General features: G+C 37.0%; 2 protein-coding genes across 9 annotated transcripts in view; both read right to left on the bottom strand.

Moving 5' to 3' along the window:
• Positions 1 to 39598: 39598 nt before the first annotated feature.
• Positions 39599 to 123244, bottom strand: LOC106084159 (rho GTPase-activating protein 100F). Of its 6 annotated transcripts, XM_013247665.2 has the most exons (14): positions 122584 to 123244; positions 121864 to 122100; positions 100494 to 101031; positions 58828 to 59124; positions 58640 to 58762; positions 58442 to 58579; positions 58103 to 58376; positions 57026 to 58032; positions 55828 to 56953; positions 55683 to 55762; positions 55264 to 55618; positions 54467 to 54720; positions 42648 to 42771; positions 39599 to 42563 (listed from the first exon to the last, which is right to left on the bottom strand). In XM_013247665.2, the coding sequence occupies exons 3-14, from the start codon at positions 100578 to 100580 to the stop codon at positions 40771 to 40773; spliced, it is 5658 nt and encodes a 1885-aa protein (XP_013103119.2). In that variant the 5' UTR covers positions 100581 to 101031; positions 121864 to 122100; positions 122584 to 123244; the 3' UTR covers positions 39599 to 40770. The 6 variants fall into 6 exon arrangements, with proteins under 6 accessions (XP_013103119.2, XP_013103118.2, XP_013103121.2 ...); XM_013247664.2 differs by having other exon boundaries at positions 121864 to 123244; XM_013247667.2 differs by having other exon boundaries at positions 54590 to 54720; positions 121864 to 123244.
• A 12549-nt stretch (positions 123245 to 135793) lies between these two features.
• The window catches only part of LOC106084158 (pleckstrin homology-like domain family B member 1), an 81464-nt gene continuing 73078 nt past the window's right edge, over positions 135794 to 144179 (bottom strand). For all 3 annotated transcript variants that reach the window (XM_013247660.2, XM_013247661.2, XM_013247662.2), the window contains 3 exons: positions 136273 to 136727; positions 136079 to 136211; positions 135794 to 136012 (listed from right to left, as the gene is read on the bottom strand). In XM_013247660.2, coding sequence (XP_013103114.2) covers positions 135836 to 136012; positions 136079 to 136211; positions 136273 to 136727 — 765 coding nt within the window. In that variant the 3' untranslated portion in view covers positions 135794 to 135835. The remainder of the gene's footprint in view (positions 136013 to 136078; positions 136212 to 136272; positions 136728 to 144179) is intronic.

Here is a 144179-nt window from a genome sequence, read left to right as displayed (position 1 = left end):
TTTTATTTGAGTCCCATATTGTCTTAATGGCTCAATTAACCTATTTGACGTATTTTGATGAGGAAAAGCGCCAACTTGACTTGAATGCAAATTTTAAAGTCATATCTACTCCAAAATACATTTCATTTGAGTCTCGTATAACCATGGTCGGCTTAAATGCCAATTTGGGGGTATCTGGAGTTGGGCCGACCGGCCATTTCTTGAACCTAATTTTGTATGCCATATTTGTAATCTACGGACTTTTAATTTTTTTAATTTAATTCAATTTTTAATAACATACTCGTAATCCACTCTACAATTACTTTTATTTGATACCCCTATTGTCCTAGTCGTTCTTTTCGGTCCTCTTTTGATTTTGGGCAGTGATTTTGGTGTAACGGGGGAGGGTCCGCCCCCTTCCGATATCAGCAAATTATCAAGCCTATTCTTTCTTCTTGACCATATTGTTAATCTACTCCAGAATGCCTTTCATTTGAGTCCCATTTTGTCATGATTGTTCAATAAACCAATTTTAGAGGGTTTTGGGGTTGGGGCGGGCGCCCCAGATACTTGGACCAAAATTTTAATATGAAATTTGTACTCTACTCCTGAATACCTTTCATTTGAATCCAATATTGTTCCGATCGGGCCACTTTAATTTTTGGGTAGTATTTTTGGGTAAGGCGGAGGGTCCTCCCCCTACCGATATCAAAAAATTATATAGCCTATATCTTCTTCTGGACCAATATACACAATCTGTGAACATTTCAAGGTAATCGGTTCACCAGTTTTTGAGTCTATACGGAACAAATCGACAAACAAACACACATTGATTTTTATATGTAAAAATCCCTAAAGGGGGAAAGTCGAACAGTAAAATATAATGCAAAAAATGACTCAACAAATTTTGCTGAAACTTTGCATTTTGCTTTCAGTTATAATTTATTTACTTAAAATATTTTTGTTTTTTTATTTTTTTTTATTAAATAGCGTCATTCTTTAGAACTGAATATCAAAATGGGAATCATATTTTGTAGATATATTTTTAATTTTTTTTTTCTTATCATGAATTGTAAATAACACACGATATATATCATATTATTTTTAATCCAAAAATCAAGCTCTATTCTCTTCTATGTCATAACTTTTCCCATCCAAAAGTGTTAATGATCGCTATTTCTTTCACTTTTTGTATGTTTAAGAAATCTTTGAAAATAAAAACGAACCGAAGACGACGGACACGGACTTGACCAAAACAAAGAAATGCGAACAATGCAAGTGATTAAAATTTAGAAAAAGTTTTTTTTTTTTTGTTGTATCAACAACAAATTGTAGAAGAAGCCTACAATACAAGGCTAATTACGTACTGCGCGTAGAAAATTAAAAAAAAAGAAACAAGTAAATAAAATGAATTATTGAAACTAAAAATAAAAAGAAATTATTTGTTTGTTATGTTATGTATTTAAGTGAAAAATCCAACTGAATCAATTGTGAAAGGCGAAAAAAGAAGAGCGAGTTACAATGAAACTCGAGCAAATTATGTATTTATAAAAAAATAGAAACAAAAAGAACATTTCAGCATGTTTGGAAATAAGCAAAGCCATTACAAGCATAGGCTTATTAGTATATTATATAGAAATTTTAAGTTTTTTTTTTTGTTTTTTCTTAAGCGTTTCTGTCCATTAAGCCGTTATTTGTTACATTAATTTTTAATAAGTAATATGAAATTTTGCGTATTACCATTTTCCCGCATATTTATCAAATTCTTCTTTTTATTAATGGAAAATTATTAAAGTAAACAAATTAAGCAGAAGATGTAAAGCAAAACCTATGTTATGTTGTTAAGTTTAAAAATGAATCGATATGCAGAAATACAATTAAAAATGTAAGAAAACTCTGTTTTTCATTGCCTTTTTTCTTTAACTTGCTACTAAAGTTAAGTTCTTTGATTTAAAATTGCAACTTACATCTAAACTTACTATGCAAATATTGATTCCTTAACCATTCTAGTTTATAGAAAAAGTCTTTGCTGTTTATTCCCCTTATCTATCAATAACAGCATTGCGGAACAAATAACCTAATTACAACAAACCATCATACATATACATACATACATACATAGAAACACCGCCCACATACAACACCTCCCACACACAATAGTATTCTACATATACATATGCCTAAATATATATATATGAATGAATACATATATACTATATATATATTTTTTATTTTAGATTTGTATTGTATCACACCGAATGAAGAATATTTCAACTTTCGTAATTTTTTAACTTAATATTCTGCGAAACTTGTATTTTTTAAATCTATTCTTAAAAATTAAAAATTAATTGTGTTAAAAAATATTAAAAATGTGTTTATGATTTTATTTATTATGAAAATTCAAATTTGGTAAGTAAAAAACTCATGGGAGAATAGTTTTGTGTCTATACAAAACTTGAAACCAATAAAAAATTCTTTAAGTCCGAGTCTTCAATTGGTACCACCATGGATTCTGTTAAAAATTACTACAAAATAACTCAAATTCCGTTAAAAGGGATGATGTAAACTCAGTCACTTTGGTGATGTGACAGAGGCTGATCGGAAAAGATTCGCCCAGTTGTCAAACTGTGCATTTTTTGAGTAACCTAGTTGCGTGAATGAGAGCCGTTACTCAAAAATTTACTGTAGATCAAAGTCAAGCGGAATGTGCGAACCGACACACTGATCCAATCCTTAGAACAGTACAGGATGGACCCGGTCCTTAGAGACTGGATAAACCATATGCTAAGGAACAGGTGAATAAATTGTGTGGCCAATGGCAAAAATATATAAATATTGGGTTGCCCAAAAAGTAATTGCGGATTTTTCATATAGTCGGCGTTGACAACGGCTTGTGACTCTGTAATTGCTTTCTTTCTTCTGTCAGTTATCAGCTGTTATTTTTATTTGATGTAAGTTCATTCTAAGTTTTATTAAAAATGCATTTACTTTCTTTTTAAAAATCCGCAATTACTTTTTGGGCAACCCAATATAAAGCATTTTATCGCCACTCCTATGTGTGACCACCATTAATGACCTATTACGGATGCTGAGTGGGGAGGGATTTGAACCCGTCTGCTACACAGACGATGTTGCAATACTTTTAAGGGGTAAGGATTCGAACGAGCTATGCAGAAGGGCCGAAAGGGTCTTGCATAAGGCATATGACTGGGCTAGACCCATAGGTCTCAATGTTAACCCAGAAAAGACTTAAATATGCATGTTCATGAGAAAGACGAAGGTGCGCCAATTTAACGCACCACATTTCCTCAATAAGACGATTTCGATATCTGACAAGGTCAAATACTTAGGTGTGATCTTGGACAGAAAACTGAATTGGAAGTGTCACATTCAGGAGTGTACTGAGAAGGCTCATAGATGTTGGGCCGTAGGCTCGAAATGGGGCCTGAAATCGAGGAAAGTTCACTAGCTCTACAGCAGCGTTATTAGACCTATACTTACTTGCACCTCAGTAGTTTGGTGGACTGCTATAGAGAAAAAGTGCAACATAAGAATCATACAACAGGTTCAGAGTACATGTTGTCTTGGCATAGGCGGAGCGATGAGGACCACTTCCACTAGGGCACTGGAGACTATTTTAGATATCCAACCCATTGACAAACAGATTAAGTGTAAGGCAGCCACTGCGACTATGAGACTTAAGGCGATGGGAGAATGGATTGAGAATGGGAGCAGCTCATACCATCGCGGTATAATCGAGGCGACGATAGGAAACCTGGAAGGAAGGAAAGAGGTTTCTGATCGGATACCTGAGATGGTAGTAAGAAAGAGGTCAGCATAGCTATTGGTATCATAATGAGGACTACGAGCTCACTTATGTAAAATCAGTGCGGCAAGTGATAGCATGTGTAGGGCATCCGGGGAAGATGATGCGACGTTGGAGCAAAGCCGGGCAAAGAAAATGCCCGGTTTTCGGGCAATGACTCCACTTAGGTGAAGATACAATACCAGACATGAACCAACTTAGGGGAGTGGTTTTGAAAACAATTAAGGATTTTGTAAGTAGCAAGGAATTCCTAACTTAAAATTTTCTTTTTAGAGGTTACTTTATAGTTTTTAGAGGGCACAACAAACCGATTACTGGCTTAGGTTTATGTCCATAGTGGCATGGAGCGGATTAATATCTGCACCCTCTTTTCAACCAGTATTGTTCACATTTTTAGTTTATGTCATACGAAATTAACTACAGGTGTGATGGCAAAAATGATGAATCGTATATAAATAGCCAATTTTGACAAATATTTAAAACTACATGTGAATACAAAAAGTGACATATCATAAGACAACTACATGCCGTGTAATGGGTGCTTTAGACCTCAATTAAAAACCTCACCACTATTATGGTTATTGAACTCTTTCACTGTGGTGGCCGTTGAATGAGCTAAGGTGTTATCGTGACCGCATACGAAGTAAGGCCCTCGGTAGTCCGGGAGCCTCTTGGCAGGGCCCCAAAGTTTATCATCTCTGCATTTCGAACAATTGTTCGGGCTGCCAAATCGTTATTTGTTGTCCTGTTTTTATATCCTACACCACTACTGTGGTACAGGGTATTATAACTTAGTGCATTTGTTTGTAACATCCAGAAGGAAGAGAGATAGATCCATTGATAGGCATACCGATCGACTCAGAATCACTTTCTGATTCGATTTAGCTATATCGGTCTGTCTGTATTTCTGTTCTAAGGTGTTATCGTGATCATGTACGAAGCAAAGCCCTCGGTACTCCGGGAGCCTCTTGGCACGGCCTCAAAGTTGATCACATCTACATTCGAAAAATTGTTCGGGCTGCCAAATCGTTATTTTGTATACACCACTACTGTGGTACACGGTATTATAACTTAGTGCATTTGATTGTAACACCCAGAAGGAAGGTAGATAGACCCATTGATAAGTATAGCGATAGACTCAGACTCACTTTCTGATTGGATTTATCTATATCCGTCTGTCTGTCCATGTTAATTTGTGTACAAAGTACAGGTCGCAGTTTTCATCCGATTGTCTTAAAATTTGGTACGGGTGTGCTTTTCGGCCTAGAGACGAAGTCTATTGAAATTGGAAAAAATCGGTTCAGATTTGGATATAGCTCCAATATATATGTTCGTCCGATTTGCAGTAATAGTGCAATAAAATGGTCATTTGTTAACCGATTCTCTCGAAATTTGGCAGGAAGGATTTTCTTATAACTCTCGATTTAGATTTAGCTTCAGATTTAGATAAAGTTCTAATATATATATATATCTCATGAGTTTCACCCCTAGAGCTATTACAAGCGCATTTATTGACCAATCTTCCCAAATCTTCGTACTACGTTTTCCTTGACGACTTCCATAATGCATATAAAGTTTGCTCGAAATCGGTTCAGATTTAGATATAGCTCCCATATATATGTTCGTCTGATTTGCAGTAAAAGGTCATTTGTTAATCGATTCTCTCGAAATTTGGCAGGAAGGGAAGGGCAGGAATTTTTCTTGACTCTTGACATTACTGAAGAATCTCATGGAAATCGGTTCAGATTTAGATATAGCTCTCATATGCATATATTGCCCGGTTTTAAATTCTAGAGTCACAGCAAGCGCATTTATTGAGTTACACCAGGCGCATTTATTGCTAAAATTTTGCAAAACGTTTTCCTCGACGACTGCCTCAGTATTTGAGAAGTTTGCTCAAAATCGGTTCAGATTTAGATATAGCTGCCATATATATGTTCGTCACATTTTGAGAAATATTGCAATAAAGTGCTCATTTTTTAACCGATTATCTCGGAAATCGGTACAGATTAAGATATAGCTGTCATATATAAATATATATCGTCCGATTTTCACTCCAAGAGCCACTGCACGCTCATTGTTTGACCAATATTGCCAAAATTTTGCACAACGCTTCCCTCGATGACTTTCACATTATCTGAAAAGTTAGCTTGAAATCGCTTCAGAATTAGATATAGCTCCCATATATACGTTCGTCAGATTATGGGTAATTTGCAATATTGTTGTCATTTGTCAAGCGTTGTGATTATAGTCTGAATATATTTGCTCGAAATTTGATACAGATTGTTTAATAACCCATCTGAAAACATCCGCCGATGTCCATCAAAATCGTTTTAGAATTGGATATATCTCCCACATTGTACTTATAAGGAAGGCGTAGGGTATTATACAGTCGGCACCAACCGACTTTTGCCCTTCCCTACTGGTTTTAAATTCTTCTTTTGCTGGGTAGTACTCAAAAATCTATACCAAAAAGGCCGCTTCAGATTTTGAATATCTCCAAGGCTTTCGGAGATATTAGACTCTTAAATTTGACGTTTTGAAATTTTGACCCAGATTGTCTTCGTATTTTACGAAGGCATTTGTGGATTGATTTCCATTTGATGCATGATTCGTATTGGTGACAAAATGTACAATGACTTTCCTGCAGTATGCTTTAAAAGTTATACAGTTTGAAAGTAAACAAGTAAAAAGGCATTAGATTCTGCCGGGCCGAACATTGGATACCCACCACCTCGGGTATATATGTAAACTCCCTTTCGTCATAATACGGTGAAAATTGGATAACTTGGGCACCCAAATTCGGCACGAACATTGTGTGGTCACTGTTCAATTTTGTGGAACAAAATATTGGTTTTTTGGCAGCTATATCCAAAGGATACGGATGTCGGAAAGCCTAATATAAGTCACTGCGTCAAATTTCAACGAAATCGGATAATAAATGCTCTTTTTATAGGCCATAGACTTTAAATTGGGAGATTGTTCTATATGGAATCTATAACCAAATCTGGACCGATATGGACTAAATTAAACAAGGATATAATAATCATCCATTTTATTAAAACTCCACTACTATATCCGTAGTTATATCTTAATAGGGGCTGGTCTCGATCATATTTTATTCAGGTCCCGACAACTCATATACAAGTAACATTTTCAGACAATAAATCGGATTTTTATGGGATTAAGACCCTAAATTGGAAGATCGATCTAAATGACACTATATCTATATAGTATGATCTGACTCATAATTGGGTCGGATGTCTTAAAACAACACAGTTTTTCAAACTTCTACGAAATCGGGTAATAAATAAAGCTTTTATGGACTTCAGACCCTTTATCGAGAGATCGGTCTATATGACAGCTATATCCAAATACAGTCAGATCTAAACCATATTTGGGTCAGATGGCGGGTGGTCAAAAACTACGAAATCGGATAAAAAATAAAGTTTTATGGGCATCATACTCTTTATCAGGAGATCGGTCCGTATGGCAGCTATATCTAAATATAGTCTGATCCGAACCATATTTGGGACGGATGTCGGGAGACCTAAAACTACCCATTGTTTAAAATTTCTGCAAAATTGGATAAAAAATAGAGCTTCTATGAGCTTCAGAATCTTAATCGGCAGATCGGTCTATAAGGCAGCTAAATCTAAATATAGTCCGACCTCAACCATATTAAGCTCGGATATTAAGAGGTTCAAAACAACTCACTGTTTCAAATGTCAGCGAAATCGGGTAATAGATAAAGTTTTTATGGGATTCAGACCCTTTATTTGGAGATCGGTCTACATGGCAACTAAATCTAAATATGATCCGATTTTATACATGATTAGGTCAGATGTCGGGAGGCCTAAAACTACTTACTGTTTCAAATTTCAGCGAAATCCGGTAATAAATAAAGTTTTTATGGGCTTCAGACCCTTTATCGTCAGATCTGTGCATATGGCAGCTATATATAAATATAGTCCGATCCGAACCATATTTAGGTCCTATGTTGGGAGACCTAAGGCTAATCACTGTTATAAATTAGAGCGAAATCGGTTGAAAAATAGAGCTTTTATGGGCTTCAAACCCTTTATCGGCAGATCGATCTATATGGCAGGTATATCTAAATATAGTCCGATCTAAATATAGTCCATATTTAGGTCAAATGTCGGGAGGCCTAAAACTACTTACTGTTTAAAATTTCAGCTAAATCTGGCTTCAGACCCTTTATCGTCAGATCGGTCTGTATAGCAGCTATATCCAAATAAGGTCCGATTTGGCCCGTTCAAGAATTTATCCAGCGTGCAAAAGACGTATCTGTGCGAAATTTCAGCTCAATATTTCAAATTTTGAAGGCTGTAAAGTGATTACAGCAGACGGACGGACAGACACACGGACATCTTTAAACCGTCTTAGAATTTTACGACATTCTGAAATATATATACTTTGTAGGGTCGGAAATTGATATTTCGGAGTGTTGCAAACAGAATGACTAAATGAATATCCTACGGTGGTATAAAAAAGGTAATCCCAGAATTTTACATCATACAATTATGTGTGTGGTGCACGAATAATAGAGGTAAGCAAGGTAAATAGAGGGAGCATAATTGACACACGGATAACAGAGGTAAAGCACGGTGAATAGAGTTCAAAATCAAAAGCACAGCATGCCGGATAACAGGGGTAACCAGATATAAGAGGCTCATTGAATTAGTCTGTCTATAACTCATTTCTTAGCATTGTAAGACTTTTTGAAGAGCTCTGCTTGGGTATTTCAGAACAAGATAAATTACAAGTTTGTGAAGTATATTTTTTATGAAATTTAGCAAAACACATCCTAGAATTTTATTTTTTTATTATTTTTATTTTTTTTTTAACTAAAGGGTGATTTTTTAGCTATTACCTTTTTGACAACACTGGTTTAAACATCTCACACACGTTTCGCGTTTTGTTTCACTGTCAAACATCTTCAGTTTGGTCTATAACTAATCATGAGTCGTCTTACACACAAACGTTTGCAAATTATAAAATTTTATTGTCAAAATAGTGCTCTGTTAAGAAATTTCATCTCGCGCTTCTTTCATTGAGCCACGCAGGTAATTTTTGGCTCAATGGGTACGTAAATAAACAGAATAGTCGATTTTGGAGTTAAGATCAGCCAGAAACATTTCACCAATGCATTCAGAAAAAGTCACAGCTTGGTGCGGTTTATGGGCTGGTGGCATCATTGGACCGTAACGTAACTGGGAATGGTGAGCTTGCATTACATGTGGTTTCAATAAGACGGTGCCACATGCCACATGAGAGGGGAGTTCGGAACATTTCATTTGACGTTCCGGACCGGTCAATAGGCCGCCTAGATTGTGCGATTTAACGCCTTTAGACTTTTTTGTGGGGCTATGTTAAATCGCATGTCTATACAGATAAGCTCGCTTCAATTGACGCATTGGAATACAACATTGAAGCATTTATTCGTAGATACCGGCCGAAAGTTTGGAAAGCGTATGCTAAAATTGGACTAAGCGGACGGACCAATTGAGGCGCAGCAACGGTCGACATTTACATGAAATAATCTTCAAAAATTAAATCATATGTACCGTACTATCGATTCTAATAAAAATTTCAAGCATTTTTTGAATTTTATGTGTTTTTAATTTGAAAAACACACAATAGCTCATAAAAAATCATCCTTTATAATGTTTATTAAAAAAACGCCAAAGCTCAATATTATGGCATATACGTATAAAAAAATATGTAAACATTGCAAAAAAAAGTTGTACTGCATTACCGAGAAAATCGATTATCCACAATACCTCCGGTCCGGCGCATTTCGCAAAATCAAGGTCCGACTCTAGATTAATTAGCCATTCTCATATCGTAGCTATAACCCTTCTGGATGGCAGAAATGAAGTAGAGCGATGAAAAAGATATTTTGCTTTCCTTGCCTTTTGAAACTTGCATCCTTTACGCATATTTTCTGATAATTAGCCATTTGATTGTCACTGTGGTTGGATGTGCGAATTGTTGAATTCGAGTCTTCACTCGTCAATCTATTTTATTGAGCTCGTCTAGAAAGAGAAACAATCGAAAATTGTAAAATTAAAATGATCTTCGCCCTAACAGGCAAAAAACTTGTCAATTTCATATGTTGTTGTAGTTTTTATACCTCCACCATAGGATGGGAGTATAGTACACTAATTTCATCATTCTTTTTGTAACACCTCGAAATATGCGTCTGAGACCCCATAAAATCCGATTTGACTGAAATTTTGCATGAGGTGTTTCGGTATCACTTCCAACAATTGTGCCAAGTATGGTTCAAATCGGTCCATGTTTTGATATAGCTACCATATAAACCTATCTGAGGTTTTGACTTCTTGAGCCCCCACAGGGCGCAATTCTCGTCCGATTTGACTGAAATTTTGCATGAGGTGTTTTGTAATGACTTCCAATAACTGTGCTATGTACGGCGCAAATCAGTACATAACCGGATATAGCTGCCATATAAACCGATCTGGGATGTTGACTTCTTTATCCTCTAGAGAGCGCAATTCTCATCCGATCAATATGCGTGTTCAATATGGTTTGAATCGATCAATAGCTTGATACAGCTCCCATATAAACCGATCTCCCGATTTTGCTTCTTAAGCCCCTACCAGGCGCAATTTTTATCCGAATGAACTGAAATATTACGCAATGACTTCTACAATGTTCAGCATTCATTTATGATCCGGATTGGACTGTAACTTGATATAGTTCAAATAGCATAACAGTTCTTATTCACTAGCACGTTCTTACTTGTTTTGGACTACCACCATAGCCTTTGGCAACGCTATCAGTATCATTTTTACGAATTATAGTGCGAACATAAACATTTTGTTAACCTTGAGGTGTTGAAATTCGCCAACAACAGTTCTTATTCACTATCACGTTCTTACTTGTTTTGGACTACCACCTTAGCCTTTGGCAACGCTATCAGTATCATTTTTACGAATTATAGTGCGAACATAAACATTTTGTTAACCTTGAGGTGTTGAAATTCGCCAACAATAGCCGGTAGTAATGTTTTATTACCTATTACCTTTAAATTATAAAACCAATAACTTTCGTTACAATAAACTGAAAAGTAATTGCTTTTTGTGGCTTTATATAGATGTTTTGAAATACTAATAAAATTTAGAAGCCCCTTTGGCTTAACTACAATAACACTTACCCAGGACCAATTGCATCGTCTTAATAAAACAATTATAACAACATTTGAATGATTTTCATTTTTTGTTATTTTTTCGTATATTTTCAGTAAATAATTTAACATTGTTTAATTCTCACGCAAAGAACTATTGGTTTTTTTCTTGTTGTTGTTGTTCTTGTTGTATGTATATGCTATAGTTGTAATATTCGTTAATATTTTTGGTTTTCTTAATCTTTTTAATTATTATTCATTAATGTTGAGTATTAATAAATAATAACTTTGAATCATCGTAGTATAATAGTAAATAAATGACTAACTGACTGACTGACTGAATGAGTGAATGAATGATTCGAATTAAATTGAATGATTGAAGGACTGAACTATTTGCGGATTTCTATACTTTTCACTTTCTTCATTTCATTCGGGATATTAACTATGCTTTCATGTTTTAATTCAATTGTTTTTTCCCATTTTTTTTTCAATTTCTTTCTTTTACTTTTATTGACATACAATAAACAAGTGTCGGTCTGTTTGTTTGCAAGTTTTGTAACGAAATTTTCGTAATTGTTTTATATTAATGTTAATGTTTTTGTTTCTTTTATTTGTTATATGCTAATATCTTATAGTTTAAACATCGGTTTTCTTTTTTTGTTTTTTTTTTGCTTGTTTTTGTTTTTTTTGGTTTTAATTAGTTATTTAATTAATTTATTTTTAATACTCGTATGTATATTTATATTTATATATATATATTCATATGTATATATTTCATGTTATTTCTCGGATTTTTTTTCTGTTTTTTTCTAATTCGATTTAATTTTAATATTTTCTTCGCTATTAGTCGTATCATTAGTTTAGTACTCGTTTTAATTTTTCTTTTTTTTTGTTTTGCTTTTTACTATAATATAGTTTTTGTGTTTTTTTTTCTTGTTTAAGTTTCATCCTCGGTATGTATAATAATTATAATAATAATAATAAAGTTAATAATGTTGATATCATAATTACTTCATTGAATAATTTTCTTCTTACTTCTGTGGCAGTGGTTACATAGAGAGAGATTTCGAGTATTTTTTTGCTTTTGTATATCCTTTCATAAATTTCACTGATTTGCTTGCGTTTATGAATTTATTTGGGCGGGAGGGGCTGTTGAGTTTGTTAAATTCAACGATTTGCTGCTGTCTGTGATGAAGTACATACGGTTTTTAACAAACTGGTGTGTGTATGTGTCTATATGTGTGAATTTTTTAATATTTAACCATAAAAATAATGTAGAAAAGAGCTAAACAATATTTGAAGAAGTTCCAAGAACAAAGTTTACGGCAAGAAGGTAGTTGCAAAAGTTAGGGATTAAAAGTTTAATTTTTGTGATGGATGTAAGCCTTTAAGGATATATCAGAATGATGCATTAAATTTTCGATTACAATTGCCTTTGTTTTAAATGGAATTCATTAAGTTTTGTAAATATTCACTAAGAAGAATGCAACACTTTAAGCGGTCAATACAACTACACCAGCTACAACTACTACACTGTGTATAAAATAGCCCGAATCTTAAGCAGATTAAGGTTCTTGAAATACAATTTTGTAATTATGACTGCGGAGTTTCCTCAGCATATTATCTGCTACTGAAACCACGGCTGGTATCTGCATCAATCTTTACTAGCCTATAAATGACTGGTCTACAGAGGAATATGACTTTAGGTTTGGATCTTAAGAACAAGATGGTCTCATTATCGAGCTTCGATATCTCGAAGAGGAGGTACATCAATAGTAGCTTTGCCCTCAATTTCAACGATAATCTTAGTGAGACTTAGTCCTTTCCTATAAGGATACAGACCACTCTAATTGGCCTTGACGTTGCTGGTTGCTAAAAAAGATGATATTTGATCAGCATTTCCATTAGATTTTGTAAGAAAGAAAAATATTCCTTCTCAACAACTGGCACATGCATGGATACAAAAAGACCCTTCGGATCTCGAATCTATACTTGGGAGGCTAAGGAACTGCAAAATTTCTAACACTGAATAGAAGGTTGGTAAATTTTGCTAATTCGTAATTGTACTAAATTCGGCCTGCCTCGAATACCTCAACAATTTTAGAGCAGTTCTATCCTACTGATTCAACAATGTAAGGCAAAAAATTTAGAGTGTCGGTGGGATGAGGGTCTTATTGGACCTTTCACCAGCCATTGGTGAGAATTGGTGCGAAGGTGCGCGCCAGCGGCAAACGAATTTCGATGTTTTATTCAGATACCTGCCATCACAGGCCAGCCAGCAAGACCCAAGGGTAAATACAATGCGTGTACCAAATCCCCCCCTATATAAGAGCTGGCAATATATTGATGGCACTATCGATATTTAATTTTTTGACTAAACATCGATTGATATTTGTCTGTGCATTGATATTGGTTATATATAAATCGATCTCTTGATTTTTAGTTCTCATTTTCGTTTGAAATATAGGACATGGGAAAATAACGACAGTATCGATACTATCCATATTTATTATTAAACTATCGAAAATATTGAATGTTGCGATTATCGATAGTTTGCCAGCTCTACCCCATATGCAGTAAGTAACATATGAATACCTATTCGATCCCACGTACTCGTATTTGTTCATGTTTACCTCCTAGGTTAGGAGCGGAGTATTATCTAAAGCTTCTGTCGAAGTTTTAGATTCTCACATTTCTCAACATTTGCAGGCTGTAACCAAAGTCCCAGGGCATCTGACACCCGTGTAACCAGATTAAAGTCTTCGGTGAGGCTTTGCATCCAACATACTTCTACCAGGTTGAACACAAATCGTCCGGACTTGTCATATAAGGAATTACCACATGTAAAGTATTTCCAAAAAGAAACAAACCCAAGGACGACATTCAAGAAACTAAATAGGACACCGTAAGTCTCACGTGCTACGCAAAACAAATCATTTCCAATAGGAACTCGACTATAAACACGCCCAACATCAAAGATCACCGACAATGCGCAATCGTCGAGTTGTCTATTACATTTCACCTTCAAACCTACTACAAATTCGTATTCAATTTGTTCGCTAATTAATTGATATCAATTGATTTTATAGAGGAAAAACACAGGTTGATTGCCCGATTACAGTGATAAATTGGAATCTGGAATCTGCAGGAATTATTGTAAATAGGCTCTGAATCAGATGTCACACTTGATTCAGAACCAAGATATGTTAGCCAACCGAAATTACCCGTAAAAAGTATTTTCTCGATTTTCTGCAAATAATGGTAATGTCAGTATGAAAATTCGCCTTTGAATATTCCATTAATAAAACAGAGAGGATACTGCTCTCATATCACGGCTTAGTAAGTCAAATACTTCACAAAAGTCGCCATTTTTTAATCTTCTTGCCGGGTTATGAACCCAAGCGTTCGGCGTCGAGGGCAGAGATGCTTACCTCTGAGCTACTGTGGCCCCAACTATATAATGGATGGGTCAAAAAAGATATTTATACCAAAAAAGGATTTGATCCTTTTTAAGACCCTTTTTTTTAATAACCTTTTTTTACCCTTTTCAAAAAATCTCAACGGTAACACTTTTCACAGCAATACCTTATCATAGATATCTGGCGTCTATTCCAGCCTCCATCAAGTCTTGTATTTCTCCTTTTTATGGGGGAAAGGTGGCCAACCTTGTAGCAGTCAAATTATCTTCAAGGGTCCTACGAAAACTCCACTCCCATAATAGAACAAACCAGTCGCGGACAGCCGCCTCTGATGCATAAGCCAAAGTCTGGGCAGTTCCGAAAAAACATTGTGTCATAAATAAAGTTATTCACTAGTACATAAAGCGAGGACTCTGAACTCCCAGTGTGATTCCGTAACCCGGGCAACACAATTGCTCCATTCTCGCACAACAACCAAAGCCTGCCTGGGATGTACCCTCGTTGAAACTCTTCCGAAATCTTGTAACCATTATCGCCTGCAGTACTTTTGCAATACTCAGGATAAAGAAATTTCAGAAGAAAGAACTTTGTCGTAATTACCATCTCCAGTAGTTTTACATAAACCGACAGGAGGCAAATATCCCGATACGATCTTGGATTGCTCTTTAATAGATCAGGCAATTTCAGAAGGATTACGACTCTAACACAATTTCATGTACTAGAGAAACTCAAAAGAGGCTTTGGTAGTAGCAGCTCGGGAAGCTTCTTAGCTGCTACTGATACTGTGTCATCCTTGAAACAATAGTCATTAAAAGGCAGTAAGGATTATACATTACTCGGACCGTTATTTGATAAACAATACCGTCGTCTTGCTATCTTGGTTTGCTAGAGATAAATGATATTCATGCAATCGGCCTGATTTGAATCATGCGCAGTGTTAACGTTTTTCTTCAATAGATCAGGCGGTTTCAGAAGTATTACGACTCTAACACAATTCCATGTACGAGAGAAACTCAAAAGATGCTTCGATAGTAGCAGCTCGGGAAGCTTCTTAGCTGCTACTGATACTGTGTCATCCTTGGAACAATAGCCATAAAAAGGGAGTAAGGATTATACATTACTCGGGCCGTTATTTGATAAACAATACTGTCGTCTTGCTATCTTGCTTTGCTAGAGATAAATGATCGTCATGCAATCAGCCTGATCTGAGTCATGCGCAATGTTAACGTTCTATCCGACTCCTTATAGTATATTACCTTCGTGCTTGTAGCAATTGCATTTGGTAAAATGTTGGTAGAAGACGGTGAAGTGTCTATTTTTCCCTTCGGCATTCTTGTAACCATTTCAAATTTTGAATGTTTTTTCCAATTTTTTATTGCTAACTTTTTCGCCACTATTAGACTATTGTGTTTAACAAACGACTAAGTTATGATCTAACCACGTTTGCTTGCGAGACACTAAGCTTTTTATTATTTATTTGCCTTCGGTATCTATCTATGTATGTATCTATCTGCAATATATCATAACCTAAGCTTGATTTAGCATTGATAATGTTGGTGTGGTGTACATAGTGACCGCTTATGTCACGTCTTTAGAAATATTTGGAATTGAAACGAACTGTTTTTGGTTTCCTATTAAGAAAAAACCAATGAGGATATAAATTATGATCTGATATAATGATTTCGATTTATATCGGTTTTAATATCGCTTCAGTCTCTTTGTTTTTTTATTTTCTTTGTTTGGTTGCTTGTTAATATTCTCGGGGGATTGTTACTATATAAGATCTCATTTTTGTGCTACCACATGTATACGCTAGATGGTATTGGCTTTTTATGATTGTTACAATGATCTTGTTCCATGTTAATGATATGGGAAATGGAGTATGCTCTAAAATGTTTACAAATTGTTTTTGATTGCAATAAATTGCAGCAATGTAAATTGTAAAGTTGTTCTAAGGCAAAATTAAAAATACATTCTTTGCAAAAAAAAAGCCAAAGGTTGACATCAAATGGCATCAGAGCACATCATCTACATGTTTAAAAATAAATAGCTGTTGTGTTTTCCATAAAAGCCCTGAGCATTTGGTCTCCAACAAGTAGTCATCGGTTGTGTATGGATATTGAGGAGCTATGATGGATGTTGACGATGATTGCAATTGATTCTTTATATTGTTTTTTTGCATTATATTGCAGATATATGTGAAATCCCCAATTTTGTTGTGTAATTAATTCTTTTTTCTGAAGGCGTAATAGAGTTTGAAGAAATAAAACTTCAATTCTTCATAAAAATAAATTCATTCATAAAAATATAGCAGCATAAGCATTTAGGGGTGATGAAAATAAATTAACTTAAACTGGTTATCAAGTTAGGCACACGTAAATATTTTTTTTTAATTCTTAAATTCAATATATTTATATACTCGTTTAGAAATATAAAACTACATACTAATGTGATTATAAGTACTTAACTATAAAACAAGGATCAGTTGTAAACTTTATATAACATTTTCATTTATTATGGAACACATTTAACTTAAAGCAATGTGAATATAGTATAGCTAACATTCATTCTGTTACACACTCAATAGAAAAAGTCCGAGTACATATAATATAAAGAAATTAGATATATAATGTTGAAGCTGAAAGTAAAATATTATCAAAATTGGCATTTTAAAACAATAAGAAGGCTTTGATCTTCAGATTATTTATTTTACTGCAATAATTACATAGAGCAGAAGGATAAGATTTTCGGTAATATAAGAAATCATGCATTCATAGTTTTTTTTTTATTTTGCCCAATCAATGCTCGGAGCAGACAGAAGGGAACGTGCGGTAACACATGTTGTAGTTGGTACAGCAAATAAAATTTTTCGGATGAGTGCAAAAATATTCGACTTTATAGCTATAATCGCCTTTAAATGCATCATGTAAGCTTAAGGAATACATTGATATATTATTTTCCATTTGCATGGTAAAAAGAAAGGTTATAACACGATCATAAGGACACGTTATAAAAGTTAAAAGAAAGAATGGCAAAGCTGCATGAACTATGATTCGAATAACCCTTAGCAGTGATTACTGACTACCAAAACCATACTTTAGCTTTTCTGCATGAACTACGATTCGAATATTTCTTAGCAGTGATTACTGACTACCATGTATATTTGATCAATATTATCTGTAATATGATCTTTAGGCAAATGTTTCAATAGTCCAAAAAGTAATGCCACTTCAGTAAAAACTAAAGAAAACTAGTTAAACAAACACGCATATTCTGCAAATTACTCCTGATCGAGATAATAGATTCATTGCAAATGCATTCACCTTATATAATAACAAAATGAATTGATGCATTATCCAATTTAATTTATACAGTACTATCCAACGTTAGCCACCATTTTTTCTCATCCTTCTGGTAGCATATGGATTCCGCGCCAAAGTAGCTGTTTCGACTTTGCGATAAAGAATGAATTAACCTCATTTCTGATACCCTATTTTGAAGTGAAGCACGTTCCACGGAATGACGTTCTGTATTGTTTGAAAGAAACGATGAATGGGGAATAGACTTGGCTATGAAGCAGGTGAGCTATAACTTTACACTAACTGTTTTCAAACTGTTTTTGGTCGTTCATGCCCCATGTGACCGAGTGTTATTTTGATAGAAGATTTTGCCTCGTGCCTGGTCGAATATGATGGCCGTTTTTCCTCGAGTTCTCTTTTTAAACGAATCTTTACTATGACTGCTATGCAGCTGTATTATTCAAATGGCTTAATGGACATTGTGCAATGTAGAGTGGCTTGGGGCGGATTAATATCTAAACGCTCTTTTCATCCTTGCCTAACCAATCAAATTAAAATACGTTATTCGAAATGAGTTTTGACTTTGGCGTATACCAAACACTGAACAAAAATGATCGATTTTTACCATCCAAATACTTTGACAAAATCGACATTATTTACTTAATAAAGGATAAATGATTTTTTAATATTATTGTGACTTAGAATTAAGTCATTAAGATTGAATAGTTGTCTTTGCGCATATTAAAAGAAGGAAGACTATGTGACTTCGGAAACAGATGTAATACTAAATGGCTGCGTTATTTCGATTCAATATTCTAATTTTTGGTATCAGAGAATAATCATACACATTTTTTGTACAGGCTTCAGTGACGAAACCACCCTGCCAACATGTTAAAAAAAAATCTTAGACACGCGCTATAAAATACAAAGCCAAATAAATTTGGGATTAAATAAGTGATACGACTATTGCCAAATGTGAAACTCAAACAAAAACCTACACGGATTAAACAGCTTTTTGCTGCGATCATTCCACTAACAAATAAAGTGGAGACTTCTCTCATATCAATAAGTGCGCCTAGTAAGGATAGCACGTGTGTAGATTTTTCGGCATTTTGCCGATTTTTAGCTTCAACAAAAGCAATATGTGAAAAATGGATTTTTCCCTTTTTTAACTATAGCCGAACCATGGAGGTATTTTTGTGTTGTTATTCCGCTTTCAATTCATGGAGACCTCTTCTTAATAGCAGTAAAATTTTAAGACAACCTAACCATGTCTGTCCCTGTTCTAAACAGGTTCATTGGTTCATATAAGCTGTTATATGGGCCGATATACAGATAGAAATTCTTTATACAGAAAGATGACATGTTTCATACAAGATGCAAGATATATCTGTAATATACACCGATCTGCCCTATGAACTTTTCGAGATATTAAATGGCATATGAGTTATGCGATTAATCTGAAATCTGTAACTTTAATTAAGAAATCTTAGTACTTGAGTTATATACGGTTCAAGTATGATCGTAGTTAGATTTTGTTACTAAAAGCTAAAAAATGGAACTCTTGGAATATCTTTGCAACAGGCAAATTTGTTTTATTGGGTAAGTACTAAGTTTATTATAACTTGTGTAACATTTCCCACCACTGCACTATAGGCCCTATTACCAGGTTCAGTGGCAAAAGTCCATTATTGAACTAAATAATCTTTTTGTTATTATGACTTTTGCAAGCTCAAAAAATAAAATATTTGACCTAGGTGGTAACCGGTAGAAATCATCTCTTTACCAGATATCGTAATTTTGTAAGCTTTAACTATTATCTGGTTTTAACTGCAGCAATTTGCAGTAAATAGGAAAATTCGGTAACTATTTAAATGCAGCTCTCATATAAACCGATCTTCTCGTTGATTTCTTGACTCCTACAGGGCGCAACCATATTGGCTAAAATTACATTTTTTGTCACTGACTTCTCCTATGACTGCCAATATTCACGTCAAGTACGGTTTGGTTTATAATATTAGTATTATATATCTTAGCGATTCTCATCCGACTTGGCTGACATTTTGCTCAATGATTTCTGTGTATACCTCCAATATCCAATCCAAGTAAGGTCTGAATCGTTTAATAGCCTGATGTAGCTCCCAAATAAATCGATCCCAGATTTTATAGCAATAAGTCAAATCGAGATATAAGCTAATACGGAAGCTATATCATATTATAAACCGATTTGGTACATGACGCGATTGTTGGAAGTCATAACAGGACACTGCGTTCAAAATTTTTGCAAAAGTATTGCTCAAAAAATCATACCAGGAGATCGGTTTATATGGGACCTATATCAGGCTGTGGACCAATTTAAATTTTATTTGGAATAGATGTTGGCAGGCATAGTAGTATGCAAAATTTTAGTCAAATCGGATAATAATTGATCCCTGTAGGGGGCGTTAATTAAACGCCCACAGTTAAAAAGGCATAAACCATATAGACTCCAAATTTTGTAAGCGCCGTTTTGATGCCCACACAATCGCAGGTGCAAAATCTTAGAGTTTAGGATTTGTTGCCTCTAAAATCGGTCCTTGGTCCCATAGTGCACAGTTGAACGACAATTGTGAATTTACCATTTTTCGATGTAAAAGTTACTTCGTGTATGGTTAAACCCTTAAGAACTTCGTCTGTGGTAAAGGATGGTTCTTCTACACGAAAATTCAAAAACCTTTTTTAGCCAAAAATGTTTTGTGATTCTTGGAGTATCGTTGACCTTATTCTATTTATTTGGCTTACAGCCCAAGATGCTGTGTCACACTAAAATGGAATCATCTTTACTCCGTTTATTTCTTGTATCTCTTCTATTTGACAGAGAGAGTGAGCGCTCAAAAGACTAATGTTTCTTCATTGAGTCAGAAAGCAGTCGGTTTTGGTAGGAAAACAGAGGTGTACATTGTTTGATAAGCATACACATTAATCGCGATCCTTATTCTTTTGAATAGCTACAACAAATTTGAAAATTAAAAAAATATATAAATATAAGAATGTCGTTTATACTAAACCAAAGCCTAATCATATGTTTTATTTTTCAGGAATAAATGGTATTATTTAGACTAGCTTTGTATACGTCTCAATTTTTGGCATGAATTTATCATAAAAGAATATGCAAAATTTCGTTTATGGTTAATAAGCTATTTGGGTGTTCAAACTCCGGTCTTGCGATCATGTTCTCTTGTACACAAAACATCAATGTTGTATATACAACATCACTTGAGAAACAGGATATCTTAGTTTGCGTACTGCATTTTCAAAGTACAACTTAATAATAACCTTAGGACCAGATTCATAATATAAATATTTACATAATATAATGCATGCATTTAAAAATATTTTACCCTGATTAAAAAAGTCTCTTCCATATGGCAAATCTTTATCAACATATAAAATTTTTGGAATTTGATTCTAATTTATTTGCTTCACTTCACTAATTATATGCTTCACTTACTAAATTACTATTTTTATTCATTTATACAAAAGTCTTGCAATTACTTATACTTTGTATACTGTTCCTAAGAATGGCGTGCCGCTAAGCGAAATCACTTAGTAAAGAAGTTTTAACATTGTTGGATACCACATGCATTAGTCAAGGTATAACCACCGATGAAAAATTTTTATGCTCACTTGGAGAATTCGGGAATCTTATGCGGATATTTTAACCTGTCAATTATAATATGACATGACATAAAAACTTTCAAATGAATACAATTTAAAAATTTGTAACTATTTGTTTCAGACTTTACTATGCGTTTATTAAGAGATGTATATCTTTGGATGGTCACACTTATATCTGAAACATACACCTTGGCAATTAACGGCTTGTTTTACATCACGTTGTTTTAAAACGTTTTCAATATAATTTTTAAGGAATAAAATAATGAATGATGAAGAAATTCATCTCAAAAGTAAGTAACATTTCACATATTCCGCATTTTAAATTGCACACTCCCTGACGAAAATTCGATTAGAGAATAGCGAGAACATTTCTCTCTTATTAATTCCATTTGAAATTTTAGCTTAGAACCTTCTATTTATAGTCTATACGGCGAAAAATACAACTAACATAAGTAGAGAAATACTAAACGAATGAAATAAAAGTACATCTTACCAGTATTTAGGTTATGACCAATGCTGCACAATATTAAAGTTCTCGCTAGGATTCGAACCAAGGTCATCAATGTCATATATATACATGCTAACCTTGATAACATAATATTTATTCAATAACATAACATTAACTATAAAATCATTAAATGAATAAGCAAAAATAGATATTGGACTTACTTTGGGGGAATTTCTTCTCCTACTTGAGTGTTGGTGTTGGAAATGCTTTAAAAATGTCGTTTGTTTTCGATTTGTTTGTTTTCACTTTATTTTATTCGATATATTGAAATTTTGAACAGGTATGTATATGGAGGGAAACAAAAAACATAATAGAAATAATAACATTATATTTTCAATGTATTCAGACTTTTGCTATGTAGTGTACAGTACAATAGTAGTAAATACATAATAATAGTAATAATATGCGTTATGGGGAGTGGAGACAATCTAAATCAAAATCGTTTTAAACAATCGTTTAGTCGGTTAACATTTAAATAGAAAATATTAAAACGAGTATTGTTTGTGGTATGTTTTTTGTTGGTTTGTTTTTGTTTCATATTAAACGATATAACTTAATTAGGTTTTTGTAATTAATTATATGTACTTCTTAGATTTAGTTTAGTTTAAGGTTGTTTATATTTTTTTTCGTTTTGGTATATTTTTTTCCTTCGGTTTGTTCAACTATTGTAAAAATTAAATAACAATTAACTTTCGGATAACTGGATGCATAAACGAATGTTCTAACGAACTAGCGTTTCGTATGGAATGGTAGTGCAAATGGAAAGAGACCGACAGGACCCTCCATATATATCCACTCTTCATGGAATTTGGCACAGTGTACGATGGATTTGCCATCCAAACCTTACACTGTGCCACAACACTTTGTGTTTCTATCATTTTCTCTCATTTTTTTATACTTTCCTTTTAGTTGCTGTGAATCCTCTCCATCATTCTTAATAAAGGATACTTTTCTATTTGTCCTTTCTTTCTCTTTGTTGATAGTTTTGTTGATGTGTGTTTTGCTTAAAAATTGTCTACAGTTTAATCCTTTGCTTTGTTTGCTTTAGCATAATTTGCTCTATTTGTGTTTTGGTGTTTGTGTGTATATGTTGTCTTGCTGTTATATTTCCTTTTATTTTAAAGTAGTGTAAATGTTAATTATAATTTTTTTTGTTCGTTTGCTTTCTTTTGTTGATCGAGAAATTTATCTGATTCTTTGTTTGTGATTATGCCGCATTTTAATTTCTCAGTTTTTTTTTATTGAATTTTTATGCTTTGCTCATTTCAATTCTTTTACTTTTTCTTTCTACTTTCAATAATTTCTACTGTCGTTTAGATTTATTTGTTTGTTTCGATTATAATTGCATTACGATATGACACAATGATATTATTATGTTTATGTTAATTAATAATGTTAGGTTACGTTAGTTTATCTTCTGTTTTTTCTTCAAATTTGTTTTTCCTTTTGATAATTTTCATTATAACTAAAGCAAGCTCAGAACATTTAATTGTAGCATTCGAATGGTTAGCCAGTTGTGTGTTTTCCATTGTTTGTGTGTAAAAAATTTAGATATTTCCTTGAAGAGATACACATTTCTCCTCTCTCTATCTGTTGTATCCCTTTCGACAGTATCAATGTTAAATATGTACAGAGAAAATCTGAATTGATGGATCAAAATCCGAAGAGATTAGTTGAATGAAGTTGGTATTTTTTTCCAATTTAAATATTTAAAATTTTTTTGGATAAGTGCTTTTTCAACAGCTGCAAGAAATCTTCAATGTTTGAAAGGCCCATTCTTACTTAAGCTATTGTTAATCACCCAGTTAAATCCCAAAAAGAAAAAAAAATCGGGTAGATAAGTTATCCAACATGTAAAGACGCCGTTGACATGTATAAATTCAGTAATGCTTAATCTGTTAATACTAAAGATGTAAAGTAATCTTCGTAACAAGTGAATAAAGCCGGAAGACTACTTTATCTTTTATACCCTTTACACTAACACCACATAGCTTAATAAGCAGATATCCTTAACTTAATTTATTGATTTCTAAGTTAAGAAATTGAGAAAAAGGTTATCTGCAAATTACTCTACTAATGACTATACATCTGCTCTATATAGACCAACACAAAACGAATTGTCAAGAATAACTGACAGAAGAACTGAAAATATGGAACCAATAGTTTCTATTATCATAAAGTCAAGTAGTTTTGTCTTGAAGATTATTATAGGAAAAACCAAAGCACTGCGTGCAACGTTGCCATAGATATATTCTATGGTGTTCTATATAGTTTCAAGGAGCTGGAATTTGTCCATATAGTGTATGTGAATTATATGTAGTATTAACTGAAGCCATTTTGGCAAATAATTAGCGGCGTCTAGTGCTCTGGTCGTTATTATTATCCTTGACTACATTGTTCAACAGATTTTTCCACAGCAAATGTCTACTATTCACCTGTCTCTGAAGTATCATTACATAAGAAGGTGAAGTAGCAATATACTAAGTACTACAACTATGACCTAAAGAGGAACTAGAATCAGGGGTATATCACTAAAGAAAATCAAGTTTGTAACCAAAGATGGAGGAAGTGACTTTTATTCATCATGCCCATCTTTAAATGTTAATGACAAAACTTTGTATCTGGGTACTATATTGGCGTAGAAAGGATTTTTTTTAAATGCTAAGTTCTGGCATACTGTGTAAATGCTATGTACAGACAAAGAAGGAGTTCCACCTTCAAGTGAATTATATGAAAAAGTAACTGTAATAATTTTTGCATGTAATTGGTGGCGTCTAGTTATCTGGTCGATAATATCATAAAAAAATGGAATTCAGTTTCTTTTACTTTCCCTGACCACATTGTTCAAGTGATATTTCTACAGCAAATATCTATTATGCACCTATCCCTGGAGAACAATTACATCAGATTTCGCCAAGATATTTTAAGTCAGATGTCTCCTTTATCATGTCCATAGAACAAAAGTTTTGATTAATATAAAAGTTTTAAGTTTATTGTCTGTAAGGAAATTTAGTACTTTCCACAGACTTAAATAAATAAACAGTAGATGTAAACATTCGTAAGTTATTAGGAGTTTTAAGTGATCAGATCGCTTAAATCATTCTTTACAATCAAACGATTCTTCTACAGCTAATGTATACTTTTTCACCTGTCTTTGGCGTAGCAATAAACTAAGTGTAATGATAATAATCTAAAAATAAACTAGAGTTTGGGGTATACCACCACAGAAATTTAAGTTTATGTAAAGTAAATAAGTCTTACTCATCATGCCCATTTAGAAAGCACTGACAATTGTTGTATTCTGGATATTGAAAAAGAAAGGAATTGTTTTTGAATTTTATGAAGCAGTAGAATTGAATATTAAGAAATTATTGGAGTTTTAAAACAATCTGGGACGCAATTATCTTTCTATGAAAACATGAAATGAAAAAAAAAATATTTTAATTTTTGTTTTCAACCCTATTTCTCCAATAAGTTGGATATTTGATCTTCTTGATGTAGGTAGAATGAGGGACTTCCCGTAGTTTGTTTTCTTCTGCAGATCAGGCTGAACTTTTGTTCGTCTATATATCCCACTTGCTTTCTCTCACGAATAATTTCGTTAAGTTTTTGCACATATTCAGATCTTTTTTGTCTTTTTTTATCAGGGAACTTATAGATTCTGGTTGGTTTGGCTGAACACTTTTCATTGGTTAGTAAGTACATTAACTCTCAAGTGGTTGCTCTGGTATTTGCTTAATACATAGTCGGAAGTCCAATTAAATTCAGAATTTCAATTGCCATATTCTGAATTTCAAATGGAGTATTCTGCAATTGAACTGTTATATTCTGAATTTCAATTGGAAAATCTAAATATAAAATGGAATTTTTGATTTTCAAATAAAATATTTGAATTTCTAATAAAATTTCTGAACTACAAATGGAATTTCTGAATTTCAATGGTTATTTTCCGAATTATACTTGAAAATGATGAAGATTATCAAGCTAGATAAAAACACTATAAGGCTTTTCAAAAAGTGTTATACATCTTATGATCGTATTGAAGGGAAATACGAGGAGAATAAACAGAGAAAACAGAAATTAAAAAATAAAGTTCCAATTGCTTCAACCTATTATATTATGATGTTGTGGATTTGTTTTGTCTCCAAACTGGAAAACAAAGAAACAATCCACCAGCAAAATATTGAATGTATTGTGCAGATTCTATCGGTGTGAATTTGATCATTTTAGCTTTAGGCCACCATCCCGACTAGATATTTACACTATGCCAGATGCTGGAAAAGCCAGAAAGAAACAGATGAGCACCTTCCATCAAGTCCATATGGAACAACCTCTTCGAAAAATGCAGTATCAAACCATGTTCACATTCTTTCATATGGCATTTATAAATGCTCCCAGAGAAGTTTTGTCGACAATATAAAATAAATTTTATTATAATAATAAATATAAATTATATAGCGATCAAAGCACGCAGTAATTGCAGCCTTAGACTAATTGGAAAACAATTTGGAAAAATGCTATCCGGAGCAAATATAAAGCGGGCACTTGCGTAAGTAGATTAGTCAGGGCTTAGGGTATTAAAGAATCCTCCGGATAATGTGGTGACCAGTCTTCCTCTAAGAAGAATATCGGTGTCTTATGAAGCATAAGCTGTGTTTGCTAAACGCCAATACTGGGTTGTTGTATGACTAGGTCCCTTAAAAAGAGAAGAAACTCAAGCAAGAAAGTCCTTAGTATTCCTTTGATAGTATACGTAATTATAAATAATTGAAATTTTTCTCAATAAAACCCCTAGGATAGACAAAGACAATGGTTATCAAGAAGGAATTAATGAAAATTATTACACAATCTTATTTATCAATTATTCAATAATCAATATTGAACTGTATTTAAAATTCAAGCTCGAATGGAGAAAATTTTGCCTAATACAAACATACATAATGTAGCAGATTAATAAAATAATGTTGCTGAAACAAAATGAAAGTAAACTTATTCTTTTTGGAAATCTGTTAGAAAATGAACACTTTATATTTTTGTTTTAATTTTTTTTTTTTTTCATAGAATTATCTTTTTCCGTTCTTATTAAATCTCTTCGAATTTTAAACCAAAAAAAAAACCTAGACAATGTTTAGCATCGCATCGCATCTTTGTAGAGTAAAACTTATAAGGAATATATATACTCTTGCATTACGAGGCAGATCCCTCTCCATTTAATGTAGTTTTGATTAAACCACCCAATAAAGCCTCAACACCGCAACCATAACGTGTGTTATTCGGATATTCATATGTTGAGTCTAGTTAGCCACTAACTTTTTTTAAGAAAATTCTCTCCAGACAATCCATTTTTGAAATGCTAGGCATATTGTTATATACTCGTAAGTATGTATGGGAGAAGTGAAATATGAAAATGGAATGATTGGAAATGAATGGGTGGATATCTAGAGATAACCTGACAATAAGATTTCATAAAAGAAAAAGAAAAAAAAACAAAAAAATGTTTCTTTTTAGTTTTGTTTTTTTTTTTTTTTTAATGGAATATTTGAAGTTTTAGTATTATGGAATGCTATGGGTATGCTGGTTGTTATAGGTATGCATTATTTTTAATTATCTAAATATTTTGCTATACAGGTTATGGATTTGAAATACCTATTCATGAAAATGTCATCTCTGATGCATGCGCATATAGAAGAATGCATATATAGTTTTTTAATTTGTTCATATAATTTTTTGGTTTATTTTTTATAAGGTATTGGTTAATAATAATAATGATTCCCTACACTTAAATGTTTGTTGTTCTTGTTGTTGTTATAGTGAGTAAATGCAGTGGTTATTTTGGTTGAATGGTTCAACTTTTAAAGCTAAAAAAACCAATAATAATAATAATTTTAATATATGTATCTCCTTTTCAATTTGTGATCTTTTATTTTTGAATTTGTTTTCGGGGGAACCATTTCCTTGCATATTTTGTTAAATTTTTATGATTTTTTCTTTTTTAAACCAAGGCAAATTAAATACAATTTAATAGCGTTGTTGTATCTTACTTTTATATATTTATTATATTAGAATTATATGGATGCTATGATTTATGTATATATGAATGTATTTATTTGGTAATTTAATTATATATACATAATATAGGCTAAACTGTTATTTGTTTTGCTAACTGTACGTTTATATTTAATAGTGGAATGTATGGTATGGATTGGATGATCTTTTAGAAGTATATGTTATTTGTAGTTTTTTTTATAGTAATAGTAATGGCATTAATGTGATTCCAATACAATTGACATGAAATATGTTTTGAATTACATAAAACGATTTAGTTTTATTTTTTCAACTTTTTGAATATATTTTTTCTTTTTTGATAAGGACACCTACAATGCATTTAAATTTTGGGTTTTCGCTTTTCGATATTTTTTATGCTTTTTTTTTTTTTGTAATGGAAATTAAGAAAGAAAAGAAAATGAATAAATTTATACTTGCAGTAATAGTATTAGTTGTCATCGTAGTAGTATAAATAGTAGTAGTAGTAGTAGTATTAGTCGTAGAGTAGTAATAATTAATTGATAATTTAGTTAGTGTAATATAAACATTTTTTCTCTTTTGAATGGTATGGCATAATATCTAAACTAATTTGGTTTGTTTTGCTTGTTGTTATACTCTTTCTGTTTCTTTGGTTTGGGAACTACAGCCTACTGAGTTACGTTTTGAATACGTTGTTTGTTTGAAACTCAAACACAAAACCGAATTGTCTTTTCTTTCTCTATATATGTATATATTTTTGTGGTTTATGTGTATGAGTATGAGTGAGTTCGTGATAAAAATCATTAAAATACAATAAATAACAATTAACAATTTTTTCCTAATTAAAATCAGTTATTTTAACATTTAGTTTCATGTGAGGAGTTTGTGATGAGGATATATGGGTTGACCTTTTTATTTTAATTTTTTTTTTTGGTTTTGGTTGTATTTCTCGTATGGGAGTTATGGGAGACAAGGAAAAGTAAAAAATTGTACTACTGTTTGTTCTGTGGTTGTGTTATAAGTTTTTCCTTCTAATTCTCTATAAGATTATATAACCTCCAGAAGCTTGTTATGTTATATCCCTTCTTCCTAACAGTTTCTTCTATTAAATATCTACACATTTGTTTTTAAGCAGATCAGCAAATTTAGAAAAACTTTGTTTTTAATGATTTTTTGGAAATTAATAAAATTTGTGAAGAGAGGAATACAAATCGACCTTTGAAATATTCATTCATATATTCATATAAGAATAATAATAGACTGAGTTCAACTTTCCAACTTTCTTCCTTAGCATTGGCAACTTTCGCAAGTAAAAGGTATGCAACATTGAGAAGTAGATTTGGATTTCAATAACATCCTTTCAATGTAATAGGAATGTTTAAAGTCTTTGACTCAGAAAATCTTGCCTTACTGAAAAAATGACGGAGTGCAACATTGAATCCAGCTTTTCAAACAACATTCTTATCCAAACAAGTATTGGTTTCCGTTCGGACGAAAACAGAAATTTCTCTGTTTTGTATAGTCCGCTCGGTTTACTAATCAATGTTGTATTTTTGACCAACATCCTTTCATCAGGAACAATAAGGCTAATATCCGTGGAGTACATACCATGGCAGTATTGATGGAACAGCGTCACACAACTCACATATCTACGGTGGTCGAGGGAAACAAAAGAGTTGTATACGATACCGCAGCTCTTTTCTAAACGTGACCTAGAAATTGCCAGAATTATTTGGAAGCTCTTCTCCATATATGTGAATTATGCTCCATCTTCGGTCTGATGTGGGTATTAGTTGCAGCGCTAAAGAAAGTCCAAAGTCTTGGATGTTTCTTTCGGAACTTTTAATAAATTTTTTAGACCACGGATATCATATTGTATCTTCATGCCCAGGGCATCAACACCGATAAAAATTGATAACAACGTTATTGATAGTAAATTAATACCAAACCAACACCTTATGGTATGGTTGAGTAATTGAGTAAGTATTGTTTTGGTATTAATTTCTTTCATAGCAGAGAGTCTGGTTGCTCAATAACCAAACCGTCAGCGAATTGATTGTGCGTCTTCATTGCATTTCAATCCAGTATGTTCATTAAAACTGTTAGAAATGGATCATACTTTGGCAATACCGGTTGATACTTTTTTAATTCGCGTTATTGGCAAATATGTTTAATACCACTTGGTATCAATTTAATACCAGTACAAAGAGGCTATTAAGAATTGACGGTGTGCCATTGGTATTCTTGTCATGGTGGCAAGTATGGTTTAGCTTTATTCTTAAAATATTGACGCCATTATAAATTATTTGTTTTATTTTAATAAAATGTTTTAATGCGAATTTTTGTTCATAAAAACGTTTTCAAAAGCTTGAAAGTGGTGAAGATGGAAATAGTACAAACTCTAATGAATTTGTCTATATCAAAAACATGATAAATTCTCTTGTGTGTTAAATAATGCTGTGTTGGTGTATTCATATAAAAATCACTGATAATTAATAGCTGAATTGATATTCATATTCACAAAACTTAAAGCAGCATTTAAATAGGTTTATTAGAGAGATTTCCTTTACATAACTGTCAACATAAATAATAGAAATAATAAGAAATTAAAATTATATTCAATGGTGTTTTATTTTGGTTCATTAGGGAGTGGAATTGTCAATAAGGGTTTGATACTAAAAGTAATAATAGTTTGGTATTAAAATCAATATCAAGTCGGTAATAAGGCTAGTACCAAACGGTACTAATCATTTCATACTTCATCCATATCATACGGTATTGCTTTGTTAGCATGCGCTCTTGCTTTACTGTTAATACCGTATGTCACTGAAACGAGCACGTTTGGTATCAATTTTTCTCTGGGTGTACTCGGCAGATTCTCAAAGACTTGGTCTATGGTCAAATGAGTATGAATGACAAAAGCTGCTGTCATTGAGTAGATTGGATTTGTAGTCTGAAACAATAGTCAATCACCAAACAAATAAAGAAGAGAGATTAAGGAAAGACGTGTGGAACATATGCGTTCCATTTGTATTCAGTGCATTGGATTCTCAAAAATTTTTCATATGGTGCGACTCTCAAAAAAAGTTCGTTATAAATCGAGTTAAGTTATTGCCAATTCTCAAGGCGTTTAGCTTTGATATAAGGGCACAGTGTCAGACCCTAAAAATCTTTCGAGATATCCAGTAGCACGAGCTGGTGGATAGAATGACTCCAACGTTCTGACAAAATCAGGTCCCCTATGGAGCGATTTTTGTAGAAACCATACTGTTACTTCACAATATGGTGGTGAACTATGCTATCCATAACCATGAGTGGAGCATTACCGCAATTGGTCGGTAATTCGCATGGTACATGATCACATAAAGATCAAAATCTAGTTAATAAGCCACTATTAAACCTGATGACAAGTCGCAAACCTGCATTGTATGTCTCGTTTACTATCAACTATACAATAGTTCATGATTGCAACCCTCGTCCATAATGAACATTATATATTGTTTAAGGATATTGAATTTCTTGTGGAATTGGTTTAAAAGGGGAAATTAGAGTAACACTACGGTACTGAAAATAGCTTGGACCAATTAAAAATATTTGCCTATAGCGCGTTGTCTGCTATCAAATTAAATGCTTAATTTTTTGGTGATATTCATTCTCCTGGGCATTAGCTCGACTTACTCCTCTTTGGTGGGAATAACGTAAAAAGGAGAACCAAAATATATTATTGATGAAGATAGTTTAGTTTATAAGACGTTTTGTGTATTGTTTGTTAATGTCGTTAATTAAAGCGAACAGTTAACTTAGATCACTGAGTTCAGTTAGTTCACAAATTCAGTAAGTCAGGGGAGCTGATTTTGTTACTTTTAGTTTATTCATCAGACAAATTGCAAATCCGCCATTAACATTCCATTGAGGAACAGGGGCAAATTTTTCACATATCAATGAGTGCTGTCCGATTCAAGTTTAAGCTCAATGATAAGGGACATTGCTGCCATTATATTTTTTTTTAAAGGCATGGTTCCTCACAAATGTCGCCAGAATTAAGAGGGGAAAACCACTGAAAACTTTTTCTTATGTTCTCGCCAAGATTCTAACCCAGGCGTTTAGCGTCTTAGGCGGACCTGCTAACCTCTGTCACTATTACTCCTATTTAAATAAATGAAATAGCGTTATTGTAAAGTTAGATGACAACAACGGTACAATCGCTCCGATACCACTCCTCAATGATACAATCAAGGAGAGAAAGCAAAGTGATTAAAGCGGCAGTGAGCGAGAAGAAGATGATCTATACAATTAAACTAATTTGTTTGTGTCTCCGAGCTCTATTAGTTGGGACTTAAACAGACAATGTCTGCTCGGATACAGGTACACTAGTGTTCCAAAAAAGTTCAACGATTAAAGACATCTGCTGATGTTGTAGCGACATTTTATCTATGGGTTGCTAACGGCTTTAGGAACCTAAGAAGAATCCCCATTGAATAAGTTAACTTAATTAATACGATTATACAACTTTTAAGTTGATGTCTGACTAATATAGTCCTGTGAGAAAGCATCTGAAATGGTAGAGAGGTTTTGGAATGATTGAGTGGTCTATTTTCTTTGATACGATAGGTTTCTTCATATGCGCAAAAATCCAATAAAAAATTAGGTAACTGATAATAACATATAAATGTTTGTGAGTAGAAGATGGGACATATACACATACATTTGTAAAATATTAGCCTATTGTATTGGTTTGTTGATGTATACACCTATAGTTAGCATTAATGGTATAGGGATTTTGTTTAAATATAAGATTTTCTATGGTTTATGGATTTTTTTTAATTTTTGTTTGTTGTTTTTAGCTGCTTTGTTATATAGGTTTATAATAAATATATAGATTTATGTACGACGCTTAAATTGTATTTGCCTTTGTTTCTGTTGGAATTACCGGAATATTAATAACGTATTTGCCTATTTATACATATATATATATATATATATATTTAGTACGTTTTTATGTATATATTTATATAAGTATGTATCGTATGTGTATATTGTTAAGGTAGGTATTATAATATTGGTCGTATTTGTGATTGGTTTGCATTTAAAAGTACAGTGCATATATAGTTAGAAAAAAAAGTTGGAAAAAAATATTTTTGAGGAGCGAAAATAATTTTTGTTTAGGTAAAGGATTTGGTTATTGATTAGTAGTTTGTATGTTTTGTAGTTATGTCTTTGCCTATCTAAATTGTAATGCAATGCTTATGAAGTTGTTAAGTATTGTATTTTGTTTTGTCTTTCTATAAGTTTTTGTTTTGTTTTATTTCTTTCGTTTGTTTTTTTTTTCTTTTAAATCTGTAAGTCAAGTCATAAAGTTCATTTGTTCTTTGTTGTTGTGTTGTTATATTTATTTAGTATTAAATGCATTAGGTCAACCATATTACTGTTGTTTCACTGATTCCTGCTTCTCCCATTTCGTATAAACTTCAATAGAATACTGTTGGTTTTGTTTGTTGTATGTTTCCTTCTCTTCTTAGGTTATATAAAGATTTTCAGTACAAATATTCAAAGCTAGGATGAATGTTTGTATGTTATATGCTGTTGAATAGTCTTCCTAGATTTAATGACATTTAAATTTTGCAAAAATTATAAATGTTTATTAAAGAATGGAATTAAATGAAAAAATTTTAGGGGGATCATCTCGAAATAGTCATGTTTTAAAATGTGTAACAAATCGAGAGTCGCACATACTCTGAAGTCCTGGGCAAATGTATGTATTGGGTATATAATACCCAAACACGGTAAGGTAAACTTTGCGGCGTCCTATAATTCTTCCATCATCCTTTCTTTACAAAACCATGGAACCTTAAGTGGAGACCTCGAAAATTTGGTAATATCTCAGATATAAGAAAATAAAGGCTTTGAACGTTTAAGTATATTATCAATAACTACTACTAAACATGTTGAGAAGATAACCCGATAACTATGAAATCAGATGTAATTTTCTCAAGACAATAGGTAAAAATGTCTTCGCAGACAACCATTAAATCACTGGAGAACATAGTTCTGAATTTAAAAACCTCCCGCGAGTGTCGTATATAACTTTTAAAGTTCAAACTCACCGGGCCTGGTCCCTAGGTCAAAGGAATATCTCAGGGAATTGCAGAGCAGACAAACTTGTAAGAAGAAGAGCTACTTTACAACAACGATACTGGAATCTGTGGTTATGCCTCTAGTGACATGCAATCTTATAATGAGGACCGAACGGCAATGACGACAGACACTCACAAGTTTAGGATTTTATGTGGCCCCATCTAAATTTGAAGAGATCTATCGCTCTGCTGTCGTTGGCTTGAAAATAAGTTCTGTCAGTGAGATCATTGTCTTATTGAAAAATATGTTGATAGACAAAAGATAGCAAGTAACGGTTTCTGTAAGGAAATCGCGTATAGTTTCTTTTGTAGACTTGTCTGTAATTAGTGCATAAAAACTTTCGGGAGTTATAAGGCTTTCTAAAGAAAACTGGTTGGTTCAACGCAAAAAATTGAAAGGCAACCTCCTTGTCTTGTTTGCATGGTATCATAATGGACCAAAATGCCTAAGTGAGCCAGTTTGCATACTATTATTGTACCCTGACCTAGGGTTTAAGAAAATGGAAAGTTTTAATGACAATGTAAAGTGCACAGAAATCTTGTATTGACTCTCCAAGGTATTTTTATGAGTAAGAGAGAACAATAAGTTAATTACTGTCATTGTTGTATGTTCATGACTGCTTGGGCGGAATAAAATCCGTATTTGCATTAAAAGGAATGTATACTTTCTTACTTTTTTGAAAAAATCCTGAGCGCTGAGTTGTACGGAGAGAGGGTCGGGAGGGGGCACATCTCTCCACTTAGTTGCCATCATGCTCTGGTCCAGGGAGCAGCGGTCCTTCGCCGTCGAGAGATTCTTTTCTAACGGTAGCTCACTTGCTGCTGACGAGGCTCATTTTCACATTTCTGGCTACGTCAACAAGTAAAACATATATTATTAGGTGTAAATCCGCGTGAAATTCATCAGATGCCAATTTATTTGAACGACTGTGCGATGTCGGTAGTGGGAATAATTGGAAAACGAAAACACAGTTACCTCGTATGCAGCTCGATCATGAGCATTTATTTTCGAGCCTCGAAGAAATGAACCTTAGCAGCGTGTGGTTTCAGCAAGATGAAGTCACAGTGCAGACACCACGAGACTCAATAGATTTGTTGCGACAACATTTCCCCGACCGCTTCATCTTTCTCAGAGGTAGATACGGATCATATGCAGCAAAGAGCGGACACCAATATTAAAAATCTACTTAATAAGTGCATGTGCAATGGGTCGCCATTTATCCGAAGTCAATTTGACTTCGAAAAAAATTGCAAATTGCAAATTTGAACATTCCACTAAGGAACAGGGGCAAACTTCTCACATATACATGAGTGCAGTTCAATTCAAGTTTTAGCTCAATGACAAGGAGCCTCCTTTTTATAGCCGAGTCCGAACGGCGTGCCACAGTGCGAAACCTCTTTGGAGAGAAGTTTTACATGGCATAGTACCTCACAAATGTTGCCAGCATTAGGAGGGGAAAACCACCGCTGAAAATTTTTTCTGATGGTCCCGCCAGGATTCGAACCCAGGCGTTCAGCGTCATAGGCAGTCATGCTAATCTATGCGCTACAGTGGCATATGGGATATTGTATTCTCAAAAAAAAAAAAAAAAAAAACTAAAATGCTTTTGCTTTTATAAGTTTCTCTAGCACACCCTCTATAAGGACGACGATTTGAAAATAAAGGACTGAAGTCATACATAGTATTACAACTTCTAAAAGCTACAAAAGCTGTATATACTGAGCTTTTCATTTGGCATCGGCAATTTGTTGTGCCTGCAAACAAAAGACGATTTTGATCCAGTGGAGTTCTTAAGAGCCTTCAAAATATTTAGGCAGACCCTATTATATCATCATAGCCATATGAAAAATTAACTACAGAAAGTTGCTGTTTAACGCTACATAATAACAACAGCTTAATTCTATGTAGACATAGTGTTGGACGAAATAAAACTCTCCAATGATCCAATCTAACGTCTCAAGCTTGGTATAAAAAAAGCGGAGATAACCAAACCAAAGATTACACCATTGAAATTGCTTAAAAAAAGAGCACGATTTGATACATTAAACGAAATAGAAAAAGTTTAGTACGACATTTAGATATCAATTTCATTGTTGAAAATAGTTTCCCTCCAATACGATAATTGAAGTATTTGAATTTATTATCAAATTAAGTTATCTTGTAATAGTGTAAAAACTTCCCATTATTTTTTATGTTAAAATTGTGTAATGGGTTAATCTTCCTCTAGAGGTGTTGTATTGGATTAAGGCCGGTGCTTCTTTCTAAAACATTTCGTTTTTGATTTGACATATACATTATACATTAAAACTATACAGAAATACTAAATTACGAAAATTTAAAATATTTGTGAAAGTACTACATTTACGTTGTAGGAGTTTACCATGCGCAGAATTACCCAACATTAATGTCCCAAATCATACCTCAAATAGCAAACATGCCTTAACCAAACTGTATACATTGTTTCAAACTAGATAGAGGAAAACTACTTTTAACTTTCGGTAAATTGCCTAAAGTCCATTTTCACATTTGAATATACGGCTAAAAATAAGAACTGTTAATATACAATCATCAGCTGAGAATGAAAGGAAAATGATTGCGGAGATATGCTTCCATAAGTGCTTGTAAAGAAGTAGTTCTGTATATCAGGTCAATATTTTCCATAAAAATTTTTGAAAAGAAGCCAAACCTATTATCGTTTCATATTTACTTAAAATCAAACTATTTGTTCTTTATTTAAGAATGTAGTTCCTAAGCTAAGTTCAAATTAAAATAATATGGCCTAAGATCTGATCCCCCTGGATTGATTTAAGCAAAGCATTAGCATTAAATTTAGCATCAAAATATAAAGATGTCGCTCTTTATCTCTCATTACAAAAGGAAAGCATGAAAATATAAAATAAGGAAAATAATCAAAATGCATGAACGCAATGATCAACGTATTCGAAGCGCAAAAGCCAATATAAGTTGCTTGATAATATTCCACAAGATCCTGATGAGTGTATGTGCTCTCCTTTTGTCTTAGTTATCAGATTATCTATGTATGTATATAATATTTGTATATATCATTGTGTAAATTCAGCTTTGTAAAGAGTTTTTTTTTGGTTAAAGAGAGTTTTGGAAAAAAGGATTATATAAAAAAAATCGGTACATAATACGAATATATATTTGTTTTGGTTTTCTGTTGGTTTCCTATACATTATACATATATAAGCAGAGAGAGAGAAAGACACGCAAACAGACACACATAATCATATGGATGTATGAACTATATGTGTAAGTAAACGTGTCAGGTTATTTTATGCTATTATATATAATTAGTAAGTATTTAGTTAGTAGTAGTTGTTGTTGTGGTTGTTTGTTGTTGTTGTCTTCATCTATTTCCTTGTAGTATTTAATATATGAGTAATAGTAGTGTTGGTTGGATTGCCACATATCGTCATATCATTATCATATCCTATTTGAAAAAATTCGTTAATTCGTTTCTTGTTGTTGTTGTTGTTGTTGTTTTGGTTGCTAATCATCATCTATTTGTTTTAGCTGTTGCAGTATAATTGAGTCAGTTCTTTGTTTGTTTGTGTGCTTGTATTATTTGTTGCTGTTCTTTTGGTATTTTTTTTAAAAAAAAAAGGTATGCTTTTTGTTTTAGAATTGTTACAATTGCTGCCTTAAATATTTTCGGTTTGTTTTTTATGTCTTTTATCTGTTAAGGTTACTTTATTACGTTATTAAATGTTATTTGTTTTTTTTGTTCGTATGTTGTTTACTGTAAATTTGTATGTAAATTGTAAATGTTTAAAAAAGGAGATTATTTCAAAAAATGTAATACTAGCATTTTACTGCCCCATTTAATAATGTTGGGGCTACATTTTTTCGGATTTTCTTTTGTTTTTGTGTTTTTTTTTTTTTGATTCCTTTCTATATGAATTGTTTAATGTTGGTTTTTTGTTTATATTTTCAAGATGAACGAATAAAAATTATTGTTTCCTCTGTTGTTGGGCTGATTCATTTCGTATTTTGGTGTATGTGTATGTATGTACGTATGTAAAGTGCATATTGTGGTAATGGTGGTGGCGAGTTGATGATGTCACATTACTATCCTAACTCATGATGACTAAATGAATTTTCATATAAATGCTGAAGTTCATACAAACAAACGGAAGTGTAGCAATGTAAGAAAAAGAGAAGTTCAAACATTTAAAAGACTTATGGAAAAAGAGGACATGGATTAAGATTTAATAAAATTTTATTTAGATTTGGTAGGTTTTTAGTGCAATGCGAATATGATTTCATAGAATCATGTTAATGACTATGTACACAATATAAGGTCTGTTTGAGTCCAAGATGTGGGCAAAAACATAATGGTAATGCAGGTAAACATCTTTGCTGGAACAATTCCAATACATGGTTTGTCATTTATCCATTTGAAGTGCACCCAAAGTATGTTAAATAATGTCTTAATAGAAATACTTTTTGAAATTATGTAGAACGGAAGTATTCTGATAACATAGGCGACAGATCAGTGGACTCTGGGTTTAAGTGTTGTTTTCAAATGAACACCACTCCACCACCAAGAGTGCCATATGAAACCAAAGCAAGCAGAGAAATGAGAGATCAAGTTTTGTTGAGGAGCAGATGTAATCCGTTGTTACGTTGCACTTGCTTTTTTATTTTTGGATCAAATTTACTTTTATCGGTGACGTACGTGCTGCCTGTCTCCGTTTATTCAAAAGTGACAGACTTACTTCCTCTTTTTTCTTTACCCAAGTCATTTCAAAGCACTCAATTTAATTTTAACTCTCATAACTTTGAACGGTAGCTGTGTGTGTGTGCGTCTTCTACTCACTTACGGTTAATGTGAGCCCCCGTGAGTATTTATGCAAAAATATCATCAGCAAAAACACTTACAATAGCTCAACGAATTTAAAAGAGTATTTTATGTTTTGGTCTAGCATGTCTACCATGTGTACTTATTTTTAATGCGGCTTGCTGCTCTGGTTCGAAGATGGGCTATAGCGGAGTTTGTTCGGATATAGCCCCCATATAGATCGATTTGTCAATTTAGGTCTAAGACCTAAGATAGAAGCCGCGTTTAGCCGTCGAATTCGCTGAAATACGGCACAGTGATTTCGTTATCCATATTGAATATGGTCAATATCGGACAATATATTGATATAGTGTTTATATAGACCGATCTTCCGATTTAAGAGCCGCATTTATTGTCCGATTTCGCTTAAATTGGGAACAGTTTTATTAAGCTTCTCCATGTCAAATATGTTCCAGATCGCTTTGTGATAAAATATGGCTACTATGTATACTGATCTCCCGATTTAAGTTCTTGGGTCCTTAAATGGAAAATTTATTTCCCGATTTCCTTGAAATTTGGCAGTGTGAGATGTGGACTAGCACTTCTCACATCGTCCGTGCAGAGTATGGTTCAGAATGGACCATATTTGAATATAGCTGCCATATATACCGATCTTCCGATTTAAGGTTTTTCACCCATAAATTCCATATTTATTATCCGATTTTGCTGGAATTTAGTGCTGTGAGTTGGATCATACCGATCTCCCAATTTACCTTCTTGAACCCACACAAGGGCAATTTAAAATTTAGAGATATTCGTGATGGGTTTGACATATATCGGACCATATTTTGATATATTGTAGTTGTTACGGGTTCATAAATGCTACATTTAAACTGGACTTTGTTAATATATGTATATACCTGAGATGGTGGTTATGCAAAGCTCGCCCCGGCCGAACTTTATGTCTTTTTGCTTGTTTCATTTTAAAAATGTTTTGACAAATATTTCAAGGTATGACAATATCTTTTAAGAAAGGTCCTTAGATCCTTCTTTTTATTAAAAAACTTTGATGAAACGAGAATAGTGAAATTGCTGATTCACAGAGGGTCTTATTCTAGCAAACGTGAATGTCTATAGGACCAAGGTCTTGGCAAAATCCTCCGCCAAATAAACATGACCTAACCTGAATTTCATTTGAATTCCATATTGAGCTTTTCTTTCCCTTAAAATGAAATGAAACTTGCGTGTTTGAAGCTATAATACACTTTTATAGGGCCAATTTTATTTTGGGACCATTTTACAGAGCCGAGAGACAATATTATTGGAACTAAGTGGCTAAGATGAGTGAATTTGCATGTCTTTCCAACACAGACGAGTATGGATAAAACAATAGTACAGAGTCGGCTATGAACTTACCGGTTACTCATTTAAAACTCTATGCGCATAAATAAATTCGACGGAAAGTCTACATTACATAGTCCGCTTTTGTGGTCCTGCATTTATTAATGATACTTGCAGAATGTTTAGGCGAAAATCGTAAAGATCAGTCTTCATTACAGAACATACCACAAATTTTTTTAAATTTTCGTGATATTCAATCAAGTAACTGTTAACCAAATAGTAATGCCAGCTTCCTTTATGCTAAAGACTTACTTCTGTGTATACTGAATATGTAGCTTGAATAATGTGTCCCCTTCATATTGCCATCTTCCGTTTGTTTCTAATATAAACTTCTCAAAACAACGTTTGCTATTGATGATAGTGTGGTACAATGTAAGAGTTGATGAATGAAACGAATTTTAATATGATCAATGAATGACTATTAAACACATTGATTACTAGACTGATTGATTGATGGATTAAATTGTGTCGTCGTGCTGTTTGTGTATGTGTTATGACAAGGAACCGATTGTAAATGCCGTCGTTGTTGTTGTCTTAGTTGTCTTTATTTAAGATCATCATATTCATCACTGCCATTTTTGGATTCACCTCCACTGGAAGAGTGGAATGCAGCCATGGCAGATGAGCGATGTTCACTACTGCTGGTCGAACTACTGCCACTTCTGGTGATGCTTTCGCTGGGTGCATCAAATGCGTCTAAAAATGGATTTGTGGCGGCATATTGGACACGATATGTCCCTAGCGTATGATAGTTGCCAGCACCGGAAGTGGCTGTAGTTGCTGTGCTGCCACTGGAGGTGCCATTCGCATAGGGCCTGGAAGTAGTGGCATACACACTAGAACCTGAATAACCCGTGGAGGAATTATTGGTATAGAAATCATAACTGCTGGTCGACCCAGACATCGAACTGACGCCACTGCTGCTAGCAGTGCCAGAAGCAGTGGACGATGCCGTCGCCCCCGAAGCGGCTGCCGAGGACGACGCTGTATTGAAGAGGGTCGCCCCAGAGATGCTTTGCTTTGGCAGTGTGCCATAGTGGGCCGAACCATTTGAGCCGTTGCTCGAATAGGGGGCACTGGTGCGTTCAGTGCTGCTAAATAAACTGCTACCAAACGAACGATGTTCTGAGCTTGTTGTTGACTTATTACTAATATGAGTACTACTACTTGCTACCGAGTGTCTAATGTCATTATTGTATGATGTGGTGGATGTAGCTGTCCTCGAACGACCCGTCGTCGACGTCTCAGAGGTTTCGGAGGCCAGGCTGTCGAAGAGACGACGGCCGGACGAAACAGTCGATGAGGATCCTGGCGATATTGCTAACGCTGATGACGTTGCTGGTTCCTTGAGACTGGACAGCGAGGGCTTGGATGGTGATGCCGCCTTCTCGACAGACTTGTCCAAAGTATATTTGCCGCCCACTCCTCCCGATGTCGTGATGTTGCTGCTGCTTCCGCCTAGATCACCATGGATGTTTCTGCTGCTGTTGGTCAGGTGATACGTACCTCTGGGAAGACTACTGCCACCGGGGGGAGAGGGTGAGTCGGGCGATTTAATGGGAGTGAATTGCACTCGAGGCTCGCGCTTCAAATACTTGGACATCAGCTGGGTGGTAGTCATAGCCTGAGACTGGGCCAACAAGGCATTTGTGGAAGCAGATGACTTGTATGAAACCAAATCATCGGAGTCATCCGAAGAAGTGGTGGTGGCCGAGGTGCCCGCCGAGCCAGCACTCAATACTGTGGCCTGCGATGATGATGAAGAAGATGTTGCACTGGATTTATTGCGCATGGCCTTATACTCCTCGGTGGATAGGGCCGATGAGTGGGCTTTGTGGTCCATGGTCGAGGAGCCACCGGATGATGCATAAGCACTCCGTAATTTATATGCCGAATCCCCATATTTGCTGCTACTTCCGACGACGCCGCCGCCACCGCTGCTGCTGCTCACCACACCATTATTGTCATCGTCGCTCTTGGTCTGAGATTTGTGCGGTTCGTAAAAATCAACACCTTTACGGGTTGTGCTTGCCGCATGCGCAGCTGTGCCGGATGTGCCAGATGATGCCGATGCTGATAATGCTGTTGTTGCATAACTTTGCTGTTGTTGGTGGTGTTGATTGGTGTTGTTATTGTTATTGTTGTTGCTGATGTTAATGCTACTGTGATGATTGTGGCTTTGGTGATGGTTGTGATGATTGTGACTGTTCGAATGCGCATCAAGGGCATTCTCCCTATCGGACTTTTTCTGACTGAGTGAATACGAACTGACGGACTCTTGGATATTAACATGTTTTACCGATGCCGGTGAAATGCCCCGTTTTATTGTATCCGTACCTGTTAACAGTTAACAGTTAAAGTTTACAGTTTTTTGCCGCTTCACAGAAGATGTCTTATGGCGTGGATGGCCATTCAACTTACTTTTGCCCGATCCGGATCCCGATGCCGTGGATGCTGAACTACTGCCGGGGGAGGGTGTGCCTGGAATGGGCAGTGGCGATGGGTCGGGAATTGCCGAGACCACTGAGTCCACCAATGGATGGGGCTGCAACGAATTAAGATGGAGGAAGAGAAACACAAAAATTAATACCAACTGTTGATGAGGATTTTTTTCTTTATGAAACTCAACTAAAGGGTAATGTGGTGTAAGTGGTTGAGAGGTGGTGGTGGTTGTGGTAGCGGTGGTAGTGGAAGGTGGAAGTGGTTTAAGCAATTGTGCGTTTTTTCTTTTTTTCAAACAAAAATTTTAAAATTTTCTCTTGACCCAATTGATGCAAGTACAAGATGGATAAGTGGGGTGGGTTGGTGGGTGGTTGGTTTTGTTTGGTTGGTAAAATGTTGGTGTGGGTGTTGTGGATAGGATCAATTTGCCAATATTAATCATAACTACACAACAACAGCAACTTCACAAATGAAACAAAAGTGCATTTTACAATAAACATAGGGGAAACAATGATCGTTTTTGGTTTGGTTTTAAACATCAAGGAGTGCCAATTTGTCCATATTGCCAAAACATTTATAGCCAATTTTATGGGATGTGGATTGAATGGATTTATGGAAATGGATCACGTGCATGCACCACAAACAATGCCAACAAGTTGTATGCATGGGTTTGCCACATGACTGTCTTGGAGTACAAAGGGACTACCTTTTTATCTCCAAATTGGTAGTGTGGAATTTATGAGCAGGGAATGAATAGCTAATCTACATGGCAGGAATATTTTGAAATTTTGAACACATTTTAAGGTTTTCGTTTCTTTTTTTTCCAAAACAAGTGTGAAAAACATGCGTCTGCTTCTTTTTCTTTTTTTATTTTGTTTTTCGATGCAACACATTAACGCATAACGATAGCGATTGAGCAATAGTATATATATACAAAAGGATTTAAAGCTTTGTATCGACCGTGAACGGTCGTTGGTGGTTTGATTCTTGGTTTTTAGCTGACTTTTGAATGGATGATTCTGAATGGTTTAGAGTTTGTTGATATCATAGCATGATTTTGATTTTAGAATGATGGATTTATTGTTTGATACTATGCTAATGTGGTTTTTTGTTTCAACAAGTTTACCAGTAGTGGGCCAATCATGCTTACATCCGATTGCAGTAGTACACATCACATCAAATTGGTTCAGATAGTATATCATTATGAGTAAATTTGTTCACTGGGTTATTGGTTTGGAATTTGTGTGTTTGTTTTTTGTTTATACTTTTGTAATTTTATTGTTTTTTTTTTTTAAACAATAATTACTACAAAACATTGCAACAATTTCGAAATGCAATAAGCATTTCAATTCGAAATGTCTTCTTTCAAACGGTCAACAGGTCTAAGATGATGTGGATATATTAAAAAAATTATACAGTACTTTCCCAAAAAAAAATATTAAAAAAATGATACAGTACAGTCTCAATATCACAATATTTAATACACTAGTAAAAATACGTATTAAGTTCGATTGGGTCGAATCGTATATACCCTACACTATGGATGGCAATTGTCAAATTATTTTAATGATTTCGTTTTTTGCCAGAATTTAAAGTTTCTTAAAATAAGAAAAATTTTTATACCCTCCACTATAGGATGAGGTGTACTAATTTCGTCATTCCGTTTGTAACTCCTTGAAATATTCGATTAAGACCACAAAAAGTATCTTCTTGATCGTTATGACATTTTAAGTCGATCCGTCCGTTTGTCCGTCTGCCTGTCGACGGCACGTTAACTTTCGAAGGAGTAAAGCTAACCACTTGAAATTTTGCACAAATACTTCTTAGGTCGGTTGTGATTGTAAATAGGCCATATCGGTCCATGTTTTGATATAGCTGCCATATAAACCGATCTTGACTTTTTGGGCCACTAGAGGACGCAATTCTTATCCGATTAGGCCGAAATTTTGCACGAGGTGTTATGTTATAATTTCCAACAACTTTGCCAAATATGGTTCAAATCGGTCCATAACCTGATATAGCTGCCATATAAACCGATCTTAGATCTTGACTTCTTGAGCCACTAGAGGGCGAAATTCTTATCCGATTTGGCTGATTTTTGCATTACTTGTTTTGTAATAACTTCCAACAACTGTGCCAAATATGGTTCAAATCGGTCAATAATCAGATATAGCTGTCATATAAACCTATCCGGGATTTTGATTTCTTGAGCCTCCAGAGGGCGCAGCTATTATCCGATTTGGCTGAAATTTTGTTCAACGGCTTCTAGTATGACCTTCAACATACGTGTCAAATATGGTCTGAATCGGTCTATAGTCCGATACAGCTCCCATATAAGCCGATATCCCGATTTTACTTCTTAAGCCCATAAAGGTCGCAATTGGCTGAAATTTTGACACAACGACTTCTACAATGGTCTCCAACAATCAATCCAATTATGGTCTGAATTGGACCATAACTTGATATAGCTCCTATAGCATAGCGATTCTTTTCTCTTCTTTGTCTAAAAAGAGATACCGCGAAAAGAACTCGACAAATGCGATCCATGGTGGAGGATATATAAGATTCGGCTCCGCCGAATTTAGCACGCTTTTACTTGTTATACCCACCACCGTAGGATAGGGGGTATATTCATTTAGTCATTCCGTTTGCAACACATCGATATATCAATTTCCAACCCTACAAAGTATATATATATTTCGGATCGTCGTAAAATTCTAAGACGATTCAACGATGTCCGTGTGTCTGTCACTCTGTCCGTCTGTCTGTTGTAAGCACTTTAGAGTCTTCGAAAAATTGAGATATTGAGCTGAAATTTGGCACAGATAAGTCTTTTTGATGCACGCTGGTCAAGTTCTTGAACGGGCCAAATTGGACCATTTTCCGATTTTGCTGAAATTTTAAACAGTGTCGGTTTTAGGCCTCCCGACATCTGACCCAAATATGGTTCAGATGGGACTATATTCAAATACAGCTGTCATATAGACCGACACCTACCGCCTCCCGACATGTGGCCTAAATATGGTTCAGATCGGACTCTATAAAAGCTTTATTTATTACCCGATTTCGCTGAAATTTTAAACAGTGAGTAGGTTAAGACCTCCCAACATCCGACCTAAATATGGTTCTGATCGGACTATATTTAGATATAGCTGTCATATAGACAGATCTGGCAATAAGGGGACTGAAGCCCATAAAAGCTTTATTTATTACCCTATTCCGGTGAAACTTTAAACGGTGAGTTTTTCTGAGCCTCACGATATTCGTCCTTTATATGGTTCAGATCGGTTTGTAATTGGATATATCTGCCAAAAAGATCCATATTTTGTTCTACAAAATTAAATAGTGACATATATATTAGACCACTCAATGTCCGTGCCAACATTGGTGCTTAAGTTATCCAATTTTCACCGGATAGTGACGAAATGGGGTTTACATATGTACCCGAGGTGGTGGGTATCCAAACTTCGGCCTGGCCGAACTTAATGCCTTTTTACTTGTTTTTATATAAATAAGCTCTCACAATGTAAAACCGGATGATCAGCTTTTATGGGTGTTATATCTGTTTAAAGGCCGAGTTGGACTAAACTTAGGTGTTTGTAATAATTTAAGAAGTTATTGTAGAAAATTTATAAAAATTAAGATTCAATAGGTTCTTCCGATTTTACATCTTGAACTAATTGGTATGACATTTTCCACGATGATCGGTTTAATTGGAAGCTATCTGGCGATACATTGCAGCCTTACTCAGACATATTAAAGTCATCATGCGAAATTTCAAAGTCCAAAGAAGTCAAATCTGGAGAGCGATATACATGGGAGCCATATGTAAATTCTAACCGATCACCATCAACAAGAAATATTTTTGCAAAATGTGGGATGCCTAGCTTTACTTGTTTGAAAATAATCGTGCTTTCGACATACTGGCGTACGGACATCACTTGATTAACTTAAAAAAACCCAAGTGGTGTCGCACTCGGCATTAAGATTAAACTGTAATCGGACTGCACTAATTGATATGAGAGAAGTATCCCTTGTTCCTTAATGGATTTTAAACCCTATTTAGTGTATAAAAATAATTTTCAGTGAAAGTTATAAAATTTAATATTTTTATTATCGCTACTTTGGTACAAGGTATTACAACTTTGTGCAATTATTTGGAAATCCTAAAAAAAATATACATTTTAACCGAGGTTAGGTTAGGCAACAAAGCCTGCTAAACCGGTTATCTAATATAAAATAATTTGTATACCCTACACCACCACTGTGGCACAGGGTAATATAGATTTGTGCATTTGTTTGCAACGCTAAGGAGGAGTATACGGGTATACGATAAGTATACGGATTGGCTTAGAATCACTTTCTGATTCGATTTAGGTATACCCGTCTGCCCGTCTGTCCATGTATTCTTGTAATCAAGGTACAGGTCGCATTTGTTGTCCGATTTTCACAAAATTCGGCATAAGTGTCTTTTTTGGTCCGAGGACGAACGCTATTGAAAATTGGTTCAGATTTAGATATAGGTCCCATATATATCTTTCATCCGATGTGGACTTTTAAAGCTGTAGAAGCCACAATTTTGGTCCGATTCTTACAAAATTTGGCACGAAGTGTTTTTTAACGTCCCAAAATAATTGCAAAATTTTATTGAAATCGGTCCAGATTTAAATATAGCTCCCATATATATATTTCATCCGATATGCCCTTTTAAAGCTGTAGGAGCCACAATTTTGCTGCGTAGGAGCCAAATTTGGCATGAAATGTTTCGTATGACGTCCCAATATGTGTGCAAAATTTCATCTAAATCAGTTCAGATTTAGATATAGCTCCCATATATAACTTTCGTCCGATTTGACATATTAAGACTGTAGAAGGCACAATTTTGGTCTAATCCTTACAAAATTTGGCACAAAGTCCTTTTTGTGACGTACCAATATGTGTGCAAAATTTCATCATAATCGGATCAGATTTATATATAGCTCCTAGGTATATCTTTATATATATAGTAGCCACAATTTTGGACCCATCCTTACAAAATTTGGCATGGAGCGTTTTATTCAACGTTGTCATATGTGTGCAAAGTTCCGTATAAATCGGTCTAGATTTAGATATAGCTCCCATATATACTTTTCATCTGATATGGCCTTTTAAGGCTGTAGAAGCCACGATTTTGGTCCGATCTTTACAAAATTTGGCATAGGCCGTTTTATTTAACGTCCTCATATGTGTACAAGTTTCATAAAAATCGGTCCAGATTTAGATATAGCTTAAGGCTGTAGAAGCCACAATTTTGGTCCGATCTCTACAAAATTTTTCATGAGATGGTTTAATTGACATCCCAATACGTGTGTAAAGATTTTATCCAAAAAATGTTAACATATTGTAATTTAAGGAATCCTGAAAGACAATATTATCAACAATTGATAATCAAAAAATTCGTTTTGTAAAACATGGTTTTTCAGTGGTGTATGCAGACTTTTCTGTGCCACTGTATATGGAGAACAACAAGAAAATATACTCAAAAAAATATATATCCAGAAAAAGGAAAAAATATACCCCAAACAAAATTTTTGGGTCCTAATTTCGGTTTTTGGTGCCTTTTTTAAGCAGCCATCGCTCAATTTTTGAAACGCTTTTGCAAACAAAAAAGAAAAAATATAAAAAAAGTTCTCGATATTTGAATATAACATGAGCTTTCGGCCACTTTTTGGAAACTGGATTAAAAACTGCTTGCTAAAAAGTTGGGATTCTAGCATAGCAAAATATTCGACACAAATGTTCGCCGGAAAATCGTACAATAGTCCCCAGAATTCAAATCTTAGCATAAACACCAGGATCAGTAAAACGGAAAACACAATTCAAGGATAAAGTCGTAAGTTAAAGTGTACACCTTCTCTAGACGTAATAACTTAAATCAAGGGACTGGTTTATGTGGGAGCTATATCTGGTTATATACCGATTTGGACCAATCTTGGCGGAGTTTTTAGAATGTTCATGAGCAAGTTTGCTTTTGTATTTTTGAAAAAAGTAAGCTGACTTCTCCTACTACTTCTTTCTTCTACTTCTTCTCTGAATTCATTTAACTTTCAAGTTCTTTAAATCAACTATGAAATTACACCCATATATACACTGTACACAACACCAAAATAATATTTTGGGGTGATTATGCATGCGTTGGCGTCTTTTTGCCTTATGAAAATATACCCCAAACTCCAGAATGGAATTTGACCCCGAAATTTGGGTTGCATTTGCATACTTTGGGGTGTTATTGTTTTGGGATAATTTTTATAATGCAAAACCTCCCCAAATTTGGGTTATTTTTCTTTTTCAATTTGAGGCGTTTGTGTTTGGGCCCACTGTCATGGCGCCAAAACGATGGGTAAAAATATTATCCAAAAAATTAGTTAATTAGTTTCATGAATCCATGTAAAACGTGAATTAATTTTGATATCCTCCACTGTAGGGTTGAGATATACTAATCTATTGTAGTCATTAATTTTTTTTAACATTTCGAAATATTGCTCATATGACTTTGAGCGTCCCACCATATGACTTTGAGCGTCCCACCGATTCGATTCGACAGCAATTTTATACAATAATTTCTACTATGATCTGCCATAACCCCGACAAATATAGGCTGAATAGTCGATATAAGCCGATATTCCGATTTTACTTCTTGAGCTCCTACAGGAATTCTTATATTATTCTAATTCGATTTGGCAGAAATTTCGCACAAGGATTTTTGTTATCCATGTTGTTTGTTGTATATAAAACACACGCGTCACTTGAATCGAATAGTTCTTTAAAAATAAGAAATCCTTTTTTTTCATCCAACTCAAAATGTACTACTCAACATGGTTGATCTTGGCTTGATTCTTGAATTTGCCGATAGCTATTTGGGCAGTTTTCTTGGTGGCCGTCAAGACCATCAAAAACCATGATCTGAATCGGTTTTTAACCTGATATAGTTTTCATATAAACCGATCTCTCGATTTTACTTTTTGAGCCCCTAGAGGGCCAAATTACTTTTTGATTTGGCTAAAGTTTCGCACTTTGATTTTTGTTTTTTTAAAGCTCTAAAAAAAACATGTTTCACACTCTTATTCATTTAATACCCATATTGTTCCAGTCGATAAAAATGTTCGTTTCTATCGGTTTGAGGTGGGGCTTGGCATTCTTCCAGGTTGAATGACCCAATTTTTATACACTACACCACTATTGTGGTAGAGGCTATTATAACTTAGTGCATTTGTTTGTAACACCACGAAGGAGAGAGATAGACCTTTAATAAGTATATCGATCAACTCAGAATCAGTATCTGGTTGGATTTAGCTATGTCCGTCTGTCCATGATAATTGCACTTTGTGCACGTACAGGTCGCAAATCTCATCCGATCATCCTCAAATTTTGTACAGGCATGATTTACGGCCTAGAGACGAGGCCTATTGAAATTGGAAAAAATTGGTTCAGATTTGGATATAGCTCCAATGTATAGTCTGATTTGAACTAATATTGCAATAAAATCATAATTTTTTAATCGATGCCCACGAAGTTTTGCACGACATTACTGATGAATTTCATAGAAATCGGATGAGATTTAGATATAGTTCCGATTTATAGCTCCCATTTATATAAGTTTTGCCCTATTTTCACTTCTAGAGTCTTTGCAAGCACACTTAATGACGAATCTCCCCATAGCCAATCATCCAATCTCCCTGCATAACGTTTTCCTCTCCGACTATTACAATACATAAGGAGTTTGGTTGAAATCGGTTGTAATTTATATATAGCTCCGATATATATGCGCCCGTAGAGCAGAGGTTACCCACGGTAGCGCAGATGTTAGCATGTCCGCCTATGACGCTAAACGCCTGGGTTCGAATCCTTGCGATTTTCACTTCTGGAGTCACTGCAGTCACATTTATTAGCCAATCTTCCCAAAACGCTTTGCACAACGCTTTTCTCTTTAGATATTGTGATAGTCATCACAATATATAAAGAGTTTGGTTGAAAATGGCTAAAATTTAGATATAGCTCCCACATACGTGTTCATCCGACTTTGAATAATTTGCAATAATGTGGTTATTTGTCAACCGATTGGCACATATTATTCTCTTATGACTGGTGACATTTTTGTATAATTTTTTATCAAAATAGGATGAGATTTCTATTTAACTCCCATATACATATATACATCGATCGCCCTATTTGCATATAAAGAGCCGCAGTTATTTTGAATACATTTGTTCGAAATTAGATACGGATGATTTGGATTCGTGACAAAATAAACAACGACTTTGCGGCCAAAGTGTCCACATCTGATTATTCAGTAAATTTATACAGTTCAAAAGTCAAAAAATGTGAAAAGTATACTTTTTGCATTTTTTGGTCAACAAAAGTATTTTCATTGATTTATCTTTATTGAAAAAAACTTGCTTAAAACCCTTATTTTTGTCTTTTATTTTGTGAAGAGGACATATTGTAGATGAGTTTTATGTGAAATATGAACAAGATATGTTAACTTTAATGAGTGCTATGTGCACTTCAAAATAGGCAATTTTTTTATAAAAAAAATTGGAAAAACGCCTCGAGTTCTTGAACTCCAAAACCCAGATCCCCCATTTGTGTCTATGTTTTTTTACTGTATAAGTCCTCTAAATCCATGGAAACAATTTTTTGCGCCTAACAATATTTGTAGCCTCCGATTTTGCAACCATTTTTGTGGATGCATGTAAAAAATCGGTCTACATTTATTTTTAGTTTTTTAAGGACACTTTTATCTGCGAAATTCCAAAAGAATCACCAAGATACATTTATTCGTTTGTTTCTTAAAAAAATTGAAACTCGAATATCCCCGAAACGAGACGAGATATTGTAGACCTAAAGCGGATTTTTTTGTAGGGATATTTGAACACTATCCAGAAAAAAAATGTGGAAATCGGATCACAAACGAAGATTTGGCAGCCACAACAAATTTTTGAAATACCGAAGTGACCAACTTAAGGGGCCTGCCAACCGGATAAACTAAGGACTTGAAATTTTGCACACGATCTCGCTGGCGCTTCAGCCTTAACCATTCTAACAAAAAATCGGTCGATTATATGTGGAAGCTATATCTAAATATTAACCGATTTCTATGAAACTCCATGGTAATCTGAAAAGTCATAAAAGAATCTTTCCTGCCAAATTTCGTGAAGATCAGTTTACAAATGACCACAATATTGCAATATAAATCCAAATCGGGCAAACATATATATGGCAACTTTATCTAAATCTGAACCGATTTCTTCCAAATTCAAAGCGCTTCGATTCCAGTAAAAAAATCTGTTCTAATTTTATGATGGTCGCAACAAAAGTGCGATTTGTACTTCGATTACAATTTCACATTGAAAGACTGACAGACGGTTATAGCCATATCGATTGATATACAATGGGTGTATCTCTCTTCCTTTGGGATATTATAAAAATATTCACTAAGTTGTAATATCCTGTACCACAGCAGTGGTGCAGGTTATACAAATTCTGAGAAATTATTTTTCATTCAATTTTCCATTTTTCACGTTTTTTGCCTGTTAGGGCGAAGATCATAAAATTTTACAATTTCTGTTTGTTTCTCTTTCGAGACGAGCTCAATGATCGGAGATGCGAATAGAAAAAGAAAGCCAAAGATAGCAACACACACCAACCTATATGGGACCCGTTTCGTATTTGGTTAGAAGACTTTTCAATCATATTAGGTGCGATGGCTTCGAGGGCCGTGCGTTGGTATGTTGTATTTGAATCGTATTAATAGCGAAAACGCATCGATGATACAATTACCACACTCGACAACCCTATTAGCTGTACTTTTCCCAATGCATGTATTTTTGTGTAATGACAGACATTCTTTTTGTGACAAATTACACTTCATCCCGACTACACATGATTTTGTGCATCTGTTGGAAGTTGTATTGATGGCATCGAACGCTAGGCTCTCGCTGCTACTCCATCCGTCCAGGTTCGAATCCCGGCCGGGCCCTGCCGAATTTTTAATTTTTCAAGTTTTTTGCCTGTTAGGGCGAAGATCATTTTCCGACAAAATGTTTTTTGAAAAATCGCGTTTATTAAGGTTACGTTTTTAATTGTACAAAATTTTAATTATTTTTTTGGAAAACTTATAATGTGCAAATTTGTAAAAATTTTAAATTTCATTGATTTTAAAGTTACATCAATATCGTAAATGTTTATTTCGATCATTGATTTCACTTAAGGAAAACTGAAAAAAAAAATCAAAACTCTTATACCCAACACCATAAAATTGAGGGTATACTAATCTTCTAATTGTTTATCTGCGACCCCATAAAGTATATACATTCTTGATCGTCTTGACATTATTAGTTCATCTAGCTATCTGTGGATAGCTGGATCATCTGTCCGTCTGTGGAAATCTCAATAGCAGCCAAAAGCTTAGAGCTAGTCAATTGAATTTTCATGGACACTTCTTACTGGTGTAGGTCGATGGCGATTGCAAATAGATGGAAATATCGGCTCAGATTTGGATATAGCTCCCATGTAAAGTGGACCTTCGACTTGGCTTCTTGAGCCCCTAGAAGCTTTAAATATTATCCGAAGTTTTCTACGACTTTCAATAATGTGTGGTCTAAATTGTTCTATAGCCTGATATAGCTCCCACATAATCAGATCTCCCGATTTGACATCTTGATCTCATAGTGTTCCGTTAAGACTTGCAACGATTACACCAATTATGGTTCAAAATGGTATATAACCTTGTATAACTCCCATATAAACTGATCTCTTATTTTGAAATCTTGTACCCCGAATCGATCTTACGATTGAGCTGAATTTGTGCACGTAATAATCTGTTATGATTTTCAACAATCATGACAAGTATGACCCAAAACTGTGTATAAACTATTATAGCTCCCATATAACCCGATCTCCAGATTTGTCATCTTGAGCCCCTAAAAGCGGCAAATGTTATCCGATAAGGCTAAAATGTTGTTCATAGTGTTCTATTATGACGGTCATCAATGGTGATAAGTATGGTCCAGATTTGTGTATATTCTGATATAGATCCCATTTGAAATCTTGAGGTTTGAAATTTAAAAAGTAAAAAAATCGTCAAGTTTTTTTTTTGTCCATACTTATTTCAAAATACAAACTATACTATCGCCGAGTTTGAGAATCTAATTAGAGAATTGGACGCTATGCATAGAATGGAAGAATTCTTTTTGGCAAGTTATGATATGTGATGAAAACTTTTGAGCGTAATGGAAAGTACTGTATACGTTTTATTAATATATTATGGTGTTGTGTGTTCATGGAACCTTTTCTAAAGTTCATCCAATACAGAAGTGAATTTATTTCTATTTTGAAAATAAATTGCACAGTGTTTCTGTTAGACTTATGGAAGTGTTGGAGTACTATGTTTATTGGAGGGGGATAGAGAAGGGAACAACATTGGGCTTGTTCTTGGAAGGAATGGAGCGTGTATTTGTAACACTGTTTTTAGATGGCTGCTCGCTGTGGGCAGAAGTCTTGGTCCTTGAGCTGCTGGCATTGCGTCTTTGATACACAGAACAAATACTAAACGCTGCTTTATGCCGAAAGTAGAAGTTAATGGGGGAGGCAACTCCGAAATATAGTTCCATTGAATTGGAAATTGGAAAGCTCATATGTTAATTGTTAATTATTATCATTATTCATAAAATTAATTAGTAAGAGAGTGTTGTTATTTTTCTTAGTGTTCTTTTTTTTGGGAGGGGAGGGTATGATGTGTGGTGGTGGTGTTTGTTTACCTGTTGCACCGCTTGTTGCAAGGCTCGATGCGATTGAGCTAACTGACCCACTACTGATTGATACAGATGACTGTTGACTGTGGCTGAGAGCGGATGTGGGCCTTGAGAAAGTATGTTGGTTACCGAAGTGGACGAGCGTAGTAGATTGCCCGCCGCCATGAGCTGCTGCTGTTGTTGCATGAGAAACGCCTGCCTGTCCACTTGCAACGCATTGACTTTGCTTCCACGCTGCCCTGTTGACTCGCCGCGCCGACCTGTCTACATAGGACTCTGTATTAATCAATATTATTGCAATTGTATTTGGTTTCTAACAATAACTTAAAACTATAATACATGTATAGAGATAGATAGATAAAGAGAGAGAGAGAGACAGATATAGTGGTGTAGAGAGAGAGATAGAGAGAGTAAGGGAATGACAGTAAAGTGTCAATTCCTGCTTTGCTTCCCCTCGATAGTATTCAACGTAACGTAACTAAACTAAACAACGTATTTAACAACGTACGGTGTCGATTCGGTGGGTGTTGGTGAGTGAAAAAACGTGTAGGTTGTGGTAGTGGTAGTAGTGGAGGTGTTACAAGTGTCTTCAAAAGTTCCCCTGGAACCGTTAAGAATTTAAACAAAACGAAAAAAAAAATTGCTGTGATTAAAAAGTTGAAATTTTTTGTAGCGACGGATCTTGTGCCACGAAGTGTAACCAGAAGAAAAAATGAACAATGACTGACTCAAACCGAAAAGACGACTTTGGAAGATATGATGCAAGAATGATTCGCACAGGAAATATACTAGAATTACGTTACCTGAAACAACTCCCGCCATATTGCTCATACTGCCAGCACTCATACCCAAACCCATACCCAGGCCCATGCCCACGGTACTGCCTCCGACAGTCATGCTGCCCATAAGATTTCCAGCGGCACCCACGGCCGCTGCACTTTGGTGATGTTGCGACTGGGGTTGGGGCCAGATTTGCAAGAGATATTTCAGTACGGCAATGGGCTGGGCATGATCGATATCGGAACCTGGTTGAGCGCTAGCCGAGTGCAGCATCAGGGGAGGACCCATGACAGTGGCCAAGGCTTGAGCAGACATCTTATTGCGTTCGGAATTGGAGACCACCAGGGACAAGTGATCAAGTAGAAATACCAAAGTGGCCTGCGGAATAGTGAAAATACGTTTAGAAAGGTCAGGGCTTTTAGTATTCAAAGTTAAAACTTACCCTATTTGCTCTGGGTAGGCAGTCCAAAATGCTAAGCATCAGTTTGGCATTACCTTCGGGATCATCGGGTAGGCACACAGCTAAAAAGTTGATCCAATTCATATATAGTTTGATTTTCATTCGTTATTTTCTCTGCCCAACTTACCCAATGCATCTACTGTCATCTGGAAGAGACATCTTGTAAACAATGGCTCCGGCAATTCTCTAAGATAGTCTTTAAGCACACCAGTGATGACATTGATGTCAGGAACATGTTCTGGGGTCAATTCCACGGCACGACTATTGCGCTCGAATGCCTCTCTTAGCAAACGTTTCTTCGTTGCCGATCCACAGAGTCGATACAATCCGATTATATCAAGACCGCGTCGCTCAACCTCTTCCACACATCGCCGCAAGACAATGGGAACTGGCGCCGAACCGGGAGCTCCCTTCGATTCTCGATTCACCACCGACTCCAAATCGGCTCCGAACAGTGTGGGATAACCAGCTCTAAGGCTGGGCAATCCTCGCCGCTTGTACAAAGCAATGGGATCTGTGTGGCGCATGCGTATGTAAATGGTACCACGTGGCTCTACTTTAAGAGCCAGTTGATGCAACGGCGACTGACGCAACACGGTGGATAGGGAAATGGCTCCGCGATAGCATAACTTATGGCGGTGCTGGGGATCCCAGGAGTACACCAAAACATCCAGCTGCTTGTTGCCCACCAAATCCAGTTCGAACGATTCATCCCAATCGAATTGTAAATCTCCAGACCTTACCACTGTGCGGGCCTTGTGCACGCGATCGCACTCTATCACACAGTACAGATCTCGTGTGGGCGCTGGCAGATGTTGTCCCCCTGCACCGTGCTGTGGTCCCAGTTCGGGAGCCGAACGTAGGCCACGGCCCGCTAACAGGTGAATCCACAACATGCCCGATACGCCGCCTATATCCACTATGGGCTTATCTAGTTTGTATTTGCTGAATTCTGCAGGATTAATGTCGATCTGCCGATGAGGTCGTGGCAATGTAGCACTAGGGGTGGGAGCTGGGCTCTGGTGACCTCCGGTGCTCATAATACTACCACTGGGACTGGCGGGACCAGCGGACAGCTCCAGTAATTGGCGCATGCGACGAATGCTGGGGGAACGTATGGAATTGGGACCGCCTATGTGTTGCGATGACATCGACCTTACTGGCAGCGATGAAATGGGGCGAGGCATACCCAGATGACGGTCTAAAGTACCAGCACCCAGTATACCCGTTCGACTAGAATAAATGCTTTCGGTCTGTAGTAAAAAAAAAAAAAAACAAAGAAGAGGTTTATTTTTGTAAGAGTGAGCAGTTACTTCGTTACTTACATTTCGTAGAGCATCGTGAATGTTCTCCGCACTGCAAGAGAAACGATGAGATCGTGGCTGGTTTAGCAGATCACGAGTCATTCGCATCTGTTCTGCTATGGCTGAACTACTGGGAGCTCTTCGTAACCAGGCACGATATTCGTCCGAGGTAAATATTGATGGGCTGGCAGTGATGCGCGACCTCAAGTCACGATCTCGCCTAGCATTAAATTCGGGGGCAGAGATATTTCCATCGTTTTCATCCATTATTCTATCGCTTATTCTCGAGCGTATGCCCGGTAGACGCACCCCGGGACGGTCTCGTGGCAGTGAGTTAAACTTAGCCATATCAGGACCTCCACCCAGCACAGATGTGCCGGCGCCACCAGCACCACGAGGCATACTGCCAATGGCAGGCCTGTTGTAGTAATAGTAATTGGGCCGTGGTCCCACTGTGGCCTCGGTATCACTGGAATAGTCTAAATTGGGTCGTGAACGTCTAGTCAGAGACTGAGTACCACTTGGGCCGTATTTGCCTTGTGAGTGAGGATCGTAGCGCCCATAACGACCCAGTGTGCCACCGGGACCCATAATAACCGAACCTCCGCTAGGCTTAAGGCTCGGCCGTAGCAGTGAATGGCGACCCAATGAATTCGAGTAATCGGCATATTCTACGCGAGGCAAATGCTGGTCGGAACCAGAACGTGGGAAACGTGCTCTTTGAGGTACATTACCCACTGATAAACGACGGGATGGAGGAGCACCAGGATAAAAGGAATGAACTTTCTCCGCAAGACTCTCCAGAGTGCCAGCATTCTTATAGTAGGCATGTGAAGGTGCAAAAGTGTGACCCTTGGGCTGTTCCGTGATAACTGACGAGGGCGGAGGTGGTGGCTTGTAACCCCAATTGGGAGGATCTATACCCGGACGTGTATTATAGTACATATCCAGTTGTTCCGATTGCGGACTGTAGTTATTCAAGCCCAATCCCAGTCGGGAACGCGACTCGGACATCTCTCGGCCATCACCTACAGGATGGGGGGAGACAAGAGAAGACCAAACGTTAATATATCACAACCAAGCAACAATATCAAATACCTGTACGTCTTTCGCGTGATGAACGGGACCTTGACATGTGATCAGTCTCATCTAGCTCCTCGTCTCGCAAATCTCGTTTCATGACAACAACTGGTGGAGGTTTCTGCTCGGGTCGTGACATGGAAGGCGGTCCCGGAGAGCCTGTGCCACGATTGCCGCAACGCTGTCGTATGGCCAGCACAAGCCGCCGAGGAATTGACATTATTATCACAACATCATCCAGGGACATGTGCGTGACATCGACTAAATTCACTGCTAAGATTTCATCGCCCACCTTGAGATGAAATGAAAAAATTTAAAACAATGGGTAAAGGAAGAAAATCAAAAAAAAAAGCGTACCTTTAGGCAGCCGCTATTCGACACTGCCGACTCAATGGCTATACGGGAAATAAACACACCATCAGTACGATCGGCCCCATTACCCTCTCGTATATATAGACCCAAGGTCTGACCAGGTCTTTTAACGATTTCCACCAGCTATGCAAAAAAATTTCAAGATAAAAATTTCAAAGATAGGAGTGTTTTAAAATATCTTACCTGCACAATATGTCGATTATCCTTTTTCGCCAATAGCTTGTGGGCTGCATCTACTGCCTGTTTACCACCAATACTGTGCGGTTCCAAGATGCGTACTATCATCTCACCCCGTCTCTCCACCGCCTGTGGGAAATCACATAACAATAACCATCGAAATTCTAAGAAAGCAATTTGGGAAGTATGCTTACCTCCAAGGCGGCCGCTGTATTTGGATCATGATCATTTTCTACTGCTTCTATCTGTCGAAATATTTCTGAACTGATGCCTGATACTTTGCGGAAATCCCCTTGCAGCAGCACCGGCTCCTTGGAACCGCCCTGCCTTTGTTGATGATGTTGCTGATGCTGCGATTGTTGCTGTTGATGATGATGTTGCTGCTGCTGTTGCTGTTGATTAACCATCGTTTGCATTTGATTTGATGGCAATGGTCCGGGCGGCGCACGGCCCGGGCTTGCCGTAACATCAGGAACTGATCTTCCATTTTCCTGCAATGGGGAAAAGAACAGAATATTTTGTTTTTATTATAATTGTTTTTAAGATTTTGAATTTTAATAATTACAATACCGAAGAACATAGAAAATGGCGCAGAAAATCAATCTCTCAAAAACAATTCATCGAATCAAACAATATAGTCAAAGGGGGAAAGGGAAGGGAAGTCCCTTCGATATAGTAGGTATCTGTAGTAGGTATCTATGAAGTCATGGCGAAAACATTTATTAACAATGTTTCCAAAATTTGGCACAATGTTTTCTTCTACGACCATCACCACGCCCAGAAAGTTTGGTCGAAGTTGATTCAAATATACGAAGGCTGCTAAATAAATTTTTTGCCTTATTGTCTTATTACCTTTCAAAGTAACTTGCAGCACGATTTATACACTTTTTCATGCGATTAAATCAATTGTCGAAGGTCTTTTTTCACTCCGATTGAGACACTTCTAAAAAAAGGTTGTTGAACGCTTCAACAGCATATATTGGCGACAAAAATCATTGATCACAAAATTTTTATCTTAATATGAGGGAATAAAAAGAAGTCATTGGGTGCTAAGTCAGGGCTGCATGGCGGATGGCCCTCCAATTCGAAGTTTTGGCCGCTCGAAAGTCGCTCAAGCGGAAAAGTAGACTCATGACCAGTTTTGCCGAAGAAACAGACGACCATTTGCTGTTATTGCTTTTTCCGCAAACAACTTTCGTTGGATTTTGCTCGGCTTGCTCGACTCGAAGTCCCACACTGATTATTGTTGTTTCGTTTCGGGCTCATACTCATAGATCCGAGATTCGCCGCCTGCGACGATCTAATAAACATATTTTGAAGCACCGCGATCGTATTTCAACAATTCTTCACACTAATCGATACGAACCTTTTTCTGGGCGACTGTCAAATTGTGCAGAATCCAACGAAGACAAAACTTTTTTTATTGGTGTTCATGGAATATCGAAAGAAATGCCCAAGGATCTATCTCACAGTGTCACATAGACTATCTTGAGTTATAAATTAACGCACGGCATCAATTTTCTCTGATGCAACGGCCGTTTTTGGATGACCTTCAAGGAATTCAACTTTGAGCGAGCGTCGGAAACGTCGTGATAGTCCACGTCGAAAGTTGTGAAAAATGGTGGAATGGTATTGAATTCTTAATAATTGAGAATTAAATTTTTTGTATGTGGATTTGTTTTATGTAATCTAAATATAATAATTCTAGTAATACCATACTTATTAACATTTTTATACCCTCCATCATAGGATGGGCGTATACTAATTTCGTCATTCTGTATGTAACTCCTCGAAATATTCGTCTAAGACTCTATTAAGTTTATATATTCTTGATAGTCATGACATTTTAAGTCGATCTAGCCATGTCCGTCCGTCTGTCTGTGGAAAGCACGCTAACTTTCGAAGGAGTAAAGCTAGACGCTTGAAATTTTGCTCAAATACTTCTTATTAGTGTAGATCGGTTGGGATTCTAAATGGTCTATATCAGTCCATGTTTTGATATAGCTGCCATATAAACCGATCTTAAATCTTGACTTCTTAAGCCACCAGAGGGCGCAATTCTTATCCGATTTGGCTGAAATTTCGCACGGCGTGTTTTGTAATGACTTCTAATAACTGTGTTAAATATTGTTCAAATCAGTCCATAACCTGATATAGTTGCCATATAAACCGATCTGAGATCTTGACTTCATGAGCCTCCAGAGGGCGTAATTATTATCCGATTTGGCTGAACTTTTGTATAATGGCTTCTTCATGACCTTTAACTTAAGTGTCAAATATGGTCCGAATCGATCTATAGCCTGATATAGCTCCCATATAAACCGATCTTTCTATATTACTTCTTGAGATCCTAAAAGGCGCAATTCTTTCTCGATTTGGCTGAAATTTTACACAATGACTTCTACTAATGTCTTCAATTTCATTTAGTTCAATTATCTTCCGAATCGGACAATAACTTGATATAGCTCCAATATTAAAGCAATTCGTTTCTATTATTCTTTGTTTGTCTAAAGATAGACATCGAGAAAAGAACTCGACAAATGCGATCTATGGTGAAGGGTGTATAAGATTCGGCCCGGCCGAACTTAGCACACTTTAATTTGTTTTGTAATATTTTTGGCCTTGTTTTAAAGACGTCTGCATTGCACATTTTTTAAAATTCTCATTCAAATTACTAATTGCCATAGAATCAGCCTAACAACTTGTAAACAACAAAATGTATCCTAATGATTATCGCCACCCCTTGCATTATTATCAAAATCATATGAATGTGTTGTTTGATTGCTTCATGTGGTTGTTATGAGTCACCTACTCTGCTTCTATTGCGTGTTTGGTTTGCTTAGATTTGTAAAATGTCACTTAACACACACACACCCACACACATATACAAACACATTCGCACTTTACGCCGTTATTTCTTCATGCCTAATCGTATTTCCAGGAAAATGTGGGACGAACCACAACAGTTCGCGTGAGTTGTGTTTTCCTGGTAAGGAGGGGGCCGGGGAATAGATTTGTGACAACAAGTGAAACAAACAACCAAAATGCTTAGTCCGGCATTTAGAATGTTGACATGGTATTTAAAATTCCAAATGCACGTTCAAGGTCTCAATGCGGTAGGTTTTCAATTATTTACAATCAATAAAACCGAAGTTGACAGTTTAATTCCAAGTTTTCCAAGTTGGAGTTTCATTGCTATGTGCACTCTTATGTGTGCTGCATTGAGTTGGTAGGTGGAGCAGTATTAAGAGTGTATAATTAATAGTTGTTCGGAAAAATTTTCAACGTTAGGAGATTTTTGCCAACAAAACGCCAAAACTGTATGGTGTACATTGACAAGCAAATATATTTGATGACAATTTGCTGCCTATATATAATTTGATGTAACATTAATTATCATTTAGCTAAAGATTTTGTGGCTTAAGCGCCCTAGTCACAAAGCTTATTAGTGATGACAAGTTGATTAATTTCGAAAGATTACTAAATGAACAGAAACTTGATGAATTTTCCCTTTCTAAATTGCTTAATTCATTCGGCGTACATTGCTCAAACAAGAGATACGAACGTTAAAATGGGTATTCATTATTCATTATCTTTGACCATCTCAAGATGAATTGTGGAATAGCCATTGATATTCCCACTGGAAAATCGATATGAGCTGAACACTTAAGCTTTTGATCCAGCATTAAATTACATGGCCCTCTATAAAACGCTCTGTAAAAGTTATATTTCATGGTAAGATCCTTTGTTTGATGGTTACTAAAATTAAGTTAAACAATTTTTTTTAGATGTATTATTATTTGCACCTAAAATAATTCTTGTTTTCAAAACAATAGCTTCTAATTTAGTACAATATTTTGTAATTCTTTTTAAATTATATTTTCACAAGCCACAAGTATTCAAAGAACTTGCACCTTTTTCCCAATTACAAACATGCGAAAAGTTCATTAATAAGCTAATTTAATGAATAAAGCAACGAAAATTACCAAATGTTTTGGTTAGGAAAAGCAATTATCGAATACATTTTCATAAGCACACACCATTATTATTCCATGCCATATCATTACCTTCGGCATATGCTCAGTCAATAGGTAATGACTTACCAATATATATATATTAATTAGAAGGAAAGCATTTTAAAGGAATCATATTTGTAGAACATAGCTTCCCAAATCCGATATGGTGTTACTCATAAGCATTTTCTAAAGCCTTAAAAAACAAGTGAGGACGAGCTTAAATCAGGCATATCTGACTTTTTGATACCCTACCACCAGTGTTACCGTTTTTGGTAGTTCCCTACCGAAATAGGTAGGTTTCTATGCACTTGGTAGGCTGGCCTCAATTTTTGGTAGGTTTTTTTTCAATATATAAATGCCAAGATAATTACTAAAAAATTGCCTCGCATAACTCAAAAGTATTTCACTTCTTCTCGATTCTGCATAGAAAAAAATAACTCTGAGAAAAATCTATCTAACGAAATTTGCATGTGAAACTTTAAATTCTCAATGAATTTTAGCATTGAATTGAATACTATATGTTGAAGTAGGTTTGTAGAGACTTCACAGACAAAATAATTGAATTTTTGTGGATTTTCCACAAATTCTTTTGTTGAGTTAGTTGTTAAAATACGCGTACTACCATGTAACACACAAGACTCCCATGGCAATAATCAAATGATTTTTTTTAAAAGTGTTTACACTTTTTTTAAGATCGAATAATGCTTATTGAGTTATTTTAATACCGAACATGAAATGATGTGTTCAAATTACGCGGCGGAAAAATTAATCAAATTGGATTTTAGGGTAATATTGAAAAAAAAAGAGTGACAGAGGAAAAACCTGCGAGCAAAGCGGTAAACGAACGAGACAAGCAGCGAGAGCCGAGCAAAGAAAATAAAAACACCACCACACCGAAGCTGTGCAGCAAAGCACATGTAATGGCTGGTTAATTTTTTTTTTTTTTCTTGCCTATAAACATATTGTTGTTATATGTTGGCTTGCAAAGAGTGCCTTTCAACAACAAATTTTTACTTTGGATCGTTAAAATTCAAAATAAATTGTTGCAGAGAACTTAACAAATTTCGTCGTTTTTTTTCGACAAAAGTTGTTGTTTTTCAAAATTATTTTAATCTTTGTGTGTATTTAGGGGATAAATACGAATACATGGCGTCTCTCTGCTTTAAATGTTAGAAAAAAGGGCTTAAGTACCGATATTGACAGTAACTGGAACAAGTGTTAAGGGATCTTTACCAAAGTTCGTAAATTCTGGTTATGAAATGCGGTTTTTGTGCGTTACAAACTCGCCGTTTAATGCCTAAAATCGGAAAGAATATGACAGCTGCATACAAATATGTTCACATCTGGTAAACACTCAGATATTGAGGGGTGTATGCAACTAACGGTAACATAGAAAATGGGTAGTAAAAGCCTGTTTCTGCGAACAAACCCTTAAATAGGGAAATCGGTTTATCCAAACTCAGCACAATTGTTCATTGAAAACGGGACAAAAGTAAATACGACTCTTATAAACTCAAGATTTGTTATCGGGAGATCGGTATAAATGGTGATACATCAAGCTACAGGCCATCTTTAAACTTTAGGCAATAGAGTGATTTCATCAAACGACGATGTAGTATTTATACTTTGCATGTTTGAAAATGTATAATTTGATGTGTTGCAAATGGAATAGAAAAATAACCAACTCTTCGGTGGTGTGTATAGAAACATATACCACATTTTTGGCTTGTAGAACATTTGGTAGGTATTGGTCGGGTTTGGTAGGATTTTTCTAAAATTTTGGTAGGGAATAATTTTCTTGAGTGTCAACAGTGCCTACCACATTGCTTATACAGGCTAATTTGACGAAATTAAAATTTGTTTAAATTTGAAATGAAGAATTTCATAAAAGAAATAAAAATTTTGAGAAGATCGGTTGATAATTGCACTTGCAGTGAACAAATACACATACATGGAACTATATCTAAATCTGAAACGATTTTGACAAATATCCGTACAGATTGTAGTAGTCGTAGAAAAAAGCATTGTGCAATATTTAAAAAAAAAATCGGTCGATAAATAGGTCTGCAAACGATCTCGCATTGAAAATCGAGCGATTCCTATAAGGGTGATGACTTGTATACAACCTCGTTTCTCTATATCATATTTTGATGAGTTATATTTAATAATCGAAAATGTGTTATGGGTTTTTTTCAACATTTTGGGACATTTTTTAACTCCCTATAAGCAGATATATAATTGAACTCAAGCACTAAATCCACATATATCTGTAACATTAGATGCAAATACAATGCAAGTTTACCCATGAACATTCCATAGGGGCATGAGCAGGGGCAAATTTCTCACATATCGCAGAGTGGGGTTTCCTTTTTATAGCCGAGTTCCTTAAAAGGTGACGCAGTGCGACACCTTTAAGGGAAGACGTTTTTACGTGGCATTGTACCTCAGAAATATCGCCAGCATTAGGAGAAGATAACCACCTCTAACTTTTTATACCCACCACCGAAGGATGGGGGTATATTCACTTTGTCATTCCGTTTGCAACACATCGAACTATCCATTTCCGACCATATAAAATATATATATTCCTGAACAGCGTAAAAATCTAAGACGATCTAAACATGTCCAACCGTCTGTCTGTTGAAATCACTCTCAAATCACTTCAAAAATAGAGATATTGAGCTGAAATTTTGCACAGATTCTTTTTTTGTCCATAAGCAGGTTAATTTCGAGATGGGTTATATCGGACTATATCTTGATATAGCCCCATATAGACCGATCTGCCGAGTTAGGGTCTTAGGCCCATAAAATCCACATTTATTATCCGATTTTGCTGAAATTTAAGACAGTGAGTTGTGTTAGGCCCTTCGACATCCTTCGTCAATTTGGCTCAGATCGGTCCAGATTTGGATATAGCTGCCATATAGACCGATCCTCCGATTTAGGGTCTTAGGCCCATAAAAGCCACATTTATTATCCGATTTTGCTGAAATTTGGGACAGTGAGTTGTGTTAGGCCTTTCGACTTCCTTCGTCAATTTGGCTCAGATCGGTCCAGATTTGGATATAGCTGCCATATAGACCGATCCTCCGATTTAGAGTCTTAGGCCCATAACAGCCACATTTATTATTCGATTTTGCTGAAATTTGGGATAGTGAGTTGTCTTAGGCCCTTCGACATATTTCTTCAATTTGACCCTGATCGGTTCAGATTGGGGTATAGCTGCCATTTAGACCAAACTCTCGATTTAAGGTTTTGGGTCCATAAAAGGCGCACTTATTGCCCGATGTCGCCGAAATTTGGGACAGTAAGTAAGATTATGCCCCTTGACATACTTCTGCAACTTGGCACAAATCGGTGCAGATTTGGATATAGCTGCCATGTAGACCGATCTCTCGATTTATAGTCTTGGCCCCATAAAAGGCGCATTTATAATCCGATTTCACTGAAATTTGACACAGTGACTTATGTTAGGCTTTTCGACGTCTGTGTCGTATATGGTTCAGATCGGTTTATTTTTAGATATAGCTACTAAAAAGACAAATTTTTTGTTATACACAATTGAACAATGACTTGTACTTATTAGTATTTGGTCCAAATCGGAACATATTTCGATATAACTGTTATGGGACATAAGGTATGCAATTTTCACTGGATTTTGATGGATGGTGGTTACATATATACCCGAGGTGGTGGGTATCCAAAGTTCGGCCCGGCCGAACTTAACGCCTTTTTTACTTGTTTTCTGATGTTCTCGCTAGTATTCGAACCCAGGCGTTCAGCGTCATAGGCGGATATGCCAAACTCTGTGCTACACCTTTTTGTTAAACTTTGTCGAGATCGGACCATATTAGACATAGCTGTCATATAGACCGTTCTGCCGATACAAGGTATTGAGCCTGTAAAAGGAGCATATTTCATTCGATTTCGATGAAATTTTAAACGGTGAGTTTTAGTAGATGAAATTTGAAATCGTGAGTTTTAGTAGATCTCTACAGTGTAGAGGTCTAAAGGACCACATTTGACAGGAAGGTAGGGTCTTCTAGAACTCACTATGCCAAATATCATCAAAATCGGATAAAAAATGGATCTTTTATGGCCTTAATACCCTATATCGGGAGATTGGGCGATCGATCTCTATGGTGTCTGAACTGAACCCCGTTTCACAGGAGTGGGTAGGGGTCTACCAGAACTAACTGTGCCAAACTTTATCGAAATCGGATGAAAACTGAGCTAATTATTGTCTATAGACTTTAAGACGGGAGATCGGTCTATATAGTGGATATATATAATTAGTCAGTTTTATACACAAAGAACAAGAAATTAAAAAAAGGTACAATTTTCAGTTACCAAAATATCAGAAAATTTATAAATACCCAAACAAGCAGAGAAAGGCAAAAATTGGGCGTAGATGACTATATAATACCCTACACCTGCCCTATAAATAGAAATTGGGAGTTATATCTTATTCTGAACCGAATTTGGTGGACTTCGTTAGAGGTTTTCAGATGGGTTATAAAACAATACGTAAACAAATTTCGAGTAAATGTGTTCAAAATTTTAATAACTACGGCTCTATATGTGCAAATAGGGCGGTACATATGTATATGGAAGCTAAATACAATAGAAATCTGAAACGATTTTGATAAAATTTAACGAAACGCGAATTTCTATACAATCGGTTGAGAAATGAATCCATTATTGAAATATTACTCAAAGTCGGACGTACATATATATGGGAGCTATATCTAAATGTGGACCTATTTCGACCAAACTTGTTAGATATTTTGGCAATCGTAGAGGAAAGAGTTATGTAAAGTTTTGGGAAGATTTGCAAATAAGTGTGCACGCAGCTGCTCTTGAAGGGAACATAGACTATATATATATATATATATGGAACTATATCTAAATCTGATCCGATTTGCCAAAGCTAATCAGTATTGTCGTCCTGAAAATTGTTGAATGAATCAGTTAACTAACGAAGATGTTGTTACAGTAATAGTCCAAATCTGAACCGATTTTTCCAATTTTAATACGCTTCATCTCTAGGCCGATATACATTCCTGTACCAAATTTAAAGATGATCGGATGAAAATTCTGAGCTGTCCTTTGTACACAAATTTATATCAGAAATAGATTCCGAGTCGATCGGTATGCTTTTCAATGGGGCTAGCTCTTTTCCTTCTGAGTGTTACAAATAAATGCACTGAGTTGTAATACACTGTACCACATTAGTGGTGTAGGGTATAAAAAGGTATTTATTGGGTAAATACCCAATAAATACCCACGCATTGCGAAATATGCTGAATTAAGCATGCTCAATTCGGTTACAGAAATGTTGCATTAACTTTTTCAGATAACAGAACATTTACATATGGGTGTGCTTAAACTTATCTAGAAATCAAAGCTCTTTAAACTCCTTATCGAATCCAATGTTTTGTAGATGTTGTCTTTTTTTCTGGCTTATTTTATCAAACATTACATAGATTCACTTCTAGAGACATATTTTTAAATTGTTTCCTTCTTTTTTATTAAATCGCGTAAAGTTTGTTGTGTTCACGTTGCCATTGGAGATGATGAATCTCAGTGGGAGGTTGTCCTTATAGTGGCAGGATTGGTATACGTCTTGCATAACTTTGATCGCACGGTCACTGGTTGCATCGGGTAATGTTGATTGGAGGTTCATCTTTTTCCACTGCGTTTTCAAGCTTTTGACAGATTTTTAGCAGTCATTCAAAGCTGCAGATAGTTCTTCAAAACAGCACTCGTCTTAGTGGGGCGAAAAACGTACGATCTGACACTGCACGGAAGCTAGACATCGGAAAGACACAACAGGCGACAACGACGTACTCCACTCGTCTGACCCAACTGCTTAAAGAAAGTATTCCCTGTCCCGATAGTTTAGCAGTGCAATGGCAAACCATTGCCCACTTCATGAAAAGAGCCGCAACATCCGTACTTGGATACCAATAGCCTCCCCCAAGGAACCCATGGTATAGCCAGGAGTGCCAAAAATCTATTGAGACCAAGAATGCGGTATACAGGGCAACCTTGCAGTCAATAGCAATGCGTCAGCTGAAGGAGAGGTATCGTGAGAAAAGTAGAGAGGCAAAACGTCTCTTCCGCAAGAAGAAAAGGAAATGAAAAGACGAAAGTTTGAGCGAATCAAGAATGTTCGAATGTTCAGAAGCCAGAATTAAGTCAAAATTGCTACCAAACGAGGTTTCAGACAAGGATCTCTTTAGTATCCTGCTGAAGAATGCACGAGAAGTGACAAGAGAACATATGCTACTCGCATAAGAAAATATCGGTATTATGGATCAGTCACCGGAAGAACCGTTTGCAGCCTTTGAAATAATCGAAAGAGAATCAACGAAAGTGGGGTTTGGCAGTAAATGGAGATAAGACAAAGTGTATGATATCATCTCCCACAAAGCCTGGGTTTACAGGTCCAAAAGACTGGGTTTACAGCAGATAAAGAAAATGGAGAAAGTTGAGAACTATTTAAAATTTTGATATAGTCAGTAACTTTTCTATCTCGGCACCGCCGTAACGGAAACAAATGTAGCAAAGCATAGTTAAACACATCAAAATACAACGGTTGCGTTGGCTAATTCATGTTGGCAGAATGGATGAAGAAGTTCCTGCAATGAAGTCTTTTTAATGCGACCTTTACAGAAAACCTAAACGGGGAAGACCAAAACTAGGATAGAGTGACCAAGTGGAAAGCGATATCTCGAAACTGGGTGTCAGTAGCGCAGAATATCGGGACGATAGGACATCTATTCTACGTTCGTCTCGAGGAATAAATTTTCTATAATGGCCAATTGAAGTAAAGTAAAATAAAGTAAGTAAAGTAAGCTGGTGGATATTTAAAATTCCGCTTGGCATAATTTAGGGCCTTGTTACTTGTTATACCCACCACCGCAGGATAGGGGGTATATTTATTTAGTCACCCGTTCCGTTCCGTTTGCAACACATCGAAATATCAATTTCCGATCCTACAAAGTATAACGATGTCCAAGTGTTTGTCCGCCCGTTTGTTGTAATCACTCGACACAAAAATTGAGATATTGAGCTGAAATTTGACACAGATACGTCTTTTTGATGCATGCTGGTTAAGTTCTTGAACGGGCCAAATCAAGTTATATTTAGATATAGCTGCCATATAGACCGATCTTCCGGTTATGGGTCCAATGACCATAAATGCTTAATTTTTTATCAGATTTCGCTGAAATTTGAAACAGTGAATAGTTTTATGCCTCCCAACATCTGATTTAAATATGGTTCAGATCCGACTATATTTAGATATAGCTGTTATATAGACCGATCTGCCGATAAAGGGTCTGAAGCCCATAAAAGCTTTATTTATTATTTGATTTTGTTGACATTTAAAACAGTGGGTTATTTTAAGCCTCCCGACATCTGACCTAAATATGGTTCAGATAGGACTATTATTGGATATAGCTGTAATATAGACCGATCTGCCGATAAAGGGTCTGAAGACCATAAAATCATTATTTATTACCCGAATTCGCTGAAATTAAAACAGTGGGTTATTATTTTAAGCCTCCCGACATCTGACCTAAATATGGTACAGATAGGACTATATTCAGATATAGCTGCAATGTAGACCGATCTCCCGATTAAGAGTCTGAATCCCATAAAACCTTTATTTTTTAACCGATTTTGCTGAAATTTGAAACAGTGAAAAGTTTTACGCCTCCCAACATCTGATTTATATATGGTTCAGATCGGACTACATTTATATATAGCTGTCATATAGACCGATATCCCGATTAAGGGCCTGAATCCCACAAAACCTTAATTTTTTAACCGATTTTGCTGAAATTTGAAACTGTGAATAGTTTTACGCCACCCAACATCTGATTTAAATATGGTTCAGATCGGACTACATTTAGATATAGCTGCCATATAGACTGATCTGCCGATAAAGGGTCATAAGCCCATAAAAGCTTTATTTATTACCCGATTTCGCTGAAATTAGAAACAGTGGGTTATTTTAAGCCTCCCGACATCTGACCTAAATATGGTACAGATAGGACTATATTCAGATATAGCTGCAATGTAGACCGATCTCCCGATTAAGAGTCTGAATCCCATAAAACCTTTATTTTTTAACCGATTTTGCTGAAATTTGAAACAGTGAATAGTTTTACGCCTCCCAACATCTGATTGATATATGGTTCAGATCGGATTACATTTAGATATAGCTGTCATATAGACCGATCTGCCGATAAAGGGTCATAAGCCCATAAAAGCCTAATTTATTACCCGATTTTGTTGAAATTTGAACTTATGTCTTATATATATTGGACCTCTCAATGTCCGTGGCGAATTCGGGTGCATAAGTTATCCAATGTTCATCGAATTGGGACGAAAGGGGGTTTACATATATACCCGAGGAGGTGGGTATCCAAAGTTCAGCCCGGCCGAACTTAATGCTTTTTTACTTGTTTTCCCTTTGAAGTTGTACTCGACCTGTTGTTGTTTGCAATTCCCACTACTATTCAAAAAATATTGTGGAGAGATAATTTCAATGTGGTTGCTTTCAAATTGGCTATAAATACGTACAAGTGAAGGTTAACTTGATTATAATGACATCCATATTCACAATACTGTCAACTAAAATTACTTTAAAGCTGCATTAAGTTTTGTGAATACGCGTATAAGTGTTTATTAAAAACCAATTTGAAGAACCACAATTTTATTATATTGTACATATTAACACCAAAATTAAGGAGCCATCATTACTTGGTAATGCCAACAACAATGACATGTGTATGTCAATATTTCGTCAAAGTCCTTGAAATTGAGAAGCCTTTCAAGCATGATTTTCTTAATGCATTTCTTATATTCTACATTATAAGGACTATTTATATGTTTCTATGTATTTTCTATGAACTTTAAGCACCTAGCTAGAAAAGCCCACACAAAGTGGCCATAATTCATGAGTATAATTTTCCATTAATTCCCATGCCAACGAACTTACCTTGCGGCCACTGTTTCTGCTTAGAAAACAGCCAGTGGATGTGCTATCGCACATTAACTTGGTGTGTGACGAGAAAATTTTGGCAACTTTTTGCGGACGTTACCGCTTACAAAATTCGCACAGATACACACACACAAACACACACCGATGAACCCACACGATACTGATGATGGACACACGCACTGAAATCTTCAATGGTTTTCTAGGAAATTTTCACCAAAAGCCTGTGGGTATGACGCGCGCGCACTTTAATTTTTGCCATGTTTTTTGCTCATTGTCCTTGTTGCCAAAGTGGTCGTGCTCTTTGGTTCGTTGTGTGGGCAGGCAGGCAGCCTCATATTCTTGGTCTTCTTTCAAAGGCAAAAAGGTGGCTGGCTGGCTGGCTGGCTGGCTCACTTACTTATTTTTGTATCGGGACGGACGCAGGCTGTTATGTGGGCCGTAACATTTTAGTTTGTCTTAGGCTATAATTAAACGGTTACTGTTTCGCATTGTTTTCTAATGCTGTGTGTGTGTGTAGTGGCTTAAGTTTAATTTCTTTTTTTAGTTTGCCTAACTTTTAGTTTTTTGAATGTCTTTTTTTTAGCTTTGTCTACGGACGGATATTGTGGTGTGCTTTTCCTTTCTGCTTCTCCTTCTCTTTCTTCGTCTTCTTTTTGGTTTTTGTTTTGTAGATTTAGATTATTTTTCGTATGTATCCCTGAGTATAATTTGTAATATCGTTTTGTTAATGTGTATTTCTTTTGTTGCTGTTTTAGTTGTTGTGTATTATTATTTCGTTTAAAGCGTTGTCTGTTGTTTACTGCGTTGTTATATTTTCTGTTTTTTTTTTTGTGAATTTGATAAATTGATTAAATATTAATTCGGCTTCGGTGGTTGAGTGAATTGTCATTCAAATGAAAGTGTCCTAGACCTATTATTATCATCCACATACACATACACATATACATATACACATCACTCACACGTATACATATGATACTGACATTTTTTGTAACAACGAAAGGAACCTTAATGAACAGTTTTTTGTTGTTTGTTTGGTCAGAATACCTACGATGGTCTATCAGTTACACTTATTGACAATTATATTTGGATAATTTTGTGGCTGGCTGACATGAACCTCAATAACAAAATTATAATACATAACTCGATGGTATTGTTTTTTATACCCACCACCGAAGGTTGGGGGGGGGGGGTACTAATCTGGTCATTCCGTTTGTAACAACTCTAAATATAGATCTAAGACCCCATAACGTATATATATTCTTGATCGTCTCGATATTCAGAGTAGATCTGGCCATGTCCGTCCGTCTATCGAAATCACGATAGCGGTCCAACGCGTAAAGCTAGCTGCTTGAAATTTTGCACAGATACATGTAATTGACTGTGTGAAAGATTAAAAACTAAAGTTAATGAGATAATTGGGCCCCATCAATGCGGCTTTAGACCAGGTAAATCCACCCTGGACTAGATATTCACACTGCGCCAAATACTGGAAAAGACCCTAGAAGGACAAATCAACACCTACCATCTCTTTGTTGGCTACAAAGCCGCCTTCAATTATCCTTTACGTTCAAAGGTATTTCAAGCCATGTCTGAGTTTGATATCCCTGCAAAATTAATAAGACTCTGCAGGATGACACTTGCTGATACGAGTTCCTCAGTAAGAACAGGAAAGAATCTCACCGAACCATTTAATTTAAAACGAGGTTTCAGACAAAGAGACAGCCTATCGTGTGATCTCTTTAATATCCTGTTGGAGAAGATTATACGAGATGCTGATGTGAATAGATATGGCACACTAATCAAAAGAGAACAAATGCTACTCGCCTATGCGGACGACATCGATATCATAGGTCGGTCACCGGAGGTAGTAACTGCAGCCTTTGAAAGAATCGAAAGAGAGTCAGTGAAAATGGATCTGGCAGTAAATGGAGATAAAACGAAATGGATGGTTTCAAGTCCCAAAAAGCCTTGCGCAACCGAGCAGATAAAGAAAATGGAGAAAGTTGGGAACCACAACTTTGAGACAGCCAGTCACCGAAACTAATGACACCAGTTTTGAGATTAAGCGAAGAATAATACTGGCAAACAGATGCTACTTTGGACTAAGTAAGCAGTTTAGAAACAAGGCCACCTCTCGACAGACGAAGATTAAACTATACAAGACACTGATACTACCCGTGCGTTATATGGTTCTGAAGCATGGGTACTTGTGAAAGAAGATGAGGCAGTGCTTGGAGTATTTGAGAGAAATATTCTTCGTAAAATATATGGACCAGTTTGCGTTTATGGAGAATATAGGCGACGTATGAACCACCAGCTGTATGAGCTGTATGACGACTATAGCATAGTTATACGCATCAAAATACAACGGCTGCGTTGGCTAGGTCATGTTGTCGGAATGGATGAAGAAGCTCCAACAAAGAAGTCTTTTGAAGACAAACACGGTGGTACACGCAAACCGGGAAGACCAACAGCCCGATTGTGGGAGACACCTCGAAACTTGGCGTCAGAGATTTTGGAATAAGCGCAGAAGATTGAGGCGCTTGGAACGCTATTCTACGTTCGGCTAGTGGAACAAATATTCTGTCATAGCCTATTAAAGTAAATTAAAAGTACATATAATTGATGTAGGTCATTGAGGATTGCAAATGGGCTATATCGGTTCAGGTTTGGATATAGCTCCTACAAAAAACCCATCTCTCGATTCGACTTCTTGAGCCCCTGGAAGCCGCAATTTTGTCTTCGTCTTGGCTAATATTTTGCATATAGTTTTCTATTATGATTTTCAACAACTATGCCAAGAACGGTCCTTGTTCGGTTCCTAAAAACTTTAAGTTTTGCTACTTTGACAGAAGTTTGTTATGTACAATAAAATTATGCCCTTCGGCTAAATTTATTTTGTATAAATTTTAAGCAGAATCCATGATGGTGGGTTCCCAAAAATCGGCCCGGCCGAACTTAGCACGCTTTTACTTGTTTTTTATACCCGCCACCGAAAGATTGGGGTATATTTATTTTTTCAATCCATCTACAACACATCGAAATATCCATTTCTGACCCTATATAGTATATATATTCTTGATCGGTGTAAAAATCTAAGATGATCCGGCCATGTCCGTCCGTCCGTCTGTCCGTTTGTCTGTTGAAATCACGCTACAGTCTTTAAAAATAGAGATATTGAGCTGAAACTTTGCAAAAATTCTTTTTATGTCCGTAGGCAGATTAGGTTCGCAGAGGGACTATATCTTTATATATCGGATTACATCTTGATATAGCCCCCATATAGACCGATCCGCCGGGTCTTAGGCGCATAAGAGCCACACTAATTTTCCGATTTTTCTGAAATTTGGGATAGTGAGTTGTGTTAGCCCCTTCAATATCCTATTCCAATTTGGTCCAGATCAGTCCAGATTTGGATATAGGTGTCAAATAGACCGATCTCTCGATTTATGGTTTAAGCCCATAAGAGGGGCATTTATTGTCCGACGTCGCCGAAATTTGGGATAGTGAGTTGTGTTAGGCCACTCGACATCTTTCTGCAATATGTCCTAGAACGGTTAAGATTTAGATATAGATGCCATATAGACCGATCCGCCGATCCAGGGTCTTAGGCCAATAAAAGCCACATTTATTATCCGATTTTGCTGAAATTTGGGACAGTGAGCTGTGCTAGATTTGGTTCAGATTTGGATATAGCTGCCATATAAACCGATCTCTCTATTTAAGTTTTTGGTGCCATAAAAGGCGCAATTATTGTCCAATGTCGCCGAAATTTGGGACAGTGAGTTGTGTTAGGCCCCTCAACATCTTTCTGCAATATGGCACAGATCGGTTCAAATTTGGATATAGCTCTCTTATATACCGAACTGTCAAATTAAGGTCTTAGGCCCATAAAAGGCGCACTTATTGTCCGATTTCGCCGAAATTTGGGATAGTGGGTTGTGTTAGGCTCTTCAACAACTTTCTGCAATTTGGCCTAGATCGGTTCAGATTTGGATATAGCTGCCATATAGACTGATCTCTTCATATATGGTTTTGGGCCCATAAAAGGAGCATTTACTGCCCGATTTCGCCGAAATTTGGGACAGTGAGTTATCTTAGGCCCTTAGACTGCCCTCTTCAATTTGGCCCAGATCGGTTCAGATTTGGGATGTAGCTTCCATATAGACCGATCTCTCGATTAAAGTCTTAGCCCCATAAAAGGCACATTTACATTTATAATTCGATTTCGCTGAACTTTGACATAGTGACTTATGTTAGGCTTTTCGACATCCGTGTCGTATGTGGTTAGATCGGTCTATATATGGATATAGCTGCCAAAAGTCCGATTCTTTGTTCTACCAAATTTAACAATGTACTTATTAAATCACTCAATATTCGTGTCGAATTTGGTCAAATCGGACTATATTTCGATATAACTGCTATGGATGCGTAAATACTGCACTTTTCACTGGCACTATTCAATGTAGGTGCATATGGATAGTTCAAAATAATAAACTAAATTTTCATAAAGCAGAATAAAATTTTTAAATATATTTATATGAATGGAATCTAAAACAAAACCAAAAATACTTTTGATTTGTTTTTACATGTATATTCACCCTAATATGCATCAATATAGGGCTAACAAAGTATGGTAAGCAGAATTTCGCAACATTTAGGCCGTGAGAAACACATTGTAATACCGCCACAGATGAAAAGAGAAAACTATAATCGAAAATTCCATGATTAGGTAAGGTTGGATTTAAGTGGCAGTCTGCCATTAGACTCACTTAGACGTTTTTGTCCATTGTGATACCACAGGAACAGAAGAAGAAAGATGCCTTCTAGTTCCTACCGTCGAACTATCCAGATCACTTTAAAAAGTCCAAAAACTTGCGAATGTTCACATCCGGTAAATCAGACAGGTTCTCAAAGAAATGAGGACCTACAGTGGAACTCCTTCTAACTTCTAGTGCGGGATACACACACATACTTCTTCCTCGATGTCCCTACAGCTTCTGCAAAAGTCGTTGCTGACAACCTTGAGTCTATCAGCATGTTTTCCGATTAGACAGTGACCTGTCGTAACAGACACAATGACTGAGACATCTGTTCTAGCCAATGAGAACAACGCAGTATACCTCTTTAAGTCTAGATGCTCTATCATTCGTTGCCCTTCGGTCCTGGTCCTGAAAACTCAGCTTTCATGGCGCTAGCGGCGTACCCACAGATTTCAGTGTCCCAGGAGTGTGTAAGGTAGTTCCCAGTCTCGCAAGCTCGTCCGCTTTAAAATTCCCACCACTTCTTTAATTGCAAGCATCTCTGCTTGATACACACTGCAGTGGTCGGGTAACATCTGGGATATGACCAGTTCTAGATCTTTAGAGTACACCCAAAGTCCACCTGGTCGCTTAGTTTGGAACCATCCGTATAGAAGTCTATGTAACTTCTGTTACCAGGGATATCGTAGTACCAATCGGTTCTATCAGGAATAGTGGTACAGTAATTTTTATCAAAAGGCGGCTCAGGTAGGGTGTAATCCACACTGCCTGGAACATCGGATATTGTATCAAGGATAACACAGTGCCCGTTGCCGCCACATGACCAATAAGAAAGTTCCCTTAACCTGAAAGTTCGCTGCAATTAGGGTAGCCACAATGTCCAGAGGCATAAGATGTAACATTAAATTCAGTGCATCAGATGGTGTCGTCCTCAGTGCGGCTGTGATGCACTAACAAGCCATCCTTTGAATCCAGTTAAGTATTAAGCAGTAGTTGGATTTTTGAAGCGCCATCCACCAGACCACAACACCCCATATCATAATAGGTCTGACAACTGCAGTATACACCCAATGCATGACACGCGGTCTAAATCCCCAACTTTTGCCAATGGCTCTCTTACAGGTGTATAGGGCATGAGTGGCCTTTCTTGCCATTTCCAAAATGTTGGATTTGGAGTTAAATTTCCTGTCCACCAAAACACCCAAGTTTCTGTAAAAGGAATATACTCTTCGTCCAAGGAGACAGGTTCCACTGTAGACAACTTGTATCTGAAAAGTGACGATTTGGTCTACAACTTGTAATTTAGATCATAAGTTGTGTTTTTGAAAACAGGGCTGAGAACCCTAGTTGGCAAGGATGTCAAGGGATCTAATACAACCAGTTGAATTTTGATTGAAATCGGGTAATAAATGCACCTTTTATGGGCTTAAGACCCTAAATCGGCAGACCGGTGTAAATTGTAGCTTTATCACAGCATGGTTTTATGTAGACCATACTCGGTTTTGTTCGGAATGTCTAGTGCCGAATTTCAGCGAAAGCGTGCACTATATGAAGCTTTTTGTGGGCTTACTACCCTTTATCGGCATGCACACATGCACTCTTGGTTGTTTGGTAAACTCAAGCGTAAATATATTACTGATAATGAAATTGGCATGAAATTTGGCTCAGATGCCATTAACAGCCTTGCCAACTCAAGAAAAAAAGAACTAGGCCGGAATGTTAAGCGAAGTTTAAATTAAAATTCACCTTAGTCTTTCCCAAATATGGTCCGGTCTGGATCACATTCAGTTCGGATGAAGGGAGGCTTACATCAACTCACTGTTCCCAATTTCAGCAAAATCGGTAAATTAATGCGATAACGGTACCATCAACGACTATCTCGAGATTAGGAAGACTAGGATAGATAAAGATCCTAATGCTGAAACATCAGACAGTGCAGTGACATTGAACTCAATGCCGCCTAACACACAGGGAGCCGACCATAAGACCATAACCTACTCCCATGAAGCCCATTTACTCAAGACTTGGACTAGTATTGGCAAAGATCCTAATATTGGATCATCAGGCAGTGCAGGAACGATAGACTCAATACATTCTAACGAATCAATCCATTCTTAAGATTCGGAAGACTAGCATATGCAAATATCCTAATATTAAAACAACAAGCAGTGCAGTGACGGAGCATTCCTTCTCAGACCATCGCTACATAAGGTTTAGAATGGCTCGGTCAGCGCAGAATCCGATAAGCTGCCGTAATAAGTTGAAAACCAACTGGCTAAAATTTGAAAGACTACTCAGAAGAAAACTTTAGATTGTCCAAGATTGTCCACAGGCTAACGACTGCACTAGTGGAGTCTTTCGATGATAGTTGTCCTCTTCGAATAAGGAAATTAGCCCAAGAAAAACCTTGGATGACCTGGGAGATTCGCAAATTTGGAAAAGAGCTCCGTGCCTCCTGTATGCTTTTCTGCGACCAGGTCGAAAATGACGCCGTCAAGATGAAAAATTTTCGCTCAAAAACCCATGTCCAAACTGAAACGCTGGTAGACTACACGGGAGTGAGAGCAGAGACAACGGAGGACATGTTGATGCTTTTGATAAAAACTCATTTTCCATAGGCTACGACAGCACTCATGGAGACACCGGAATCTTGGAAATATATGTTGATCGACTCCTTACTCGGTAATGGGTACCGGGCCATAACGGAGTAAGGGGGAATGAAAGGGCAGAAGATTTGGGAGTGAAGGCCAGAGAACTGCCGTCAAAAAACTTCGTTAACCCGAAGCCTTTCGGGTCGACGCAGTCGTATTAAAGGGCGAGGACGACGAACGTGCATATAACACTTAGGAACAGCAAAACAGTCGGTAGGACGGCAAAAATCCAATGGGGTGATCCGGATCGTAAGAGGACGAGGCTATTACAGAAAGGAAGCAAGAAGGAGATCAGTATATCTTTTGGTATCATAACGGGACACATAGGACTACGAGCACACTTATGCAAAATCGGTGCGGCTAGTGATAGCATGTGTAGAGCGTGTGGGAAAGATAATGAGACGTTGGAGCATTTATTATGTCATTGCCCGGCTTTCGCGGCTAAAAGACAACGATACTTTGGTGGGGACATAATACCAGACATGAACCAACTTACGGGAGTGGTATGGAAAACAATTAAGTAGCACAGAATTCCTAACTTATAATTTCCTTTTTCGAGGTTACTTTTTAGTTTTTAGAGCGCACTACAAGTCGATTACTGGGTTAGTTGTGTATTCGTAGTACAATAGTATGGGCGGATTAATATCCGCCTAACCTCATTTCAGCCTAACCTCAAATTCGGCACGAAGCATTATTTTATGATTTTTGAGATTATTATTGGATTTCAAAGAAATCGGTTAATATTAAGATATAGCTCCTGTATCTGAAGCCCGTAAAAAGCTTTATTTCGTCCGATTTTGAGTAATATTCCAATAATGTGGAAATTTTTCAACAAATCCTCACGAAAATTGGCACATATTCTCGTATGACTGTTAACATTTTCAGTTGACAAATTTTGTCAAATCGGTTCAGATGAATACACAGCTACCATATACTGACATCAATATAAAATTTGCACAGCCTCCTTTCCCCTTTCCTTACTTGTTTCCAATTTCAGATTCATCTGTAGGCAAAAAATGCTTGTGATGATCGGATGAAAATTGCTTTCAGTTCTTTGTACACAAATTAACATGGACAGACAGACAGACGGACCTAGCTAAATCGAATCAGAATGTGACGCTAAGTACACAAATTAAGATGGACAGACAGACAGACATAGCTTAATGAAATCAGAATGTGATACTAAGTCGGTCCGTATACTTATCAATGGGTCTCTCTCTTTTTTGTCTATACGTTACCAACAAATGCACTAAGCTATAATACACGCACAACTAGTCGACTACTGGCTTAGGTGCTGCATGGCCACCCTCTGATCACAAATCTTCGGATGATGGTGAGAACAAAATTCAAAGAATTCAAAGAGTTAAAGTAATAGAAGGAACCCACCTGAAGAAGGATGTGAACTTAAGTATTTGCACAACCTCCAACATAGAACGAATGAATCTGTCTATCACCCTATATTCTCATGATTGGAGTTCACGAGCCCCTAGAGGAAGCAATTCTTAACCGACTTCCATGGTACGTAACCTTATATAGCTTCCACATAAATCGTTCTGCAGATTTTACTTCTAGGCTGGACTTTGTGAATTTTGCTATGGCTACCACCGTAGCGCAGAGGTTAGCATGTCCACCTATGCTGCTGGGTGCGAATCTTGGAGAGAACATCAGACAAATTTTTCAGCGAAGCCTATCCCCTCCTAATGCTGGCGATATTTGTGCTGTAATGTGGCATGTAAAACTTCCTGCTGAAAGAGGTGTAGCACTGCGGCAAGCCGTTAGGATTCGGATATAAAAAGTATATGCCTTGAATTTGAATCGGATAGCATTCATTGATATGTGAGAAGATTGCCCCTGTTCCTTGCCATGTGTCTATGTCTCTCTGTATAAACAAAATCGTCCAGAGAATTTCACAAATGCACTTCTTGGGGGAGGCTATGTAAGATTCTGCCTAGACCAATTTAAAGCGCTTTTACTTGTTTGTCCATCAAATATCCAGGCAAATGTTGCTACCACTTTTTCGTATCTAAAAATTGTGTTTGCCACATAAATATACATTAGCCCATGCCATTGTAAACTAGTGTAACTGAAATTATTTTTTTGAAATTTGGTTAGAAATATCGATAAGGATATTTTAATGACAGTTAATATCCTAACGCGACCATGGGTCTAAATTCCATACACATTGTATATGAGTCAAATTGTTGGAAGAGGGGCATTTGAACTCTATGCCCTCCCTCTTGCTTCAACTCCAAAGTTTGGCGCGCCACACACTGTGGAACATGTGCGTTAATGTGCATAGCCACACACACACACACACACACACACACACACACATACAAACGTTATTTTTGGAACAATGTGTGACGTGGTTTTTGCTTTTGTTGCAAAACATAGACAGACAATGTCGAATGGATGGATGTGAAGCATGGATGGAAGGATGGTTGGAAGTATGGGGATGGTTTATATTTCATGTTCTCGCTGGTATCTAAGCTGCTAAAGAGCTGCCATAATTTTGATGTAGCAAAGGAAAATAACCAGGGTAAGCTTCTGAAGACAGCAGCATACAATAGATAGAGAGTTATTTTGCAAGAGTTTGAGGGCTGTATGTAGGCTTTCTCAATACATTTCTTTTCTTGGGTGGGAAAAGGGAATGGGTGGTGAAGACGAGGGTAGAAATATCTTGTTGCGAGAGCAGTTGGTGTTTAGGCGCCCTTCTATCTTAAAGATGTTGTGAGCGAAAATCTTCTAAACGATTGGTGTCTGCTACAACCCACTTCAAGTTGGCTTAATAAGATTATCGTACGTATGTTTGTATATAGAAAGAGGACGAATGGATGGATGGACAGACGGATGAACAACAAGATACCTACACCAAAAAGGAATGTGTTGTATTGTATCCAAAGAAGGTGGTATTGCTGCAGGAAAATGCTGCATGTATACTAGAGAAAAAATTGAGCAGGACCTGCTTGTCAGCCAGCCAGCAAAACAGCAGTAAGCGTAGCAAGAGGAATAGGATGAAGAGGTGGTATCGGAGGAGTATTGTGGGAGTAGCAGGAGTTGTAGGGGGTGGTGCTTCCAAGATGTGGCAAGTGTAGGTGGTTAATAATGTACACCCTGTGAACTCGTGTTCTTTAAATTTATATAGTACATAGTAGTCATTTATTTTTGGGGATATATAAAAAAAAATCTCAAAAAAATTTTGCAATTTTGTTGAAAATGTATCCAATATTCGGCGAAGAGCACTATAACTTTGTTTAAAATTTTTTTTTATCACCTTATTTCTGTTAAATTTATTTTTTTTTGTTTGGTATTTTGTATGATTAATTACACTTTGGGTTTTTTGTTAACTAATTTATTTCATATTTTTTATGATTAATTGCACATTTAATTGACTGGTTGACATAAAGCGGGTTTTTCTTTTCTTTTGTTTTTTTTTTTTAATCCTCTTTTTAGTTTGGCTCCTACTTCGATTAAATACTATAATTATTCGTTTCGATATTCAAATTTCGCTGTAGTCCTTTTTCTTCTTTTTTCCGTTCTTGCTGTGTATTTTTTTATCCTTCGTTCGACGTCCTTTCACTACAACCGAATTTCTTTCACAACTTTTACTATTATATACTATGGCGTTATGCTTTATGTATGAGCATGTGTACACACAGCCACACGAACACACAAGCATGTGAATGCGTTTAGTAAATCTACAACACTCTACAACACAGGTTTAGTTGAGTTGAATTGAGTTGGAATGGAAGGCTCTCCCGTTCCATTTCATTCCACACGACAGCGAATGCCGTTCAACAGCAAAACCGAACCGACGCACTCGGCAAAATCTTTTGTATTAAAAGCCCGCAACGTCGTTGACAAAAAGTGGAGCAAGGCTTCCCATTAAAACAGGAGCAAAAGCTCCTCCTTCTAGTATCGTTGCTGTTGCTGCTGTCGCTGCTCAATACAAGAACAATGTTATGAGCATTAACAACTACATTATGATGATGATGATGACGATGAGGATGATGATGATGTGTATGGCAATGCTCTTTGTTCTCAGCAGCAACAACATCAACAACAACACCAACAACAGGCCCCTTACTACCAACGAATATTCAAAGCTTTATGTCAAAATCAAAGTGCGTGTAGAGTGTCTTTTCACTCACACACACACACACACACAGCCACTCACTTTTCGCATTTCAAAACTGTCAAACTGACACAGAGAGTAGGGTATTGCCAGCTTTTAAAATTGATGCGGATGATGAGAGTGTGTACGAGTGAAATACGCACACTTTTGACGTTGAGTTAGGTTAGGAAACATTCTAATTTAATTTCGATAGGAATGTTCAAAAAACAAATTTGAACAAGGTTCCGGAAATGGCTAGCCACATATTTGAAAGCTAAAATAAAAACAGTCCAAATAGATAGTAGACAAAAACAGAAAATAGTGCTTCATTTTTTTATAACCAAGAGTACACACAAAAATTAAAAAATCTGCAGTGTTTGTGAGTACAACAATTCCACCCCGTCCCCACCAGAAAAAAATGAATGCGTATACCAATGCATACGCAAATGGGTCAACGACAATGCATACTGACTTGACATGTTTTATTGAACAAGATCGACTTATGCACAGATACATGCATAGAAGAAAAATGCATTAGTCTTCGTTGTTCGCTATGTTGTATACCAACAAATTAATGGCATCCCCCAGGCCGCCTAACAATTCCCACAATCTCCCATTGGAGAAATTCGAAAAATTAAAGCCATAAAATACAAAAATTCAACCCCAACCACAAATGGTAAAAAAAATATCCACACAAAGACCGGGATAAAGAAAAATAATGGATAGCCTGCGCAGCATGTAAGGCTCAAGCAATTAAGAGCTCAACAAAGAGTATACACTTATGACATGTCCCGAAGAGAAAACTCACAGCACAATGGGGCACTGAGAAAGTGCTCTTTGAAGTTAAACGCATAACTCATAAGAAGGACAGTCTTTAGGCTTGATGCTTTGTCGGGTATGGTAAGTAGGAATACAATGTATGTTTATTACCTTTGGTTTTTTATGCTCTATGTCGCTACCTCCCTCACTAACATTTACTCATCATTATTAGGTTAGGCTTGCCAAATGTAAGGAAAAATTTCAATATGCAAATTTCTAAATACTCATTAAAATTAAATTTCATATCAATTTATTTAATTATTTATATTTAATTTGGCCAGCCGAATCTTTTATACCCTCCACCATCCATCGCATGGGATAAATTCTTTGAATGACTTTTTGAAATATAATGAATTTCTATCAAGTTCTAAAAAAACTACCACGTTCAAAACTTAAGCCAAATCTTATAATAATTACATCTTTAGAGGCTCGAGATGATTAATCGCGAGATCGGTTAACATGGGAGCTACATCAGGTAGTGCACCGAATTGAACTATACTTGACACAGTTGTTGGAAGACAAAACAAAACATTACTTGCAAGATTTCAGCTAAAACGGATAAGAATTGCTCCCTCTAGAGGCTCAAGAGGTAGAATCTGAAGACCGGTTTATAAGGCAACTATGTCTGGTAATGTACCGATTTGAACCATTATTGACACAGTTGTTGGAAGTCAAAACAAATTATCACATGCAATATTTAAACAAAATGGGGTGACAATTCCCCCCTCTAGAGGCTCAAAAACCAAGATCTGATATCGGTTTGTATGGCAGCTTTAACAGGTTATGAACCCATTTAACCCATACTTGGCACAGTTCTTGGAAGTCATAACAAAACACCTCATACAAAACACTTCAACCAAATCAGATAAAATTGCGCCTTCTACAAGCTCAGGAAGTCAAGATCTAGAGGTTCAAGAAGTCAAGATCTAGAGGCTCAAATAAGTCAAGATCCGATATCAGCTTATATGGCAGCATGCAGTGTTTTGTTTTGGCTTCAAACAGCTATGCTGAATATGATTCAGGTCGGTTCATAACCTGAAATAGCTGCCATATAAACCGTTCGTAAGATATGAAGTCCCTTGCTGCAGGGTATTGCGCTGGAGCTTTCAGGATCAGCCAAATTCGTTGGTTTGCTTTTGGTCAGTAAGTTGAACTGAAATCTTAATAAGGAATCTAGGCGTTTTCAGCACTTTACTCCTCTCAGGGGCTCGTGAGTACTAGATGGGGGTTGAAACCAAGATTGATGCATTGTTGTATTTGGCAGGATGTATTGGTTGTTATCGGGAGGCCTGGTGGTCTGGTGGCCGGTGATGGAGCACGCGACGCATGAAAGGGATATTGATAGGGTTAACCGAATGGCCTTAAGATTCATATTTGGTGCCATGAACACCACCGCGACTAGGTCTTCGGAGGTATTGCTGGGAATCCAGCCCATCGATCTATACATTAGGGAACAGAGGAGGACATTGTTTAGACTACAGCAGCTAGGCCTACTTTGGGGACAGGCGGGGAGACATACTCGTATACTTGATAGTGACATAATGAACCGTCGGGTGGATTTCCAGGTGGAGAAGGTTATCGTTGATGGAAGACTGGTAGTTAAGGTGCCTACTATAGAGGAGTGGCAGAAAGGAAGCATGTTTCACTGTCTCTAACTTGGTATTACGTCTCTCTCCTCGTGTGGAATGAGTGCCGCATTTTACAAACGGAGGTCTATGCATTGGCCAGGGCAGCCGAGATCGGTTTGGCGATGGATTTAAACCGAAAGAAAATCTGTATATTCAGCGATAGTCAGGTGGCAATGAAGGTTCAATATCCAAGGGATAGTCTATTGCGGCTACGACCATTACGAGGGTTGCCTTTTATTGGATTGGACAACCCTTGTGTTTCAATCTGCTAACAGACAGCTCTATCGTAAAGCTTGCCATAATCAGAACATTTTGACTTAAAAGAGCTATTTGTGTTGTTTACATTAAAAGATTCATCTCGCCCAAAAAATGGAATTAAATCGTAAACGTTTTCGGGCGATTATTTTTTACAATTTTCGACGTGGATTAATTCAACAGTAGTGCATCGATGAACTTCATTAAATTTTTGGCGATTAAGCTACATCAAGATACAGTGTTTATCGATGGTATGGTAAATTCAACCGAGGTCGTAGTTCACTCCAAGACGAATTTCGTGAAGATCGTGCAAAATCAGTTGTTGTTCCAAAAACCATTGATGCTGTGCTCCAACTGATATTGCAAGATCGTCATGTGATCTATCGTGAGATTGAAGCAACCTAAGGCATAAGTGGAACCAGATTACATTCAATATTTCCTGAACATTTGACCGTTAAAAACCACAAAACCGCTCAAAAAAAAGGTTCGAGTCGATTGGTCGAAAGAAATGCTCTAAAAATACGAAACAATTGATTTGTTGAGTCATCCACCGTATAGTTCTGACTTGGCGCCGATTGACTTTTTTTAATTCCCATACATAAAAATAAAATGAGAGGTCAACGTTTTTCGACACCTGAAGAAACGGTTGATGAGTATAGAATGCATGTTTTAGAGGTACCTCAATCAGAGTGGCAAAAATGTTTCGACAATTGGTTCAAACGCATACAAAAGTGTATAGATTTAAATGGGGAATATTTTGAAAAATAATAATAAAGCAATTTCTATGATAAATATTTGTGTTCTCTAATGCCGAAATATAAAAGGCAACCCTCGTACTTGTCTCTGTGCCACCAACCAGGAACATAGCAAGAAACGAGAAAGAAGATATCCTAGCGAAGCAAGGGGCGAATCTCCCAATGGTGTCGGTAGCGGACATGTGTTCACCTCTCTCGGGATTCTTCTATATGCTTAAGGTATGATACAAGGAGAGATGGTTGAATCGCTGGAATGAGGCTGTAGACTGTGAGCAGGCTAAAAGGGTTTCGCATGAACGATCGACGAAATGTAATGTTTGCGAACTATTATCAATGGAGAAGGTGCATCTGAGAGGCATAATTGGAATCATTACAGGACACAACAATTTAAATACACATTTAATCCGCACGGACATCAGAAATGATGATATCTGTCGATGGCAACATAGCACTGACGTTCCGGAAGATAGCTTTTATTTCCTTTGCCAACCTTCAGCTTTATGTCGTAGTAGAAATAGTATACTTGAATCGTTCCTCTTTCAGTCACTAGAGGAGCTAAGAGGGATAAGTCCGGTCAGACTCAAGGACTTCTTGCTGACATCCAAATGGTAAGAGAAAGTGCGTTGACGAAATGTCTTAAGTAGAGGAGATAAAATTCAATATAGACTTTGCGGCTGACGGAAAGAGAAAATTAAGGAATCAAATGGGGCCCCAGCCGATATGAACCTAACCTAAGATTTGATTTCTGAAGACTCTAGAAGGCACAATTACCACCCGATTTGGTTTGTTTCAATTTCTAAAATACACTTTTAGTATGAATTAAATTGGTTCATAACTTTAAATAGCCCCAATATAAACCAATAGCTCGATTTGACTTCTTGAGCTCTTTGTGACTTCTAACAGCCATATCTGTCCAAAGACCCCATGTGATCCATGGTGGAGGGTGTATAAGATTCGACCCGTTCGAACTTAACGTGCTTTTGGTTGTTTGCTTAACGTGTGTGTTGTTTAAATACATACTGTATCCGATACAATTGTTTTAAAGTCCCACAGGTTCTGTTTCGATCAAACTTATTCTAAATTTGAATATATTATGTATATTCTCAACTATCAAGTTTCCTTAATTTGAGTCCCACATTATACCGAACGACCTGCATATCTCTTAGTGAGGTTTTGTGGGAGGCCCAAGTTATTTATCCCCAAATTCGTATATCAGGTTCGACCAAGTCCTCTCTTTTAAGTTCTACGTTAACCCGGTCGTTCTGCATGAGCGTTTGGGAGGCATTTGGAGCACCTCAGACACATGATCCCTCTGCTTTCAAAGACCTTTCATTGAAGTTCATATTATATCCCGGTTGACCTACATGTCAGTTTTGGGGGGTTTAAGGAGTTGGCCGGCACCATAAACACTTGGTGTCTAAAATTGATCACAAATTTGTACTCCACTTTGAATTATCTATTATTTGAGACCCATATTGCTTCGATTGCCCGACATGTCCTTTTGGTGATAAATTTTTATTTTTCACCCAAATACCTTTCAATTGAGTCCCATACTACTCTGATCAGACTACTCTTCCTTTTGGGAAACTTTTATGGGTGGTGACAAATTTTGATATGTAATTAATATTCTATTCTCAAATGCCTCTCAGTTGAGTTCCATATCGTTGTGGCCCCCTGAAACGTTGCTACAACATTTTATGTCAGATTCGTGTTCTTCTTCCAAATACCTTTAGTTTGAGTACCATATTATCCCGGGGGTTTACATTTCCATTTTAGGGGTTTCGGAGTGGGGCGAGACGACTTCCCTGAGACTTGGTCCCATATTTAAGAACATGTTTCCTATTCAACTTCATAACACTTTTCATTTGAGTTCATATCGGTCCGCTTTTCATTTTGGGAGGTGCTCTCGGGGTAAGGGAGAGGGTCCGCCTCTATTACCATCTCAAAAAATTTTATAACCTATCACTCCTTCCAGACCATCCTACACAATCCGTAAATATTTAAGAAAATCAGTTCTCTAAATTTTAAAGAAATTCTGGTACTTACGTTAACGCTGGCAAACATTCACCTTTTCGCACTTAATGATACTTTTTAGTACTTAAACATGCGAATACAACCAAACTCTGTCTTATCCCCTGGCTATGAACCAACAATCGTACCAAATTTCATGTTTAAAGCTATAATCTGTTTGGGCTGGGCAATGATCAGTCAGTCATCCACGCATCTATTTTAAATATAATGGTTATTTTATTTCTTTTTGCTTTATTCTATTTTATTTTTATTTTTCACATTTAAAATATTGATTTCTAAAATTTTACAACTTTTCGTCTATTACATTTGGTATCCCTGATTTGTGTTAATAATGTTTTCTGTACATTTATTCTCACTCTCTCGCCTTCTCTCCCTCTATGTCCCCTTACAAATAAAGTCTAATGTGAATGATGCTCTCTCCCTCTTTCTCTTGCATTTGGTGAGCACATCAAGAGAAAATACCAGCAAAGAAGAATGTATATAACAAGCATAGATATACCTTAACAGCAGCAACGGAAGTGTTCGGGTAATAACACATATCCGGAGAGGAAAATATTTATTAACAACAACAAAATGAAATTTGTCAAATAGTGAATCCCCACTGAAACGTGAGATAATTAAAGGCATCCTCGCAATGATAATTAAAAATTGTACAAGGACTGACGGACTGACACCTACACAAAGCAAAAAGCCAGCAATATCTGCATAATTTGAAAATTTTATGGAAATTGCTTTGAATAGTGAAGATTTGTTTTATGAAAACAAAGAGATGGATTTTTTTTTCTGTTATAATTGATAGGAACAATTAATGTAGTACTCTGTAGTTATTGAGCTGAAATTTATGCTTAGTTTAATGATGTGAATCAGTTTTTTAATGGGTTTGTATACATCTTATAATATTTGACATTTTAATTGGCATTTCATTGGGTTTTGTTTTATAATCTGAATTGAATTCTTAAGATTTGAGAATTAAATTTGTTTTATGTAATAATAATAATAATAATAATAATTCTAGTAATACCATACTTATTAACATTTTTATACCCTCCATTATAGGATGGGGGTATACTAATTTCGTCATTCTGTTTATAACTCCTCGAAATATTCGTCTGAGACCCCATTAAGTATATATATTCTAGATCGTCGAAACATTTTAAGTGGATCTAGCCATGTCTGTTCGTCCGTCTGTCTGTCGAAAGCAAGCTAACATTCGAAGGAGTAAAGCTAGACGCTTAAAATTTTGCACAAATACTTCTTATTAGTGTAGGTCCGTTGGGATTTTAAATGCGCTAAGTATGGTTCAAATCGGTCCATGTTTTGATATAGCTGCCATATAAACCGATCTTGGATCTTGACTTCTTGAACCAATTCTTATCCGATTTGGCAGAAATTTTGCACGAAGTGTTTTGCTATGACATTTAACAACTGTGCTAAGTATGGTTGAAATCGGTCCATAACCTAATAAGCTGTCATATAAACCGATCTGGGGTCTTGACTTCTTGAGCCTTATAGGGCGCAATTCTTATCAAATTTGGCTGAAATTTTGTACGACTTGTTTCGTTATGACTTCTAACATATGTGCTTAGTATGGTTCACATCGGTCAATAACCTGATATAGCTGCCATATACCGACCTTGAATCTTGACTTCTTGAGCCCCTAGTGGTCAAAATTCTTATCCGACTTGGCTGATATTTTGTTATGACTTCCATCAACTTTGCTAAGTATGGTTCAAATCGGTTTATAACCTGATATAGCTGTCATACAAACCGATCTTGGATTTTGACTTCATGAGCCACTACAGAACAAAATTCTCATCCGATTAGGATGAAATTTTGCACGACTTATTTTGTTATGACTCCAAACAACTGTGCCAAATATGATTCAAGCTGGTCCATAACCTGATATAGCTGCTATACAAATCGGTCCATAACTTGATATAGCTGCTACACAAACCGTTCTGGGATCTTGACTTATTGAACCTCTAGAGGGCGTAATTATTATCCGATTTGGCTGAAATTTTGTACAACGGCTTCTCCCATGAACTTCAACATACGTGTCAAATATGTTCTGAAGCGATCTATAGCCTGAAACAGCTCCCATATAAACCGATCACCCTATTTTACTTATTGAGCTACTAAAGGGAGAAATTCTTTAGAAGTTAAAGTTGGCTAAAATTTTACACAATGACTTGACTTGACACAATACTATGGTCTCTAACATTCACCTCAATTATGATCCGAATCGGACCATAACTTGATATATATATAGCGCGGCAATTCTTTTCTATTATCCATTGTTTGCCTACAAAAAAATATCGGGAAAGAACTCGACAAATGCGATCCATGGTGGAGGGTATATAGGATCCGGCCGAACTTAGTACGCTTTTACTTGTTTAATATATGTTAATTAGATTCTTAATTAAAAAGAAAATTAAAAACATATTATTTATATTAAATGAAGGGTGGTTTTTTAGCTATTATCTATTTTGCAACACTGATTTTATCAGCTCACACACGTTTCGTGTTTTTTTTTTCACTGTCAAATATCTTCAGTTTGGTCTATAATTAAACCATGAATCGCCTTAAAAACGAACAAAGCTTGGAAGTTATTGAACTTTATTATCAAAATGCGTGCTCTGTTAAAAAAAAAGCTCATCACGCGCTTCATTGTGTCCAGCGACGAAGCTCATTTTTGGCTCAATGGGTACGTAAATAAGCAGAATTGTCGGTTTTGGAGTGAAGATCAGCCAGAAGCACTGCAAGAGCTACCAATGCATCCAGAAGAAGGCACAGTTTGGATGGTTTATGGGTTGGTGGCATCATTTGATCGTACCTTTTCGATTTTGGAGTGAAGATCAGCCAAAAGCACTGCAAGAGCTACCAATGAATCCAGAAGAAGTCACAGTTTAGAGATTTATGGGCTGGTGGCGTCATTGGACCGTACTTTTATGATTTTGGAGTGAAGATCAGCTAGAAGCACTGCAAGAGCTACCAATGCATCCAGAAGAAGTCACAGTTTGGACGGTTTATGGGCTGGTGGCATCATTGGACCGTACTTTTTTGATTTTGGAGTGAAGGTCAGCCAGAAACACTGCAAGAGCTACCAATGCATCCAGAAGAAGTCACAGTTTGGACGGTTTATGGGCTGGTGGCATCATTGGACTGTACTTCTTCAAATATATTACGAACCGTAATGTAACTGTGTATGGTGAGTGCTATCGTGAGATGCTATTCAACCTTTTTTTTTGTCTAAAATGCAAGACATGTGATTTCAACAAGATGGTGTCACATGCCACACAGCACGCGTAACAATGGTCTTATTGAGAGGCGAGTTCGGAGAACATTTTATAACACGTTCGGAACCGGTCAATTAGCTGCCTAGATCGTGTGATTTAACGCCTTTAGACTATTTTTTGTGGGGCTATGTTAAAGCTCACGTGTATACAGACAATCCCGCTTCGACTGAGGCATTGGAAGACAACATTGAAGCATTTATTCCTGAGATACCGGCCGAAATGTTGAAAAGAGTAAGCCAAACTTGAACTAGCGAGTGGAAACTTTCCTATAATTCTTAGCAAGTCACCCTTTATTTTCTTCTTTTATGACCATCATAAAAGGGTTGGAGTTAGACTAACTGAGTGGAGGGTTCATACAGTTTAAAAGAAAGAGTATTTCAAAATCAATTTGATATTTAAGGTCTAAAGAAAATATCCTGGATATAAACCGATAATAGCATAAACAATGTCAATTTCATTGAACTATAAACTCGAATAATACCCACCACCTTAGGATACGTCGCAAAATTCTAAGACGATTTAATGATGTCCGTGTGTCTGTCCGTCCGTCTGTTGTAATCATTCTACAGCCTTCAAAAATTGTGATATTGAACTGAAAATTGGCACAGATACGTCTTTTTGATGGGCATGCTGGTTAAGTTCCTGAACGAGCCAAATCGGACTATATTTGGATATAGCTGCTGTATAGACCGATCTGCCGATAAAGGGTCTAATGCCCATGAATGCTTTATTTTTATCCGATTTCGCTGAAATTTGAAACAGTGAGTAGTTTAAGACTTCCCGACATCTGACTTAAATATGGATCAAATCGGACTATATTTAGATAAAGCTGTCATATAGACCGATCTGCCGATAATGGGTCTAATGCACATAACTGCCTTATTTTTTTAACCGAATTCGCTGAAATTTGAAACAGTGAGTTGTTTTGAGCCTCCCGATATCCGAGCTTAATATAGTTGAGGTCGGACTATATTTAGATATAGCTGCCATATAGACCGATCTGCCGATAAAGTGTCTGAAGCCCATAAAAGCTTTTTTTTTTTAACCGATTTCGCTGAAATTTTAAACATTGAGTAGTTTTAAGCCTCCCAACTTAGAACTCAAATATGGTTCAAATCAGACTATATTTAGATATAGCTGTCATATTAACCGATCTGCAGATAGAGGGGCTGAAGCCCATAAAAGCTTTATTTATTACCCCATTTCGCTGAAATTTGAAACAGTAATTAGTTTAAGGCCTCCCAACATCCGAACTAAATATGGATTTGATAGGACTATATTTAGATATAGCTGCCATATAGACCGATCTGTCGATAAAGGATCTGAAGCCCATAAAAGCTTTATTTTTTAACAGATTTCGCCGAAATTTTAAACTGTGAGTAGTTTCACGCCTCCCAACATATGACCTAAATATGGTTCAGATCGGACTATATTTAGATATAGCTGCCATATAGACTGATCTACCTATAAAGAGTCTGAAGCCCATAAAAGCTTTACTTTTTTTCCAATTTGCTGAAATTTGAAACAGTGAGTTGTTTTAACCCTCTCCACATCCACCTCAAACATGTTTCAGATGGACCTATATTCAGATATAGCTGCCATATAAACCGATCTGCCGTTTAAGGGTCTGGAACCCATAAAAGCTGCATTTATTACCCAATTTAGGTGAAATTTGAATCAGTGAATTGTTTTAATCCACCTTTCATTTGACCCAAATATAGTAAATATCGGAATGTATTTAAATATAGCTGTCATATAGACCGATATGCCGATTAAGGGTCTGAAGCTCATAACAGCTTTATTTAATATCCGATTGCGTCGAAATTTTAAATAGTGATAGTGGTTTAAGTCTCCCGTCATCTGACCCACATATGAGTCAGATTAATCTATACAGATATAGCTGTCATAAAGACCGATCTTCCAATTTAGGGTCTTAATCACATAAAAAGTAAATTTATTGTCTGAAAATGTTACTTGTATATGAGTTCTCAGGACCTTAATAAAATATGATCGAGACCAGCCACTATTAAGATATAACTACGTATATAGAAGTGGAGTCATAATAAAATAGGATGATTATTATATCCTTGTTTAATTTGGTCCAGATCGGTCCAGATTTGGTTATAGGTGCCATATAGAACGATCTTTCGATTTTAAGTCTTGGTCCTATAGCGCCTATAAAAGCGCATTTATTATTTGATTCCTATATGGTTCAGACGTATGGATAAACCTACCAAAAAGACCAACATTTTGTTCTTCAAAATTGAAATGCCGAATTTGGGTGCTTAAGTTATCCAAGGGGGTTTATATATATATACCTGAGGTGCTGGATTTCCAAAGTTCGGCCGGGCCGAACTTCATGCCTTTTTACTTATTTTTATGATGTTTTTGTAATTTAAGTTACGATGTGGTAGCTGGTTGGATATGGTTGCGTATGAGTTGTAATGTGATTAGTATTCATACGCTACAGTGGCCAGTATTTTACTGATCATAGTTTATTCGTGTCCTAACCACCAAAAAGATGAAAGTGCAAAATGTTGAGATTTTCAGTTTTAAATAAGAAACGATAATTTACGACTGTTTCCACCTTCTGTTAAATTTTTGTGTCGATAATCCAAGCCGTTATGATTTTACAACAAAAACAATTTTAATGTAAGTGCCATTTTAATTTTAGTTTTGTGACAGCGAATTGTTTTCGTCAGCCACAAGTACTTCAAATTAATTAAGCAATACTGCAAAAATTATGTAAGTTATCATAATAAAACGTTTTATATACGAATCGTATGTATAAAAGTAGGGCTAAGTATCTAGGGGGCGCCCCACCTTCAAACAAACCGCCATGGGATATATTGACCGACAGGGACAATATTGGACTATATTTAAGTCTTGGAGGTACAGCGCAAATCTAATTTTCAATAAACCCATATTGGCCTTCGGGGGCAATATGGGATGCAAATAAAACGCACTTGGAAGTTAAGTACGAAGGTCATATCCAAATGGGGGGACACCCAAAGAAATTCCCCACGACGGAGTTATGGGTCGATCGGAAAATATACACTCATAGAAATTTGTTAGTAAAAAAGGCAAAAATGTTTGCTGAAAATGGGACAGCAGTAATTTGTTCCTAAACAACAACCATTTCCTGCTGTAGAAAGTCTTCTGAAAATGGGACAGCTGTAATTTTGCTAAAACAGCAAACATTTCCTGCTATTGAAAGTCTTCTGAAAATGAGACATTAGTAATTTGGTGCTAATACAGCAAACATTTTCCGCTGTTCATTTTGAAAAGTTAAAAAAAAACTCAAAAATGTTATAAACATTTCAAAAAAATTTATATTCCATCTTATTCTTCAATTTTACAAAGACATAACTAAATTTTTTTTTTCAATTTTCTACAATTTGCAAATTTTTGATGGATTTTAAATAACAGCAGACAAAATAACTACTACTTATTAAAATATGCTTTTGGACAAAAAATTAACGACCAAAATTACCGGTTTTTTTTACTAATATATAACTAATGTCTTAATTTTTGATTCGAAGTTCAAAAGTTTTGAATGGATTTATTTACATTTATACATCTATATCATATTACGTTCTAATATAGACTATATCGGGCAAGGGATTTGAGATGTTAAAAACAAATCACAGTTTAAAATTTTTCGTTGATATCGGGTATTAAGTACAATTTGGGCCCATGCTTTCAACTTTTAATAGCAGATCGGTCTATGATGGCAATATATAAAAAAGTCCGATCCGGAGCATATTCAGAAAGTGTGTTAAGGAGCCTAACACAAATCTCTGCTCTTAATACCAGCAAAAGTGGATAACAAATGCGTCTATAATGGGCACAAGACCATATATAGGGAGATCGATCTCTATTGCATCTATATCCAAATATTGTCTGTATCGACCATTTTCGATTCGTAGGTCATGAGGTTTTATACAATTTATTGTTTCAAAATTCAGAAGAATCGGATCGGTCGGAGAGGTCGGGCTATATGGCAGTTATGTCCAAATATGGTCCGATATGAATGAAATTTCTTTCGTTCCAATTCCAATTGGACTTACCTCTAAATTACTTAAAACTAGGATATTCACATGAAACCAAAAAAGATGTGCCAAAAATACAGTTATCTTTATTTAAATATTTTTTTTTTCACTTAGTGCATCAGCCAAAAAAGTGATACATATTTAAAAATCATATTTCATTCTTAGATATGTTATGATTTATTAAATAAAAGCCTTCTCCTTTCCAATTTTTGTCCGTTTGACTTTAAACAACTGTGGTTCAAATCAATCTATAACTTGAGCCTCTTGAGCCTCTAGAGGGTGCAATTGTTTTCCTATTTGCCTGACCTCGATTCCCTTGTCCGCTTTTGATGAAATTTCATATATTCATTATTTGAAGCATTTATATTGACGTAGGACGTAATTTCTTAATACTTTTTTTTTTTGAAAAAAATTAAAAAAATTTTTTTTTTGAAAAAAAATATAATTTTTTTCCTATGCCACTATGATTTTAGAAAAAAATCCAAATTTTTAATGACTATTTAATAAAAAAAAGAGAACAAAGTATATATATATTCTGGATCGTCTTGACATTCTAAGTCGACTTACCCATGTCTGTCCGTCCGTCCGTCCCTCTGTCGAATCAGAGGGAATAAAGGAATAAAGCTAGGCACTTGAAATTTTGCACGAATAATTCCCATTAGTGTGAGTCAATGGGGATTGCAAATTGGCTCTTTCGGTCTATGTTTTGATATAGGTGCCATATAAACCGATCCTCGATCTAGACTTCTTGAGCCTCTAGGGGGCGAAATTCTCGTCCGATATGGCAGAAATTTAGACCAGTTATTTTTCACTTCCAACAAGTGTGCCAGGTATGGTTCAAATCGGTTTATAACCTGATATAGCTCCCCTATAAGCCGATTTCGGCTTATATTGCCCCGCTTGAAGGGGCAATTATTATCAGATTTTACTGAAACATTACATGAAGTGGTTTCTTCTGGCTGTGCCAAGTATAACTGTGCCAAGTATGATATTTTAATCGGTTCACAAACTGATATAACTCCCATATAAACCGACTTTGAATCTTGACTTCTTGAGCTGCTGGAGATCGCAATTATTATCCAATTTTACTGAAATTTTCCATAAACTGGTTTGTTTTGACATCCAAAAACTGTGCCAAGTATGGTCTTAAACAGCTCACAACTTGATATAGCTCCCATATAAACCGATCATCCGATTTTAATTTTGGCCGAAATTTTGCACATTGAATTTCACTTTGGTCTCCAACCGCCAATCGGTTCATAACTTAGTATAGCGCAAATAGCAAAGCAATTCTTATCCATTGTCCAAAGAATTTGACAAATGCGATCTATGATGGAGGGTATGTAAGTTTCGGCCCAGCCGAACTTAGCACGCATTTACTTGTTATACCCACCACCGAAGGGTGGGAGTATATTCATTTTGTCATTCCGTTTGCAACACATCGAAATATCCATTTCCAACCCTATAAAGTATATATATTCTTGATCAGCGTGAAAATCTAAGACGATCTAGACATGTCCGTCCGTCTGTCCGTCTGTCTTTTGAAATCACGCTACAGTCTTCAAAAATAGAGATATTGAGCTGAAACTTTGCACAGATTATTTTTTTGTCCATAAGCAGGTTTTGTTCGAAGATGGGCTATATCGGACAATATCTTGATATAGCCCCCATATAGACCGATCCGCCGATTTAGGGTCTTAGGCCCATAAAAGCCACATTTATTATCCGATTTTGCTGAAATTTGGGACAGTGAGTTATGTTAGGCCCCTCGATATCTTTCGTCAATTTGGCCTAGATCGGTCCAGATTTGGATATAGCTGCCATATAGAGCGATCCTCCGATTTAGGGTCTTAGGCCCATAAAAGCCACATTTATTATCCGATTTTGCTGAAATTTGGGACAGTGAGTTGTGTTAGGCCCTTCGACATCCTTCGTCAATTTGGCCCAGATCGGTCCAGATTTGGATATAGCTGTCATATAGACCGATCCTACGATTTAGGGTGCTAGGCCCATTAAAGCCACATTTATTATCCGACTTTGCTGAAATTTGGGACAGTGAGTTGTGATAAGCCCTTCGACATCCTTCGTCAATTTGCCCCAGATCGGTCCAGATTTGGATATAGCTGCCATATAGACCAATCCCCTGATTTAGGGTTTTAGGCCCATAAAAGCCACATTTATTACCCGATTTTGCTGAAATTTGGGACAGTGTGTAGAGTTGAGCCCTTCGACATCCTTTGTCAATTTGGCTCAGATCGGTCCAGATTTGGATATAGCTACCATGTAGACCGATCTCTCGATCTAAGGTTTTGGGGTCATAAAAGGCGCGTTTATTGTCCGATGACGCCGAAATTTGGGACGGTGAGTTGTGTTAGGCCCTTCGACATCCTTTTCAAATTTGACCCAGATCCGTCCAGATCCGCCATATAGACCGATATCTCGATTATTAGTCTTGATCCCGTAAAAGTCGCATTTATAATACGATTTCACTGAAATTTTACACAGTGACTTATGCTAAGCATTTCGACATCCGTGTTCAAATCGGTTTATTTTTAGATATAGCTACTTAAAAGACCAATATTTTGTTATACACAATTGAACAATGAATTGTACTTATTAGTATTTGGTCAAATCGGAACATATTTCGATATAGCTGCTATGGGGCATAAGGTATGCATTTTTCACCGTATTTTGACGAAAGATGGTTTACATATATACCCGAGGTGGTGGGTATCCAAAGTTCGGCCCGGCCGAACTTGACGCCTTTTTACTTGTTTTAATATAGAAATCATCAAATGCAACAAGACGGTAAAACAGTTTCCAGAAATCTGCAGAAACGCAAAATGAAAATTCTCTTAAGGAACAGGGGCAAACTTCTTCAGTTATCGACAAACCAATTTTACCCCTAAACATGACCTTATATGAGGGGAAGAATTTTTTTTAACAAGTTTCATTAGTCTACTTTGTGCCAAGAATTTTTCCAAGACAACTTAATTTTTGGCGATTTTTCTACCCATTCGTCGTTAATGGGTTAAGTTGATTAATGCACACTTGCCGTGTCAAACCACGCCGAATATTGTGAAAAACGGTCGCACTAAAATGTTCACGAATTAATTCCATTCTTTTGTCAAATTAATTTTTTCAAGCCACTGTCACTTGTATTTCAAACGAAAATGAGAAGTAAACATCACCGAATAAACCTAAATTTAGTAAGTCAGTTGGAAGTCATGAGAGAAATCGCTTAATTTTGTTAAATTTTACAAAAGATTAAACTTTGTCTTTAGTATCGGTACTCAGATAATATATAAAATTTCGATAGTGCCATCGATATATTGCCTGCTTTACTGTAAACAACATAAATAATGGTCATACGTCAAAATATTCTGTGTATGATTATTCCAGAAAATGTCGAATTTTCAAATGGAAATGTCAGCTTGCACCTGGCAACACTTAGTGTTGCCATAAACTTATATAGCAACCCTCGTAGGGGCAATCCATGGTAGAAATTATAAGAAATTCAATCCATAGAACATACATATGTATGAATTTAATAAAATTCAATCTCTTGAATATTTTCAAAGGTTTGTGCAACCGTTCAGCCATCGTTAATGGTTTCAAATCCTTTCCCATAGAATCATCATTCATTTTGTCATTTAAACGTTGGCTAGAAACGACACCATTCCCTATGTTCCCTCATAGGATAGTATTTGCACATATTAAGCAAACAATGCCATGCCAAACGATTGCTCAAATCTTTGGATAATATCTATAAAAGCTGTGCATTTTCCCATCATTTTCCATTTTATATGGCTAGTTTTTTATTTTCTTTTGTAACACAATTTTTAAGAGGAGAGAAGACTTTTTATGAATAAAACATCAGAACAGTTGAACTCATTTTGCTTTTAGTGGCGGCCGTTACATTTCAATGTACATGCATCATGCATCGCACCACATACAACTGTCAGACGCATACATCCCCATAATGAGGAAATTCTAACAAAGTTGACCCCAATCCCAGGACACTCTGGCACTCTGGCACTCGCACTCACATTGCAGGGGGTAATGTTTTACAATGAAGCTGTACATACGCTCAGTTGTAGTTGGGCTATGAATGTTTGGAGATTTGGAAGCATTAACATCCAAAATACAACAACAAGAGCAACAAAGCCAACATACATACATATAAACATGCCAAATATGCACTCGTATCTTCGTCTCGGTACATTGCTTATAAGAATTTCTATTATCCCGCAACTCATCATGGTAATTTTAATCTCGACATGTATACTCTGGGCTGGGTGGAAGTGTATGTGGATGACACAAATATTTGCCCAGATCATGCACTCACAACAGCCCCTTCTAATATTTTGGACAAATTTAGTACACCTCAATATGTGTGTATGCACTACAGTGTATGGTCGGTCATTGGTATGCCAGGGCATCTTACTCTCATAAACTTACCTTTCTTCGTCCACAACAAAGCATTCTTCGCGCACGCGAATGTCCTGTAGCTGCTTTCAATCGAGTAAACTTCTTCTTCCACTGCATTTAGTGGTATTGGTAACGTGATGACGACGACACGGCGTATTTGTGGCACGTTTCGGTTGTACACAATCTTGATTGCTGCATTAATGATACTTATGTGTATGTGAATGCAATATGTGTGGTTGTTGTTGTTGTTGTTGCTGCTGCTGCTGTTGTGGAAGTGGAGGTGGTGGTGGCGACTGCAAGTTTGCTAATCCATTGAAGATGATCGGAGTACATTTAGAAGTATGTGTCGGACATATGATGTGCGACATGAGTAGGAGCACAGCAGCCGTTGTCACAGATGATGCAATGGCCACAAACACACATCGATGCTAATGTGAGGGAATGTGTCTCATTTTTATTAACGATTTCTGATATCTGATCGATTGTAAAGTCGCAATATTTAGATGTTGTGAGTTATGTCCTGATTCGTTGTTGACATTACGTTGCATTGCAATAGCAATGCGAGTATCTGAAAAAAGATATAATAAAGAGAATTAGGAAATGATATATTTAACAATTTTTTAAAAAAATCATTTAAAGCTAAAAAAAAATTTGTTAATCAATTATTTTGCAGAAAAAAAGCAAATTTCGCCCATGAACATTCCACTAAAGAACAGGTGCAAACTTCTCACATATCAGTGAGTGCAGTCCGATTCAAGCCTAAGCTCTATGATAAGGGGACTCCTTTTTATAGCCGAATCCGAATGGCGTGCCGCAATGCGACACCTCTTTCGAGAGAAGTTTTACATGGCATAGTACCTCACAAATGTTGCCAGTATTAGGAGGGCAAAACCACCGCCACAATTTTTTTCTGATGGTCTCGCCAGAATACGAACCCAGAAGTCAACTCGGATGATCGGTATATATGGGAGCTATATCCGGTTTGCGTGTTTTCAATGAACGGACATGGAAATACCGTGGAGGCATTAAAAACAAAATGACGAAGTTAGTATACCATACGCTATGGTGGATTGTGCAACAATGTATAACAACAAACCACGGGAATCGAGTATCCCCGCTATGTGGTCATTACAGTTATGTTTTGGTGTTTACACAGTAATGCTTATTGTCTCTAAAACCATGGTGATTAGGTTGCTACATATACGGGCACGTGGGGATTCTTGTCTCTGATTTGTTGCCTTCCGTGTGGTGGCCGACGCGGGATAGCTGTGAGCACCCCATATGGCGGAACTTTAAACTCCGAATTGTGTGATGTTCTTCTTGAAGGTCAGCTGAAAGCTGCGGACACGTCCACAGTTTGCGGATTGTGGAAAACTTCGCATAGATTTCGAGTAGCTGCAAATGCAGCCGCGGACAATCAACGGTTTCGAAAGGAGATTTTTAGTGAGGAGCCAGGTGGCATCGCCTCTTACTGAAGTACTGATAGCCTATGATATTCTAAATGACAAGGTGAGTTTTTAGCGCCTTTATATAACCAGGCTAATGAGAGGTAACGGAAGAAAAGGAGAGAGGAGAAACGTTTGTTCCGCAAGAAGAGGAAAATGGAAAGACGTTAGTGTGAGCGAATTGAGATGTTCAGAAGCTAGAATGAAGTCCGAAAACTCTACCAAAGAATTAAACAACTGATGGCTTTGGTACAGACACATCCTAATGCAGAGATAAATCACATGATGATGGCGGAGTATACCTAGCCGGAATGAGGTACTCGTAGCATGAAGGCGGCACACTAATACACATATGCATCAGCGGGACTGCGCGATCTGGCTAAAAGAACGCATACCATGATAGCAACGTCAGTATACAATGTCCCGTGCACTAGCAAGGTGACAAGACAGTATATGGTAATTACAGAGGAATTACCTTCCTTCTCATCTCGTACAAGATACTCTCGAGAATACTAAAGTCAATGAGATAATTGGACCCTCTCAATGCGGCTTTAGACGTAGTTAATCTACTAGAGAATAGAAATGCACAATAATTCAAATCCTGGAAAACTGGAAACCTAGAAAGTTTAGTATCCCTGCTAAACTGACATGACTTTGTCTCATGACGCTTACCAATACACTTTCCTCTCCGAACCAGAGAGACAGCTTGTAGTGCGATCCTTTTTATATCCTACTGGGCAAGATTTTATGAGATGCAGATGTAAATAGGTATGGCACACTACTCACAAGGGACCATATACTACTTGCTTATGCCGACGACATTGATATTATAGTTCGAATACCAAAAGTCATAACTGCAGCTTTGGAAAAGATCGAAGAGAGTCTGTGAAAGTGGGCCTGGCCGTAAATTGAGGGAAGACAAAGAAGACGGTAGCAACTCTCAGAACGCTCTGTACACCCTGGCAAACAAAGCCAATTTGCGATAGTCAACAATTCTATCTATCTTCACCTCCATGAACGAAACAAATTATATGAATTATGAAATAAAACAAAAAAAAATATTGGCTAACAGATGCTTTTTATACCTTCCACCATAGGATGGGGGTATACTAATTTCGTCATTCTGTATGTAACTCCTCAAAACATTCGTCTCAGATCCCATAAAGTACATATCTTCTTGATCGTCATGACATTTTATGTCGATCTAGCCATGTCCGTCCGTCTATCTGTCCGTCCGTCTGTCTGTCGAAAGCACGCTAACTTTCGAAGGAGTAAAACTAGCAGCTTGCTAGCTGCACAAATACTTCTTAGAGGTGTAGGTCGGTTGGGATTGTAAATACTTCTTAGAGGTGTAGGTCGGTTGGGATTGTAAATGGGCCATATCGGTCATGTTTTGATATAGCTGTTATATAAACCGATCTTGGGTCTTGACTTCTTGAGCTACTACTGGGCGCAATTTTTATCCGATTAAGCTGAAATTTTGCATGAAGTGTTTTGTTAAGATTTCCAACAACTGTGCTAAGTTGAAATCGGTCTATAACCTGATGTAGCTGTCATATAAACCGATCTGGGTTCTTGACATCTTGAGCCTCTAGAGGGCGCAATAATTTGATTTGGCTGAAATTTTGCATGAGGTATTTTGTCATGACTTTCAAGTATTGGTGAAATCGGAGAAGAACCTCATATAGCTGTCATATAAACTGATTTGGGGTCTTGACTTCTTGAGCCTTTAGAGGGTGCAAATCCTGTCCGATTTCGCTGAAATTTTGCATGACGTGTTTCGTTATGACTTTCAATAACTGGGCAAAGTATGGTTCAAATATGTCCATAACCTGATATAGCTGCCATATAAACCGATCTGGGTCTATAGCCTAATACAGCTCACCTATAAAACGATCTCCCTATTCTACTTTATAAGCCCTTAAAGAACGCAATTCTTATTCCATTTGCCTGAAATTTTATACAATGACTTCTGCTATGGCATAGCAATTCTTTTCTTTTATTCTTTCCTTGCATTTGTTTGCCTAAAAAGAGACACCAGGAAAAGAACTCGAAAATGCGATCTATGGATTCAGCCCGGCCGAACTTATCATGCTTTTACTTGTGTTATTATGCAAGCATTTCAGTAACAAAGCTACCTTTCGACCAAAATAACTCTATATAAGACACCTATACTACCGGTGTTGTTACGAGTATATGATTCCGAAGCACGAGTACTTGTGAAACCAGAAGATGCAGTATTTGAAGTGTTTACAGTAAATATGTTTCGCTAAATTTATAGATCACTATGCATTGATGGAGAATATCGGCATCGTATGAACTGCGTGACGACGCACAGTGACCAAAACTGCAAAAAATTGCAAATAAGTCCACAATTTTTTACCTGTTGATCTGAGCGGTAAAAAATTGTTCTGGAAATTTGTAGGGGAGAATTTTTTTCCATTTTTTTCGCCTTTCGTACAACTGGCCGACGTTAGCATAGTTAAACACATCAAAAGAAAGACATCTTGAAACTAAGACTCAGAAATTGAAGAAGCAAACAAAGATTAAAAAATTGGAGAAGAAGCTCATCGTGGAGCCTGGAAATCTACTCTGAGTTCGGTTAGTGGGTCAAAGTGGACAGACACATGCACATCATTAAAACGTCTTAGAATTTTACCACGATCAAGAATATAAATATGTTCGTAATCGGCTAAGAAGGGATTGAACTAAAACCTTGAAAACCCCTATGAGAAAAATTTTGCATTTGCTGATATACCATCACCACTGCTATTTTTATACCCTCCATAGATCGGTCTATATGGCAGCTATATCCAAATATATGTGCCAAATTTCATCGAATTCGGATAAAAAATGGATCTTTTTTGGCCTCAATACCATATATCGGGAGATCGGTCGGTCCATATATAGTCCGAATTACACCACACTTCACAGAAATAGGTGGAGGTCTACCAGAACTCACTGTGCCAAATTTCACCCAAAATCGGATGAAAAGTGATCAATTTATTGCCTCAAGACTTAATGTCAGGAGGTCGGTCTATATAGCGACTATATATAACTAAAATCCCATTTTATGAGATCAGACGATCAGGTTTATATACAAAGAATACGCAATCAACAAAAATTGTTTGAAAAATATTTTGATACCCAAGATATCTGTAAAATTATAAATACCTAGCTTTTAGGTATAAATATAAAAAACCGAGGTATTTACCCATCGCCTCTATCAATCCATGACCTTTTTTTGGGATAAAAGTGAAATTTGCGGCTTTTGCCCGTATATGTAAAGAACTATAAATTACTGGTTAAAACTCTATTAATTTTCTTATAGTTTCATAAATTTCCAAATGTAAAAAGGAAATTAAAAATTCATTCTATAGATAAACAATTTCATAACACTCGTTAACATTGTATACAAATGTTGCCTTATTCCATCATCATCGTCACAACCATCATGCGGATATTCTTGCGAATTATCTATTTTGTTTGCTTCCACACTTAGCATAGATTCGTAATTCGCATGTAGATAAAAAAAAAATATTCTTATCCTTTGGAAAAGGCGCACACAATGTTTGTGCAAATGTTTACCCAGTTTATGCACTTATGCAATCTTCAATAGAAAGCGTAAACATTGTTGTTTTCTCGCAAAGACATAAAGAATTTGTCAAAGAAACTCCCAGTATATGTGTCTGATGTCATTCCTCTCCATCCGCCTAAGGAGATGATGCATCGAATGACCCAAATGATGTAATCCCAGTTAGCGCAGCCTTGCAAGGAAGTACCCATGACAATTTTCCATGTATGTATGTATGGGTGTGTGTTTGTGTGTTAAAAGGACATTGTTCAACAAAATGATTTTTTTCCTACCATTTGCCAAACAAATCGATGCATATGTAAGACATGGCCAAAAAGGGGGGGTAGATAAAATAAAAATTATTATTCGTATTTTATTTTATTGACCAGAATAATATTTTTTATTATATATAACTGAGGGCGATTTTGAAACTTCTGTACTGGGGGTTGTTAAGGCGCAAAAAAACTTGTTTTTAACTGCGACACAGAAAACTTTCCGCGTTGTTTTCTTCCCTACTTAGTTGTTTGGGTTACAACAAAAACATTTTTTTGCTGCTAAGTTATAACTTACTCAATAATATAAAATAAGCTTTAAAGTTTAATCTTGCAAATAAGCAATAACTGATATACAATGCATAAATAAATTTGAGACAACCAGTTTTCTATAAAATGTTACTCATGGCAAACTATAGACTGTGATTATTTTCTTTAAGCATCTGAAAAATTAGGAAAAATATATAATGACTCCAATTTAGTTATTTTCACTAAATTCGGCGTTGGCACGGAAGGATCGCCTGTGTCAAAATTTTTCATCTTTGGACTTTTGAAGCATATATCCAAACCAGTTACACTTGCGTTCTTTGATATCATGCTCAAATAACGATTTATTTCCTTTGTATCCCTAATATAGCATTTGAGATTGTTCTTCAAATATTATAAAGCCGGTGCCCAAATTGTCTAGGCTTTTAGGGCCGTAGGTAGGTTAGGTTGAAATGAGGGTGCAGATATTAATCCGCCCCATGCCACTATGGACATACACCTAAGCCAGTAATCGGCATGATGTGCCTTCTAAAAACTATGAAGTAACCTCTAAAAAGAAAATTTTAAGTTAAGAATTCCATGCTACTTACAAAATCCTTAATTGTTTTCAATACCATTCCCCTAAGTTGGTTCATGTCTGGTATTGTGTCCCCACCTAAGTGCCGGTATCTGTTAGACCCGAAAGCCGGGCAATGACAAAGGAAATGCTCCAACGTTTCATACGTATGCCCTACACATGCTATCACTTGCCGCACCGATTTAACATAAGTGAGCTCGTAGTCCTATGTGTCCCGTTATGATACCGATAGCTATACTGACCTCCTTCTTACTTGCTTTCAGTAATAGCCACGTCTTCTCACAATGTTGCATGCGTTTTCGTCGCCCACTATCTAAACTCGCACTGCGTCGACCCGAAAGGATTCGGGTTAACCAAGTTTATTGACGGCAGTCCTCTTGCCTTCACCGCCAAATCGTCTGCCCTTTCATTCCCCCTTACCACGTTATGGTAATGACATCCAAACGATGCGGATTTTGCCATCCTCAGAGAAGGCGTTAATCTTCTTCTTACACTGTAAGACTGTTCGTGACCTTACCGTTCTGGTTGTTAATGCCCTTATGGCGATTTTACTGTTGGTAAAGATTTTTTTTTTCAAGTTTTTTACCTGTTAGGGCGGGATCATTAAATTTCACAAATTTTGTTTGTTTCTCTTTCGAGACGAGCTCAATGATCGGAGATGCAAATGGAAAAGGAAAGCCAAAGATAGCAACACACACCAACCAACTATGGGATGCGTTTCGGCCTTATTTAGAAGACTTTTCAACCATATTAGGTGTGATGGCTTCAGTGTCCGTGCGTTGGTATGTTGTATTTGAATTATATTAATAGCGAAAACGCATCTATGATACAATTACCACATTAACCAAGCTCGACAACCCTGCTTATTAACTGTACTTTTCTTAATGCATGCATTTTTGTGTAATGACAGACCTTCTTTCTGTAACAAATTACACTTCTTCCGTACTACACATGATTTTGTTCATCTGTTGGAAGTTGTATTGATGGCTTCGAACTGGCTTCTGTTAAAAATAATGTGGCAATAGCATCATAGATGCGTTTTCGCTATTAATACGATTCAAATACAACATACCAACGCACGGCCCTTGAAGGCATCATACCTAATATGGTTGAAAAGTCTTCTAACCAAAGACGAAACGCGTCCCATAGTGGTTGGTGTGTGTTGCTATCTTTGGCTTTCCATTTGCATCTCCGATCATTGAGCTCGTCGACGTCGGCGTTAGCACCACACCACATCACGCATTCCATGATAGCCCGAATCTCCGCCTGCAGCACCGTATTATGGTCAGGCAGTCTAAAACAGATCTCAATCCCTGAGTTCTCAATGTAGACCTCCAGGCCCACTCTGTCCTCTAGCTTAAATCCATCCGTGTAACATGATCTTCCAGAGTTCCGTCAATTCAAGACTGTGCCGATGGCAGCAGTCCCTCGCAATCGACTTCAAGGTTCATCTCAGGTATCCGATCGGAAACTTCTTCCCCTCCTTCCAGGTTTCCTATCGTCGGCTCGATTATACCGCGATGGTATGATCTGCTCCCATCCTCAATCCATTCTCCCATCGCATTAAGTCTCATAGCCGCAGTGGCTGCCTCACACTTAATCTGCAAGTCAAAAGGTCGGACATCTAGAATAGTCTCCAGTGCCCTAGTGGGCGTGGTCCTCATAGCTCCGCCTATGCAATGACAACATGTTCTCTGAACCTGTTGTATGGTCCTTATGTTGCACTTTTTCTCCATAGCAGTCCACCAAACTACTGAGGCGTAGGTAAGAATTGGTCGAAGCTCCTGAAGAGCCAGTGGACTATCCTCGGCTTCAGGCCCCATTTCGAGCCTATGGCCCGTCTACATAGTGCCCAACATCTGTGAGCCTTCTCAGTACGCTCCTAAATGTGACACTTCCAATTCTGTTTCCTGTCCAATATCACACCTAAGTATTTGACCTTGTCAGATATCGAAATCGTAGAAACATGGTGCGTTAATTAGGTCCACCTTCGTCATCCTCGTGAACAGGCATATTTCAGTCTTCTCTGGGTTAACATTGACACCTCCGGGTCTATCCCAGTCATATGCCATATGCAAAACCCTTTCGACCCTTCTGCATAGCTTGTTCGGATCTTTACCCCTTAGAATTATTATAACATCGTCTGCGTACCAGACGGGTTCAAATACCTCCTCAGTCAGCATCCGTAATAGGTCATTTATGGTGGTCACCCATAGGAGTGGCGATAAAATGCCACCCTGTGGCGTGCCTTATGCCACTTTCGTCCCTGTATTTATGCCATGGAGCACACAATTTATCCACCTGTTCCTTAGCATATGGTGTATCCAGTCTCTAAGGACCGGGTCCACCTGGTACTGGTCTAAGGATTGGATCAGTGTGTCGGTCCGCACATTGTTAAAAGCACCCTCGATGGCAATAAATACCGCCAGTGTGTACGTTTTGGCATCGAAGGATTCTTCTATTTTAGGCACAACCTCATGCAGGGCAGTCTCCACCGACCTTCCCTCGGCATGCTGTTTGTATTTGAGCAGTTCGCTGCATGTCCTACTCTTTATCATGGTGTCCACAATACGATCCATGGTTTTGAGTAGAAAGGACGTTAGGCTTATGGGTTTGTAGGGTTTTGGTGTCGCATAACTTGCCTTGCCGGGCTTGGGTATAAACACCATCCTTGCCTCCTGCCAGGCTTTCGGAGTATATGCAAGTCCTAGGTACGCTGTCAAAATATTGGCCACATGAGGCCCCAGATAGTCTGCCTCCTTCTGTAGTAACGCCGGAAATATTCCATTGGGTCCGGGTGACTTAATTGGGTTGAAGATCCTCAACGATTCCTTTACCATAAATTCCGTAATTAAAAACCTTCGATCAACATCATTATTCTAAGATTCCGGTGTCTACGTGAGTTTCGTCGTATCCTGTGGAAAATGGGTTTTCATCAAAAGCCTCAACATGTCCTCTGTTGTCTCTGCTCTCACTCCCATGTCGTCTTCTAAAGTTTCAGTTTGGACATGGGTTTTTGAGAGAAACTCGTTTATCTTGGCGGCGTCATAACCGCTATCGAACTGTTCGCAGAAAAGCTTCCAGGAGACACGTTTTGCCGCTCGAGAAGTCGACCGTCGCTCTACCTGAAGGAGTATGATATGGCAGCCTGCCTAAATTTTGAGAGGTTATTTAGCAACAAGTAGATGGGTCGACAGTCACCGCTCTGAGCCGCACGTGGATCCACCCGAGATTTCCCTGTGGACGGACTGTATGCAACGCGGCAGCACTAGCAACGCGAACTTCAGAGACAGTGTGGTCAAAAGACGGATGATAAAAGGAACGTCTCAGAGGGGGAGATTTTAGCGAATTCTCTGGAACATAGTGGTAAACAAATTTCTATTGATTCTTATCAGTGATGACGTGAGAATGATCGCAATGCTAGTTATGTAACACATCCAGGTTCCTATTCCGAACTGATTGCGCTTAGGCTGAGGGAACATGGCATGCTGCAAGAGACAGAATACGGCCAAGGTTTCCACCTTGACACAACGGATGCGGTGGGCAGACTGTGGGTGGTTTCAGACTACTTGGAATTTCGGGATTCGCTTTCCCGGGAGAGAGCTGTGGGAAGCGAATACTGTGTTTGTAAAGAATGATACCTCAGTCTTTATAGACGATTCCAAGATAGAAACAGGGACTGGATTGGGGCTATAATACGACACAGACAACATTTCAGCAACGATAGACGCTAAAGAAAGTCTGGGATAGGATTTACAGTTTTCGAAATCAGTATATATGGCGGCCCTCAAAGCCGTGGGTTCTAGTACAGTATGCGTTGCGGTATGTTTGGAGTCCTGGATAGACTCCAATTTCATGATAAAGTGCTAGCATGGATTAGCGCATGCGACGGCGCCGTATTGGCGCTTACCCCTACTCTCTTCTTGTAATTTGTTCTTATCACTTATTTCTCACTTTTTCATTTCCTTTCACCACAGGTCTGGCGGGCCATTTTTGGTTTTGAAGCTAAACGAAAACCGAACGTCAAACAGAATGAGCCTTGCGTTGAAAAATGGAACTCTGAAGCCAATTGGGTAGAAATCGAACTATGCTCTGTAAACATCAAAACTTGCCTTGCTTCTATCAAAAATCTAACTAGGCCCTGGGCTACTCAAAAATTATTCACCTCACCCAACGTCATATTTTTACAAACCCTACAACTTTACTACCAATTGGCACGCAGCTTCTACAAAAACAAGTAAAAGAGTGTTGTTCGGCCGGGCCGAATCTTATATACCCTCCACCATGGATGGCATTTATCGAGTTCTTTACGCGGTATCTCTTTTTAGGCAAACAAAGAATATTGAATAAGAACTGTTATGCTATTGGAGCTATATCAAGTTATAATTCGATTCGAACCATGAATGAATTGAATGCTAAACATTGTAGAAGTTATTGTGGAATATTTCACTCCATTCGGATAAGAATTGCGCCTTGTAGGGGCTCAAGAAGCTAAATCGGGAGATCGGTTTTTATGGGAGCTATATCAAGCTATTGATCGATTCAGACCATATTAGACTCGTATATTGAAGGTCATGAGGGAAGCCGTTGTACAAAATTTCTGCCAAATCGGATAATAATTGGGCCCTCTGGAGGCTTAAGAAGTCAAGACCCAAGTTTGGTTAATATGGCAGCTATATCAAAACATGGACCGACTTGAATCATACTAAGCACAGTTGTTGGAAGTGATACCAAAACACCACGTGCAATTTTTCAGTCAAATCGGACAAGTAATGCGCCGTCTAGAGGCTCAATAAATCGAGACCCAAAATCGGTTTATATGGCAGCAATAGCAAAACATAGACCGAATTGGCCCATTTACAATCCCAACCGACCTACACTAATAAAAAGTATTTGTGCAAAATTTCAAGCGCCTGGCTTTACTGCTTCGAAAGTTAGGGCAGACGGACGGACATAGCTAGATCGACTTAAAATGACATGACGATCAGGAATATATATACTTTATGGGGTCTCAGACGCATATTTCGAGGTGTTACAAACAGAATGAGGAAATTAGTATACCGCCATCCTATGGTGGTGGGTATAAAAAATGTAAAAAAGCATAGTCAAAAAAATTTTTTACTTTTAAGCCTAAAACATTACTTTACGTATGGCAACACAGAATGACGCTCGATTACAGTCATCATAGTTAAAAATTCTTTAACTTTTGCCAGATTTGTTTGCAGAATTGCATTTTTTAACTCAACGCTCCTTAACGCGCGCATTCTGTATAGGCCTTTGGAAGATTCAATCTTTGATTTGGTGTAGAGGTTTGTGGAATGCCAATAAAACACTCATTGACCTACGCTTTCTTTAGATGATTTATCTCCTTTTATTTTATTCTATTCATAAGAAATAATTAATAAATGCTGACAATTTTAAGTTAGTTTTACATTTTGATTATTTTGTTAACCTCTTCACCCACTTCTGGGGATAACTAAAAACTCAAATATAAATATTGGCGCTTGGCCACTTGACAGAAATCTCTGTGAGTGTTGTGCATGGCTATGACTCAAAGGATATCGGCAGCGTATGATAATTTAAAAAATGACGACTTGTTGTCTGTATAATCATTATTTTATCATATCAAGGATTATATAGTCACCCAAGGACATTCAATTTTATACGCATTTGCGATTCATCTGTACACATGACCTCAATGGATGACCTTTCAGTGAGTTTTGTAAAACAACAATATAATTTCTAGATTATTTGCTTTGGTGTATGTGCGATTGTGTGTGGGTTGCTTTCAATCCTTTTAATTCAAGTGTATATTTGAATAATGTTTACCGATAACAAAGGCTCTCTGATGATTGTAAGCGGAAAATTTCTACATCGATAACGTCTATAATTTCCAACGATTCTAATACACATTATGGCTGATTAACAATTGTTGTTGTTGTTGTTGTTTTATTTTTTTGTTATTAACAGCACCCTCCTTTTACCGATGAACTGATTGACACTGGCACTGGCACTTCTATTTTGAGCACAAAACCACCACCAAACAACCAACCAGCCAACCAACCCCATAGTCAGTGACAGCACCATTACCAATACAACCACCAGGCATTGCAGCAGATTCACACCGACACACCACCCAACACCCAAACCCCATACGGGTGCTTAACAGTTTTTTCTTTTGCTTCTTTTTTTTTTGAGTTTGTCACAAACTCAAGCAGTTCGAGTGTGTGTGTGTGTGTGTGCGTGCATGTATGTCGGTCTGTCTGGCTCGAAGTATGATGTCTGTCCTATTTGTTAGGCTATACGGATGTGTAATTCACCCCCCAAATGAATGCATTCCGGCAAACTAGACAGAGTATAAACGGACAGACGAACAGATAGACAAGCGGATGAATGGATGGCTGATGTAGTATGTCATAGATGTAAGTCTTTCGTACAACACAGATATCGCATTTTTGTTGAATTTTCTCTCCCTTCTTTGCGGTGGAAAAAAAAAGTCTGCCAAACCGTGGTTGTAAATCTTTGCCACTTCAGAATTTGTCATAGACATGAATACAATGCATAGTGATGGCAAAATATTGATTATTAATTCGATTACTATAATGATTGAAACTATTTGGAGTGTGAACATAACCTTCTTTCATGCTCTATTGAAAAATGTCAAATAGCATTAAGTTTTGCATAATAAATCCTTGATACTCATGCGATTTGCGAAAAAAATTGCAAAAGCTAACAAAACTAAATAAAAATGTGAACAAATATTTGTATATCCTCAATCATAGGATGGGGGTCATTAGTTATTCTGTTTGTAATATCTCAAAATATTGGTCTAGGATCCTTTAAAGTATGCACATATATTCTTGATGTGGCTATGTCCGTCTGTCGAAAGTAACCTAACTTTCAAACGAGTTCGCTGGAACCCACCTTGCACAAGGTTGAGCATGAGATATTCTAAAAATGCTATTAGAAGTATGTCCCCATGCCAAGATGTTTATGCTGTCGGTGTGTAATCACATCACGATCGAGGGAGCTTTTAACAATTTAAGGACCAACACGCTTTTTCAATCTTTAGACCAATATCGGATAATAAGCCTAATATTAGAAAAGAGGTGAATCAATTGTGAGTCCCATGACATAAGGACAAGGAAAGGAGTGGCATAGGTTACGCTACAGAGTGGCATTTTATTGTCACTACGCTATAATACTTCAAAAGGGTAGGAATCCAAAAAACCTATGCATAAGCTCGAAAAGGTCTTACAGATAGCAAATGAGAGCAAAGGTTTGAACTTTAATTCAGGTAATAGCGAAATCTGCTTGATTATAAGAAATACGAAGATTTGCTGATTGGAAGAGACACGTTTCCCGAACAATTTCGATATCCCACGATTTCAAATTCTTGGGAGGTTCTAGAACAAAAAGCTTAGTCGCAGCAGGTAGGTGCAGAAGGGTTCTCTGAGAGCTCACAGATGTTGGTAACTATATAGGCGGAATGGAGCCTGACTCCGAGTATAGTTCTTGGGCTTTAAGGAAGCGTGATTGGACTAATAACATGCGCCTCAGTTGTATGGTAAACGACGTTGAAGAGGAAGACATCCGATCCATATACATACGGATTAAGTATATATGAGGTACAGATAAGTACATATGAAGGAGGATATGAAATAGAGGATATGAACATGTCATACCATCGAGGGATAATCGAGACGCCGATAGAGAACTTGTAAATAACGGAAGAGATAACCTATCGTCGCCTCGATTATACCGCGATGGTTTGATCTGTTCCTATCCTCTATTAATTCTTCCATTGCTTTAAGTCTCATAACCGAAGTGTCTGCCATCCACAATGTGTGTATGTCTATGGGTCGGATATCTAGAGTCTCCAGTGCTCGAGTTGGCGTTGCTTCGCCTATGCCAAAACAACATGTTCTCTGAACCTGTTATATGGTCCTTATGTTGCACTTTTTCTCCATAGCAGTCCACCAAACTACTGAGGCGTAAGTAAGTATTGGTCTAATCAAGCTCCTGTAGAGCCAGTGGACTATCCTCGGATTCAGGCCCCATTTCGAGCCTACGACTCGTCTACATAGTGCCCAACATCTGGGAGCCTTTTCGGTACGCACCTGGATGTGACACTTGCTATTCAGTTTCCTGTCCAAGATCACTCCTAAGTATTTGACCTTGTCTGATATTGAAATCATTCTATTGAGGAAACGTGGTGCGTCAAATTGGACCATCTTGCCTTCCTTGTGAATAGGTAGATTTTAGTCTTCTCTGGGTTAACATTGAGGAGCTTAGGTTTAGCCCAGGCGTGTGCAAGACCCTTTCCGCCTTTCTGCGTAGCTGATTCGGTTCCTTATTCCTTAGAAGCATAATAAGATCGTTAACATTGAGGCCCTTAGGTTTAGCCCAGGCGTGTGCAAGACCCTTTTCCGCTCTTCTGCATAACTGATTCGGTTCCTTATTCCTTAGAAGCATAATAACATCGTCTGCGTAGCATACTGGCTCAAATCCTTTCTAAGTCAACATCCCTTATTGGTTATTTATGGTGGTCACCCATAGAATTGGCGATAAAATGCCCCCTGGTGGGCCCTGTGCCACGTCTTCCTTTATATTTATGTCAAGGGACCCACAATTTATCCACCTGTTTTTTAAGCATATGATTTATCCAGTCTCTAAGGACCGGGTCCATTCGGTACTGGTCTAGGGATTGGATCAGTATTTCGGTCCGCCCCCCTCGATGTCAATGCATTCCGTCAACGTTTACTTCTTAGCATCGAAAGGTTCTTCTATTTTATGCACACCTTCGTGCAGGGCCGTCTTCACCGACCTTCCCTTAACATAGTCATGCTGTTTGTATTTGAACAGCTCGCTGGATGTCCTACTCTTGATTATAGTATTTACATTACGTTCCATGGTTTTGAATTGAAAGGACGTAATGCCTATAGATCTGTAGGCCTTTGGTGTCGCATAACTCGCTTTGCCTGGCTTGGGTATAAATACCAACCTTGCCTCCTGCCAGGCTTTCGGAAATATTCTATCAGGTCCAGGTGACTTAAATGGTTTGAAGCTCCACAAAGCTTCCTTTACCATAAATTCCGTAATAATAAATCCATGAACAACCTTAATATTCCAAGATTCCAGTGTCTCCGTGAGTTCCCTCGTATCCAGTGAAAAATGTGTTATCATCAAAAGCCTCAATATGCCCTCCGTTGTCTTTGCTTTCAGTCCCATGTCGTCTACTAACGTTTCAGTTTGGAATTCGCTTTGGAGAGGAACTTTTACATTTTGACGGCGTCATTAACGCTATCGATCTGTTCGCAGAAAAGTTTCCAGGAGGCACGTTTCGACGCTCTGATAATCTTATTGTATTCCTTGAGACATGTGTAATAAACTTTCTAATAAACCTCCGCTTTCTTACGACATGCTCTGTTATGTTGCTAATCTACCTGGTCGTTCAGGGGTTTTCTTGGTCATCTAAATTATTTTGCCCAAAACTTCTTCTGAGTAGTCTTCCGAATTTTGTCCAGTTGGTTTTTAACTTATAACGGAAGCTTATCGGATTCGGCGCTGGCCATGCTATTCTAAACCCAATATAGCTGTGATCAGAGAAGGAGGGCTGCATGGAGACCCTCCAATCCGGAAACTCATCGATTAGATTTTCCGAATATATTGTCACATCTAAAACGTTGTGGTGATACTCTTCCCTCGTTGGTTTCCCTTCGTGTTGAGTGATATCATGAAAGACGCCCTGTGGGAATGGGCCACTTGTAGTGAACTGGGAGAGCACCTGGGGAAATAGAGTGAACCTGGGGGATAGTGTTGTTCACCACAAGAACTAAATGTGCAAACTCTCAAAGAGAAAGATATTCTAAACGGATTATACAAAATATCTGGGTGTGATTCTGGTTTCTAAACTATCATGGAAATATAACATGGAACATCGCGCCCATAAGAAAACCATTGCAGAAATCCATTTATAGGTATCGCAAAGTATTTGGTAGCCGCTCCAGTTTCATCCTTAGGTGGTTGAATGCACACCAGTATATCAGGCCGATAATCGCATATGGAGCACTTGTGTGGTCGCCTGCTATGAAACATAGGACCACATAAAAGAAACTTTATAGCATACAGTCATCTGTATGCATAGGAGTAACAGGGGCAATACGCACCTGTCCTACTAAAGCTCACAACACGATGGTGCACATTTTACAGATAGATCTTTACATCATGAACCGCACTTTAGCATTGCCACACATCGTACTCTGAAGGAATTTTCACGTATAGACAAGCGACACTCCTAGCAATGAGATCGAATATAGTCAACTCAAGACTTGTGGGAAAGCGCAAGAAAAGACTTGATAAGTTAGGTGGTCTGGGAGTAATTAAAACTGCTATATCCTCCTCTAAGAAACTCCAGAAAGTACCAATCCCAATGCCGCTGGGAGTAGTTAAAGCTGCTGTATACTCTTTTAACAAACTCCAGAAGGTGTCAGTCTTAACGCCGAAAGGGAGTATTTAAAACTGACATCTTGAAGCACTATCTTAGACAAGCAGAGAGCAGGTGGGATAAGATTCAAGGAACACATAGCCTCAATACAACCTTTAGCGTACATCGATCGACAGGACCTATTAAGAATTTTCTCTGTGCAGACTTACCAATGTCCTATTGGAAACATAGACTTAGAGCCCCAGGTCGTCTAGGTCGTTTCTAGTTGACCATGTGGAAATTACTCGACTCTGATTAATATAGAAATTGGAGTAAAACAAGCCATCACACGTTGGTGTGGTTTTGGAAATGGTATGTTTTTAACATACTGATTGAGGCTAAATAACGAAATGAAAGTCAAACGAAAGGGTCAGCAAACTGGCATCAAAAAACCTTTTTAGGCAACGCGGTCCGAGTTAATGGCGTGGCCAAAGAGTGCGCAGTATTGTGCAACAGTAAAACGGCGGAAAAATTTTGATAATCCTATGAGGTGATCTGGATTGTGACAAAACATTGGTAATACTGACTTTCGAAGGAATAAACCCTCCGGGAAATGTGACCGGTCCAAAACCAGTCACGGGATAGGCCCTCTGGTGACAGGGACCGCTCCCAGTTCTCGTCTCTTTCGATGGAAAAAAACCTATCACTTTTATAAGGGTTTGTCGCTCGAGGTGACGAATTGCCACCATTCTAACACCGTTGGATAGGTCCTGGGACAGTTCGAAAAGGATGAGAATACTTTGCAAGTATTTTTAAGGTAGATAACATTAGTTAGCAAAAATATTTAACGGATAAGGAAATTTTTAAAAATAATTAAGCGATTTTTTTTAAAAGAATTAAGAATTATAAGTCCGGTGGCAGGTTACTAATTATTTGGTGCAATTGACTACACATTTCCTGTAGGGAAGCTAGGCGCTTGAAACTTTGCTTAAATACTTCCTATTAGTGCTGCTATCTGGCGATAGAGGGTATGAAGCCCATAAAATCTTTATTTATTACCCGATTTCGTTAAAATTTTAAATAGTTAGCCTCCCGACATCCCACCCAAATGTGTATCAGATCAGACTATATAGATATAGTTGTAATATAGACCGATCTTCCAATGTAGGGTCTTAATCCCATAAAAAGCGGATTTATTGCCTGATTTCGCTGAAACTGTAACTTGTATCTCGTTACCAGAATAAAATACGACCCTGACCAGCCCCTATTTAGATATAACTATGGCTATAGTAGAGGAGTTATAATGAAATAGGATGAAACCATGGTGGTGGGTATCCCAAGTTCGGCAAAATTGTTTTTATTTTCAATTTTTTGCTTGTCATTTTATTTTATTATTTTTCGTTTGTTTTTCTTTCGAGCGAGTTCGGTATCAAAATTAATAAGACTCTGCAGGATGACACTTGCTGATACGCGTTCCTCAGTAAGAATAGGAAAATATCTCTCCGGACCATTTAATACCTAACGAGGTTTCAGATAAGGAGACAGCCTATCGTATGATCTCTTTAATATCCTGCTGGAGAAAATTATACGAGATGCAGATGTGAATAGATATAGCACACTAATCACAAGAGAACACATACTACTCGCCTATGCCGACGACATCGATATTATAGGTCGGTCACCGGAAGTAGTAGAAGTAGAAGAATCAAAAGTGTCAGTGAAAATGGGTCTGGCAGTAAATGGAGTTAAGACGAAATGGATGGTTTCAACTCCCAAAAAGCCTTGCACAATCGAGCAGATAAAGAAAATGGAGAAAGTTGAGAACCACAACATTGAGACAGTCAGTAACTTTATCTACCTCGGCACCGCCGTAACCGAAACGAATGACACCAGTTTTGAGATGAAGCGAAGAATAATACTGACAAACAGATGCTACCTTGGATTAAGTAAGCAGTTTAGAAACAAGGCCACCTCTCGACAGACGAAGAATACACTATACAAGACACTGATACTACCCGATGAGGCAGTGCTTGGAGAGAAAGATTCTTCGTAAAATATATGGACCAGTTTGCGTTAATGGAGAATATAGGCGAGTATGAACCACGAGCTGTATGACGACAATAGCATAGTTACACGCATCAAAATACAAAATACAAAGGCTGCGTCGCCTAGATCATGTTGTCGGAATGGATGACGAAGCTCCAACAGAGAAGTCTTTTGAAGGCAAACACGGTGGTACACGCAAACCGGGAAGACCAAAAGACCGATGGAAAGATCAAGTTGTGGGAGACACCTCGAAACTTGGTGCCAGAGATTTTAGAATGAGCGCAGAAGATCGAGGCGCTTGGAAAGCTATTCTACGTTCGGCTAGTGGAACAAATATTCTGTCATAGCCAATTAAAGTAAGAAAAAGTAAGTTTTCTTTCGAACCAAGCTTAATAAACTAACCAAGGACAAAACGAGTCCCACATGCGGTTGGTACGTTGTGATCAATGACTTTTCTATTCCATTGCAAAAAGAAACTTCAATCATTAAGCTCGGCTCGAAAAAGAAACAAACGAAAAATTATGAAATAAATATTTGCCCTAAAAAAATTAAAAATAAAGCTCGACAAAGACCGATCAGGATTTGATCCTGAATACACGGAGCGAGAGCCGTTGCTGTTGTCTAGCGTTCGATTGATGGCGTTGAACGCTAAACAATAGCTACAACTTCCAACAGATGTACAAATAATATGTAGCGCAGAGGTTAGCATATCCGCCTATGACGCTGAGCTTCTGAGTTCGAATCCTGGCGAGAACATCATGAGAAATTTCAGGGGTGGTTATCCCCTCTTAATGTTAGCGACATTTGGGAGGTACTGTACCATTTGGTATGGCATCATGTAAATACTTCCCCACAAAGGTGTCGCACTGCGGCATGCCGTTCAGACTCGGCTATTAAAATTTGGCCCCTTATCATTGAGCTTAAAAAACCTGAATTGAACAACACTCATTGATATGTGAGAAGTTTGGCCCTGTTCCTTAGTGAAATGTTCATGGGCAAATTTGCAATTTGCATTTGCATGCCGTGGAAGCTAGTAGTCGTGTGGAAAACAAGTCCATCACTATAAGGAAAAACCATAAGCGGAGGAAAAGAACAGCTAGTGTGAGAGGAGTCAAACTTGGTGAGTGTCTTACTTACATCGTAATCACGTTTTCGCGGTATATTCGATGTAAGTACGACCTACTAATGCATGGCCCCTGAAGCCTCCACACCTTATGAGGTTGAGTAAGTCCCCTAATCAAGGACGAAACGCGTCCCACTGTAGATAGAGTTTTGTGATCACTGGTTTTCCTTTTCATAGTAAAAAAACTTCCATCATTAATCCAGAAGGATATTTTAAAAATTTTTAGAGATGCCCTTTAATTTGCACCAAGTTTTAAAATCGTTCCGTTCGCCATTTAAAATCTTTACTTATTAGTACTAAATGGTAGTTTTTAGTAACTTAAACATAAAACCCATCTGATCTCGCGCCCAACATACAAGACCAACATTTGTGGCAAGTTTCAAAAAAATAAAAAAAAAAATTAAATGTCATTGCCAAATCTAAATGTGATCGGATGAAAATTGCCATCAGTTCTTTGTATACTAACTAATATGGACAGAAAAACGGTTTGGATCTATCCTTCTACCTTCTGGGAGTTACACACAAAGTTATAATACCTTGTACCACAGTAATGGTGTAGTATATATAGCCATACCACCAGAAGATCTACCTTAAAGACTAACGGCATTATTCACAAAACTTAATGAACCCTTAAAATAGCTTTTTTTGACAGTTCTATAGAGCTAATCTGTCAAATGAACCTATTTAAAATCTACATTAAGTTTAGTAAATAATGTGAAAAAACTTTCGTGCGATGAAGAATAAATAAAACTTAAGGGAAAACAAAAAGAAAATATTATGAATTGAATTTTCTCCCAAACAAAGTAATCAAAACTTGCTGGTAATTCTAAAAACTTCAACATTTTGTTTTTTTTTTTCAATCATTTTGATCTGCACTTGAGTTTTCATAGCCATAGGGCGTATACGTTATGTTAATATCACCTTTCCCTGATCCATTACTCATACGCTACTGGTTTCATATGCAAGATGAAATATTAACAAAATAAAATACAAATCTACAAAACATAATTCTCTGCTTAGGAATATTTTGTTAGATAAATTTTCTAATTAGTATTTTGGAGCTAATTTTTTAAAAGTCACCAAATACATATTTAGTTCATCTAACGATTTGATGTTTCTTTTGTCTTCCATTAGCAGATGCCAACCACACAACATTGGCTAAGTGCCTAGTATTCACAATCGAAACACAAAAAAGTATATTCTACTACAGCACAATAGTAAGCAACCTGCTACAGCAACTAATACGACAGTAGAAACCGCACTACGAGCATTGCCATACACAAAAATACTCGCATACACATGTATGACTGGGAAAAAATGCATGCAGCTGCTCCAAGACACATGTATGTACGTACGTAGTGTGTATTTAGTATATCAATGCACTTTTTGGGGACCTCTACGAAAAGGGTATTAACCTCTTCGTTGTCGTAGTCGTAGTCGTCTTGTTCTTCGTCGTCGTCGTCATCATCAACATCGTTTTGATTATGCTGTGTTAGTGTGTGTGTGTGTGAGATTTGTATGTTGGAGGAGGTGGGTAGAGTAAGATGACAAAGTGAAGAGAGAGAACATAAAATTGGGTGAAACTAAGTGAAAGACTTACACATACACGCACACACACATTCACTGCAACATATTATCATACACACATTTAAAATAAGGCAAACAATTACCTGAGATGAAGATGAAGTATATCCGAATTGTGGTGGCTTCTTCATTACATGTGTTTTGTTGCTGTTACTGTTTTATGTTTTTCACCTCCGTCTCCTCCTTGGCTTGCTCCTAATCCATGAACTGTAATTGCGGCCTTGGTGATGATTTTATGCCGAGGGCTTTAGTGGTGGTATTCGTGGTAATGTGGTGGTTCTTTTTGTTTTAGGGATAAACTTGGCTCTGGAGTTTCATTCGCTCTAAGTACACACAGAAATTTCACAGGATTTTAAAAAATAATTTAGGTTTTTCTTTTTTTTTTAATGAGACATTACAGAATGCTGATGATTTTATGGCAATGTTGTGGGGGCGGGGGATGGAACGACAGTGAGAGAAACGTTATTGTTAATTTTCTTTGTTTGGTTAAATTTGCTTTCTGATGTATGTTTTTTTTCCTTTCGTTTGGTAAAAATGAACTTTTTTTTGGGGGAAAAATGAGCCTCGTTGTTATATTTCGGTGGTCAATAAACGCATTGCTTCTTGGTTATTTGTTTAACTTGTATTCCATTTGTATGTATGTATTATTAATTTTTTGCTAAGAAACCCGATTTTTTTGCTTTTTTACTTGTTTTTTTATCTCTTGTGTTGGTAGTTTGGTAGGTATCACTTAAACTATTATTTGGGATTTTTTTAAATAATATTTCACAGTTATATATCTTTTTCTTCTCGATTAAAGCCATTACATTTTGATTTCTATGCTCTTTGCTATGCAGCAAAGTATTTCTATTAATATTTCTATTAACTGTAAAGAAAATTTTTAAAATTTTTATTTTATTTTAGTAAATTGGGTTGTTGTGCGAAGGGAACAAGAAAATTTTGTGTGACCAACGGTTGGAGTATCCATCGATTTTTTAGTTTGCTACTCTCATTCTCTCTTACACTCTCACACTCTCTTTCCCAGTTTCTCGTCCTGAGTTTAGCGCTCTCACGCGGCTGCTCGTCTTACAACACTTTTCTTGTGTAAATCATTTTTTCCGTTTTGCTTTTTGGTTATTGTTTCGTCGATGCTACAAAATACTTTTTTTGTCATTTCACTTTACACACAAACGAGGAGGACGAGAAAGACGACGACGACGACAACAACAACGACTACGATGACTACACGGATGACGACTAGTACGATGATGACGGCAATGTTGAAGAAAGGCGGATTGTAGTAGTGATGACGAAGCCAGGGACAGTGCACAGTGGGTTGGCAAAAAGCAATTTAAAAATTTAAAATACATTTTGGGATGTTATTGCCCTGCAAGCAAAAGTTGAGCTGAGCTGAAACGGAACGGAACTACTGCAACTAAATAACACCCTACTTCTCCGAGTATACCAATCACTTTTATACAAATGCGAGAGCATAACAAACAGACGCTATATGTAAACCTGATCAGATTTAGATTCTACACACCTTATGATCGAAAAAGAACAATTCGGTCAAAAATTTGTTAAGATGGTACAAAAATTGCGACTGCTGTATTAATAAAAGCGGATATCGAATGAACGTTATATATGCGAGCTTTATATATTGTATGAATCTGTTCCTATTTCGATGAAATTTTTCAGATATATTACAAAATCAAAAATTTCTTTAAACATTGGAGCAAAGTTGTGGCTACTGTGGCCCAAATCGAATGAAAACAAGTATGAACGGGCTACACCACATTGTATGCTGGCTCAATCATCCAGACTAAAATCAGCATAAATTTGGAAAGGAGAATTTCGACCAAAGAAAGAAGAAGACATTTTTGTGTAAAATTTTGAGAAGGTCGGTTGATAAATGCGTTTGAAAAAATTTTAAAATGAAAATCGGGAGACATATATACTCGGGCTATATCTTAATCTGAACAGATTTTCCTGAAATCCATCAGTTATCAGAAGACTCATAAGAGAATCCTTCGTGTCAAATTTTTTGAGAATTGATTACTAAATGACCACATTATTGCAATACGCCGTTTACTCCGGAGCACCAATTTGAGTTCGTATAGTCCAAGAAAGTTGTCACTTCTTTCCAAAGGATTGACTTTTGTTAAAGCTCATGTAGAGTGCCTCCATAAAAATAGCGGAAAGTTATTTGCTCGCGATGGTTGTTGAAAAGACCTCCTACACAAAAAAAACTGCATATCAGTATAATGGTATGGGAAAAGTTTTCGTGTACCAAAGTTTTGGACCAATATATTGGGTTAGAAATATCATTGATACAACCCGACCCGTCATCATTCTTGAGAACATTTTACTACCATACGCCTCCTGTGACATGCCGCTGGTTTGGGTCCTCCAACAGGTCACTTGTCCTAAACCTACTGGCAAAAATACAATGTGGCTTGCGGACAATCCAAAAAGTGCCATAAAGTGGCCAGAAAATCACATCATTTAAACTCGATAAAAATTTGTGAAGAAATTAAGTAAGGGGAGTATTCGAAAGATCAACAAAAAAATAAAAGCCATTGAAATGTAGTATAGGGTATCTAGAACTCTTTTTCCTAAGAAATATGCCAAAATCTTGCTGTCACTACATAGAAGGGACACGTCACCAAATATCAAAAATTGTTCATTGTTCCAAATTCTAATTAAATCACCCCAATTGGTTTCTGTTTCTATTTTACCAATATAATTTTCGGCCAATCCGTTATATGAGTTGCTATTATTTTGACGCTTGATTATTAATTTTTTTTTCAAAAAGCTAACAAATATGTTTTGTTGTAAACCCCCATCAAAATCCACTGATGTGCAAACCTTAAACTTAAACGAAATAGTTGAAACAAAAATATGAAGGGTTTGGTTATATGGAATGAAACTGCCAATTGTATTGAAAAATTTATATTGGTACTATTTTTTTGACCGCAACTGTATATTAAAATTTGTCGGGTGATAAATACGCTTGCAAAGGCTCTAGAAGTGAAAATCCAGCAACACATATATGTGGGAGCTATACCTAAATCTGAAGCGATTTTAATCAAAAATTGTGACCACTATAGCCATTATAGCTCATATCGTATGAAAGATAGCATATACATAGTAGCTGACACAAAGTGTTACCAATTTAAATGACACATATATTTTATGTGATAATATTTTTTGTTGATTCAAACAACAGGAAGTAATCTAAATTTCAGAATCCATTCACTATTGCTCGGTATGACCATTTGCATATGACCTTTGCGAATGTAATGTGCCTTACAATGGCCTTTTTCAGCTCATCTATATTCGCATATTGTTAAATTCTCAACTTGCTCTCTGAATATGCCCAAATATAAAAGTTCATCGGATTGGCATCTGACGAACTGCAAATGCAAATTTGCCCATGAACATTCCGTTAAGGAACTGGGGCAAACTTCTTACATATCAATGAGTGCTGTCCGATTTAAGCTTTAAGCTGAATGATAAGTGATCTCCTTTTTGTAGCCAAGTTCAAACTGTATGCCGCACTGCCCAAGGAGGTGTAGCTTTGGGGAGAAGTTTTTACAATGCTTCTATGCATGCCATAGTACCTCACAAATGTCATCTGCATTAAGAGGGAATTTTTTCTGATGTTCTCGCCAGGATTCGAACCCAGCCGTTCGGCGTCATAGGCAGACATACCAACCTCTGCACTACGGTGGCCTACTGGACAGCTATTGTGTGAACGAAACAAAGTATGGAATATGATTTTTAGCCATTCTTGGTTCTGTAAGCTTCGTATTAACCAAGTTTATTGACGTCGGTACTCTGGCCATCACTGCCAAATCATCTACCCTTATTCCGCAATGGCCAGGAACCCAAACAATGTGATGCTCAGAGAAGGCGTTAATCTCCTTCTAACAATCCAAGAATGTTCGTGACCTTACTGTCCAGGTTATTATTGCTCAGATGGCCTGTTTGCTGTCCGTTAAGATGTTCAAGCTCGACGTCTTTGAGTTAGCACCATACCACCTCACGCATACCGTGATACCCCGGATCTCCGCCTGAAGAGCGTATTATGGTCAGGCAATCGGAAATAGATCTCAGTCTCTGGGTTCTCAATGTAGATCCCCAGGCCCACTCTGTCCTCTAGCTTTGATCCATTTGTGTAGCAGGAACTTCCAGATGGCAATACCAAAGTTCCATTGATCCAAGATTGTTCCGCTAGCAGCAAAGTCTCGCCCTAACCTCAAGTGTTGTCTAAGGTATTAGCTCCGGAAGCACATCAAAATCGAAAAAAAAACTAGTAAAATATATGCCGTGTTAGAATGTGTGAAGATATCTCTTTGAAATTTTAAGTGGTTAGAGCTGAAGTATTAGTGAGATTGTGTGCAATTTCAAGGCCATAGGTTGGTAACCTTTGCATTTCAAAAAATTTTTCGGGGTATCAAATCTTCATTTGTGGTCATGCTATGAAATGGGCCCAAATCTGAATATCAGATTGAAGCTCTAATTCCAAATGCTCTTCATTCTATCCCATATTGTCCTGATGAGCTTACTTGTCCACTTGAGTATTCTCGAGGGGTATAGCGACTCCCCGACACTTGGTCACCAATTTGCATGTGAAAAATGTATTCTACTCCCAATACCATGAACGTATTGCTTGTCAGCTTTGTGAGGTTTTGGGTGAAATATTTCCCTTAGGTTGCATCCAATGCATCTGATTTTCAACGTTGGCTCATTTGGAAATTGTGTGAACATTATATAAAAGTCGGCTCATCCATTTTTAAGTCACGAAGCAAAAAAAACAAAGAGAATCATATCAGTATTCACATCGAAAAAAAATTTTTCAATTTATCTTTTCAAAAGTAACAACATTTTTCCAAAAATCTAACGAATAAAAACTACCATGCGATGCCTTTGTGTAAAGATTAACAAAGCTTAAATGCACTGCAAAACATTGTTCTTGCGAGGCTGGAGAAAATCCTAACACCCTTAGCTCTCATAAGCGACACTCAACATAGTTATTTAAATGGTCTTTTATACATTTCAGTGTTGATTATGTTATATTCCATTAATACTTTTTCATCTTAGTATAAGATTTAAAATTCCACTAAAAGTTTTTTTTATTCTTCCCACTGTGCCCTTTGAAAGGTTTTAATATATGAAGGAATGCGTTCGGAAGAAGCTTTTTCATTGTTCTTATTTTTGTTGTTGACTTAATGTACTATTTCAGGCTCTTTCGCTCTCTCTCATTCCTTACGGGCATTAATATTTGTGTATATGTAGGAGTAAGTGTGTGTGTGTTTGCATGAAAAAGTTTATGTGCTAACAGTAAATGGTAACGAAAGTACGGCCCAAAAAAGAATAACATAAAATCAGGATATCAACTAATACGTACAACGAACGACTGACTTAACAAAAGGAGGCCAATGAGAAAAATTAAATTTTTTGATGTTGGCAATACTTTCGTTTATGGTTATCTGTTTTTGCACAACATTTACCATTTGCTTGGCAATAAGGGTAAGAGAGATGACACTATACCTTGTTTGTTGGGAATTTCAGTATAATAAAATATCCCGTTTTTTCCAAACGCACACTGCAACTGCAGCAATCATAGCTATTGCGCTGGCTGGTAGTCTCACAGGCAAAACAAACAACCGAAGCTATAAGAGTAGAATGAAAGTGAGCGAAAGAGAGAGAGAGAGAGCGAGAGAGCGGGCCACTCATATGTGAAGTGTCGATAACATAGTGCTCAAATAACCATTAATTGAAGAAAAACACCAATGAATAAAAACGCACAAATAATGCACACTGCCTTAAACACACACACACATATCTAAATAAACATACATTTTAACGGAAAGTTTACTCTACTCTAAGCGTATCTATGAATTTGGAGCAACTTTACGCTTCGGGCTAACGACAACACGAAGCTCCTCTCATACACAAAACAAATATTGAAAAAAAAAATCAGCTCGCTGTTGGTTATGACGGTGATTGTTGGAGAGGTACTGAATTCGCACACTATAAGTGTTGCCACAAAAAACGGCACGGCAGGGCTATTTAAAATAAAATTTATTGAAAATGAAATAAAACAAATAAAAGTATGAAAAATAAAAATAAATAATATCAAAACAAAGTAAAATAAAAAAAAAATAAATTAAATTAAATAAAATAAAAAAAAATAAAATAAAATAAGATAAAATAAATTAAAATAAAATAATAAATAAACAATTAGATAAAGCAAAACAAAAACAAAATAATATTAATTTATATTTTAAGCTCTCTCAATCTAAGTTCCATAATTAAAAACTCCTTTTTATTTAATTTGTCCCAAAGTTTTGTCAATTTTTGACGAATTGACAAAACGTTGGGACAAATAAAAAAAGGATTTTTTATTTACTGAACTAAGGTCTAAAGAGTTTAAATTATAATTTAATAAAATTTTATTGGACTAAGAAAATCTGAAAAATTTTAAATGTGAATAAAATAATTTTGAAATAAAATCCAAAATATGAGCTAAAACAACAAAGTGACCATTTTAGTTAAATAAAAAATATGTAATTTTAATTAAATTAATAAATATGCATATTTATTTATTAGAAAATAAAAATATGATTTTATTTTTTTTTTCTTTTTATTTTAATTTATTATTTTTTTTATTTTAGTTTATTTATTTTATATGTGTTTGTGCTACTTTATTTTGGTTTTTTCATTTTGTTGTTGGATTTATTTGTCTAGCCACAACCAATATAGAGTTCGTTATTTTGGCATTGTGTGTGTTGATGATGCTAGATGCTCTTTTTGAGTTAGTGATATTGGCGGATGGTGGTGTACCTTTCTTACTGCGCTCGAAGAAAGGTGCCCTGTTATGACCCAACACGCAAACAAATAAAACGTTTGGCAAATTTTTACGACAAAAAATAATATTTGCTTTTATTAATTTTAATATTAGTGTAACGTTTCACTTCAACATATTAAGCGATAACCATAAACGTAGTATTATTGAACGTAACTTACTTTGTTTATCGTAACCGTCATATATCAATGAGTGCATTCCGATTCAAGTTTTAAGCTCAATGATAAGGGGCCTCCTTTTTATAGCCGAGTCCGAACGGCTTGCCGCAGTGTGACACCTCTTTGGAAAGAAGTTTTACATGGCATTGTACCTCACAAATGTTGCCAGCATTACGAGGGGAAAACCACCGCTGAAAATTTTTTTCTGATGGTCTCTCCAGGATACGAACCCAGGCTTTCAGCGTCATAGGCGGACATGCTAACCTCTGCGCTACGGTGGCCTCCGTGGCCTCGTGTACTGGACCAATAATTATACTCTTGTGTCTCTCCTACTAGAGAGAAAGAATGAGTATTTCAGCGTATAACCTATGGTTGGCAAAAATACTCAATCTGTTGCTCCATTTATTGTACGCACACAAGAAAATAACCCCAAGCAGACGCATAGGCTTGCAAATAATTGTAATTGTGTGCTCGTCACAGGTGTAGACACATTCTCGCACACAACATTTATTCCTTTTTTGTTTTGACTGAGCATAGATCAGTCAGTACTTGGAAAGTGACAATTTTTAAAGTTTCGATACAAAGGTCCAATGATAAAAATAATTGGAGCAACACACAAATGGTTGCCAGGTACAAGAAAATACTACAAGAATTTCTTAGGCACATACATTGTTTGGTAAGTGGGTATTTAAATGTGCGGAAACAACAACAACTACTTTTTGTTTTATTTATAGCATAACGAATATAGCAGATCATAATAAAAAACCATAATGGAGTTGTGCGAAAATGGAATACATTTAATATAATTGTGTATAATAACATCCATATAAACTAAGATCTGCATATAATTCGTAAAAATTTGAGTTTGAATCAAACCTTTTCAATATGCACAATCCATTTTAAACGTTTGACGTTAAATTAATTTATAAACAAAGAAAAACTAATTGAAACTCCGTATAACATGTTTTATATATCAATAATGAAAGGTATTGTCAGGTTAAAAAACTTCATATTTGTCACAATTGCAAGAATTCATGGCAAAAACATGTACTTTTGTCGTAAAGAAAGTACAACGTTTTTCAGAAAAATGTTTACTTGGCGAAAGTGTCCTTTATGTCAAACGAAATTTTTTTGCGTGAATGTTCGTCTCAAAGGCATGCTTCTACCATTGGGTGGTGGACGCATGTTATCTTTTTGTGGCAAAGAAGACTGATGATGGAGCTTTGTTAGCTTCGAAATCGTAATGTCTGTAGCCTGCCCAAAGCATTAATCGCAACCACATTTTGCCCTAAACTTTTTAAAGTTGTTTTTATATTGCTTTCTATTCTAAATAGAAACAAAAACAAACCCTATATTGGTTTTAGCTGGACAAATAAATTTTATTTCATTTTATTTTATTTTATTTCATTTTTATTTTATTTTATTTTATTTTATTTTATTTTATTTTATTTTATTTTATTTTATTTTATTTTATTTTATTTTATTTTATTTTATTTTATTTTATTTTATTTTATTTTATTTTATTTTATTTTATTTTATTTTATTTTATTTTATTTTATTTTATTTTATTTTATTTTATTTTATTTTATTTTATTTTATTTTATTTTATTTTATTTTATTTTATTTTATTTTATTTTATTTTATTTTATTTTATTTCATTTTATTTCATTTTATTTTATTTTATATTATTTTATATTATTACATGTTATTTTATTTTATTACATTTTATTTTATTTTAAATAACCTTTAAAGCTCACAACGGCAACTCTGACGCAAACACACCAGCAGCTATATTAAAAGAGAGAGTGTGTAGCAGACATAGAGAGTGAGAGCAAACCTTTTGGGGAATAACAGAGATTGAGAAAAGAGCGACATAGTTTTCATTGTTGATTTCAAAGCAGCACCAAAGGAAATTAATTCACTTTTAACTGTATAAAAAACGGTTTCCCCAAAATCAGGTAGCAGGAGTAATACAAACGACAAAAACAACAGAAATCACAACAAAAGGCGAACAATTGAGGTATTCAAACAAAAAAAACTTCAATAAATTTTTGTGTTCCATAAAAATGCATTAAATCCCGTGCACGCACACACACCCACACAATCACAGAGATAGCTTTATGCAAGGAAGGAACCCCTTTGGTATCCACTCATATCCACACTCATACTCGCGCGAACTTATATCAATCAATGTATGCGTATCTTCATTTCAACATTTATATGGGGAATCGTATGAGTTTGCACGTATGTGACGTGACTACTGCAATACTAGTATGTATAATTGTAACTTTTTTTTGAGGCACTAGTTTTTCATTCATCACCGCAAAGTAAGTAAGACAAAAAACTAATCGATTATTAGCACAATTCGTGAGGAAAACCTAAAAAAAGACAATTTTCGATGGTCTTCTGTTGTTGGTGTATAAGATTTCACTATGCGTCCTTTATTTGTAACTCGTTTTTTGGGACAAAAATTGGCAATTCCTTTTCTCTGCCAAAACGGCACAATTTGATTCCATTTATTTGAATGCGTTACTTTAGATTTATATGTCAGTTGTACAAATTTTTTAAGTATTTTCCACCAATACATATATGTATGTATGTATGTATAATTGAACACTCACACCCACCAAAAACAAACGCAGGCACACAACACTCGCACTTCTTGCTTTTGGGGGACTTGCACACTTACACTCACTCACATACTATGTTGTATGGTTTGTTTGTTGGTTGTTTGATTGCACGATTGGTTGGTTGTAGCTGTGTGTTTTACTTTATGTTGTATATAAATTTGTTTTAAAATGATGCCACGCGCCGCGCGAATGCAACGCGAAGCAAGCAATCCGAGGCGAAACAGTAAAATGCGAACAGAAATTTTGCAAAGTAAGCTATTAGGCGCATTCAATAAACTACGCTGGATTCGAAGAGAGAGAAGGAGTATTCTCATTTTTCTCTCTCCTAGAGAGCCTTTGCATTTTATTCTTAGTTTTGGCTATGAATATACTCTTTTAATTTCATCTACCGGTCTCTTTAATGTGTGTTATGAAAAAAGCTACAGAGTATGGCAAAGTAGCTAAGACAAAATCCGTAAGCTTCTAAATACAATCGATAACTTTCAGCAGGTGTTATGTTTTCTTCAAATTAATGAAGGCATTGAAAAAACTTGGTTATATTTTTAAGCAACGATTCAGTTTTCAAAAAAAAAAGTGAAATAACAATCACAACACATTTGTTTCTTCGCACCCCAAAAAGTGAAAGTTTACTGAAAGATTTGTCCTAACGACATCTGGCAACAATGTATGATTATTCAAAAAGACTTGTTAACTATGCATTGAATGTCATTGACAGTGAATGAAAATTAAGTGCTGGCAACTAAGCAAAGACAACCACCTTGAAGAAGGCGACATCTACTAAAAATGGGAAGAAGTCGAGCGTCTGGCATTGGCGCTGTATGTAAACAATAATTCCATTCATTACGATGACAAACCAATTGAGCATAAATCAAATCATCGATATCAAAAAGATCAACACCAAAAAAGGGCGGGCAGATAGATAAACATACGTCTAAAAACCCCTTTAGGTTAGATTAGGTTGGAGAGCAAGCGAAAAGCGACCTCGGTTTCTAGCAACTTCACACGAAGATCTTATGTCAATAGTGTTCGCCTAGCTAAAGGTAACAGAGAAGATGGAGAAATGCAGAAAGGGAATAGACCCCAATAAGGTGAAAGACAGCAGAAACGACAGAGAAACGGAAAACGCATAAGAAAAAATAGAAACCAGGCGATCCGGGGATATAAAGTATGACCAACCAGCAAAACCTACGAGAGGACAAAGTGCTAGGAGTTTATCCGCAATTGCGTGGCAGTGACATAAAAGGTGTCACTCCGTCCAACTCCGATGCCTGCTCGTCATTACAAAACCTACAGAACTCTACCGCTCCCTGCGTCCATCGCAACATCAAGAACCTGACTTTGCAATGACCAATCAGCCGTCCGAAGTCCCGGCGCGGGATAACTGTGAGCACCACACAGGCTTGAACATTGAGGTCCGATCTGTGTGATCGTCATTGCTGTCACGAGAAGCTTAGCTGCGAGCTACCGGGCGGAGTAGCTGCAACAGCAATCGCGGACAATCAGCGGTATCGAGCGGAGAGTTGAAGTGAGAGGTCGGACGGCACCGGCTCTTGCACAAATACTGAGTGCCTATGACGCTCGATAGGACAGGGCGAGTTATTAGCGTCTTTAAATAACCAATGGCCACCCTGTTTCCGCGGCGATCGATCCTTTGGACCGAAACGAGCTTGCTCACCTATAGCAGCTTGACGATAACGCAAGCTCCACATGCAATGTGGCTACAACAACAGCAACAGCAGTCCGATGCCATGCTTTCTCAGCCCCAGGATAGGCGATATCCTGTTTCAGGAAATACTCAGTAACACAGGGTCTTCACTATCCTGCAACTTACAGCCTAATGCGCGGCACAATGAAGAGCTCACTGATGCCATAGTACAATCGGCGCTTATCAGCGAACCACTGGCAAGCTCGTCGGCCGTTTCGTTGCCACTTTTTGATGGCCCGGAACCCAACAGAGCCTGGCAGCCTTTTCCATGGTTCGATTAAGTCGTTGCATCTTCTATACAGTCTTGATCTCACCTGGCATAGCGAAGAGACTTCCGCGCCGCCTGACTGTCCACGTATGTTTAGGACCGTGAGGTCCTCCGCTATTATTCTAAGAAATTCCACCTTCCGCAGGTTGCGGATGCTTCATATGAAGTAGCTGCAACGGCTGTCACGGACAATCAGCGGCATCGAGCGGCGTCTTAGTGAGAGGGCAGCACCGATTCTTGCTTAAATAAGGAGTTCCTATGATGATCGATATGACAAGGCGAGGCGCCTTTTAAAAACCAATGGCCATAATGTTCTTGCAGCGATCGGTCCTGTGGACCAGAACGCGCATGCTCATCTATAAGAGCTTTGCCAGGATCGCCACCTCCACAAGCAAATTGGCTACAACAACAATAAAGTTCCCTAGTATCAAGCGTACTTTTCCAGGCCAAAACAGAATGTGTTTGGCTTTGAGCGTCGCATTGCAAAATGCAACAAATTGCTAATTTTTGCCCATAAACATTCCACTAAGGAACAGGGGCAAACTTCTCACATATCAATGAATGCAGTCCGATTCAAGTTTGAACTCAATGTCAAGGGCCTCATTTTATTTAACTCACAAATGTTGTTTTTCTTTTTGTTTTTTCTGTTGGTCACGCCCGGATTCGAACCCAGGCGTCCAGCGTCATAGGCGGATATGCTAACCTCTGCGCTAAGGTGGCCACCAAAAATGCAACTCTGTACACAAATCCCTCAAAAGCAACGCGGAAAAGTTAAAAAATTTTCAACTTTGACGCTTGAAACCGCGCCTCATTCGGCGTTGCCATAATTGAAATAGTGTTTTTGATCATCAAAGTTAAAATTTGTTTAACTCCTTAACGCGCTCATTCTGTTTAGGCCTTTCCTCTTTTTTGCTATTTATTTGAATTTAACAGCCAGTTTTCATAAACCAGCTGTTCAAGATTCTGTTGGGAAAAAAGCTCCAGTAGAAATGTGCAAGCTCTCTTCTAGTTGCAAACAAAGTACGCAAATGACTTCCAGTAACAATTTGTGCAAATTTACACAAACTTTTAAGTGCGCGAACACACATATCAGGGGCCGAATTACCGCATTCGTGAACGAGTAAAACCGTTCAAAATATCTCTATTGTGAATTATATATGCAAATTGCAAATTTTGCCCATGAACATTCCAATAAGGAACAGGAGCAATTATATATTTCTTTATTAAAAGGGAACTTTCAATATTTAAGAACCCAAATGTTTAAATCGATGATTTATAAAAAGCTACATTAAAAGTGTATAAAGTCTTCGTTGCTACTTATTTGAATTAATGCAAATAAGTAAATTTCTGCTGGGAAAAAATATCAAGTAGAAATTTGCAAGCTCTCAATTACCAAACTCTCAAAATTTAGCTTGTCCCCACGCACTCACCAGCTCTCTTCTGCTGGCAAATAAAGTACTTTCAATAACAATTTGTGCAAATTTGCACAAATTTTTTAGTACGCTAACAAACATTATGGTACGTACAAAGTTCCAAAGGCCGAATTACAAAAGTATAGAATGAAGAGGCGAAAGAGTCAAAAGTCAGAGTCGAAAAAAATCGCTAGCGGCCAAACCAAATAAAAGACGCTGAGCCTGGAGTCAATTGAGGGATGAAACAGCAACAACCAGACTTGTGGTATAGATGTTGTTTACCTATTGTAGATTTTACACTTTTTAATAACTTCGAAGTACACAAAAATGCATCTGTGTTGCCATAATATCACTTAAAAGATTTTGCGTATTTTTGTTTTTTTGTAAATTTAACACACAAACATATGCAATTTTGTAAACATGTTCTTTTTTTCTTGTTAGTTTACCATATTTTTAGTGAAATTCTCTGAAAATTGGTGGCAACATAATAAAATTAATGCAAAACAACTTGACGCTGACTCTTTGATTGGGTTTAGACTCAAAAGAAGACAAATGCCAAACATGTTTGCCCAGCTGTCAATGACCATTCACAATAGATTGCATAGATCATAGCGAATGAGCTGTGTTTTGTGCACAGATCATGGGATTTGAGCTATGTTTTGTACACACACACACGCACACACACACACATATCAGCTGTTGTTTAACCTAAACTAAGGCTTCCCAAATGCAATATTTAAAGCAAAAACATAATCATTTTTACGTTATATTTTCCGTTATGTGTATATTTACATTATTTTATAAAAAAATATATCGATATTTATATATGATAAAACCTTGCATTACATCTATAGATGTAAAATACAAATACAAAAGTATTTTTAAACTATGTTTTGACGTATATATGTATACGAAATTACTTTTCCTTTGGTCGAGCACTTACAGTTTAATTGTTAACTAACTAAAAATGTAACTTAAAAAATTAAAAAAAAAAACTACAATAGAAATAAAATAAGAACATTAAGGATAATACTAGTAGTCTAGGTTGCCTTGAGCTCCGGTTATTATGGCATCAATCCATATTCTGGCTGCAGCATCTGAAGCTGCCAGCAATTGATACATGCGTTTCTGCGTTTTGACAATGAGGGTACAATGGGGACGGCCACTCTTGGATATATTCAAATGATCCAAATAGACTTCTTCAATGGTCTGTCAAAAAAAAAAAGAATAACAGACATGAGAACAAAATTTCTTTTTGAAAACACTTAAAATTACCGAAAAATAGGCTCCTCCTCTAGGTTTACGCTCCAATTTGTCTGAGTAATAGATAAAGGCACTGCGTTGGCGATCCAATACAAACCAACGCTTCGACCAACCATGAAAAGTGGCGCCCAACTTGTGAAGGTAACTAAAATAAAGAAATTTCGTAAAAACTGCTTGTTTCGTCATCAAAACGTCTTTCATCTTACCCCCTACAACTATGAGCATCCACAAAGACATGCGGACACAAAGCTATTTGATGACCCGCCGATTCTATGTGCTGCCTTAAATCCAAATCCGGTGAAAATATAGGTAAATATCTAGTCAGCGGTCTTTGATGTTTGGGCAGCTGGCGTTTACGTTCTCTTGTTTCGCCAACCTCATGATGCTCTCTCAATTGCTGCTGACAACTGTTGGCTTTTAATGAATTTAAACTTTCCGGTCGCTGCTTGCTTTCGGTGGTATTTGTTGTTATTTGCCCATTGCTCAACGTTGATAATTCAATATTTGATTTGCAATTCGGCGATTGATTCGTCAACAGTTCACAACTCAACTCTGAGTTCGCTTCTGATAGCGGGCGGGAAGAGCTGCTGTGACGTTTGTTCTGTTCCAAATGTTGCCCATTCAAATGATTCGTCTCAAATTCAGGCTGTGAATGACGTTGCTAAAAAAGGTGGGCAATAATAAAAGTTAAATAAACAAATATTAGTTTTAAATTTATGGCGCAATATATAAACTGTGTTAAATCATAAAATTAGGGGCCAATACGCGAGTGAAGTGTATAATTAAAAAAAAAAAACAAGAAGAAAAACAACAATCAACGCATATGGTATGCGGGGCACCACGACCACATCCACCACCACTACTAGTGCCTAAGTGAAAAATATGTACAATAGGAACAACAATAATAACAAGAATAGAAAGTAAAACACAAAAGATTCGGAGAAAAGTACACTGTATCCCGATGAGCAAGGAAATTTGAAATGGAAGCAAATATATCATATTTGTTTCGGATGCCTTAAATATTGGGTTGCCCAAAAAGTAATTGCGGATTTTTCATATAGTCGGCGTTGACAAATTTTTTCACAGCTTGTGACTCTGTAATTGCATTCTTTCTTCTGTCAGTTATCAGCTGTTACTTTTAGCTTGCTTTAGAAAAAAAGTGTAAAAAAAAGTATATTTGATTAAAGTTCATTCAAAGTTTTATTAAAAATGCATTTACTTTCTTTTAAAAAATCCGCAATTACTTTTTGGGCAACCCAATAACTCACTATTTAAAATTTCAACGAAATCGGGCAATAAATGCAGCTTTTATGGGCTTCAGACCCTTAATCGGCATATCGATATGACTGCTATATCTAAATATCGTCCGATCTTTTCAATATATGGGTCAGATGGCGGGTAATAATTAAAGCTTTTGTGGACGTCAGACCCTTAATCGGCATATCGGTTTATCGGGAGATCAGTCTATATGGCAGCTATACCTGAATATAGTCCGATCTGAACCATATTTAGGTCCGATGTCGGGAGGTTTAAAATAACTCACTGCTTCAAATTTTAGCGAAATCGAATAAAAAACAAGTAAAAGGGCATTAAGTTCGGCCGGGCCGAACTTTGGATACCCGCCACCTAGGGTATATATGTAAATCCCCTTTCGTCACAATCCAGTGAAAATTCGATAACTTTAAAATGTCAACAAAGTCGGGTAATAAATAAAGCTTTTATGGGCTTCAGACCATTTATCGGCAGATCGGTCTATATGATTGTAAATGGGACAAATAGGTTCATCTTGGGTCTTGACTTCTTGAGCCTCTAGAGGGCGCAATTCTCGCCCGATTTGAATGAAATTTTGCACATAGTGTTTTAATATCACTTCCAACATCTGTGCTAAATATGGTTCAAATCGGTCCATAACATGGTATAGCTGCCCTATAAACCGATCCTGGGTCTTGACTTCTTGAGCTTTTAGAAGGCGGAATTCTTATCCGATTTGAATGAAATTTTGCACATAGTGTTTTGATATCACTTCCAACAACTGTGCGAAGTGTAATCCAAATGGGTCCATAATCTGATATCTTGGGTCTTGATTTCTTGAGCCTCTAGAGGGCGCAATTCTAAATTTTGAAATTTGAAATTTGGCACATAGTGTTTTGATATCAATTCCAACAACTGTGCGAAGTATGGTTCAAATCGGTCCATAATCTGATATAGCTGCTATAAAAACCGATCTTGGGTCTTGATTTCTTGAGCTTTTAGAAGGCGCAATTCCCATCCGATTTGGCTGTAATTTTGCACGTGGTGTTTTGGTATCACTTCCAACATTTATGCGAAGTATGGTCCAAATCGATTCATACCCTGGTATAGCTGTCATTTAAACCGATCTGGGATCTTGAGTTCTTGAGCCTCTAGAGAGGGCAATTCTCATCCGATTTGGCACAGATTTTGTACAACGGCTTCTCCCATGGCCTTCAACATACGTGTGCAATATGGTCTGAATCGATCTACAGCTTGACACAGTTCCCATATAAACCGATATCCCGATTTTGCTTCTTGAGCCCCGAATCGGACTATAACTTGTTTTGCCTAAGAAGAAATGCCGGGAAAAGAACTCGACAAATGCGATCCATGGTGGAGGGTATATAAGATTCGGCCCGGCCGAACTTAGCACGCTTTTACTTGTTTATCCTCTCAACATTCCGTAGTGTGTTCTATTACAACATCCAACAACTGTGCCAAGTACAGTTCAAATGGGTCTATAACCTGAATAACTCTCATATAAACCGATCCCTCGATTTCACGTCTGGAGCCCCTGGAAGCATGTCCCATTTGGCAAAAAATTTTGTCGTAGTGTTCGGTTACGATTTTCAAACACAAATGAACTATCCTGGTATTTTCGAGCATACGGCCAGCTTACTAGTGCCCAACATTGCTCTGTGTAGCAAACGTGGCGCCTCGAGTTGGTCCACTTAGGCTACTTCGCTAATAGGCAGATTTCAGTTTTCTTTGGTTAAAGATTTACACACCTAGGTCTATCCCAGTTGTATGTCATCTTCAAGATTCTTTCGGTTTTGAATGGATCCGCAAGGTATTGACGGATCGAGTTTTTAATCATCCAACTATTTTAATCCTGGAAGGCAGCTCGTTAAGCTGTAGGTTCGTGTGGCAGCTTAGAAGAAATTAGCCAGATAAAAGTTCATCATTGTGTTTCGTTTCGCTCACTCCTGCGGCTTACACTGGAGCTGCCAGAGCCATTCATCGTATTCGTGGTCTCCAAACCAATGAACAACCATCACAAATTAACCGCAGACAAAGTTATAAATGCCGTCCGCATTGCCAAGTCGTCCAAGGCGCTAGGTCCGGACCGATTCTTGGCAATGATGCGAAGAATCTGGATGTAATGCTAGTTGAGTACCCCACCTTAGTCTTCAACCAGTCTCTGAGCTATGTCATAGTTCCCGTTACTAAAGCTTTCAAAGGATTCGAACAAAGAAGAATAGTCAGACCGATTTTCGTTTCCTCGCCAGTAGCCAAGATACTTGGGGCATAATTATTTCCGAGCCCCGTTTGAAAATTTATATTTGCTGAGCAGCAACATGAATCTAGCAAATACATAACACGCCGTCTGTTTTTTATGCCATCACCACATATATCATCCGTAGTCTCAACCCGGTCTGGCTGTATAAAACGGCCGATGACTCGTGACTGTAGACCTTTCAAGACGATCGGCCATGCCACTCTCTTAGAGGACATTGCCAATACGTTTCTCCAGTCATGACTGAAGCATTTAATTGTGAATTATTTGTGTAGCCGCCAGTCGTAAGCGGGTGGTATAAGAAGTCGAAGCTTTTAAGTGTATAAGAGGGATTTCCCCAAAGTGGAGTGTTATTTCTGATACTGTTTAACCTCTACCTATCCTCTATAATGCTTCCTTCAGGCGGCATCGAGTTCCAATCATATGCGGGCAATTTGTACGATAATGGTTTCAGGGCCTCGAGTTGATGATATCAGAAGTAGATTCAAGATTTTCACGTCACTTCCCGGCAGAATATGAGATGCTTACAAAGAAACCTTGTTGGCTGCATACAAATTAATTGACAGATCGTTGGTAAAATATGCAGTGCCTGTATGAGGTAAAATATGCAGCGCCAGCTGAGCAACACGCTGTGGAATAAGATCTAGACCTGCAAGAACACTGATCTACGAACTGCGACGTACTGTCTCCCCCTCCCCCTGGAGACAAAGACACATGAATAATGAGTTGAATGTGATAGTCAAGTGTCACAAAATACTTGGTGTCAAATTGGACAACTTTAACACATGAGGTCGAAAGTAGAAGCAAGGTCCTCAAGTCTCTTGGAGTGCTGAAAAAAGAACCTTGTTGACCACGTACAAAGCAATTGTACGTTGCTTGTGGTCCCGTCAGCTGTGTGACACGCAGTAAAATAATATGTTCAAATCTGTAAGAATGCCGCCCTCCGAAATGCGACGGGCTGTCTCCTCATTTCTCATGTGGACCACCTCTATCGGGAGACGAAGATTCTAGCCGTGCAAAGACATAACAACATGTTCTCCAAGCAATACCATCTGGGCTGTTATCGCAGGGACCATCAAATTCATTATCTTATGGACGGGTATCCATTGCCCAGAAGACTTAGGGTGGATCAATATGATCTAGAGCGAGAAGTTCAACGCTACAAGAGAGAACCTCTATATGAAGCGGCATATCAAGCGGGTCTAGACAACATTCATGCAGACATGGTAGCAGATGCGGTGAATAGCTACTGGGCGAATATGGGCCTTGGAGAACGACCGTCTCTTATTGCACCTGAAGAAATTTACCTCCCCCGGCAAACCAAAGTAGTTCTGGCTCAATTACGATCTGGCAGATGCAGCTGCCTCAACTCCTACGGAGCAAGACTTGATGCCAACATGCAGGATGTGTGTCCCGATTGTGACCTGGGACCAAACGACACACGTCACCCGTTTTATTGTCCAGCTAGATCCACTCGACTCAGACGCCCCCACCAAAGTCGCAGAGTTACTGGATGTGGAAATTCAACAGAATCAAGCAGACGAGAGATAGAACACAACACACTGCTACAAGAACAACATCAAGTTGTCTAAGCAGTATCATCCAAATCACCACTATGGGTATACCCAATCACCGCCCAGAGATATACGTTGGATCCAGTGCAAGAGGTTCAGCGCTATAAGGGAGAACCTCTAGATCGAACACCGTATGAGTGTGAATGTCCTTATTAGAGACCAACAGCCATCCATAGCATCTAAAGAGGTACGCCTCCCTTGGCACGCCAGAGAAGTTCTGGCTCAACCCTCGTTGCGGTAGATGCAGCCGCCTCAATTCCTACTGGACTGGGTTTGATGCCACTATTGTGGATGTGTCTCGCGTGTGATATGGGACCCCACGACATATATAAGTCCCCTGTTGTTCTGCATAGCCAATGATATTCGGTCAATAGGTAGATTTCTTTGTACGTAAAACCAATTTTGGAAATGGTTTAATTTTGCAAACACTTTTCTTCTTTTGTCCATTTTGGCCAATAACGCGACACTAAAACATTGAAAAAATCTGTGCGAAATTCTCAAAACAGTTGTCACTTCATTTAAGCATTTAATAGTTTTTCACGATAAAAGTATCGTCACATTGCGTAGATTATACAAAAATAGCCAGCTTATTTACACACATATTAGAAATGTCAATTTTTAGTATTGAAGGATTTTTCGAAATGGAATGTGTTTTTGAAGCACTTGGTTTCACGTCATCGATCGTATCATGTGCGCTATGATGTCCCCCTCATACTGGCAGCCCCAGCGGTCCCACAGAGCCGAATGGTACGATGGCACTTACTAAGATAATAATGTGATGATGACAGCAATGTCTATGTTGCTGCTGTTCGGGACGCCGCTTTTTTACATATGTTATCCAACCAGGCATTACGATAAAGTGCCCCTTTTAAGTCTTTGCACTGCACCAATCAACCAACTCAAGCCGAACACTAGTGAGGAATTTCAAAACACATTCGCACGGCGTGAAAAACTTGGTCCACCCACAAATTATTTAATTAAAATAAATTTAAAACAAAAAGCAACACCCCAAAGATTGGGCGAACAAAGCGACAACGCAACGATTTTATCGTATGTGACCAGCGCGTACACTCTCTGGTCACAAACTAAAGCTTCTTCAACATTATCATTTTTTATCCAGATCTAATTCAGAACATTTCTGTTTTCTCGTTTTGCTCTTTTGAGGACAGTGAAAGGTGGTATGTGGTGGAGAAGGCACCTCAATGCCATAGATCTCATCAGTTGGCCCGAGAGCAAAGAAATGTCCAATGGTTTTGCTTTTGTCAACGAAAATACAGATTTTTGCGTACTCTTGAAATGAACTTTCTTTGCAGAATAAAATAAAATATGTATGCATGTATTTTCATAATTCATAATACACTTAAAAAAATAAATATTATACCCTCCACCATAGGATGGGGGTATACTAATTTCGTCATTCTGTTTGTAAGTACTCGAAATAATCGTCTGAGACCCCATAAAGTATGCATATTCTTGATCGTCGTGACATTATTTGTAGATCTAGCCAAGTCCGTCAGTCTGTCGAAACACGCTAACTTTCCAAGGAGTAAAGCTAGCCCCTTGACATTTTGCACAAATACTTCTTATTAGTGTATGCCGGTTGGGATTGTAAATGGGCCATATCGATCCATGTTTTGATATAGCTCCCATATAAACCGATCTTGGGTCTTGACTTCTTGAGCCCCTATAGGACGCAATTCTTATCCGATTGGAATGAAATTTTGCACGACGTGTTTTGTTATGATATCCAACAACTGTGACAAGTATGGTTCAAATCGGTCCATAACCTGATTTAGCTGCCATATAAACCGATCTTGAATCTTGACTTCTTGAGCCTCTATAGGGCACAATTCTTATCCGATTTGGCTGAAATTTTGCATGACATATTTCATTATGACTTCCAACAAATAAGTGCCAAATAAGGTTCAAATCGGTTCATAATCTGATATAGATGACATATAAACCGATCTGGGATCTTGCCTTCTTGAGCCTCTAGAGGTCGCAATTATTATCCGATTTGCCAGAAATTTTCTACCACGGATCCTCTCATGACCATCAACATACGTGTTTATTATGGTCTGAATTGGCCTATAGCCTGATACAGCTCCCCATATAAATCGATCTCTCTATTTTACTTCTTGAGCACCCAAAGGGCGCAATACTTATTCGTATTGGTAGACATTTTACACAGGTCTCTAGCATATAATTTAATTGTGGTCCGAATCGGACCATATCTTGACAGCAGATCAAATCTTTTCTTTTGTCCTTTTTTTGCCTAAAAAGAGATGCCGGGAAAAGAACTCGCCAAATACGATCCATGGTAGATGGTATATAGGATTCGGCCCGGCCGAACTTAGCACGCCTTTACTTGTCTTCAATATTTTCCCTTGCATGCAAAGCAGTAGTGCAATCAAGCATAACAAAAAAAATATTAAGATTCCTGGAGGATTATTTATAGGTTTCCCTAGAGGAGAAAGGGACTAGCAGGTCATGAATATGTGCTTATAGCTTATATAGGCAGATTTTATAGCTGCACCGACCATGATATTAAATTTTGTTATGAGCTAAGAAGAATATTTCGAAGAGTAATTTTTGTACAACCCTGTTCCAAACAGCAAACATCGATTGGTTTTATAGCTCTGTTGCATCAAGGGTTTCCAGAGGACTATATATTACGGAGAAGGAACAATACTTTCTAGTTCCTACCGTTGAACCAGCCAGATCGCTTAAGAAAACCCAAAAAATTGCGAATATTCATATCCTTTAATTAAGACAGACCTAAAGTGGAGCACTTTCAGATTATTAGGGCGGGAGACAAACAAACTAGATATTCTATAGTTTTCTCATCTTCGACGTCCTTATAGCTACTGCATAAACCATTACTTAAAACCTTTAGCATGACAAACACGATGAGTAAAACTTCTGTTCTAGCCAACAAAAGCAAACTCAAGTTCAGAATGGAGCTTTCAGAGCCTGGAATTAGTGACCACCCACAGTGACCCTTCGGATT

This window comes from Stomoxys calcitrans, chromosome 2 (genome assembly GCF_963082655.1).
Source record: "Stomoxys calcitrans chromosome 2, idStoCalc2.1, whole genome shotgun sequence".
Taxonomy (NCBI): domain Eukaryota; kingdom Metazoa; phylum Arthropoda; class Insecta; order Diptera; family Muscidae; genus Stomoxys; species Stomoxys calcitrans.
This window is presented reverse-complemented; position numbering and strand designations above follow the sequence as displayed.

What these genes read in the sequence shown, in the direction of transcription:
- LOC106084159 (XM_013247664.2), bottom strand. Translation starts at nt 100,580, where the DNA reads ATGCAGTGGAAGAAGAAGTTTACTCGATTGAAAGCAGCTACAGGACAT. An exon ending in ATACAGCGGCCGCCTTGGAG is followed by an intron (nt 58,763 to 58,827) that starts GTAAGCATACTT and finishes GATTTCCCACAG; the next exon opens with GCGGTGGAGAGACGGGGTGA. An exon ending in TTCACGATGCTCTACGAAAT is followed by an intron (nt 56,954 to 57,025) that starts GTAAGTAACGAA and finishes TTTTTACTACAG; the next exon opens with ACCGAAAGCATTTATTCTAG.